General features: G+C 26.5%; 9 protein-coding genes, 2 non-coding genes and 2 pseudogenes across 15 annotated transcripts in view; 6 read left to right on the plus strand and 7 right to left on the minus strand.

Moving 5' to 3' along the window:
• Positions 1-5,090: 5,090 nt before the first annotated feature.
• On the minus strand, positions 5,091-12,364 carry LOC113558020. The gene is made up of 8 exons (XM_026963550.1): positions 12,236-12,364; positions 10,825-11,004; positions 8,812-9,011; positions 8,113-8,257; positions 6,342-6,475; positions 6,144-6,269; positions 5,324-5,389; positions 5,091-5,258 (listed from the first exon to the last, which is right to left on the minus strand). The coding sequence occupies exons 1-8, from the start codon at positions 12,339-12,341 to the stop codon at positions 5,091-5,093; spliced, it is 1,125 nt and encodes a 374-aa protein (XP_026819351.1). The 5' UTR covers positions 12,342-12,364.
• A 5,257-nt stretch (positions 12,365-17,621) lies between these two features.
• Positions 17,622-21,408, minus strand: LOC113558021. The gene is made up of 6 exons (XM_026963551.1): positions 21,223-21,408; positions 20,527-20,671; positions 18,873-19,006; positions 18,675-18,800; positions 17,855-17,920; positions 17,622-17,789 (listed from the first exon to the last, which is right to left on the minus strand). Exons 1-6 carry the CDS (start codon positions 21,406-21,408, stop codon positions 17,622-17,624), a joined length of 825 nt encoding a protein of 274 aa, XP_026819352.1.
• A 4,751-nt stretch (positions 21,409-26,159) lies between these two features.
• LOC113555773 (arginine--tRNA ligase, cytoplasmic) lies at positions 26,160-32,538 on the plus strand. Its single transcript, XM_026960305.1, has 10 exons — positions 26,160-26,380; positions 28,004-28,232; positions 28,436-28,688; positions 28,748-29,061; positions 29,850-29,954; positions 30,112-30,290; positions 30,362-30,530; positions 30,599-30,906; positions 30,976-31,120; positions 32,199-32,538. Exons 1-10 carry the CDS (start codon positions 26,237-26,239, stop codon positions 32,306-32,308), a joined length of 1,956 nt encoding a protein of 651 aa, XP_026816106.1. The 5' UTR covers positions 26,160-26,236; the 3' UTR covers positions 32,309-32,538.
• A 2,562-nt stretch (positions 32,539-35,100) lies between these two features.
• On the minus strand, positions 35,101-36,081 carry LOC113559180. The gene has a single exon (XM_026964811.1). The coding sequence runs from the start codon at positions 36,079-36,081 to the stop codon at positions 35,101-35,103; it is 981 nt and encodes a 326-aa protein (XP_026820612.1).
• A 6,402-nt stretch (positions 36,082-42,483) lies between these two features.
• Positions 42,484-50,959, plus strand: LOC113556637. 3 transcript variants are annotated; one of them, XM_026961714.1, is made up of 8 exons: positions 42,484-42,981; positions 43,082-43,317; positions 45,441-45,700; positions 45,764-45,881; positions 47,322-47,456; positions 47,628-47,873; positions 48,030-48,193; positions 50,312-50,959. In XM_026961714.1, the coding sequence occupies exons 1-8, from the start codon at positions 42,837-42,839 to the stop codon at positions 50,451-50,453; spliced, it is 1,446 nt and encodes a 481-aa protein (XP_026817515.1). In that variant the 5' UTR covers positions 42,484-42,836; the 3' UTR covers positions 50,454-50,959. The 3 variants fall into 3 exon arrangements, with proteins under 3 accessions (XP_026817515.1, XP_026817516.1, XP_026817518.1); XM_026961715.1 differs by having other exon boundaries at positions 50,321-50,958; XM_026961717.1 differs by having other exon boundaries at positions 50,324-50,958.
• A 12,745-nt stretch (positions 50,960-63,704) lies between these two features.
• Positions 63,705-71,508, plus strand: LOC113556646 (probable serine/threonine-protein kinase DDB_G0278509). 3 transcript variants are annotated; one of them, XM_026961729.1, is made up of 3 exons: positions 63,705-64,237; positions 64,315-64,577; positions 70,355-71,506. In XM_026961729.1, the coding sequence occupies exon 3, from the start codon at positions 70,461-70,463 to the stop codon at positions 71,190-71,192; it is 732 nt and encodes a 243-aa protein (XP_026817530.1). In that variant the 5' UTR covers positions 63,705-64,237; positions 64,315-64,577; positions 70,355-70,460; the 3' UTR covers positions 71,193-71,506. The 3 variants fall into 3 exon arrangements, with proteins under 3 accessions (XP_026817530.1, XP_026817531.1, XP_026817532.1); XM_026961730.1 differs by having other exon boundaries at positions 63,705-64,577; XM_026961731.1 differs by lacking the exons at positions 63,705-64,237; positions 64,315-64,577 and adding an exon at positions 68,246-68,769 and having other exon boundaries at positions 70,355-71,508.
• A 3,587-nt stretch (positions 71,509-75,095) lies between these two features.
• LOC113558022 lies at positions 75,096-78,056 on the plus strand. Its single transcript, XM_026963552.1, is given in 6 exon segments — positions 75,096-75,139; positions 76,009-76,051; positions 76,144-76,231; positions 76,234-76,277; positions 76,449-76,709; positions 77,925-78,056. Coding segments are annotated over 6 exon segments (612 nt in total).
• Positions 78,057-96,595: 18,539 nt separating this feature from the next.
• Positions 96,596-97,455, minus strand: LOC113556617 (annotated as a pseudogene).
• A 5,314-nt stretch (positions 97,456-102,769) lies between these two features.
• Positions 102,770-102,893, minus strand: LOC113559512. The gene has a single exon (XR_003406011.1). It is a non-coding gene; the product is annotated as a U5 spliceosomal RNA (small nuclear RNA).
• Positions 102,894-107,495: 4,602 nt separating this feature from the next.
• On the plus strand, positions 107,496-107,690 carry LOC113559499. The gene has a single exon (XR_003405999.1). It is a non-coding gene; the product is annotated as a U2 spliceosomal RNA (small nuclear RNA).
• A 13,838-nt stretch (positions 107,691-121,528) lies between these two features.
• LOC113558023 lies at positions 121,529-122,819 on the minus strand (annotated as a pseudogene).
• Positions 122,820-124,724: 1,905 nt separating this feature from the next.
• On the minus strand, positions 124,725-134,292 carry LOC113558024. Its single transcript, XM_026963553.1, has 9 exons — positions 133,950-134,292; positions 131,467-131,613; positions 130,774-130,962; positions 129,540-129,738; positions 128,329-128,569; positions 127,765-128,005; positions 126,909-127,148; positions 126,076-126,201; positions 124,725-125,023 (listed from the first exon to the last, which is right to left on the minus strand). Exons 1-9 carry the CDS (start codon positions 134,290-134,292, stop codon positions 124,848-124,850), a joined length of 1,902 nt encoding a protein of 633 aa, XP_026819354.1. The 3' UTR covers positions 124,725-124,847.
• A 4,417-nt stretch (positions 134,293-138,709) lies between these two features.
• The window catches only part of LOC113558025 (dynein regulatory complex subunit 7-like), an 11,159-nt gene continuing 5,689 nt past the window's right edge, over positions 138,710-144,179 (plus strand). Inside the window, exons 1-9 of the mRNA XM_026963554.1 lie at positions 138,710-138,978; positions 140,217-140,376; positions 141,381-141,506; positions 141,786-141,977; positions 142,051-142,200; positions 142,285-142,518; positions 142,587-142,725; positions 142,790-143,053; positions 143,125-143,254. Coding sequence (XP_026819355.1) covers positions 138,710-138,978; positions 140,217-140,376; positions 141,381-141,506; positions 141,786-141,977; positions 142,051-142,200; positions 142,285-142,518; positions 142,587-142,725; positions 142,790-143,053; positions 143,125-143,254 — 1,664 coding nt within the window. The remainder of the gene's footprint in view (positions 138,979-140,216; positions 140,377-141,380; positions 141,507-141,785; positions 141,978-142,050; positions 142,201-142,284; positions 142,519-142,586; positions 142,726-142,789; positions 143,054-143,124; positions 143,255-144,179) is intronic.

Genomic DNA, 144,179 nt, shown 5'->3' on the forward strand with positions numbered 1-144,179 from the left:
TATTAATTGAGTTTTTATATAATTTAGCAAGTAAACAATGTGTTTTTCAATTTATATTCGACAGTTTGTAATTAATAATTCTTTATAGGATATTCATGTTTAAGCAAGCAGCCAAAGCCTTTTTATTTATAGCTTTAACATCCCATGTTAGACAAGATTTATTTTATTTTAAAATACTTAATATAGTATTATAGTATTTACAAATTAAATTATGTTTCTGGGGTTAAAAGTTTAGTATGATGATGAAACTGATTATAATATTGAAACAAAAAAAAATTCTATGAGTTTTAATTTTATTTTTTAAATAAGTTACATAACGTTAAATTAACAATTTGAAAATTTTTTGTTATTTATTTTTAAGGAAGTGGTTCAAAAATTAAACCTTAACTTAGGTTTTATTTGTTGGATAGACTAAATCTTAATGTTTTATATCTAAGTGAGTAAATATTATCCATAAACATTAAAAAATAACAGTCAAAATAAAAAATCACTATCACATTTTAACGAAACTGAAGAAAGTTTTTTACTATCATTAAAATTAAAAAAAATAGTGCACGTCATAATACTTACTTCCAAACCCTCTTAATAGAACATTAAGTATAAGAACTGTTATATAAACAATTCATCTGTATAAACAAAATATAGGTATATGTCTTATCATATAAACAAATTAAAGACTCTTTTTTTTTATATATACATAGCTAAATCATATACTTTATGATTATGTAATAGACAGTAGTATAAGATAATAAATACAAGAAAAATTAGTACCTTTTTGTAATAGTATTTGTAATTAGTAATGCTGATCAGTGGCGTAGTTATAATTTTTTTCTATAGGTGATATATAATTGATTGTATAAACATAAGTAGGGGGTTTTGCCTCCCCACCCTTAACATATTTTATTTTTTTAAACATAATTCTATACACAATTAAATTTTACATAGAAATTGAATAATCATAAGTTCTATGATTTATAAAATAAGATCCAATTTCTTAAGTCTGTTGACTAACTTGTTTATTATTTCCTCTGGGTCAGTACGTATGTATTTGTAAACAGCTAACATAACTAATCCATTCAATCGATCCTGTTTTATGACAAACAATAGTTATTAATTATTATTATTAAAATGCAATAACAATTAACGATTATCGTTTTATAACAATGCATAAAAAGCTATAGTGTTTTTTTATTCGTACTTCAGAAATGGTATTTCTTAAATACGTTTTTATTCTTTTTAGAGATGAAAACATTCGCTTAAGCGTGGTGATTGAGACAGCAAATATACATATAATTTTGATAATTTTAAATATATTAGGAAATAAATATTAAATTGGCGTCATATTCGGTAAAAGTTAGAAAAGCTAATTTTGAAACATTATTAGATGATTTGCTTATTTTACGCCCCATAAACTTTAACTCAACCAGTAAAATGTCAAAGTTTTCTACATCTGGAGAATATTGCGTATGAACGTATGATACTATGATAGGCGATAAAAAATATAATTTGAGAGCCAAGGTAAGGACGTGGTGAATTATATCCGTGATTATTACATAAAATGAGTAATTGTATAATCAAATAATCTTATATCGAGTACAAGTCAACGCATTAAACATTATAAAAAAAAGGCTCTTGAGAGGTCTATCCTCATCATTCCCCCATAACTACGTAACTGATACTGATAACTATCAAGGCCGAATTTTTTCAGCCCGGAAAAGTTATTTAGACCAGCCCTTTATATTATAATATCTAATATTATACATCAAAACAAATATTAATCGTGTTTTTTTTAAGATAATAGGTGGTTTAACTCTACCCCATCCCCCCAACACCGTATAATTTTTTAAAAATTACAATTTTGTTTACTGACTTGTATTTATTCAAATAATAATTGCACATAAATAATATAGCAAAACAATTAAATATGAGAGGTCTTTATTGAGTAATGCACTTTTTTTAAACTTATCAATGATTACGATAAAGACGTGATAAGCTAGTAAATAATAAATATTGATAAATGTATAAAAAAAATTATGATAGTTTATAGCAAAATTAAAAACTGCTTGCGGCCTTAGCAGCCCTCGAGGATACCAGCCCACTAGGAAGTTTCTCAGTATCCCGATCAGCCAATCCATCTCCGACAATAGAACATAATAGGTACACTAACAATTAACATACAAAATCAAAAAAAGTTATTTATATTAATTATATATTTTATTTTAGTAGGTATGTAAAAATGTATATAAAATAAATAAAAAAAATTATTTATTTTTTAAAATATCTAAAAAAATTATGAATGTCAAACATAGTTATTTATATTAATTATCTATATAAATCTATATAAATAAAAATGAATGTCGTTTCTTTCCAAGTTAGGCTAATATATTTTGATGATGATTTATTATAATATTATTTATTTTCATTATATATTTTTTTACGTCCAATTGTCCCCACGTCCAAACGACGACGTCCATTTGTCGCTATTCGCTGTTTTTAATGTACAGTTTATACTTTTATAGGTACAAATCGTGACAAATATAATATATTTATATACATATTTTTTATATTTATTTATTATTATCATCGTGTTATTTTTGTTGTCATTTTGCTTGATTATTAAAAAACTGGTGGTTTTCATTATTCTTCATTTAAATATCCAATTTCGTCAAATTTGTATTTTAAATATTACCTAACACTAATAAAAATAGCTTATTAGGTAAGTATATCTTAATCTTAAATATGTATGCATGTCAACGTTGTTTCAAATAGATTTCTGAGTACATAGATCTTATGTTTCTGATTTTTTTTTTGGTAGAGATACGTTATTCCAATTGTTCTGTCAACCATCCATTTTTTTTATTTTTAATGTTGTCAATTACATCAGATGTTATCATTTTGTTGATTTTTGTAACGAACTGGGATATTGATGCTTCATTGGTCTTAGAATCTGCTTTTTCATTCCCAAAAATTCCCACATGTAATGGAGCCCACATGAATGAAATTATTTTGTCCGTTGTAGATAAAATGTTCTGTATTAAGTGTAGGTACAAGTTAATTCTCCGAGTAAGGATTTAAAATTGATGTTATTGCAATGAAAGAGTCGCTCGCTGATAATGATGATAGAATCCGAAATTGAAAAAGGGTAATTTTAATTGCTTCACATATAGTATATGATTCAGCTGTATAAATATTTGTGTTGAGTGGTGTAGAGTATATGTAATTTTCGTGTTTAGTGATTACTGTGCATTCTATACCATTTATATTTTTAGAAGCATTAGTGTAGATTTGAGAATGTCTTGGATCCTGCTGGAATATTATTTCATGGAAAAGGTTTTGTATGGTTTTATTGGAAGTGTTATGTTTACAGTATTCTGAAAGTTGTGTGTTAATATTTACTGATCAGAGCTCAAGAGGAAGAGAGGATGGTACTTTGATTAATGTTTGATTATGAAGGCGCAAATTTTCACTAAATATTTTAAATTTTTCGAGTACGATACGTTGATTGCATAATGTTTGATTGGCAGGGAGAGTGTTGTGAAAGATTTGGTTAGTGGTGTAAATTAATAATAATTTAATTAAATACATAAATTGTTTTTAAATTATTATTATTATTATTTTTTATTTATTTCTTACATTGTAAAAATATAATTAAATTAATTAATATTATACAATAAATACACAATACATAGGAAACAACAATGCAATAATTTGACACCATATTTTAATTTGGATTTAATTTATTAGCTGTGCATAATAAAGGAGATTAGTTTATTATTGGTTATCGCTTTTATTAGAAAAAAAGTATAAAAACATGATATTATTTTTAATTTTCTACGTAGTAATATAGTATTGAATGAAATGTAAATAAATTTGTAATATCGCATTATGCGCCACGTACAAATCACGTGATCCGATAATTCACAAATTAGTATATTTAATTTTTGATATATTGTGAATAAATATTTATAAAATAAATATTATATTATAAATAAAATGTATACAAAATAAATATTAGTCACACATGTTAATTATTTTTTTAATATTATTTATTTAAAAAACATGTTTGATGGAATTTCAAGTTTGGAAAAATTGAATGTTTTGAAAAAATGTATCGTGATCACCATATCCACTTTAATTACTTTTAAAAATGATTCCGATAAATAAACAACCATTTCTAAAGTAATCATCTCAACAGTTTCTAAATGAATTAACCCCTCAGCGCCTTTTTCTCAACCAAAAAAAAAAAACAACAGACTATAAAACAAAATTAAAAGTTCCAACGGGGAACAACAAAATATTATAGCCTCATAATTTATTAATGGAGCTGGATCAAAATAATTTTTTTTTTTTTTAATTATTATAAATAATTTAAAATGACCAGTTCAACAATAATTACCAGCAATAAACTACATTTTTAAATTTTAAATTTTATAAAAACTTCGTTTTCCAGTTAATTTGAAAAATAATGTCAAAAAATACTGTACATATACATACCATCCCTATAAGCAACTAAAATTAAAATTATAGAATATTTGCTTAGTAATGTACAATTATTTTACATCTTTTTTTATACTACATGATTAATGTAGTTTAATCGATTCCGCCCGATATTTGTCTATATTGATACCGCCGAATATTTGTTTATGTTGATTCCACAAACTGCTTATTAGAAGATTTTTTTTGTTAACTGTATAGGTACACCCAGTTTACTATAATTGTAAATGTATTTTTTTATTTATTTATTTTTTGTTTCATAATAAAAGCATTTAAAAAAACAATTCAAACATTGTCGACCACAAAGAACAATATAACTCAATTATACATGATATTAAAAAAAAAAATAAATAAAATGTAAAATTTATTAAAATAATATATTCAATTTCATAATTTTATACAAATAGCAATAAAAATATATAGAAATTTTAAAAAAAAATTCTCATTTTTAATATTTTAAAGAAAATTTAAATTATTATTTTTGTGACAATAGTCATACATTTTTTATGACCATGCAAGTTTCTAGAAACAAGGTAACAATTTAAAAACATTATTGAACTGTGACTATAGTCCAAATCTTGTTAATGCTATAATCACTAGTTTCTGTTTAATAAATCACAAGGTTTTGTAGTGACACCATTAAATCCATCTAAAATAGCATTGAACCCAGGGAATGGTTTTTCACAATTACAGCAGTTATCGGGGTCATTAAAATCTATAGAAGAACCTATAAACCCTGCTCCATATTTATTGGCATAATTGCCCTAAACAATCAAATAATAATTAAATACATTTTAATATAAAATATATAAAAAGAAGAAAATACTACCTTTTCATTAAATGATTTTAAAGTATCTACACACCATGTACACGTTTCTTGTGGTTGCAAACAAATCTATAAAAACGAATGTTATATAAAATGTATTCATTTTTTTATGTAAAATGATAAATATTTTCGGATAATTCAACTAGTTCTTTGTATTATCAATTAATGCCCATTTTATAAGAAGATAATTTTTAAATATAACAATACAACAATCATCCTTATATTATATCATACCCGTATATGTGTTTTCCGTCGTACAAATGGAAAAAACAGTGGAATTGTATTCAGTACTTTTGATTTTAAATTTAATTAACCTAGTACTCAACTTAAAGGTTACAAAATTATCCGTGTTTTTTTAATGCTTTTTACAATATTTAAATTTTTAAGCAAGTTACAAGTATTTTTAAATTCTAATAAGTTACAGCTACTCATCCATAACTTCCAAATGTAAAGATATACTTTGATTTTTGATAAAACAGAAAAATTTTTTAAAATTTGTCATGTCTAATTAATAAAAGCAAAAAAAAAACCAGTTTTAATAACTTTTAGTTTGTTATTTTTCTCTGTACTTTAAATGAGCTGATAACTCACGATCTTATGTTATAGTCAATAAAAGAACATAAACCATAGTACTCAATAGCTATGAATTGTATGTCGGTAAGTTTGCACAAGATATATACCTAATAGTACGTTCGCAATAGCAATATTTATTATTATTTTCGTGTGGCAATGTGGCATAGTGTATGACCATATAAATATTAAATACATTGAAATAGCTAAACTAATAATAAATCATTAAACAATTCATATTAAATTTGTATACCTTCTCCATGGTCAAATCACAATACGTAAATGAATCATTGGGATCAGATGTTGGGTTAATTTTAAATTTAAAATGTATTTTTTCTTTCGGAATAGATGCCTGCTTTAATACATCTTTTAATTTATCCTAGAAAAATATTATTGATTATAAATTTATAAGATACAATTCTGCACTCTCTAGATAATAATGTTTCAATACCAACGTATAATTTGTATATGATGCAGTAATTGGAGCTATTCCATTTCTGAAGTCATTGCCAGTGCATTCGTTCAAGAATACAACAGAAACAACGTAAAAATCCGTAACCGAATCTACTGTAGTAATATCCAACCCTTTAAAAAATATTTAAAACAAAATTTTTTTTTAATTTATAAGGTAATCATTATTTTACCAATATTTGTATACAATACATTATAGTATATTGACAGTACTTTTTTTCGTTGTACACATGGACTCATTTTTAATAATAAATAAATTTAGTATATTTTTTCTTAAAATGTTGAATCTTAAATGATCATACATTTTGTAAAATCACTAAGAAACCCTAGAATTTATTATGTATTAACTATTAAGGTATGATAGTATTACCATGGCTAATCAGTAATCAGAAATCTCATATTATTAAACTATGAACTAATAGTATTGAAATAACATCATTTTTTATTACTAAATTCTAAATTAAACAACCTCATAATATGTGTCCAGTATTATAAATCACCTCGTTTAACAAAAGAGAGACCTTAAGTATTAAAAATTTAAAAAAAAACTATTTCAATTTGTTATGATTGATAATATGACGAGAAAATACAAAGTTATACAAGGAAATCATTTTCTGTTATAGGAATATTATTTATTTTAATTCAAACAATAGTTAATTGAAAAGATAACTCATGAAAATAAATTAACTCATCGTTTTGGATAGAAAAATACAAATCTGATATAATTTGTGCCATTTGTTAGTTTTACATATAGTAAACAATGTATACAAAGAATATTGTGAAACCAATTTCAATAATTATTAAAAAAAAAAAAATGTTCTAATCATAAAACACCAATTTAAGTTAGGTAATACTGTTGGTGTAATGAAATATTTTGTATATCGATATTCTTTTAATGGAAAATTCTGTTGATTACTGTAATATATGCAAACATTTAAAAGAAATTAAGGATTTAAGTAAAAAAAAAAAATAAAATAAAAATATATATTTAAGTTGTTGATGTTGTTACTTGATTAGTATTAGCACTGTCCTTAGATTTGTTGTTTGAGTTATTTTCATAAGACATTTGCATAATATAGGGTATATATTATATAATATATAATGTAGGGTTTTGGTATAATTTGATTACTATAAATTGGTATTACCAAAATAAACTATTTTATTATTCACATTTGGTATTTAATTTAATTTAAGTGTATGATTGGGTTTGCTATTTGTTTTAAGATTCAAAATTTTACTTTAAACATCCCTATATTAGTTTTCTGCTGAAATTTTTATTTCTTTTTATGCTTATTATTTCCGATTTATGTATTAAAATATATGACATTTTATTTTTCCCTAGTAATAGTTATGCTGATTTCAAATAATTAAAATAAAACTATTAATTAATGTACTGACCTAAGAAGGTCGTTGTTAACAAGTCAGTGCACCAAAATCAATGATAAGACCCTAAATTTTTCAGAAAAATATTGACTGTGGCCATTAACTTTAACCGTTCATTCAAACAAATAAGTTATTTTTGTTGTTGAAACAATGAGGTATTTAAAAAAACTAAAACCATTTAAAAAAAATATTCAATGAAAAATAATTGAGAAATACATTTTTTCAGTTTTTTTTTTAATACTATTTATAGATTAGTAAGAAAAAACAGTTTCTTTGAATATAACGACAATAGATACATTTAAGACTTAAGTTTATACTTACTTAACTTTTTTATTATTATAAATGAATAAATATATATAAATACTTACAAGGTATCCTTGGGTTGGTAAAATGATCTATTAGAAATCGTCCTGATAAATCAAGACCAACAAATAAATTAGGAAAACTTTTTTTCATCACCTCAAGATATGTTTTTAAATTTTCAGAATATCCCATAAATTCATCAGAATCATCCTAAACAAAGGAAATAGATTATAATAATTTTGTAAGTGATACTTGTGATTATTAAATAAAAAATATAGAATAAAAAAAATAAAAAATAAGGCATACACAAGAAAATTTCAATTTGTTAAGTTCTACGATCTACGATTAAACATTAAAATCACAAATATGTATTATTGAATAATCGTCCTAAGTTGTCTCTATGATATCAATGAATAATGATGATAAAAAATATAATTATGTCGATTCGATAAACTATCAAAAATTTTACGTTGAAATAAAATATTTTGATAATAATGTCCAACAACTGATTTAAATAGTACTTATTTAATAATACCTTTATACATGGAATTCTATCAAAGTTTAATATATTTATAAATAATTATATTAAGCTTATAAACGAATTTATTCATTGTATGAAGATTCTGTGAGCATTTTAAGTTAAACTTGACTATATGACTAGATATAAGTACGTTTATATATTATATATCTGGCTTGAATATCATACCGGAAATATATGAACATTTTTTTATTTGTTTAAAAACCAATACTAAATTGGTACTTACGTCATACTCTAAACTTGTAAGAACAAGACCATCAATCCCCGGATGTTCATCCAAAAAAGCTTTTAAGCCTTTCATTTCATCTAATGAGTTAGTTCCTCCGTTACAAGATTCACAAGCAAGCATTGCAGTCCATTCTTGTATAGTCGTATGACCGTAAAGCAAAAATACACGCTTAGAACCTTTCATCTTCAATATTTTGTCTAAGTATACTATATCAATTATAAAACACATGAATATTGAATATATTTAATATTAAGATGTTTAATATTAGGTAATACATTTTTTAAATTCCATTTTCCAGAGTACTATACCAAGTCACCATGTGACTATTTATTAAGTTGTTGAAGGCCGGATTAACTATTAAACAGTACTAGCAAATAATTACTGAATTAATCTAAAGTTAGGCGCTACAAATGTTGAACTAAATTCATTTTTTTTAATATTTCCACTGATCATACCAAATTGTTTTATCAATTTATGATGATCTATGAACGGTTTCTTACACTATAAAGTCTTAAGCTATTTAAGCTACATATCCTTTCCCCTTTAGTGTCATTATTTGATAAGGTTGCAGAAAATATATTCTGACTTAACATTATATTGAATATGATCTAATTTTATAATAAATAAAAAATTCAACGGTATTTGTACTTTTCGGTATGAGCTACAAGTATTTGGTAGTATATCATGTTCTACTGTTTTAGTGTCCTGCATTTAATCAGCAATCATAATATTATTAAGTTTATACCAACATGAAATTTGTAACTGGCTGCAAACTAATCCGTGAATGGCTTACTGAGTATACGCTAATAATAAAGGATCATGAAATCTGAGCTTCATTGCAACGCCCCAGATTTCATATCTCCATCCAGTGGCAGATCCAGGGAGGGGCGTTCGCTCCCCCCCCCCCGCTCTCTCTCAAAAAATAGTTTGAAGTCCCTGATTTTAGTTTTTGACGTAATTATACTTCAAGGGTTACAAAATTATAGTGATATATTTTTTTATTACTATTACTATAAAAAATATTTTTTTTGTTCTGTACAAGACTGTGGAAAGTAACATGTGTATGTACCTATAAATAAATATTTTATCAAAATTAATGTGTGCCCTTTAAAAATCGCCCCCCCCCCCCCTGTTATCTTGGTCTGGATTTGTACCTGTCACCATCTAAATACGCGGACAATTGTAACTGTCAGAAATCAATTATTTAACAATTTACTGGTCTAATAACGTGTTGAATCAACCGTTTAAATTTGCGTTTCTGGTGTGTTGGAATGTCATAACTAGCTATTTCGTATGCTCCTGCTGGTTCTGTAATAGTTAGACTACGTTTTGGAATAAAATTAGGTATTAGTACTGTAGTTTTCAACTATTAATAATGTTTTGTTCCAGGAAACACGTTTTTACAACGATCATACAGTGTGGTATTCGTTATTATTATGGCTATAACAGTATAAATAATAATATATGTTTTTGAGCAAGAAGTACTTAAGTAGTTAAGTACAACCATACAATAATTTTCAGGGCTTCACAAATTTTAATGCAAGCGCTGCTAGAGTACACTACAGAATATGCACGACAGACTATTTGAAAATAACTTTATACAGTAACGCGAAGAACGATTATTTCGGAGACGATTGTCTCTGTGATAGGGTGAGTGGTAAGGAATGGGTCCCCTAATAATAAATGCTATATGATATTTATTAGGTAGTCAATACTGATCTATAACATAATGAGTTGTATTATAAATTGTTATGCATTAATTATATCAATTTATGTTATAGCCACCCCACACAATTTTTTTGCTTCTATAATGGTGGGTGGCTCTTTAGTATATTTTTCTTTGGCTCGAGAAAATTGTCATTTCGCAACGCCATTGATTTCAGTTTTCTTTCAATCAATCCCAACAATTAATTCGAAAAATTTCTCATACATATATATTATAATATTAAGCGTCGTAATTGTTTTGCTTTATTAAATATATTTATATATTCTATTTTTAAGTTATACTACCTAATTGATTAAAATTCGGATTACACATGCAGGGTACACCAACGTGGTATCTTAAATCCACTGTAACTCCATCGAAAAATATAGATAGGCAATTCACTGGTATTTTTGAAATTGGAACATCCGATAAACCACAATCCTCAGCGCGAGCACCATAAAAACCGCATGCTGATATTCCAATGCCTAAAAAAAGTAAAAATCAAACAATAAACTCATATCTCATTTCATTTTTCATTTGTGTATAACACGTCAATCCATTATCCAATGTATAGTTAAGTATAAGTTAATAAGCCAACAAATAAAAATGTTATTACAACATTTACAACCGAGCTTACACAATTTAACTTATTTTATTATATAAGTTAGTATATTTTTGAGAAAAAAATAACTTAAAAGTGCGTTTCTTATTTAAGAAATACCAAAATATACTAGTCGAGAATAGTATTAATCATATACTTGATTTCAAATTTTGATACCTACAAAATATAAATACTGGTTTAGTTAGGAGGTAGTTAAAGTTTTTATATATTACAAAATATAATGCAAGACATATTATAATAATATAGACTTCATCCTTATAAAAATGAACAAGTTTAAAATATTACGCTCTATAGATTTCAGTTTGAATATCGCGCTCAATTCACAGAAATTTTGGAGATGATCGAATTGCACTCTTTACCTAAGCCAAAATGTTCGTATTATTGTATTTGATCAGACCAATGACTTGATTACACAACGTGATCGATTTATAAATAATCAAATAAACTTAAGTACTTACATATTTAATTCAATTATTTTGAAATATTGTAATACCTTTATAATATTTAAATTGTAAGTATTCATAAGTTTTGAAAAAAAATAACGTGTTTTTATAGTATAATTTTTATTAATATTAAAAAATAAAAATATTTTTATTAATATTATTAAATACAATTAAAGCTATACGTAATTATTATAATAAGGATAATAATCTTCATATATTAAAAATACAAATTATCCTGTTGATCGTTGACTGGAATTTGCTAGTATGATTTTTTTTTATAACTCAAAATATATTAATTGTAAAAACTTGATACATTCTACTATCATATAATTTATAATTCCCTATACACATTAACATTTTTAAAGTATTTTTATACATTTCAAACTATGTAGCTATAAGTAAATATTTTAAAAATGTATTACAAGATCCCACAAAAGTAGTTCTTATAACAATAATTGATAATTATAATTATGTTTGACTATGTACGAGTATAAAATATTAAGGAAAACTAATAAAACTAATAAAATCCTATACACTAAATACCGAGTATTAATGTATTTGTAAAATAAACTAGGTAATTATAAAAACACGTTTATATATTATAACATTTTTTTTTTCATTTTCTATTTAAAATCTAAACATAAAGCTCACCGTTTAGATCTTGAGACTGTGTGTGTACTGTTAACGTAAGAATGTTACTAACTAAAAGTAAAGAATTATAAAAGTACATTTTTATAAATGTAGTGCGTATTATCATGCAAATCTAATAATTTATTCACAAATCCCGTCAGAGGCATTAATTTGTATTTAGCTAAATGATATATAAAGTTTTAATAATAAATTATTTTAAATTACCTATTCTAAAAACAATGTGTATTTAATTAAATAAGTTAAATTGTGTGGATACATTGTTTTAAATGTTTACATGACAGCCATTTGCAGAACGAATATTAATTGAGTTTTTATATAATTTAGCAAGTAAACAATGTGTTTTTCAATTTATATTCGACAGTTTGTAATTAATAATTCTTTATAGGATATTCATGTTTAAGCAAGCAGCCAAAGCCTTTTTATTTATAGCTTTAACATCCCATGTTAGACAAGATTTATTTTATTTTAAAATACTTAATATAGTATTATAGTATTTACAAATTAAATTATGTTTCTGGGGTTAAAAGTTTAGTATGATGATGAAACTGATTATAATATTGAAACAAAAAAAAATTCTATGAGTTTTAATTTTATTTTTTAAATAAGTTACATAACGTTAAATTAACAATTTGAAAATTTTTTGTTATTTATTTTTAAGGAAGTGGTTCAAAAATTAAACCTTAACTTAGGTTTTATTTGTTGGATAGACTAAATCTTAATGTTTTATATCTAAGTGAGTAAATATTATCCATAAACATTAAAAAATAACAGTCAAAATAAAAAATCACTATCACATTTTAACGAAACTGAAGAAAGTTTTTTACTATCATTAAAATTAAAAAAAATAGTGCACGTCATAATACTTACTTCCAAACCCTCTTAATAGAACATTAAGTATAAGAACTGTTATATAAACAATTCATCTGTATAAACAAAATATAGGTATATGTCTTATCATATAAACAAATTAAAGACTCTTTTTTTTATATATACATAGCTAAATCATATACTTTATGATTATGTAATAGACAGTAGTATAAGATAATAAATACAAGAAAAATTAGTACCTTTTTGTAATAGTATTTGTAATTAGTAATGCTGATCAGTGGCGTAGTTATAATTTTTTTCTATAGGTGATATATAATTGATTGTATAAACATAAGTAGGGGGTTTTGCCTCCCCACCCTTAACATATTTTATTTTTTTAAACATAATTCTATACACAATTAAATTTTACATAGAAATTGAATAATCATAAGTTCTATGATTTATAAAATAAGATCCAATTTCTTAAGTCTGTTGACTAACTTGTTTATTATTTCCTCTGGGTCAGTACGTATGTATTTGTAAACAGCTAACATAACTAATCCATTCAATCGATCCTGTTTTATGACAAACAATAGTTATTAATTATTATTATTAAAATGCAATAACAATTAACGATTATCGTTTTATAACAATGCATAAAAAGCTATAGTGTTTTTTTATTCGTACTTCAGAAATGGTATTTCTTAAATACGTTTTTATTCTTTTTAGAGATGAAAACATTCGCTTAAGCGTGGTGATTGAGACAGCAAATATACATATAATTTTGATAATTTTAAATATATTAGGAAATAAATATTAAATTGGCGTCATATTCGGTAAAAGTTAGAAAAGCTAATTTTGAAACATTATTAGATGATTTGCTTATTTTACGCCCCATAAACTTTAACTCAACCAGTAAAATGTCAAAGTTTTCTACATCTGGAGAATATTGCGTATGAACGTATGATACTATGATAGGCGATAAAAAATATAATTTGAGAGCCAAGGTAAGGACGTGGTGAATTATATCCGTGATTATTACATAAAATGAGTAATTGTATAATCAAATAATCTTATATCGAGTACAAGTCAACGCATTAAACATTATAAAAAAAAGGCTCTTGAGAGGTCTATCCTCATCATTCCCCCATAACTACGTAACTGATACTGATAACTATCAAGGCCGAATTTTTTCAGCCCGGAAAAGTTATTTAGACCAGCCCTTTATATTATAATATCTAATATTATACATCAAAACAAATATTAATCGTGTTTTTTTTAAGATAATAGGTGGTTTAACTCTACCCCATCCCCCCAACACCGTATAATTTTTTAAAAATTACAATTTTGTTTACTGACTTGTATTTATTCAAATAATAATTGCACATAAATAATATAGCAAAACAATTAAATATGAGAGGTCTTTATTGAGTAATGCACTTTTTTTAAACTTATCAATGATTACGATAAAGACGTGATAAGCTAGTAAATAATAAATATTGATAAATGTATAAAAAAAATTATGATAGTTTATAGCAAAATTAAAAACTGCTTGCGGCCTTAGCAGCCCTCGAGGATACCAGCCCACTAGGAAGTTTCTCAGTATCCCGATCAGCCAATCCATCTCCGACAATAGAACATAATAGGTACACTAACAATTAACATACAAAATCAAAAAAAGTTATTTATATTAATTATATATTTTATTTTAGTAGGTATGTAAAAATGTATATAAAATAAATAAAAAAAATTATTTATTTTTTAAAATATCTAAAAAAATTATGAATGTCAAACATAGTTATTTATATTAATTATCTATATAAATCTATATAAATAAAAATGAATGTCGTTTCTTTCCAAGTTAGGCTAATATATTTTGATGATGATTTATTATAATATTATTTATTTTCATTATATATTTTTTTACGTCCAATTGTCCCCACGTCCAAACGACGACGTCCATTTGTCGCTATTCGCTGTTTTTAATGTACAGTTTATACTTTTATAGGTACAAATCGTGACAAATATAATATATTTATATACATATTTTTTATATTTATTTATTATTATCATCGTGTTATTTTTGTTGTCATTTTGCTTGATTATTAAAAAACTGGTGGTTTTCATTATTCTTCATTTAAATATCCAATTTCGTCAAATTTGTATTTTAAATATTACCTAACACTAATAAAAATAGCTTATTAGGTAAGTATATCTTAATCTTAAATATGTATGCATGTCAACGTTGTTTCAAATAGATTTCTGAGTACATAGATCTTATGTTTCTGATTTTTTTTTTGGTAGAGATACGTTATTCCAATTGTTCTGTCAACCATCCATTTTTTTTATTTTTAATGTTGTCAATTACATCAGATGTTATCATTTTGTTGATTTTTGTAACGAACTGGGATATTGATGCTTCATTGGTCTTAGAATCTGCTTTTTCATTCCCAAAAATTCCCACATGTAATGGAGCCCACATGAATGAAATTATTTTGTCCGTTGTAGATAAAATGTTCTGTATTAAGTGTAGGTACAAGTTAATTCTCCGAGTAAGGATTTAAAATTGATGTTATTGCAATGAAAGAGTCGCTCGCTGATAATGATGATAGAATCCGAAATTGAAAAAGGGTAATTTTAATTGCTTCACATATAGTATATGATTCAGCTGTATAAATATTTGTGTTGAGTGGTGTAGAGTATATGTAATTTTCGTGTTTAGTGATTACTGTGCATTCTATACCATTTATATTTTTAGAAGCATTAGTGTAGATTTGAGAATGTCTTGGATCCTGCTGGAATATTATTTCATGGAAAAGGTTTTGTATGGTTTTATTGGAAGTGTTATGTTTACAGTATTCTGAAAGTTGTGTGTTAATATTTACTGATCAGAGCTCAAGAGGAAGAGAGGATGGTACTTTGATTAATGTTTGATTATGAAGGCGCAAATTTTCACTAAATATTTTAAATTTTTCGAGTACGATACGTTGATTGCATAATGTTTGATTGGCAGGGAGAGTGTTGTGAAAGATTTGGTTAGTGGTGTAAATTAATAATAATTTAATTAAATACATAAATTGTTTTTAAATTATTATTATTATTATTTTTTATTTATTTCTTACATTGTAAAAATATAATTAAATTAATTAATATTATACAATAAATACACAATACATAGGAAACAACAATGCAATAATTTGACACCATATTTTAATTTGGATTTAATTTATTAGCTGTGCATAATAAAGGAGATTAGTTTATTATTGGTTATCGCTTTTATTAGAAAAAAAGTATAAAAACATGATATTATTTTTAATTTTCTACGTAGTAATATAGTATTGAATGAAATGTAAATAAATTTGTAATATCGCATTATGCGCCACGTACAAATCACGTGATCCGATAATTCACAAATTAGTATATTTAATTTTTGATATATTGTGAATAAATATTTATAAAATAAATATTATATTATAAATAAAATGTATACAAAATAAATATTAGTCACACATGTTAATTATTTTTTTAATATTATTTATTTAAAAAACATGTTTGATGGAATTTCAAGTTTGGAAAAATTGAATGTTTTGAAAAAATGTATCGTGATCACCATATCCACTTTAATTACTTTTAAAAATGATTCCGATAAATAAACAACCATTTCTAAAGTAATCATCTCAACAGTTTCTAAATGAATTAACCCCTCAGCGCCTTTTTCTCAACCAAAAAAAAAAACAACAGACTATAAAACAAAATTAAAAGTTCCAACGGGGAACAACAAAATATTATAGCCTCATAATTTATTAATGGAGCTGGATCAAAATAATTTTTTTTTTTTTTAATTATTATAAATAATTTAAAATGACCAGTTCAACAATAATTACCAGCAATAAACTACATTTTTAAATTTTAAATTTTATAAAAACTTCGTTTTCCAGTTAATTTGAAAAATAATGTCAAAAAATACTGTACATATACATACCATCCCTATAAGCAACTAAAATTAAAATTATAGAATATTTGCTTAGTAATGTACAATTATTTTACATCTTTTTTTATACTACATGATTAATGTAGTTTAATCGATTCCGCCCGATATTTGTCTATATTGATACCGCCGAATATTTGTTTATGTTGATTCCACAAACTGCTTATTAGAAGATTTTTTTTGTTAACTGTATAGGTACACCCAGTTTACTATAATTGTAAATGTATTTTTTTATTTATTTATTTTTTGTTTCATAATAAAAGCATTTAAAAAAACAATTCAAACATTGTCGACCACAAAGAACAATATAACTCAATTATACATGATATTAAAAAAAAAAAATAAATAAAATGTAAAATTTATTAAAATAATATATTCAATTTCATAATTTTATACAAATAGCAATAAAAATATATAGAAATTTTAAAAAAAAATTCTCATTTTTAATATTTTAAAGAAAATTTAAATTATTATTTTTGTGACAATAGTCATACATTTTTTATGACCATGCAAGTTTCTAGAAACAAGGTAACAATTTAAAAACATTATTGAACTGTGACTATAGTCCAAATCTTGTTAATGCTATAATCACTAGTTTCTGTTTAATAAATCACAAGGTTTTGTAGTGACACCATTAAATCCATCTAAAATAGCATTGAACCCAGGGAATGGTTTTTCACAATTACAGCAGTTATCGGGGTCATTAAAATCTATAGAAGAACCTATAAACCCTGCTCCATATTTATTGGCATAATTGCCCTAAACAATCAAATAATAATTAAATACATTTTAATATAAAATATATAAAAAGAAGAAAATACTACCTTTTCATTAAATGATTTTAAAGTATCTACACACCATGTACACGTTTCTTGTGGTTGCAAACAAATCTATAAAAACGAATGTTATATAAAATGTATTCATTTTTTTATGTAAAATGATAAATATTTTCGGATAATTCAACTAGTTCTTTGTATTATCAATTAATGCCCATTTTATAAGAAGATAATTTTTAAATATAACAATACAACAATCATCCTTATATTATATCATACCCGTATATGTGTTTTCCGTCGTACAAATGGAAAAAACAGTGGAATTGTATTCAGTACTTTTGATTTTAAATTTAATTAACCTAGTACTCAACTTAAAGGTTACAAAATTATCCGTGTTTTTTTAATGCTTTTTACAATATTTAAATTTTTAAGCAAGTTACAAGTATTTTTAAATTCTAATAAGTTACAGCTACTCATCCATAACTTCCAAATGTAAAGATATACTTTGATTTTTGATAAAACAGAAAAATTTTTTAAAATTTGTCATGTCTAATTAATAAAAGCAAAAAAAAAACCAGTTTTAATAACTTTTAGTTTGTTATTTTTCTCTGTACTTTAAATGAGCTGATAACTCACGATCTTATGTTATAGTCAATAAAAGAACATAAACCATAGTACTCAATAGCTATGAATTGTATGTCGGTAAGTTTGCACAAGATATATACCTAATAGTACGTTCGCAATAGCAATATTTATTATTATTTTCGTGTGGCAATGTGGCATAGTGTATGACCATATAAATATTAAATACATTGAAATAGCTAAACTAATAATAAATCATTAAACAATTCATATTAAATTTGTATACCTTCTCCATGGTCAAATCACAATACGTAAATGAATCATTGGGATCAGATGTTGGGTTAATTTTAAATTTAAAATGTATTTTTTCTTTCGGAATAGATGCCTGCTTTAATACATCTTTTAATTTATCCTAGAAAAATATTATTGATTATAAATTTATAAGATACAATTCTGCACTCTCTAGATAATAATGTTTCAATACCAACGTATAATTTGTATATGATGCAGTAATTGGAGCTATTCCATTTCTGAAGTCATTGCCAGTGCATTCGTTCAAGAATACAACAGAAACAACGTAAAAATCCGTAACCGAATCTACTGTAGTAATATCCAACCCTTTAAAAAATATTTAAAACAAAATTTTTTTTTAATTTATAAGGTAATCATTATTTTACCAATATTTGTATACAATACATTATAGTATATTGACAGTACTTTTTTTCGTTGTACACATGGACTCATTTTTAATAATAAATAAATTTAGTATATTTTTTCTTAAAATGTTGAAGCTTAACGCTTAAATGATCATACATTTTGTAAAGTCACTAAGAAACCCTAGAAATTATTATGTATTAAGGTATGATAGTATTACCATAACTAATCAGTTATCAGAAATCTCATATTATTAATCTCCTCGTCCTGTAAAAGAGTGACTTACAGTATTAAAAAAATCTGGTCAGTCAGGATGGATAACATAAGCAGAAAATACAAAGATGTAGAAGGAAATCATTTTCTGTTATAGGAATATTATTTATTTTAATTCAAACAATTATTGTTACTTTAAAAGATAACTCTTAAAATAAATTAAATCATCGTTTTGGATAGAAAAATACAAATATGATATACACAAAGAGTGTTGTGAGACTAATTTCAATAATTGTTAAAAAAAATTTCTTATCATATAACATCAATTTAAGTTAGGTTATGCGTATGTTATTGTTGTACTTAAACCTATAGCGTTACAATGAAATATTTGGTAGATCAATATTTTTTTACGGAAAATTCTGTTGATTGCTATAATATATGCAGACATTTAAAAGAAATTAAAGATTTAAGAAAAAAAAATAATAATAAAAATATATATTTAAGTTGTTGATGTTGTTACTTGATTAGTATTAGCACTGTCCTTAGATTTGTTGTTTGAGTAATTTTCATAAGACATTTGCATAATATAGGGTATAATATATAATATATAATGTAGGGTTTTGGTATAATTTGATTACTACAAATTGGTATTACCAAAATAAACTATTATATTATTCACATTTGGTATTTAATTTAATTTAAGTGTATGATTGGGTTTGCTATTTGTTTTAAAATTCAAAATTTTACTCTGCTGGAAATTAAACATCCCTATATTAGTTTTCTGGTGAAATTTTTATTTCTTTTTATGCTTATTATTTCCGATTTATGTATTAAAATATATGACATTTTATTTTTCCCTAGTAATAGTTATGCTGATTTCAAATAATTAAAATAAAACTATTAATTAATGTACTGACCTAAGAAGGTCGTTGTTAACAAGTCAGTGCACCAAAATCAATGATAAGACCCTAAATTTTTCAGAAAAATATTGACTGTGGCCATTAACTTTAACCGTTCATTCAAACAAATAAGTTATTTTTGTTGTTGAAACAATGAGGTATTTAAAAAAACTAAAACCATTTAAAAAAAATATTCAATGAAAAATAATTGAGAAATACATTTTTTCAGTTTTTTTTTTTAATACTATTTATAGATTAGTAAGAAAAAACAGTTTCTATGAATATAACGACAATAGATACATTTAAGACTTAAGTTTATACTTACTTAACTTTTTTATTATTATAAATGAATAAATATATATAAATACTTACAAGGTATCCTTGGGTTGGTAAAATGATCTATTAGAAATCGTCCTGATAAATCAAGACCAACAAAAAAATTAGGAAAACTTTTTTTCATCACCTCAAGATATGTTTTTAAATTTTCAGAATATCCCATAAATTCATCAGTATTACTCTAAACAAACAAAATAGGTTAAAAAACATTTTTGTTAAATATTTTTATGTAGTTTCTGATTATTAAATTAAAAAAAAAGAATATAAAAAATAAAACATTCACAAGAAAATTGCAATTTGTTAAATTCTACGGTATACGATTAAAATCACAAAAATATATCATTTAATAATCGTCCTAGATTGTCTCTATGATATCAATGAATAATGATGATAAAAAATATAATTATGTCGATTCGATAAACTATCAAGAATTTTACGTTGAAATAAAGTATTTTGAAAATAATGTCCAACAACTGATTTAAATAGTACTTATTTAATAATACCTTTATACATGGAATTCTATCAAAGTTTAATATATTTATAAATAATTATATTAAGCTTATAAACGAATTTATTCATTGTATGAGGATCTGTGAGCATTTTAAGTTAAACTTGATTAAATAACTAGATATAAATACGTTTAGATATTATACATCTGGCTTGTATATCTTACAAGAAAAATATGAACATTTTTTTTATTTATTTAAAAATCAACACTAAATTAGTACTTACGTCATACTCTAAACCTGTAAGAATAAGGCCATCGATCCCGGGATGTTCATCCAAAAAAGCTTTTAATCCTTTCATTTCATCTAATGAGTTAGTTCCTCCGTTACAAGATTCACAAGCAAGCATTGCACTCCATTCTTCCATATTCGCATGACCGTAGTATATAAATACACGCTTAGAACCTTTCATCTTTAATATGTTGTCTAAATTTACTATATAAATTATAAAACACATGAATATTTAATATATTTTTAACAATATAATAATTTTCTGAAATATGATATTTTTAAATGCCTGTGTTACTCTATGAACTTGATGTATTATGCTATACTTGGCTTTAAAATCAAATCGGTAAGATGGGAGTATATTATTTCATATTTTATGTAATAAAATACGTTTGAGAATGAATCTTTTGCAAGTTTTTAAAAAAAAATGGTTAGAGGCCTATAGGTTCATAAGATGATGAGATTTCTAGAGGTTTATCCAGCTTGACAAATATTATTATTTATGATAATTGACAGAGAATGGAAAAGTATATGAAAGTCTTTTAATATACATCAAAGTATAAAATAATAAAATTCTTGACTTTCCCAATATACTTACTGAATGCTCATTTTCGCAATTGAAGTTAAATGTGCATCGTGTCTTTTTGATTACTTAGAATACATTAATTTTAAATCATAATGAGTTTATAACTCATTATAATATTATTATAATTGTTTCACAACATTTGTTGGATAGGTACCTATATTTTTTTATCAATCTTACCCTCATCTAAATTAAAGCGAAATTATTGTAACATAATTGAATTTCATATTCCATTTGCATCGACAGACTACAATAATACTAGATACATATTAAGTAGTAAGTACCAATGCCAACGTGACCAGTGGGGAGCAGATCTTTTGCCCGGGACCACATATTTTTAAGAGGATCTCGTTGCTAGTCACCTGTACTCTTTTTTTTTTATACATTTCTTAGTCTTGTACGACCTATACTTGTTAATATTTAATAAAAAATAATAATCTATTAGAAATAAGAATCATTGGGAATATTTGTATCACAAATATTTTATGTTTTTTGCGTGAAAATTTATAATATATGTTTTTTCCACAAGATATATATACGTAGTTAGGTACAGCCGTAGTATTGTTCTGTGGTACAACCATATAATAATTTGTAGCATAGTTTTATCAGGGTCTTGCAAATTTTAACGCCAGCGCTGCCAAAGTACACTATATAATATGCAACGACAGATTATTTAAAAATGACTATACAGTAACGTAATAATGAATGCAATATAAAACTTATTAGCAGTGTTAGGTAGTAAAGTAACGTGGTTTAGGTACTCGTTACTATAAAGTAGTTACAATTTTCAATAACGTTATGGTTACTATTATTTTTGGGTAATGGCAAGGAGTAACGACGTTAATTATTTAGAAGTATCTTAGCAGAAAAACACGTTACATTAAAAATTTAATTGTATATTTTTTTTATTATTACTGATTTCATTTTTCTGTGATATACTACATTGACCTATTTTCTTACAATCAATCCCAACAATTAATTCGAATAATTTATTATATATATTATTATATTAAGCTTCGTAATTGATTTGTTTTATTAACTATATAATATGTATTTTATTTTTAAGTTACACTACCTAATGGTCTATTACTCGGAATACACGAGCAGGGGATAGAAACATGGTATCTTAAATCCACTGAAACCTCATCGATTAATATCGACAGGCAAGCCGCTTGTGTTTTTGTAACTGGTAAATTCGATAAACCGCAAACTTCAGCGCGACCACCAAAAAAACCACATGCCGATATTCCAATTCCTAAAAATAGTAAAAATCAAACACTAAACTCATATCTTTTTTTTTGTTGTATATAACACGTCAATCTATTACCCAAAATAAAATTAAACATAAGTTAATAAGCCAGCAGACAAAAATGTTATTACAACCGATTTTACACAATTTAAAGTAAAATGAATATACATATTAATATATTTTTAGTTAAGTTTATATAATTTTGAAAAAAAAAATCACTTAAAAGTGAGTTTCTTGTTTGAAAAATACCAAAATATATTAGTCGAGAATAGTATTATGTAATTGATTTCAAATTTTAATACCTACAAAATACAATTACTGGTTTGGTTAGGAGATTGTTAAAGTTTTTATATACCTATTAAAAAATGTAATACAAAACAAATTATAATACTATGGACTTAATTCTTATAAAAATGAACAAATTTAAAATATTACGCTCTATGGATTTCAGTTTGAATATAGCGCTCAATTCACAGAAATTTTGGAGATGATCGAATTGCACTCTTTACCTAAGCCAAAATGTTCGTAGTATTGTATTTGATCAGACCAATGACTTGAATACACAACGTGATCGATTTAGAATTAAATTAAATACCTAGATATTTAACACAATTATTTTGAAATACTGTACCTATGTGGCTATGTACTAGGTAGTATTTAAATTGTAAATGTTTATTAGTTTTGAAAAAATAACTTATTTTTATAGTATAATTTTTATTAATGTTGAAAAAATGTCAAAATATATTAATTGTAAAACTTGATACATTCTACTATCACTTAATTTATAATTTCCTATACACAATAACATTTTTAAAGTATTTTTATACATTTCAAACTATATAGTTATACGTAAAAATTTTAGAAATGTATTACAAGATCCCACAAAAGTGGTTCTTATAGCAATAATTGATAATTATGTGATTATATACGAGTATAAAATATTAAGGGAAACTACTAAATTAATAAAATCCTACACTAATACCGAGTATTAATGTATTTGTAGAATAAACTAGGTAATTATAAAAACACGTTTGTATATTTTAACAATTTTTTTTTAATTTTTAATTTAATATTTAAACATAAAGCTCACCGTTTGAATCTTGAGACTGTGATGTGTGTACTGTTAAAGTAAGAATGTTACTAATTAAAAGTAAAGAATTATAAAAGTACATTTTTATAAATGTAGTGCGTATTATCATGCAAATCTAATAATTTATTCACAAATCCCGTCAGAGGTATTAATTTGTATTTACTATTTAGCCAAATGATATGAAAAGTTTTAATAATATAAACTAATTTAAATTACTTAGTCTAATAACAATACGTTTTTAATTAAATATTTTAAATTTTATTTGTTTTAAATGTTTACATGAAAATTATTTGCAGAACGAATATTAATTTAATTTTTATAGAATTTAGCTAGTAAATATAGGTTAGATATTAGGTATACCTATTTGCTTATCCGTAACACCGTTGCGTGTACTGACTACAGATATGTTTTTTCAGTGCATGTATGTTTTACTGGCAGTTTGTAATTAACAACTATATTTATGTTTAAACAAGTAGTTAAAGCCTAATATTTCTACTAGAATGGAATAAACGTACGAGAATAGTTATTCACAATTTACACAATTTACACACAAGCATTATCATCATCCTATTTATATAGTTTTATTTTTGTAAATTTGTAATTAATGTGTGTCATCTATGATTAGTATGCCTTTATAGTTCATCTGTTTATATACCTATTACCTAATATTATATTGGGATTCTTTGTATAGGTATATACTATATACACTAAGCTAAATACACGACATGTTGATACCTCGACAACCACACCGGTGCGGTTAAGCGAATATTTTAACATTTTAAACATGACTGCCGTAAATTTTAATCATTAACATAGTACTATGTGACAAATGTATTTAGGTTAGGTTAGGCTTATTGCTATTAATTTTTTTATTAAATACTGACTTACTTATGCGGTAGAACTGTGCTATGTCCTATAATGTGAATATAGGTTTATAGTATACTGTATACTTACAGTATATAGAACCTCGATTATCCGAACTAATTGGGACCACACTTAGTTTGGATACGCAAAAGTTCGGTCATTGGAAATTAAAAAAAAAAAAATTTTTACAAGATAAATATTTTATATTATGTACATACATGTTTATTATTATTATTAGTTAATAATAATATTTTATTAGAATCAGGTATATACATTACATTATTAAAAATACATCACATACATAGGAACATAAATAATGTTTATTATATTTTTTAAAAATTTACCCGGCGATGAACATTCAGCAACATATTTTTTAAAATTAATCTGAATACTTTGAAAATTACATTGTGTATAGAGAAATATAATAATATAAAATTATAATTTACACATTAAAGTCCCCACAAAGTACAAATAATATTTTTGAACGACAAAAATAAATAATAAAACAAAATAATTAAAACCGTCATTCTTAGTTTAAATAACCAATTTAGTCAAAATTTGAATTTTCAAGTCAATAAAAAAAATTTTGCTTATATGTTTTTAAGATTTTTGTAAAGTTTAAAGACAAATACTATAAGTACCTATATTCAAGTCTAATAGCTATACAAATGAAATGTATTATACATTTAACAAACATAGGTGATATAACTTCCGAGAAACATAGTTACCTACTCCTAAAAGCATTTTATTAATGTTTTAATTTTATTATTTACGATATTTGGTGGATAACATTATATCCATGGCTATTTAGTCATGATTATACCTATAATTTTGTAGAGGTTGGATAAAAAATTGTTTTATGGCAAAACATTAAAACACAACTAGCCAAATTTTTGAATCTCAATAATTGATTCATAAATAAATTACCCATAAACTTAATAGTAATATAGTAAATTTGATGAAAATTACTTTAGCAAATATGAAATAGCAACAATCGACTGTCTTTGCAAGTATTTTTTTAATTAATAAATTGATTGCGAGGAGGCCGTTATCACAAGTAATATTGATAACACTAATAATGATAAATGTTCGTTTATGTCATCACATTCGTTATCAACTGCTTCCAAATTCTTTATCATCGGCGTTCGCGTTATTATTGAATTTGGCACGTGATTTTACATTCATTTATTTTATTGTTCGCAACGGTGTTCAGCGTTAATTTAATTATGGATGCAATACTCGACACGATTCCTCAGTTAATCAAGGATATTGAACAACTGGAGGATTTGAAAGAGGAGAAGGAAAATGAACGACAAGCGTTGGAATCTCAAAACCAAAAACTCAGATATAGGTTGAAGTTTTTAAAAGAGGTTTGTGTCATTGGCTCAATGAACGTTATTAAAGTAAACAAATGTTTTTAATCGACATCAGTACATAAAAATACTGTTCTCTACTGTTCCAATAATTTTTAATAACAATCCATCACTGTTCACGACACGTCCGTTATAAAATATATGTAATAATTTACTACTGTTGAACTATACATGTATATTTATATTGCATTTTGGACCAAAGATCATATGTGTTTTTTTTTTAATAGCAATTATATATTATTTTTTTATAAGAGTTAATTACACAAAATCCATAATATCCTGAAAATGTATTTTCTATTACCTTGGTAATTATTAAAGTCACTTATTCAAATTCTTTATTTTAATCGTTAACATACAATATTATACCTGGACATTTTCAAAACATAGTTTTATGAATAATAATAAACATTCATTTAGCCTATTTTATTTGAAAACAAGCATAGTTAAATCTTTTAATGAAGTCAGTTGTAGGTTTATTAATCTATAGATAATTTAACATTTGAACTATTTTTTATGTATAATAATTTATATTATTTTACTAAGTCTAAAAAAACAAACTAGAAAAAATGTATATTTACATCACAGTTATTTACATAACCAAATTACATATATTTTCATTTTTCAGTTTCTTTAAATTGTTAATATAATTATTTTTGCATTTTGTATAATTATTAATCATTACTTATAAAGTTATAAGATAATATACAGTGAAAGATACAATTGACACTTAATACACTTATTTGAAACGATTTATTTTTACTGAATTTAAGAGAATGCCACATCCGTTTGTGTTGTCTCTGTCTTACAAATGTACACATAGCAAAATATTGTGTTTTGTAGTTTCAATTTTAAGTAATTGTCTTTAATATTCTAGTAAATTATGTTATTATGAAACTTAAAGATAAATCATCTGTATTTTCTTAAGATATTTAATTTTAATACAAATTATGAGTACTTAAAAATATTACGATTTAAATATTTTTATAACTTGCTCAAAAATTATAATATCATAAAAAAACTTCATTAAAAATAAAATAATGTTCCAAATTTTAAGATTTATTATAGGCCAATTAATTTTAATATAAAGGTTACTAAATTAACTTGAAACTGCTGGAATACTATTTTACTATGTTGTGTATTAGTAAGATGGAGACAACACATACAAATGTGGCATTAGCTTAACATAAACTTATTAGTATTTACATATTTTCAAAAATTTACATTTGTTTAAGTTCCTATAGATGCAAAATAAAAAATGAAGTGTATACCATTTGTTTATATGAACGAGACCATACTTAAATTTCTATAAATCTTCAAAAGGATAATTTAAATCTTTTTGTTTTATATTAGATTTACCTACTTGCTATGTTCTTTTTTTAAATTTTTATAGAAGAGTATTAAGTTATAAATGTTTAAGTATATTTTTATATTTGTTACACATACGTTAAATTATATATAGTTAATTAATTGCCAAGTACTATAAAAAAATATCTGTGTATAAATAGTGCGCACTTACTTACTTTTATTTTATTATATTAAAATCTTATCAATATTTTAAAACTTATTACCTTATATAATTACATAATTACCTTAAATGCCTTGTAATGTTCTTTTTTATAGGCTGTGGCTAAAGAATCAAATGAGGAATCAAACACGGATTCAGTAAATATTGAAGATCACTCTTTGATTAATTTACATTCTATATTAATCAGTTTGTTTTCAAATGCTATTAAAAAAGCATATCCAACCTTAGAAGACATTGGTCAACCTGCCGTATCTGCGGGTAGTAAATTTGCTGATTACCAGTGCAATGCGTCAATGCAAATATGTAAACTACTGAAAGCAAAGGGTAATATTTAAACCACTATTTAAAATAGTCTCAGTAATAATTATTCTATTTACTTGTTTTCTTATTTAATTATTTTAAAAGATATTTGTAATTATAATTATATAATTTGTAATTTTATTACATAGTATCTGGTTCTTTTATTTAATCTTTAAATATTAAAATACAATATATCTTATTAATAAAATAAATAATATGTATTTCAGGTGAAAATATGTCACCTAATGCAGTTGCTAAAAAAGTAGTGGAATGTTTGGGAAAATGTGATATTATTGAAAAAGTAGACGTTTCTGGACCAGGATTTATTAATGTATGGTTGAGTCGTAATAAACTAAGAGATATTTTACAACATGTACTGGAAAATAAATTGAAGCCAAAACCTTTAACTAATCGACAAAGGGTTATAATAGACTTTTCATCTCCCAATGTTGCTAAAGAAATGCATGTTGGTCATTTAAGGTTGGTGAAATTAACTACTAAAATTTTATAACACCATTCACTTTTGTTTGTTAATTTAGGTCAACAATTATTGGTGATGGCCTATGCCGTGTATTCGAATTTATTGGTCATGATGTATTGAGATTAAATCATATTGGGGATTGGGGTACACAATTTGGTATGTTAATTGCTCTACTTCAAGACAAGTTCCCTGATTACAAGACTGTATCTCCTCCTATAAATGATTTGCAAGAGTTTTATAAACAGTCCAAAGTCCTTTTTGATAGTGATTTAGAGTTCAAAAAACGGGCATATGACTGTGTTGTAAAATTACAAAGTATGTCACCTGATCATGTTCAAGCTTGGAAATTAATTTGTGATGTATCAAGAGAAGGTAGTGTTTATATTATTATACTGATTTATTTAGAGATATAGGTACCTGTATTATATATCAATGTCATATAAATAAATCATAAATATTTTATGCAAAAATATACAAACCCACTCGTCACATTAATAATCATCAATATTTTTACTGAATACTTTTGTATAGGTTTATAATTATTACCAATTTATTTGTATTTATTCATGTTTAAAGTTAAATACTATCATAAAGTTTTTTCAAAAGTATATTAAAAAATATTAATTTACTAAACATTTTAATAATTTATTTATATGAAATAGAACATATTGTAGTATTAACGTATAACTAAGAAAAAATAATTAATTATTTTGATTAAAAAGACTGACATTTACATTTTTTAGTTTTTACATTAAATTTATGAAGCGCTATATGTCATCATATACTTTAAACTACTTATATCAATGCAATCTTTTACCATTAATCGTTATTTATTTAAACATAAGAATTAATATTTTTAATTTCAGTGAATTAATTAGTATTTAATATTTAATAGATATATTTAAATTTAACACCATTACTTGGTTATTACGTTTACTCTTAAACCTATTACTATATTTATTTTCAAATTCAATAATAATTTATAAAAATGATATCTTTATGTTTTTTAAGAATTCATTGAATATACTTACACTGAATTAAACATGAGCCATTAAATTTTTTATCAGTATCAGTAGATTGCATGCAAAACTAGTAACAGTTCTTATTTTATAATTAATATATATACTTATAATATTTATAATCTACAAACATTTTTTTAGAATTTCAAAAAATATATAAAAGATTAAATATCAACATTGTTGAAAGAGGAGAATCATTTTACCAAAGTCGGATGGAAAATTTAGTTAAAGATTTGGAAAACAAAGGTATTTTTAAATCTATTTATAATATTCTTTATATTTTTATACTTGTAAAACTTAGATAATTAGTTTTGTGGATAACCCAAATGCTATGCAACTAAAAATTAAATTAAATTATATCACAAAATTACTATATTCAATTTGTTAATTTTTATATAATTAGGATTTTTGGAGAATGACGATGGTAGAAAAATTATGTGGAGTCCAGAGTCCTCTATACCATTAACCATAGTAAAGTCTGATGGTGGTTTTACATATGATACATCAGATATGGCAGCATTAAAACAGAGAATTGAAGAAGAAAAGGCTGATCGTATTATTTATGTCACTGATTCTGGACAGGTATAAACCATTTCAATAAATGTACTTTTTTTGTTATGACCTAATGTTTGTTTGTTTTTTTTTTTTACTAGAGTGTACATTTTGAAACATTAAAAAAATGTGCAATTCACTCTGGTATTCTAGATCCATCTAAAGTACGTATGGACTTTGTTGGTTTTGGTGTAGTGTTGGGTGAAGATAAGAAAAAGTTTAAAACCCGTTCTGGTGATACTGTTCGCTTAGTTGGTCTTTTAGATGAAGGTAACATTTTTATTAGCTAGATTATTAATTAGTTTTAATTTTTCGACAAAATTAATTTACCATTATAGGTATAAAAAGAGCAAGAGATAAACTAGTAGAAAAAGGCCGTGACAAAGTATTAACCGATGAAGAGTTAAAACTAGCAGAAACAGCTGTTGCTTATGGTTGTATTAAGTATGCGGATTTATGTCACAATAGAAGTCATGAATATGTATTTTCTTTTGATAAAATGTTGGAAGACAAAGGAAATACAGCTGTTTATTTATTGTATGCCCTCACAAGAATAAGGTCTATTATTAATAATTTGGGTACTCATACTCAGGACTTGAATGATCCTATTTCACTAGACCATGATAAAGAATGGAAATTAGCCAAGGTAATGTATTTTGTTAGATTCTTTTTCTTTTATTAATAAATATGTGTAATTATACATTTATTTTTGTAGACCTTGTTACGGTTCTCCGAGGTACTGTCAAAAATCACTGATGATTTTTGTCTCCATCATTTATGCGAATATCTTTATGACGTGGCTACAACATTTAATGAGTTTTATGACAATTGTTATTGTATTGAAAAAAATTCTCAAACTGGTAATTTTTTAATTTTTACTATATATACAAGTTTTTACCCATGATAAATCAAAAGGTTGAATTCTGTACAATATATTTAATATAAATAAAGTGACAAGACTTGTGAATTCAAGTCTCAATTCGTGAATATTTTTTGATACATTCTTTCATAGAAAGATATTAATTGGTCATCCAATTAATATATTTTGATAATTTATTTAATCAATGTATTATCAAAGTATATTAAGCTGCTTAATAACTTATTTTCATTAATAATTTAATTATCCTAACACAACCACTATCCAATACTGTTGTTCATGATTTTAAATAATTTTATTAATTTAATCAAAAAAAACAATAATAATAATCAATAACATTTTTTATATTAAAAATTAAACTCTTGTTAATTAATAATTGTAATTTATTGCTGTTTTACATAAATAAGTTGATATAGAGTGAAATAAATTATATAATTCTCAACATTAAAAAACGTAAAGTTGTATCTCTTACACACAGTAAACATCAAATTATCATACTTCATGAATTAATTAACATTTGATTTTTAACAAAACAATTAAAATGATGGTGTTTGTTTTGATACTTATTAATATTTTTTTTAATTAAATTGTAAAGTTCAAAATATTTTTTATGAACAAATTGAATCATCTAAAAATGTATTTTATAAACAAAATTTCCTAATTGTGCCTTAGATATATATTTTTTCATAACATATTTCAGTATTGGAAATAGATTTTACATTATTATTTTTTTTACATTTTTAATTGTTGTTAATTTTTAGTATAATATTTGAGTCAGTTATATTTTTAGTCCAAAGTGTATTACCTTATAGCTTAAATTTGCCAATTTTCTGTTGTGTTATTTATATGCATTTTAAAAGATTATTAGTTATTAAATATTATAAACATAAATAATTTATATGGCTGTAATAATAATTATTACATTAAAATTTATATTAGTTCTGTGTAAATTATGAGTGTTATTGGTTAAGTTTAGACTCTTTTTCCCCACTGTGTATTTAAAATATATAAATATGGAAAATATATTTAAAAACTTAATTATTAACACAATTTTTTTCCAGGCGAAATTGTCAAAGTGTATACTGGAAGAATATTACTGTGTAAAATCACAGCAGAGTACATGGATACAGGATTAACTCTATTGGGCATCAATACAGTATCTCGAATGTAGTGTAAATTTCTAAACGTAAACTAAATACTATTTTTTTTTTAACATAATTTTGATTTATACCTAGTTTCATCTTTCAAAACAATTAAAGTAAATTCCATATGAATACTTCTGATATTTGTCTAAATATTAAATAAGATTGTATTTATTTCTAGGCTCTTACATAGTACATCATAATATAGTATAAATTTAAATTCTGTGAAATAATTTTAAACCATTTTTAAAAAAAATTATAAGAAACTCATGTTAAACTAATTGGTATTAAATTATTATTAAAGAAAAAAATAAATACTATTATATTTAAAAAAAAAATAGTTCTGATTTAATTATAAACATCTATTGCCTTGATCAGTTATTGAATTAGTTATATTTATACTTTTAATATTTAATTCATGGAAACATCTATAATTACATGTAATTTATTTACTATGTTTAACTAGTTTAACTAATTATTCATTTTTATAATATATATTTTTTACTAAATTAATAAAATAAATTTTAAGGTTTATACTTAAAATAAAACTTTCATAATTTTAAATAAAAAACTATTTAACTAAGCATAGACATGTAATTTAAACATTTTAAGATAATATAATTTTTATTGTATAAAACTCAATTGTTTCTACCTATTGCAATTGTTATAATAATATTACATCCTTTCATTATTATTTATTAGCAAAATGTTTATATTTCCAGTATTGAATTGTATGGATCATTTATATTACTTTGTATAACAAAATATGTTTTACTGGGTACTAGGTAGTTTATTGTTTATAAAACTTATTTGTATTTCATATTTTTGGATTGGATAAGCAAAGTAAGGCAACAGTATACAGTATTACCTAGTTATATTAATTTGATACTGATACCAATCCATGGTGCTGAAAGAAATTGGATCACAGAATACCCCTGCAACTTTTTAATTATAGTATAATCCCATTTGATGCATATGTACTCAGATAAAATTCCATTGTACGCAGAATGCCATTACAACATGCTATCCCATAATATTATGCAAAATTCAAAGATTATTTAATATTAATATTTAATTGATATAATAAACAAACCTTGCAATTCAATCAATATTTTAAAAAAACCATCTCAATCACACTTTTCACAATATCCTTGAGATTGTAAATTATATATAATATTACACCAAATTATTATTATTACAGTTTGGTTGTAAAATTAATTTAAAATAGTAATAATAATAATAATATTTATTTTCATGAATAAAATAAATACAACATAAATTGTTTTCACATATAATTAAAACAGTTGAAAAATAAAATATATCTACAACAATTATGAGTATTAAAATTATATTTTATATAGTTAAAATATTAAATGAAGATTATAATATTGAATACAAATCATTAAGGATTAAAGGGAATATAATTTTTAAACAACCTGTTTTTAAGAAAGCATAGACATTAGTAGACATTATATAGACATTTATTTCTTAATAATATAATTGTATTTTATTATATCAAATCAAATTTATATTGACCTAATCATTTCAAAAAGACAAAACAAGATATATTCTAAAATATTGTACATAGCTAAATCAATCTGAATCAGTAAGTATGTTGAAATAAACATTAGCCTTAAAAATAGCCTAATAATAATCTCCTTAATTTAGGTAACAGCATTAACAAACATTTATTTTAAAATTATTAATTTTTAATATATGATTTACAATTATATCTCAAGCACATTAAAAATTAATTTAATATTTAATTAATTTTGAAAGAAATACAGCATACCATCTATATTAATGAACAATATTTCAAAATAACAGATTAAAAGGTATAATGCAATATAATTTATGTATATGTACTATGTAGTCCATTTTACACAATACAGTGTATTTATTATTATTTATATATCTTTAATGTAGATAATTGGATATAAATATTTAACGCTTAGTGCACACATCGCAAAATTATAAATAAAACACTTCATAGATCAAGACAATTAAATTTTTTTTTAAAACAAACACTATTTTGTTTTCTCAGGTGTAAACACAGCTTAATAAAATATTTTCATAAACCAAATGCTTACTATTAGGTTAAACTATTTCACCTGTCACTTTTTTGTTCCCTCAACTAGACTATTTCAATTAATTTTCTTATGAGAATATTGGTTTAATGTATAATATAATACATAAAAATTTGAGAAAAACATTCTGTTTAAGAATATTAAATTTTAAAAATATTGCATTAAAAAGACTTAAAAATTACAAAAAAAATACATAAATTTAGCCTTTAATTGAGTATAGTGTTAGGAAATATAAAAACGCGAATAAAGTATTTATTAATATTATTTTTCTTTCCAAAACGCATATTAAATATGTGAATGAGATTATAATGCTAATGGATTATTTTTATGTAACACAAAAAATGTATGTGTGTACAAAAAATAAATGGATGGCATTAGATACCAAAAATAATTTACTTTGACCATAAACTCAATTGCTTGAATAAATAGTAGCTTAACAAAATAATGTAATATTTATTGATTCTTATATTCATATGTTAATTTTTGTCCTAAAAAGAAATTCAAAAATATTTGTAATTAATTGACTACCATAGCTTTCAAACAATTGATGCCTATTATTTTTATATTTTGTACTTTACCTGAAGAAATATTTTTGTAATTAAAAATGATTAATAGATTGTTTACATGCATACAAAATTACCCATAGTGATTCTGGTCGATTAAAATAATATCTAAATGCATTTGCAAAAACTGTTTAGACAAGATTGCTTTTTTCTTTTTGAATTGAATTTGTGTTATTGATAGCTTACTAAATTTTTTATTTGATGATCATCTGAGTTGGCCAATTCATATTCGTTTTCATATATTTGAATAAGTTCAATAAGCTCCGCATTAGTCAACATCTTTGAATGTATATTACCTGAAAGTAAGTTAATTACATACTGGTAAGCAGCTTCCTTTGATGATTTTACTTCTGGTAAATAATGTAGATCCTTAATGTTGTCTGCCAACAACGATATAGAACTTAAAGAATCGGAAGACAATAATAGTATATCTCGTACCTGCGATGGTAGTTTTTGTAACCATACACGTTGTAAGTTATGTTCTAATAATTTATCACCCGTTAATTGTTTCATTTCATTTAAAAGAAAAGATGGATATTTATCTTCCAATTTTAAATCGCTTACGAGTTCTAAAAGTCTTTCTTGTTCAGATATTTTTTTGAGCAAATGGCTTCTAAAATACATGTACTTGTTGACCATACTCATGTTTTGAAATACGTCTAGAATACAACATAAAATATCATGATTGTTCAGTTCTTTTAAGAGTTCGTAGTACACTGTTAAGTCTTCAACTAAATCAGCAGCTAATATTTTTGATTCGAATTGATTAAACCACCCTTTCGGATTTTTCGCATAAAAAAGTGGTTGATTCGGCCGAATAATATGATCCTTTATGAATAATGCTTCTTCAATTGGTGTTTTAATCGACTTGGTCGACGTTATTCTTGGTGTAATTTTTAGCTCAGCTGGAGTAATTCTTGGCCTAGCCTGTGTAATTTTCGACTCGGTAGGGGTAGCTGCTAGCTTGACCGATATGATTATTGATTCAGTCGATATAATTTCAGAATTGATAGATGTATTTGTTGATTTGTCCGATGTTATCGCTGGCTCAGCCATTGTAATTGTTGGTGCTTTTTGTGGTGTAATAGATAGATCAGTCGGTGAAATTATTGACTCTATTAATGTAATTGTTTTTTCATTATCGTTGTCCATCACTAAAGTAAATTATAAAATATTCAGTCAGGAAGAAAATTACTTCAAAATTGTGAAAATATAATCAAATTGAATTTGAGTTTAACTAAAGTTGCGTGTTAACAAATCTAAGAACATAACATTGAAAGTTAAAACGCGCAAATACACGGTGACCGAGAGACTGCGCTTGTGCAAACAGCTTATTCAACCCCACAATTATTCCCCTCTGCCATCGTGGCCGTACAATCAATATTTACGAGTATTGAGCTAGAAACGCTCACGCGTTACCTACGCAGTATAAAATATAGCCTAATAGGCTATAAGTAACAAATAGCAACTAACAAATGTAGAGTAACGTCAACAGTGGTCATTCGAGGACTAAGATTATCAGTTATAATTTATTATTTCAACTTCCACAGTTCCACTAATACGTAAAATATAATTTTCACTCTAGAAATCAGGAAAAATAAATCAATATACAATCCACAATAAAGGGTTTTTTTTTTTAAATAAACAATTTCATCATACGTGTTTATATCTACTTTAGTTAGTTTAACTAACTAACTCACTAACTTACTAACTAAAAACCTAACTTAGTTATACCTTCACGATAATCACACCATTATTATACAGGAGTTGCTGTAGATATTTATTATGAAAATGTTAAGATTTTTTGAATAGTAGTTTATCTGACCCCTTTCATAGTTATAGGTTTTTAACTTAATTCCCAATATTCCCATAGTTGCTGTAAAACATAAATTTATAACACTTTTGAATAATTTTTTATTTAATTTGTTTGAACTTAAAAAATAATAAAACATAATCTGTGAAATTAAATTAAATCGTCTATAATTTGTAATATATCCTCTAAGTATAGAAATATTTTCAAAACATGAGTAATACTCAATACCTTCGTATTACTATTTTTTCTATCTTACAATCAAGTATGGATAACATTAAATTTAAAATGAATATTACCTATTCTTATAAATTATAATTACTATGAGTTTATGAGGTAGTGTCAAGAAGATGATGAAAAGTTTTACTTATATTAAATATTCTAGTCCGTCCTTTCTAAGTTAACTTATTTCAATGTAAGCCCCAATCTTCTATTGCCTACTTTTTTTTTTGTTAGTTATAAATTATTAAATATATTGTAGTTATACAAAAACTATTAAGTCGCTGCTTTCCAGAGCTGTGGTTTTAAACCTAAGTATCCCAACCCGACCGTTGGGTTAGCAAAAAATGTGAACAAAATTTTCTCATATAATTAATATTTTTTATTATATTGGAGTCCGAAATTTTTACTTATATTATATACGATTTTGATCTATGTATTATTCTACTTACAAACATTAATATTATATAATAGGTATACTGCATAAATAGTATTTAGAAAATTAATTTATGTATTATAATTAATTATTTGAAGGGGTAAACTTACAAAGCAAAAATAATATGTGTTTGTAATTCGCAAAAGTTTGAAAATCATTAACGTTTAAATTTGATTTCTGAATCATAAAAAGTTTTTATTAGATAATGAATTAAAAAAATATGTAGCGATATTTATAACGGGCAATAGACCCCTCCTATTTCATTTCTTTTATAGAGACTTTTTTAATAAGACCAAAGTATAATAATCGTATATTATTTTTAAGTAATTTTCAAAATCATAATGAATTCGCAACTGTAATATTAGTATTATTACTATACCTACTAATCGAACATTCATGAAATAGACTATTAGTGAATAGTGTTATAAGTTGACATAAAATCTCCCACCAGAATCATTTTTAGTAAACAAATACACAATACAAAAGTAATAGGTTATAGGTATTATATTATATTATTGAATTCAAATTTAAAACAATCATAACAGTAATTGATTCAACACCTAATATACAACAGAGCGAGTACCTAATGACTAACTTTTTTTATTAATTATTTGAGTTGTCTTCAGTTAAAATATTAAACACTTATTAATTTTTGCCTATTTTTTTTAATAAATTCTTCTAAGTCTAAAATTGACTGGGTTACAGCAATTCAACAAAAACACCTCAAAATTTGTGCTGATTTTCAGTTTTTTGACTATTAAGTTTATTGTGCTAGAATTTATTTAGGATTATTCTATAGTGACATATTATTCACCATTATTTATTAATACGATATTAAAAATAAGTCCAATAATTCTATGTACGTATCTATTACCATACAGTCCTTACCTATTTCCATTATAACTTGTACAGTCCTAACACTTATTATAATTTTTATGATTAAAACCATGATCGCTGGAACTTAAACTTGGTTAGCATGATTCATTATAAATATTTTCATAAATATTCTAGAATAATAAATCATTTAGGTAAATTATATGTGTAAATTTACAGTATAATACGATTACAATTTACAATGATAAAAACATATTATGTTAATAACTTTCCAACATCATAAATTCATATATCATAAAGTATTATTTAATAGAATAGTTAGGTAAGTACATACTATTTTATCTTATGTATAAATGAATATACGTTAGTAATGTTTGTATAGAGCTTATGACATTTGAAACTACTGAATTGATTGGCACCAAATTTTAAATACATAAATACATAATCCTTGAGATTTAAGAAGTATTCAATATTCATTACTTTCTAGTTTCTTAGCTTCTTTTTTTAATCTCAATAGGTCACCATTGTTCCTCCATAAGGTACTCACACTCATGAAAAACGAATTATTTTTGTTTGTATAAGCGAGGTTGCCATAATTGCCATTAGCAACAGAAATAAAAGATTCCTAAACACAATCTTTCGATGTCTATATATCATCTATTACCTATATCCATACTATTTTATAGAATCATTTGTGTATATATGTATATATATACAGTCAGATAGAATTTAGAAACTTCTGGATGGATTTTGACTAATTTTTTATTTGCTATAACTAAGTATTTCCAAGAAACTATACATTCTAAACCTACTAATGAATTACAAAGATAGTGCGGGAAATAATTTATATTAAATGTAAACCAACAAATAATATATAATGACTGATGATATTATTATGAGTAGGGTTTACAATAACAAAGCCAAAGTTTATATTTACATTGTAGATGTATCTGGAGTACTTGAGGCTGGAAGTACTAATAATGCACTATATTATAACGAGTGTTAATAAGTCCATTAGTTTTTACAAATATTCAATGTAAAAAAAAACAAGTTGCTATTGTAATTTTTTCATTTGACATAGCTGTGAGTCTGTGACTTATTGTAGAGCCGGTAAACGGATGGCGCATTATTATACTTTTAAACTTATACTCGATGACGTATTGTCAGATCAAAGTTCAGTATGCTCCGTGATGCTATTAGCAACATTCTCTAACATTTTGCTGTCAAAACGTGTTTCACTGTGACGGTCAACAAAGATCAGAGCCAAACCATTCAAAAAGTAAGTAGCGTAATCTAGGTTAGATCTTAGGTGGATCCATAGGAGTGCGCACAGGGCGTGCCGATCGTGCCCAGGTACGCCCTGTGATTTTTCATGGGCTGAAGCGCCCTATGCCTCTATCTACCTAAATAATTAAATTTATTCAATTATAGATAATTTTTTTAAAGCAAATTTAAAAAATAATTGAATAATAAATTCATTATGATTAATTTAAAATTTAAGCAGGATAAATTTTTCTTGATTGATGGTATGGTATATGCGTGTTAAATATGAATATAACATCAAAATACTACAAAAATGTTGTTAACATTTTACAAGGTTTCAGAGGAAGATTTATTTACTTGACTGAAACTTTTAAAAATTATCAAAATGTTATGCAACTAAATAGTGCTACTAGTAAATTTTTTTTATGAATGGATTCATTGGTTGAAAAAAACTAGAAATTTCACAGTATATACTTGTGTTTTTAAAACTTTAAAAATGTTTACAATCATACCTGTTACTAGCTGTACCTATATGTGAACGCGTTTTTTTTTCAAAATTAACCAGAGTTAAAAACAAATTATGTATGAACGTTTGGTCATTATTATTAGTTATTACTGCGTTTGACAGAACAAGAAATGGTATCGAAGGTAGATTTAAATGCAGTAATATATGCATTGACGCAACTAGGGTGGGACTTAAGGGGGCTTATCTCACTCAAAATATACTTTAGCCCCCTAATTTTTTTTTGATTATTTAAGATTTCATAATAATTTGAGCATACGATAGTGAGAATGTGAGATACATCTTATGCAATATGACGTTGAGAATTATTGTTACAGATTATTCAAAAGTAAATTGTATAAATATAAAATATTAAAGTTTATTTTGCAATATACTATATATATATTATAATTTAATAAAAATATTTTTATCTAATAAATAGTATGCGGGCATACGGCATTGCGGCGATCACGGTCTAATATTTTAATTTTATTTTGGTGATTAAAAATGGACAAAAAACTTATTTATTATTTTAAATATACCAAAAAAAGTATTCGTATTTGTACAATTGTTACTATTGAAATGAAAATAATCCAGATGATCCTCGTAGTTTTTGGGAAGCATGAAAGTAGGTAAATTAAATTATGTATTTATTTGTGGGCCTGCAGCCCACCTAATATTTTAAGCCTAGTTGTGCCAATGAATATATTAATTCAATAATATGGGTAATAGACGAATGTCTCTCTAAGTAAATAAAATACATTTATGATTTCTATTTATGTAATTCATAATTATACTTTATTTTAATTTACTAGTATATACCTGTTTAGTATAAAGTATTTAAAATTATATTAAACTATGTAAGTATAAAGGGGATTATAAAAATATGGTTGATCAGATATCAGAAGGTCGACGATAAATATGGGCATTATACCCGCTTTTAAAGTCTGCGCACGCCTATGGGTGGACCAAGGCCGCAAATTTTGTAAGCCGGCAACAAAATAGCATATTTTTTTTATTGTGTAATACAAAATCATAGGTACTTGACGTTGAAACATTATTTTAAAAATATAAGCACAAGTAATTTGAATGCATTATGAATATTTATCATATTATGAAACAATATCAATGTTACGTATTTAAAATAAGCCGCAGTCGTAGTTATATGTATGATAAAGGGCCGTATTAGCGCATAGGCACTATAGGCACTGTGCAAAGGGCCTACGAACATTTTTGGAGCCTACAAAAATAAAATGTGTAGCTACTATTTTTTTTTTTGTTGTTGTTACAATTATTTTGTTTTATACTTAAGAGGACGCCATACCCGCATGTGTTGTCTCTGTCTTTCTAACGTACATCATAATAAATTTTCGTTTAGAAGAATACATTTTGTGATGTTAGCTTTAATATTAGAGTAAATTTACCTAATATCAAATTTAAAGGTAAGAATATTATCTAGACAATGACATATGCTTTTATTGATATTATCATTTTAAAGTGAGTTATGAACATTTTAGAGTTGTAAAATTTTACATAGCTATAACTCACTTTAAAATAATATCAATAAAAGCATACGTTATTGTCTAGATAATAGTCTTACCTTTAAATTTGATAATAGGTAAATTTATTCTAATATTAAAGCTAACATCACAAAATGTATTCTGCTGAACGAAAATTTGTTATGATGTACGTCAGTAAGACAGAGACAACATATGCGGATATGGCGTCCTCTTAAATACGAGGGGTGAAGAGATATTCAAATTGATGTAAAATAAGTTTTTTTTATGGTTTTTAACAATTTAATATTCTATATATTTGAAGACTTGGAGTAAAATGAATTGTTTTTAAGATTTGTTAAAGTTATTATCATATGGAATTTGAGATTTATTTTTTTTTGTTTTTTAAGGATTAACATTACCGAAATTCAACACTTTCCTCTCCTAAACAGAACGTTTATATCCATTAAAATACTGGACACCGCAGGGCCGTATAAGCGCATATGAATCAATAGCGCTGTGCCTAGGGCCAAGGCTGCGACTGAAAAAAAATTTCGGATTCCGACCGGGGGGGGGGGACCCCTGGACCCTCTCACAGTTACGGCTTTGCCTAGGGCCTACGATTGTAATCCGGGCCTGCCCGCCCCTCGAAAAAAATCCTGGCTTCACCACTGCTATATAATATACCTATTACAGTTATAGCTATAACTAGACGGCTAGTATCTCACTGCTATTTTATTATTGTATAGATATACTAGATACATCAAAATTTACGAAAAATATTCCGCTGCTTTGGAACACGAAGTTAAAAATATATGTTGGAAAAATAATTGATTTACCTATTCAGTGTTTCGACGAACGTCGTAATGCAAATTAGGATTGGGAATACAATGGACATCAGGGTGGCGACAATGTGCCGAAAATACTGGTCGACACCAAATACTTGATAACAGTAATGATTTTCGTTTTTCATTATCACACATTCACACACGACGTCGTTTTGGCGTCCGTAGTTCGTAAGAACTACGAAAGATTATCATTATTCTCAACTTCTTATAAGAGCGTTTAAATGACGCGCGAACTGCGCTGATTGCTGATTACTTCTCGACTGACGACCTCGCTCAGACCTGTCCGACTGCAGTTCACATCGCGTTTCGTCGAGACGTTGATCCGGCTGTTCGAACATGCGTCTCTCGGGTGTCGACCTATCGTGCACAGGAGTGGTCTAGTAGTCGCGTTTGTCGTCCTTCGTAACGATCGGCATAGTACGTCTGCGAAATTGGCCTGTCGGAGTGCTTTTGAGTGTACTCCGCAAGTGTTGGTACATGGTATTAATTCGACCCAACGATGGCATTGAATCCGACTTCTGCCAACGATCACACGGTCAACAAAGTGGCCGTGTGTTCGGCGATTTTTGCCGGTTTTGCGTATGTCGGGTATTCGGTTGCCAAGAACGCGTTCGGACGACGTTTGGGCAGGAAGAACGACGACGGTGAGTTGATACCCAATCACACGTTGTCCGGGACTAACCTTTTAACGGTTGAAACTGTCTTAATACTCCTTTCCATTTATCTTAAATGTTTCCCTTTTAGGGTGCCATCATGAAGATCAACGTCTGTATTTTCGCCGTCTGTCGCAGACAACACAGACTGATGTCCTACTTGGAAACTTGGACAATTCAGACACTAGTCGTGTGTTCCTTCGACCTATGACCGTCCAGCAAAGAATTAAAGAGCTTAATTTACGGGCAAGAATGTTTGCCGACACGATGATGGCTATACAAACACCTTCAAACAAACATTCTTTACATGGACCTAGAAGCTTACAGGTTTATATTTATTTATCTATGAGTAGTATTTGTTTTAAATTACATAACTAATTTAAATAATATGAATACCTATGTTTAGAAATAATAGATATGTGATAAAATTAAAGATACTTTCATATTATCACCTCGTCATCGTGATTAGCACAATATTAACAATATCCACATGCCACATTTTAGTACTTAAATTTACAATTACTTATCATTATACTATTAAGTTTTCCTGTATATTGAATTAACTCGCCAGTTAAAATTGGAAATCCACTCTGATTTTGAGATACTAATCAAAATTAAAAATACGTTTATTTTATTTTGTAATTAATTTTTAATTATTAAATAATTTGTCTTGAGTATATACCTACCTATTACTTAAGAAAAATCTATAGAGTTGCTTACTTACTATACATAACTCCATTTATAATTTTAACATAACTTAACTTTTTAACATTTATACTAACATATTTAAAATTTCATACATATTAAAATATTGTACAAAAACTAAATATATGATGAGAAAAAAATTAAGGTAATCTGTGATTTTAGGAAAATGACAGATTTTGATAGTCTTGGAAAACAGAATATTGTGGCATTTCTCAGTTAAAAGTTAACTTGTATATCAGGAAAGTATGAAATTAAAATATGTTATTTTAATTTCTTCTGTTTTATAAGATTCTTGGATAAATTAAATGATATGAACAATTTTATTTTTAGTAAATTAATGATATTCAATAAAAAAGTACACATTAGTGTCTTAAAATATTTGTTATTTTTATTGATAATTTAATATACCATTTTTATTTTTATTTAAATTTTTTAAGTTATTTTCTAACGTACCTACATATTTTCAATACTTTATTATTATGTATAAATAGGTAAAATACTATTAAAAAGTACTTTGAATAAATTCATAAAACTTATAAAGAAAAAGGATTTTGAATATATATTTATTTTATATACATAATATTTTTGCATCAAATTAAATTCATTGAAATGCCTAATACTTTTTTACTCTGGGTAAACATTAGCTAGAGCATTAATTATTACAATAAACATAAGATTAAGTTATTGATTTAAAAGTGGATAATATTGTAATAATTTACATGAAAATATAAGGAAAAAAGATTATTGTAACAATTTGATAATGACCACGGCATATTAAAAAAGTTGTTTAAAGAAACTACTACAAAAAAATTTAAATATGCCTTTAATGAGAGATGCATTTTAAGTTTTTGGTGACTAATCATTTTTTCCAACACTTCTGAAATATTAGTCTATCACAGCATTAACTAATTAATATAGGTATACAATTTATAAAATAAATACAATAACATTTTACTTAAACAATATCCTTAATGAAAAACAATAATGAGTATTCAAATATGTGAAATATTAATGATGTATAACTTTAGTCAAGATAAAATCAAAATTGAAAAAAATATCAATGTTTCACTAAAAATAGATAAATATGAATCATATATTTCTGCCTATATGACTATTGTTACATACTGGTCTATGCTCTACTAATGTTGTTATATTGCTAAAACTTTTTTTATGTTTATTTTGTAAACATTTATATGAAACAAAAATGTAAATCAAATCAAAATAAATTTATAAACTATAAATTTTGCTTTCCTTCAAATATTACTGCCCAGTACTATAGCCCTTGTTAGCCTATTAGTAGAGTAAATACGTCTTTGCCTTACATTAAACAATACTAATATTGCTATTTAGTTGTTAGATTTTAAAACCAAGTACACTAATCGATACATAGAAGTGTTTAAAAAAAATACGTTGACTTACCTAGTATGTATTAGAATAAACCAGGGTCAAATAATTTTGTATACTAATGAAAGAACTCAATATAAATTATAAACATCTTAACACATGGTCATGAACATGTTAAGTATTTTTTTGTAGGTATAAACTATTTACTTTTGAAAAAAAGAACAAGGATTCAAAATTTTAGTATTTGCAATAAATTATTTCAAATACTACCCACCCATATCTAATAAAATGCATCTATTATATAATTCTATATTTCAATGCAATTTTGAGTATTTTACTAAAAACAAGTGTATCAATGTATCTAGTATAAAAGCTAAATATAATTTTTTTTTTACGTTTAGGCATCACCATGGAATTCACCTAGGATAATGAGTCCTGTAGATGCTAGACATATATTAGGAAGTCGGTCCACAGAAAACCTAAGATTGTGTGATAACTATGCTTTGGAATCAAATTTTGGCACACCGTTAAGAAGAAAAAGTTCTAACAGATCATTAAGAAGAAAATCTCCGCAACCGGGTGAACACAGACTTTCTGTAAGCCAGTCTAATCAAGATATGGAAGAATTTGAAAAGATTAATCAACCATCTTTGTTAAATAGGTAATTTTTTTTCATTAGTGTATTATACTTAATATCTAATTTTAAAAATTCTATTTTTTTAAGACCTATGGAACCAAATGAAGCTAAAAATTTATTATTATTGATGGGATCCAGAGATATTCTAGTGCTTGAAAAAGTACTCGTGACTGTTAGTAATTTAGCGACATTTACTCCAAACCAAGTATGAATATAATATTTTATATAACTCCTTAATATAATATAATTAATTATATTTCTCTACTTGATGTTTTCCTTGATAATTTTTTGTCTAGTTGAATAAATATTTATAAATATATTTCTTATTTATAAATTTTGATGGTCATTTTGAATTAATTTTTGAAATACCTAGAATTAATGTATAGATATACTTTAAATTTAAAATAATTTAAAAAACAGATCTTATATTAGTCTATTAATGAAAAATGCTAGAATTTAAATTCAAAACATAATATTATATTTACAGATCACTGAGTCTTGAAATGTTCAATAATGTTATTTAAAACAATAAAATCAAATGACAAATGTATGTATGTAATTAAAGTAGGCAATGAAAATAAATCACACATTATTTTATAATTGAACTATTATTTGAGGCCAAAGACAAAATAATTTAATTTATTACACAACTAAGAAAACTCATGAAAAATATCATTATTTGTTCAGATTACAGCAACTTTCTCAATAGCACACTATTAGTTCATCATATCTATATTATACAACAGGCATGTTAAACTCAAATTAACATTAACATTTAATAATTCTCTGATAATCTATGATTGTTGTGACATGACATTAATATTTTACTATTATTTTTTTTGTCCATTTATTGTACATTATTGGTTAGACAGGAAATAAAACAAAAAAAACCAATAATTTTATTTTACTTGACTATTTATTATTATTAAATAAATAATATTTATTATAATTGAAGCTTAATATTGTATAAACATACTTAAATTATTAGATTTAATATTACATAAATACATAAACATTTTCAACATTTTTATTCACTTAAATTTAATTTCTTAAAATAGTTTTTTATTAATAATAATTAATCTCGAAGTAACTGGAAGGGCGTTAATACAGTTTGTTTTGTTTTACTCGCTGAAGCCATTATCTCGGTCTAACCATACTTACTATAAACGTATATTCTAATGTAAAAACATAGGCTATTGCCGGGACTTAGCGTTTTATTCGTTCTAACCAATACCCGTTAAAGTGATTTTTACTGTATGTATTGTATATTATGAATTAGGAACAAGTCGTATTATAATTCTTAAATCCTTTATTGTATCAACTCATGAATATAAAAATATTATCTAAAAATATAATAAATTCTAAAAAAAAATTGAAATATATAATAGTTTTGTTAATATCAAAAGGACATCTTTGATATAAAACGCAAATACATATTATATATAATATATATTTTTTTATTATTGCATATTATATTATAACAACTTACTTGTGTAGTACACTCAGAAAGTATTGACAATCCCTTTATAATATTATAAAATTAGATCTTTTTCATTATATAATAGAATTGTAACAAAATTCAAAATTGATTAGAAAAAAAATTTGATCATCCCTTTAATTATATATTTATTATTTTAATTTTAAGGAAGTAATGAGGGAAGCTGGATACTTGAGCCAACTTCAACAACTGATTTATCATCCTGAAGAATCTGTTCAAATAACTGCTCTTGTAGCATTAGGAAATTTGGCTTTAAACAAAAATAATTCAAAAGAAATGAAGGTATGATTAAAAAATAGAAATTTAAAACTATATTAACTGTTTTTAATATAAAAAAACCTAACATAAGTGTATTAATTATTATTATTATGTATTATTGATATCTATTTTTTATATTTATTATTATGTTATTGAGTTTGAGTATACCAAATAATTAGTTAATTTGATTTATAGGAAACAATACCAATGTTATTAGCCTTAATGAAAATGATGGATTCGGATGAGATTATTTACAATTGTTTATCTACTATGACCAACATTGCAGTATTCCATATGTGGCACAGTGAATTGCAGCCTGCTATACATACTTTATATGGCCTATTAGAGAGTCAGAATAACAAAGTTGTTCTTCAATGCTTAAAACTATTAATCAACTTATCTTGTAATGATGATATGATTCCTCATCTTTTAGGAGGACAGGTATGTTATTTATAGTTAATAATTTACTTGTATTGTTTATTCTGTGTAATTAAAATGTCTTGTAAAATTAATTTTTTATATTAAATGATCTTATAATTTTATAAATAAATATTATGTACATGGTATTAATACAATGTATTGTTTCTATTATTTTAGGCTCCCAAAAAACTATTGTCCATGTTACAATTGAATGAAAATGAAGATGTTCTACTTAGAGTTGTAACATTGTTTAGCAATCTTACTGATGCTGTAAAAGCAATGGAATTGGATCCTGTATTAGATTTGCCTGTAGAAGATAAGGCTGCAGCTCCTGATACTATGTAAGTGTAAAAATTTATTTAAAATCTTAATCATGCTCACACAATGTCTTTATTTTTTAAATACATTTTTATTATCATTTGCTATTTCTTCATTAATCATGTTTTTAGATTCTAAGGAGATTAAGAATGTACAAATATGTGGTTTTTTGTGTTTGGATACACAATAAGTAATTAATTAAATGCTTTTATTTAGAACTTTGAAGATGGTTTTGGATAGCAAATTGAATCTAGTTTGTACTTTCGAGAAATCAAAATTAAAAATTCTCAGTAGTATAGTTTCCCAGTTCTATAACCAAGAAAAACATACAAAAAATTAAGGAAAAAAAGAAAATTTCACTCAAATAAATATTATTAATAAAATAATTGTTTGTAACTGTGGTTATAAACATTTAGACAGTTTTTATTCAGAATCATTTTTTATCTTATACATTGTTTTAATTGAATTCAAATTTAGCAAAATCTATTTTAATGATCTACTTAATAATGAGTTCCATTTTATCATAGGCGTAAATTGGGGGATGGCTTAGCCCCCCTATATTTTTTTAAAGATTTTCAAGAAATTTAAGGTTATTTATGAGAAAAAATTATAAAATGTTTAACGTAATTCCTAATCAGGATATTCGATAGGAATGTGTTATGTGAATATTTAAGCTTCATGTATGAAATTTGAATTGTAAATTTGTAATAAAATTAAAATAATTGGGCCTGTTTTATGTTTATAATTTTAGCCTCCTCCCTCTTCTAACAAAGCAAATTTACGCCTATGCATTTGACACATAATGTAAAGTAGAGCAGTACCTACTTACCTATTTTTTTAACATTACATTTTTATTAGTTTTTGTTATTTATAAAATAAATATATAATTATGTATAAAATATTCATTAACATAAAATTGTGCATTTTTTATACAAAATACAATCTTGTATACAATATACATTTGTAGTATAATGAAACATTAAGAAACTATACCTACAAATCATACTACATAATCTCAGTACAAACTTAAAAATATAATCTTTTGTGATAAAAATTTAAGAGAATACTTCACCCATATTTTGTTGTCTCCACTGTACATGTGTGTAACATGGTAAATCTACTTTTAGCAGTTTACTTAAATATCAGATTAAATAAATATGTTATATAACTTAATAATGAAAATTATCTTAAAGCTTATCTGTATTTGTGTGTAGGTATTTTTAAAGATAATTCGATTCTCTATCAATTTTTACTTATACAAATTAAAGCAGTTTAAAAATGTTCATAACTTGTTTAAAGACATAATAATTTTAAAAAAAACCTACATACTAGACCTAAGATTACTTATTTGACTATTTTTTGTTTAAGTATCAAATTTCATCAAAAATTAAATTTCAAATGTTTCTAAAAAAAATTGTAGCATAATTTTTAGATTTTTATGTTTTATTAAGAATTACTTATTATTCTTATAGCTTTTCAACCAAGCATAAATATTTAATAAACATTTATAAAAAAAAATATAAAATGTCAAGTATAACTTCTTTTAAATAATTCAAATATTATAAAAAATTCATTATATAACAAAAATAAAAATTTTAAGCAATAATAGAATGTTTCAATTTGCCATAATTGATGGTTTTTTAATTAAAACAAATAAAAATGAATTGAGGAGAGATGTAATTTTGTATGTGAATATTCAATTACGTCAAACTAATTAAAATGTGTTTGTCTTTAGGATATATATTTTTTAAATTCCATAAAACCTTTTATTTATTTAGTATTAAATTTTCAAGCCTAAGATGTTAATTATAAAAATGTTACTATTTATTTTACATTATTTAGGATTTTTATAAGTTTTGTAAAAAAAAAACATTTTAACTTAAAAATGTATAAAAAATATATTTATAACTCATCTTTGTTAAACTAACAATACATCACTTTGTTAAAAATCTAAAATCATTAAAAAAATATATTAAATACATTGAAATGGTTATTATTAAAAAAAAAGAAATATTCATCGTTGTAAATCATTCTTAGACATTCATAGTCTAACTGTATATACTCGTTTACTTTTTCTTAATATAACAAAATTAATTTTTACATAAATAATAAAATGTAAATGTAAATGATTTATATATCAGTTTGTTTAGCAGGTATGCCAACATTTACGGTGTTAATGTGGTAGAGAAAATACGCACAAAAAGTTTGGTACTGATGAAACAGCATAAAAATGAAGAGATCAGAGTGCGTGCACAAAAAATCTACAACGCTCTATCTGACTAAATTTATGTTGTAAACAAGAATATTAACAACATCACATTCCAATAGTATTTGAGTTTTTATTTACTGTTTAAAAAAAATGTATCAACGAATACCTTGTTAAAAAGTAAGTTTCATTACTAGGTTTATAAATTATACATTATTGATACAAACTGACATTCTATTTAAAATATTTTAATCAGTAATATAAGCTATTATAGAATTATTTTTATCACCTTTTATTATTATCACTGTTGTTAATAGCAATAATTGTGTGGTTTGCTACTTTATTGGGAATTGATGAGTTCCTAGAAATAAAATAATTGTACTTTTTATGTAGTGCCATACATATTTTAACTATAATTTACTTTATCAAAAATCACTTATGAACATTTTTATTAATGTTTTGTTACCATTTGACTAACTAGTGAATAAAAACACATGCATAATTTAATCTAACAAATCTCAAGTATTATAAATATTTAATATACCCTGTGTTTTGCTTTAATAATGTAATTTCCCATCAGAATTTCTATGTATTAAATTCTTATTTAAGAATACATTTATTGTAGTATACCAATATACCATAAATATTTCTGTTAGCATGACTGATTCTTAATTTATAGATTTAAAATTATTAAATAACTTTAAGTTTGCTTATAAAAACGATTAAAAAATTTGATTTTACCAAATTTGTTAGTGTTTAATACTTTAATATATATGCTATTTTCGATTAAATATATAATGATAGTTTTACTTTAGAAAATGCATTTTTATGATAACTTCTAGTACAAAAACCACTAGACATATTATTTTTGTCATAAAACATTTTTACTTGATATCTGTTTTAAATATGTTGTTACTATTTTTATATTCAATAACATTATATCCACGTTATATGTTGAAAATTGTATACAACAAATAATATTAATAAGCTTCAAATGCACTGTTTGTCTATTATGATCAACCTGATTATTATTCTTATTGATGTTAGAAATAAATTATTATTTATTTTTCAAAAATGTTATATAAATAATTATGTTTCATGTTCATAAATATACGTTAAAAATTACTAAAAAATGTGTTTTATTAATGTTTATTCTAGAGTTTAGAATCTAGACTATATCTAAGTATGAATCAATATTTTTTTTCCCAAATGCTGGTCCATTTCAAGGTTATGCTTTTAACATTTTATGGTTAACTAAAAAATATTGTACATTTGTACACTATGCAAAAATATAGTGCAAATAAATGTATTACATGAAAAATATTTTTCATTTACACTGGATTATAAACTTAAAATAAAATTATTTTCAACTAGTTGTAATTGTATGTATTGAAAAAAAATCAGAATATTATTCAAAAGTATGTGTAACGTCCAAAACAAATTTACTTCTAGATTTTGAGTTTAACTTACTGTTTTTTTGTGTTTAATGTCACATTATAGAGCAAAAAATTTGTTTCAGCCTTGAGGGTAAGGTGAATTTGTTGTAGTACATTTTATTTATTAAGTACGTTTGCAATTCAAACAAATAACTCCACTACTGTACAGTAGGAGTCAAAAATATGTTACGGTAAAATACCTAAATCCTAAACTACTATAATATATGTAATAAATTTTAATTTCAGGCACGGCGACAAGAAGGACTCTAGCCCCCCCCCCACAGAAAACAGTTCAGCCCCCTCACTGAAAAATGGGTACGATATAATAAAGCCATAAAACGTTATCAATTGAGGAATAAATTAAATTTATTATAAATTATAATAATTGAATTAACAAAGTTTGAACAAATAACATCTTTGGTATTTTTATTATGGATTAACCTACAACTTATTAGTATTGTCTAATACGGAAAACATTTTCATAAATTTCAATAAAATATGTTTTGAAATTTGTAAAATAAAAAAAAATCTTTTATTTATTTATTAATAATAAACAAACAAAGGTATCCAAAATCATTGCATTAAAGTTGAGTCAAATAAATTCATCTGTTCATTACTAAGCACTTTTACTTTAATTTATATTTATGCAATGTAAATAAAAAAAAAACATAATTATTTATTCACAAAGGTATGTAATATTAAAGTAATAAAGAAATTATTGAAGTAAAACTTCTTTACAGAGAGTACAAAAAAAAGGACGACGGTCGGTCGTCACGGACCGCCGTCACGGTTATTATTATTATCATTATTTTATTAGTTACAAATAAATAATAAAAAATTACTTATTATAATAAATTATAAAATTTAACAAAATACAGTTCTATCGAAAATAAAATTGTAAAGTGTGTTATTTTTATTTTATTCCAATACACGCCTAATATTAGTTGCATAACTGAAAGAAGTTTCACTTCATCCGAGCCTAATTGTTACACGCACAGTTTTCATTTTTGTAAATCATTATTAATATAGTAAGTTGTTGAAGGTCTATGATGTGATTAAACATTTTCTTACATAAGATACATAAAAAATGTTTGACATTATTCTTAAAACATTTTTAACTATTCAAAAGTTTATATATATTATCTGTTTAGAGCATAAAATATAAAATCTTGTGTACTATATAGCTAATAGTCATATCATGTTATATGATACGAAAATATTTATATCTTATTTAAATAACCTCATTGATTGTTAAAAAAACCTTAGCCCATGTAAAAAAAATATTTGTTTCACTCTGCCACCCCTGGAAAAAAATTCTAGTGCTGTGCTTGTTTAATTCAATGATAAATCTCTGTGTACTAACAATAATTCGGAGCGATGACAGCGTAAATATGTAGCTATTAATAATTTAAGTATTAATTTATTTTACTATTAGTAAAATGGTATAAACTAAGTAATAGTATAAAATTAATTTGAATAATTTAATAATATGAAAATATCATTATGCGTATACATTTTGATAATATTTAAAATCCCTACCAAAAATATTTTTGAATTATACACAACATGATTTTTCAAATTGTTATTCTTCACTTAAAAATTAAAATGCATAAATATCAAATTTCTCTTTTATTTTAACTTCAAATATCTATGAAAAAATCAAATTTATATATTTTAATTAGATTTTTTGGTTTCAGAATAAACTATTTATAAGGACTTGTATTACATTTTTAAGCTTAAACTATAAATATTGAAACCTATGAATTTATAACTACAAAATAGTTAGTACATTTCTGGGATTTTGACTATTTTTGTCAAAATTGTAACTCCAAATTCTTATAAAAAAAAAATTGTGCCGTGTTTCTTTAATATTTTTTTTTATATTTTTTTTTTATTTTTGGACTATTTAGAGATATTCAATAAAAAAAAATTTGATTTATAAATGTGTTTCTTAACCGAAAACCTCAAAAATGTAACTTTCTCATGAGTTTTACTCGTAGCAACTAAAAATTATCAAAGTTAATTTTCACAACTGATAAGTGATTATTATATGTATTTCTACATTCATTATGCATATCGAAAATTCAAACCACGATATAGTTGAAACAACTGCCGTTTCGTGATTAGGAAATTTTACAAGTAATATATAAATAAATAAATAAATTATATCGAAAACTTAATGAATTAACATAATATAATACATATTATGGACATTGAACGTTAAAAAATATGATAATTATGGACTAAATACATATTATAGTGTATTCTCTATACCGCGATTGCCGCGATTTGAATATACAATAATTTTTACTTAGGTATCATTTAATGGTTCAATGTTGAGCTATTATAGATTTTCTATAACACTATTTAGTAGCCCATGGGACATTGTTCGTTCACCCACTTCATCCAATTATGAATAATCATTAAATTAAAAATGAATTCATTTCTCATGCAACCTGGTAAAACTAAGTACCTATTTCTTTTACCTTTTTATATATATATATATATGATTATAACATCTGTACGAGCAGAATTATTTCATTATTTTCAATGATGTGGATTCCTTTTGACTCGTTAAAACTTAACAGTCGTTTGAGAACAAAGAGTATTAATAAATTGTAAAGGCAGAAAGGGTTGTATCATAATATTGTATTTGATTTTATTGATTTCGAATAACCGATTCTACGCAGACAAAATAACGCTAGTAAAAAATATCTAAATAAAAATACATTTTTACTTTTTGGTCATATGTCTACGTGGCAATATGCCACTGTTCAATTTTTTATTCAGACTAGTTTATTTGAATACTTTGATGATTATTTTAGTATTTGTAAAGGTATGGATATTCGTCAAATAAACGAATTGTGAAGCTCTTTTGTATCAAATACTAACTAGTAGGTAGGTTATATTCGGGTGGTCTGTGCTATTCTACATTTTACCAGTTTCAGTTAGTTTAGTAAATCTACATACCGTGAGTTCAAGAATACTGCGAATAGCAAGAACAATTCATTATGAATTATCGTAATATCGTTAGAGGTGGCACAAGCGTATAACAAAAATAATATATTGTATTGTTCGTGCGGTAAGATAATATCAGTTTTGAGCAAAAATATAGAAAAGGCTCTCTTCCCACATAAATATACTATTTTATCATACAAAGATTGAAAGGTATTTTAATTTTTAACTATAATAATAGCATTTGTTAAGAATTCAAGACACATGGTTTAAGATTCAATTAAATTTGAAAATTATATGACATATTATGATCTGTGTTATGTAAGTAAACTTATTCAAATTCAAATACATGCTTTTTTTTGTATTGTATACTTTTGGTGTTTTTTTGAAAAATTTAGTTGGGAAAATATTGCCCACTCCAATAATAGTTTTATTCAGCGTGGAGCGACTATGACAAAAAAGAATCAGTAAGACGGACGATAAATAATTATTTAATAAATAAATATAAATTACCATTTACCGATGTCTGATGTCTGATATACTAGTATACTATGTTAATGACAAATCTATGAAATAATAATCAAAAGTATATAAGTTTTTAATATTATTTTAAATAATAGGTAATTGAATAAAAAGTATTTTTTACAACACTGCATATGATAAACCAAAAAAAGGAGAAACTTGATTCAAAATGTTTAGGAACATAATAAATGAACTATACCTAAACTTAAATTAGGTACTTTAAATTTTAGTAAATTTAATTATTTTCAACGTAAACAATAAAGATAAAAGTGTTTTTTTAAAGTAGTAAATAAATAAATATATTTTCAAAACAACCATTCTATTTGATATTTAATTATTCATGTTATTTTGTGTACCTGACACTTGTCTATCTCCTTACAAATTTTGCATAATTTTGGTCAATCAAAATTATCACAGCCTTAGTTATGAAAATTGTTGGATTTGATTTAGATGTTTTTTTGGATTTGAAACGTTTTATTGAGTTTTGAAAATGTAGTACAATTATTATGCTTAAGAGTTAAGAGGACGACATACCCGCTGTTGATTTCCATGTGGGTACCACTGCTAATATAATAATAAATACATTATTCTATTACAAAACAAATAGTTTTTGTTCATTACAGTGATTTATAAATTTATAATCATAATTATTTGTATAATACCATTAAAATACATTAAAAGTAATATTGTAAATTTCACTTGTTTTAAAAAAATTTTCTACCCGAAGCAGAGTGTATTGACTATCATTGGTTCTATGACAAGGGAAGTACCAAGTACAATAGCTTGTAACCAAGTTTTACACCAAGTAAAATAAAAATTTCATGTAAAACCAGTTTTTAATTAAATCGATTTTATTTTGTTATTGTATTATTAAAAAAGAAAGGTAGGCAAGTGGATAACGCTCTGCTGTACATTAGGTGTCGAGTGCGTCACGCTTATGGATGTGTTAAATTTGAATGCGATAATAGGTATCATTGCATATGAAAAACGATTCTGAACGGAGATGATTTGTCAGTCTAAGATATTACCATTATTTAAGCTGTATACGATTAATTTATTTTTCAAATAGGATTTAGTAGAATGGGTTGCATATTTCCACACGCGAGATTAAAAAAATCGAACATTTCAAACGCCTATAACTAGCGTACAAATTAGTGAAATATATTTTGAAAAAAAAATGCCAATCTCAACTACTAGTGAAAGTTTCAAGTTTCTACGACTTATACTTTTTCAATAACAACAAATATCTTAAATCGTTTTAGGATATATCGTTATTTTACGCGATTTTATAAAAATTTAAAATGCATACGCTCATAAAATTTTTTTCTGCATTGAAGATAGTTTTTTTTACAGTTATTTTTAGATATAAAAATTATGAAAATCTTTGTATTGGGGTTTTTAACCTTAGGTTAAATCACAAAAATGTTATGAATTTTCAACTTCAAAATTCCTTGCAAATTTTCACGATTTTGACATATTTTGTAAACATTTTAACTTTAAACACTTGAAAATAAAAATTGTGACTAATGATTTTACCACTATAAGTACAACTTATAATAAATCTTGTAATAAATTTTAAAGATTCTTTGGAATGCCAAATTTTTTTTATCTTTAAAAAATCGAAAATTTCAATTGTAAATAGATAAAAACAATTGGTGAACATTTCAAGCATTTAAAATGATTCGTTTTTGTGTTAGGTATATATACAGCTAAATAAAAAAATCGATTTTGTCAAAAACTGCTTATGCTTAAAAATTCCCGTTTTCCGTTACTTTTTTATGTTTTTTTTTGACGATTTCGAAAACGATTTTTCCTGACGATTTTGAAAACTACTGAAAATGAAATTTACAAACTGAGTAGGTAGGTATACGTTTTTCAAATTCATATAACTTGTTTTAAAATAAAAACCACTTTATGCAGAAAACACAAAATATGTGGTTGTCTTAATTCTGAATATCTTAAGTAAAGTTATAGTAAACTGTAATTAGTATGAAGTAGATGGAGAATGATGTATAGATAGTTTTATATAGTTTATTATTAGCACAATAAGATCATTATATCATTATTTTTTAACGGACCGTGATAAATAAAAATTAGCCTAGGTATACAATAACTGCAATTATTTCAATAGTTAGAACAGCTGTATTTACTATTTTAAAATTATGAGGCAGACCTCTTTTGATACCACTTAGCCACTTAGGTAACGAGGAAGTCAGACTATCGAAACCGATAAATTGAGATATACTATACGTCTATACATATAGTATGCTGGATATTTAGAAATAAGTGAGCATTGTGACATATGTCATATGACTCATATGTGCTCAAAACAAATAAAATAAAATGTAAAAATCAATAAATAATTATAATAGAAATTACATTTTAAAAGAAAATAAGGTATAATGTTAATATAATAATTGGAACTAATAGAACGAACAATGAGATAAAAAATATATTAAATAGATTAAAATTAAAATAATTTATATAGCTTTAAATAAAAACTACTATAATAAATTAAACAGTTGAAATCAAAAAGCTGACGATTTTCAAAATGGATATAGTAACTTTTAATAAAAGATGAAGATTATATTAATTCTTAAAGAAAATCATGTATAACATCATACATAGCCACATATAGGTACATATGTATGGTTATTATGTTATAAACTAACAAAAAAAAAAAATGTATGTACATAATACGACTCACACTATGCTGCAGCTAGATGTCAAACTCAATTAGGTGTGCTCATTATTTTATATACTAGTTAATCGGTTTATGATGTTTACATTATGACAGGAAACGTAAGTATAAAAATTTAATAAGACATTTTTAACTATTTTATATAGGTACTTTAATGATATTCACGTTAATAACGGGGAAATTGATTAGGGTCATTGGGGAAAGGTCATCTTAAAATGATAAAAGATAGCATACTATAAAGGGAACTTTAGTCAGGATCGATTATAAGTCCATCAGCAATAAATATTATATACTGATATTACTGTATTATTGTATCTACAATATATATCATACGGAAATACGCAATCATAACAAACTCATGTTATGATTACGTATGGACATTTTTCATTATTACGATTGCACACGTTCTACTTTCCTAAATTTAGTGCAACGTTACTGTTGTTTACGATCGTGAAAACTTATAAAATAGGTAACTTATTTCAGGTAATTATTGCTTGTATTTGATAAAATTTCATAACATTACTGTAAGTCTGTAACTATTATTGTCAAACGCCAGCGCCAAACTTTTCGGGAACTAATAAATTATCGATACAAAGATTTTATATGATTTGTACTTCTATTGTATTATAACCTATAGGTACCCAGAGATGGGCAAGATACTCAAAAATCAGTATCGCGATACTAGATACTAGATACTTGAATTTGGAGTATCAAGATATTAGATACTCGATACTTACATTTTAAGTATTTAGATTCTCGATACATTTGAAAAAATAATTAGCTATAGCCTATGACGCATAGGATTTATTTTTATTTTTTTATACACAATTAGGTAGGTTGTATATATATATTGATAAAAACCGTAAATATTGATTATTATAATAGTCAACAATATATAGTATAAATGTTTAATTATATAATATGCATAAATATATTGTGTAAATGTATAATAATATTCACTGGTCAAGGTTTAATTTAATTTATATTGTACGTAACGTTTTAAAAACTAATTACTCATTTAATATAATATATTAATATAAATTCTTATTTCCTTTTAAAAATACTAATTTTTCAAAAGTAATAACTGATAATTTATTCCTAGTAGGATTATGAATAAATCCTGCAAGGGAAACTATACGTTCAATTGGTGCTTAAAACATTGTCAAACAGTCGCGGTTGGTAGATAGGCGAGTAAAAATATTGCTAAAAAATTAATTTTTCAAAGTATCGCATTAATGTATCAAGTATTTATCGATAAAATTATTTAATGAAATACTCGATACATTCACTAAAAGTGTATCGGGATACAAGATACTCAATACTTCATATAATTGTATCGAGATGCAAAATACAAGAAACAATTGTATCTAAGATACTGCCCAACCCTGATTATACCTAATATATAGCCATATAGGTACCTATGAATGGCTGTTTATTATGTACATTAATTGACTATTGGTTTTAATTATTAGAATTTTTTTAAATTATATCATTGTCATTATTTATAATATAAAACTGATTGACAGGAATTACAATTAAATAGAAACACAAACTTTTTATTTAACTTCTTAACAGTTAATTTACATATTTAATTGAAAATATTACTATTGCTAATTGCTATTATTTATTAATACTGAAAACTAAGTAGTATACGTTGGCAACGCTGCATTCATGCACTCATTTTGTAAAACATAAACGTGTAAAAACGCGTAAACATGTTTCAGGTAAAGCGTAGAGATATCCTATATAATCGTACATTTGCATGTACATGTACATCACCGTTAATAATTAACTACGGATTTGGTTACATTATTTAATAAGAACATAATTATCTATGTATTTAGTCTAAATATAAACATTGAATTGTACCCAAAAACCGGGGAGTTCTGGCGTGGATCTAAGGGGAGGGGGAAAGGGGCAATCTCCCCCATAGATATATTCTGGATCTGCGCCTAGGGGAGGTATGTATAGTAACCCTACGTGCATCGTTATGTATATGACTAGTTAAAGCCTAAATATACATCAACTATAAATATGGATAAACAATAAGTCCATCACAAACTTAGATATGGTCAAGCATCATAAGTTGCTGTAGAATATAATGTAAGTCGTTGCTCCAAGCGTTAATGTCGCCACTTGCATAAACCTATCTCAGTAGGTTCCTACTTAGTAACAAGTCTCGGGTAGAATAATTTAATTATCTGTGTTCAGGTCTATGGTGATATATATATTGACACTATATATATAATGTAACTTATAACTTTATTATATTTCTTTATAAATTTAAGGTTTTTACCAGGGCAATGGTCCTAAACACACTGTGGTTTTAGAGGTAGCGGGTAGGTACTGGTGCAGAGCCGTAATAAATAAACACGTGTTAGGATGATTAATTTTTAGCCAAAGTCTAAAAGTCATAATTATATTGTTGTAATTATTAGCTACCTATTTCGCAATATACGATCTACAGTCGTTTTGTGTACTACCTAAAAATAAATATTAGTACATTATGCGGTCTACTAATGTTTTGTGTTCTACTACAGATAAAATGCTCGCACTGGTATTTTATGCATTTTTTCTTTGTACTTCTCAATGTTTGTAATTGATAACTATTGATTTAAGGTTATTTACCTAATCTACGTCACCAGTGGCGCCGAACTCCTTGGCATATGAAGTGATCACTTCACTTCTTAAATGGGTTTATCATATACATTTTATGGGTGGGTGGGTGGGTGGTTGGGACAACAATTTTACTTTTGGCTTCTCAAAAAAGGTATAAGTTCGATGCCACGTCACCAATCATAAACGAGCCGTGATAACTAGGAATTTAGTAGTTTACTGTTGGTATACAAATAGTTTAGATGTTTTACTGTTTAGTATCATTTGTAGTGTACCTATAGAACTGAATATTGAATAATTATAGGTACCTATAGTAGATTATAACTCATAGGCAAATTTTTAAAATGCTTGTAAAAAAAATTGCATAGCACTTTTTGAATGTAAAACCCACAGTTAAATACTTACAAGATTATACAACACGCCAACACAATGTTACAAATGTGGTAGTGAAGTAAAACGTAAAACTGTATTACTGTAAAATTGTAAAAGTACAGAATACGAGCTCGCAGGCTAAATGTTTGATTACACTGGCACTTAAATGGTATTAAATAATACACAAATTTTCTCAAAACTAGAAAAAATATTAATAAAACAGTAATTGGAATGGAAATCACCGACCTTAGGAAAAATAATTCCCTAGACTTCAATATTACTTATAATCATATGAAAATTATTGAATAAATATTTTTTAAACGCTAATTACCTCATTATATATATTTAATTAAAAACATATAGGTTTTAATAAAATAAGTTATTGCATTTATAAACGCAATGTCGCAAGTCATATTCTAAAAATTAAAATCTAGCATATACAAATATTTTAAATGATCGAAACGTCAAATAATAATAAAAAATAATAATAATAATAATAAGTTAAATAATTATAATGGTTAATAAATATATTTACATTTGTGTTATTTTTTGTTAATTATTACATTGATTTTTAATATAGTCGCTTACCGAATTTAAAAAATAAAAAATATTTATTTCACTGCTTACAAATCTGATACTAAACTCTTTCAATCTTTTTTCTTCCATCGTAATTTGTCCAAGTTTAATAGTTATCTTATTGTTTTCTTTAATCTCATCATTTTCATCTAATGCTAATTTTGCATAATCACCTAACCATGGCAACCTCATATCTCATTTTTCTTATTAAATGCCACCGTGGGATGTTTGATACCAACTAAACATTTTTTTCTGATGTACATCCCATGTATAAGGTGGAAAAAAGGGAGAATCCTTCGAAGACGAATTTTCGAATCGTCAATACCTATTCGTTTAAAAGAACCATTAACATAGGTTGTTTCAAAATATATCAAGAAATCTTCTGCTCCAGATAGGATATTTTGTTTTAAGTATTCCATGCCATTTTTAACTGCATCCAAGGGAATACAAGCCAAACTATCAAGAATTATGAAGTGTCAATCATTTTACAGAATTTCTTAAATACTTCGTTGTTTTTATAATGTTCTGACAAACCTAATTGTTGCAATTTGCGAAACGTTAACCGACAGAGGTGGTAAAACATTCTCGAATCGTAAGATGACTGCCTAAAATTAGTTTCACTGCATTCATAATAATTAGTTCAAAATCCATGTTTAAAAAAACGGGATCTGGATATTTCCCTCGGTTTTCACATTCGCTTATTACAGTACAAAACAAATACTCATAAGTATATTGTGTTTTGCGTTCGAGAACATAGTGAATAGCTGTAACAAAAATTGAATTTTTTTGAATTTGAAATAAAATCTTTTGGTGTAAGCCAGAAATTTTCGTCTATGAACCAAGTATTAGTACTTACTAATAAGGATAATCCCATGTCTGTAGCAAATATTAGTACTCGTTCATTCGCTTCTGGGCCATTATCATAATGTAGTAATGTGTAATTATGTAATAATTTTAATTAAAGAAGAATTTTAAATGAATTTTCCTATTTTCCATAGACCCTAGTCTATAGCAGTAGTAGGCAGTAGTTCTACCGCACAATTTTAATTAGTAATATCGTATAACGATATTTTACGTATTATCGTAGCGATTACAAACGTACAGTGACAATAATTTATAATATATTTTGATATCGAAATAATATCGATAACAAAACAGAACGCTCTTAGACCGTCGCGGTAGTATACTCTCCACGTGTATGCGTGATTAATTTGAAACATAAAATGCTTGGGTATGGGGAACGGAGCCCCCATTATGCATTGTCTTATAATTTTCAACTAATATGTTGAATTGAAACTCACGCTACGCCACTGTTATAATGAAATATTTGGTGTATATATAATGTCATAATTTATGTAGGTAATATATTTTTTTTATTGTATTTTTCCTATGTATTTGGTAATGTATAAAATATAATTTGAGATCGGATTTTTACTTAGAATATATATTCAGAAGGAATTTTTCTAATTACAAAACGGCTGATGTAGTATTAATAACTTATATAATAATTCTTCACCCCCACGACTTAACCATATATTTTTTTTTATTTTTTTTTGGACAGTTTTATCTGGTTTCAGATAAAATAATTCAATTACTTAATATAATTCATACATATTTTGTATCTAATTAAAAAGATTAGGTATATTTGTTGGCACGCAGTTGCATTTGCAAATTATTTAAAATTTGATTCACTATAAAGTTGTAATGGAAAGAATAATTATGAAATTCAAACGCAGCGAGAAGTTTTTTATGTTGGTACTTGTTGTGTTGAAGTTGTCGATCATTATTTCACAAAACATATCACCTTGTAGCGGCGAATGCCAGCCCTATCGCCCTGCCTATACGTCCCGGGCAGATGCCAAAAAAAAAAAAAAAATGAACACGCGCACGCGCTTACTACGCATTCGCGGTCATTAGCTAAAATTAAAAAACCATAATGAATACGTTTAATTCGTTAAACACTGTCGTTAGCGGACGGATCTTGCAAGTCGTCGCTGGCGTTCAGACGCGCATTAACAAAACGACTATATAACGACTATTGACCGCCGTCAATGACATCGTCATTTGTCGGTGGGGGGTATCCGCTTAAATGGTTTTACTGTTTTCTGACAACGATTAGGTAAGACGACAAGGCATACAACGAAATGTCGTCGTTGTCGTCGGGCGTCGATCAGCTGTTCCCGGTTCACGAGTGCCTAGCTAGTGGGCAGTGGCTTCATAATGTGGGTTAATTCAGCGTAGGACATTGCCATTTGCCCGTTTCCCGTTCGCGGTAATACAACAACAACAACAATAATAATAATAATAATATCGTTATCGTAAGCGAGCCGCGAGTCGCGTGACCCGTTACCACAAATATCTATATAGGTACATTGTGCAGCGTGAGACGCGGTCATTCGAACCCGTTATCTTATTCGCAGTTTCGATTCGCATTTCGCAGTTTCGCACACGACCTAACCAGCAGCGGCTCGTCCAGTTCGACGGATTTTCGTTCGCGTCGAACCGTAACAATTATTTACGACGCGAGTCGCCCTTATCTCAAACCCGCCCTTATCACTCACTCGATACAACAACAACAACAACAACAACAACAGTACAAAATTAAACGACTATAATATCGAATATCGATGTCCCAGTCCCTTCTCGTCATCCTGGGTTATTGGCGATAATAACGATAACAACGGTAATAACGATAACAACGATAACAACGATAATAACGATAATAATTATAATAATAACAAACACAATCTCATCCGACAGTCGATATCCGAGTCTCCACTGCTACGTGTGCGGAGCGATGTTCATTCGGGAAAGATTCAATACAAATTGCGTTTGAAAATGAACGACTGCCGTGCCGTCGTCTCCGAGTCAACGTTTCGCTGCAACCGTCGTCTCGTCGTCGGACGAACCGTTCGTGGAAGGAATCGTGCGGTGCCCACATTTCACGATACTTAAATGCATCGTTGTTCGCCACTACCCCGTCCAGCTTGACGTGACGAAGCGCACAACCCTTATAACCAACCGTAAGTAGATCAAAATATGCACAGCTCTTATTACCATCCGTAAATAAAACAATACCACTAACCTTATGTACGTAGCCGATTCCCAATTAAATGTTGTGAACGCTTAATGTCAATTGTTTGTTTGATAATTTAACTTCTTAATATGTACACAAAACTTCAATGTACGTTTAATTGCTTAAAAATGTGATGTCGAAAAAAAATACATGTTACATAGTTCATATGACACACAAACACATTTGTTTTTTAATCGTAAATTTAAGTCAATGTTTATTTTAGTTTAAAGATTATACAATTATTACCATTTTATAGTACTTATGTAATTTTGTGTCTATAATTATATAATTCTCATAATAATTGTCACACAGTATATTGGTTTAAATAGGATAAAATGTTATTTGAATTACTATTATGTATATTATACATTTTGTTTTATACGATGCTACTCTATTACTTAGGTAAATTGATATTTGAGCATTTCCCAAGATCAGAGAATCTCCGTGTCTTTGAAAACAATACTCAGTTAATCATTCTACATTTTCAAATTACCTTTTTGCTTTGACAACTAAATATAATTGTAGAAGCATGTTGTATGCATAGTAATGAATAAGTTACTAAATAATATTTTTACTCAAACCACATACAAACAAAACATTTTATCAAGAGGATACCATACTCGCATGTATTGTTTCCATCCAACATATGTATATAGTACAACATAATATACAATTTACATTTAACAAAACCAATTTTGTGTTGTTAACATTAATATTAGAGTAACTTATCATCAAACTTAAAGGTAATATTAGGCATTTATTATTATAGACATTCTGTATGTTTTTGTTAATATTTTAAGTTTAAAGTGATTTAATATATTCAAATTATAGCAGTGTAAAATATTAAAATTTTAAAATGCTCATAAATCTTTTCAAATAGACTTCAAAATTAAAATTAAAACCTGGAATATCATATTTTTCCCTTTAAATTTGATAATAATTCACTTTTAATAATTGAATGATAAATATTATTGCTAATGACCCCAAATTTAGTATGATTAAGTACATAGGTTTGAATTGAACTGGTGAGCTAGTGAGAAAATTTTGGTAAGCCACACTAAACCTTGAACTGTAGATAGAATATACTTAATAAATTTAAGTATAATAGAGTAGAAAAACAATCAATGGTGAAAAATGAAAATACATAATATTATCAATCATATAATAAGCTTAAAATTAAATTTGTAATAAATGCTTATATTGTTGTTTAACCTTTAAGACTAAGTAATGACCAATCTGTATTTAAAAAAAGATCACAATATTTATTTTATCAAGAATGAATTGAAGCATTTTTGATTTTTCTGCTCCTTTGAATATTGTTAAGAAAATTATTGCAACCCTGTGTTACCCCTAATATCTAGAGGTCTGCACGGGCCCAGTTATTTTTTTTAAATAAGCGCGGCCTAGATAGGTCAATTTTTTATAGTTTTTTTTTTTTAATATATCTAATAACTATAAATTATAATTTTTTTAACAACATAATTATAATAAAAACATTTAATATAATTGATATATAAAAATTCTTCAATATCAAATATCACTTTATTATTTATACATTCATTCCTCGGTTCATTCATATCATAACTAAATTTGAAGGACAATTCTCCAATAACAAATAGGTATCACTTTATTATTTAATATTTAATATTTATAAATTCAATCCTTTGAATAAAAAATTGCTGCAGCAAGTTTAACAAACAAAATAAATACAGTAGAACCTCGATTATCCGTGACTCAATTATCCATGTTTGCGATTATCCGTGTTCACTCTTCCAAAAATTTTCCATGACGTTATTGGCTTAAGAAAAATTAGAAACGAAGTAAGGACAATTGTTTCAAATAAAAAAAAAAACAAAAACAAAAACTGATAACTTCATATTTTAAGCCCTGATAACTTGTTGTATACAATATTATGGATGTATGTATAACATTATTGTATGTATATTATTGTACCTGTATTTCTAATTATAATTGAATCAATAATTTTAAAATTTCATTATTATAAAATTGTTCCTATGAACTTATTTCTAATTATAATTAAATAAAAAATTTCATTATTATAAAAAGTCTCGATTAACCGTGATTTTCATTTATCCGTGTGACCCCTTTCCCACCATTAACCCGGATAATTGAGGTTCTACTGTAATCAGTTTTTATTGACATATATATATATATATGTATTATGTGATGTGTATATATTATTATTTTTTTCATAGAAGCCCTGTCCGGCCTGGCTTCAATTACGTTTAAGTCTGGCCCAGTCTGGCTCGTTAATTTTTGTCCAAAAAAATGTCCGGCCTAGAATTTTATAGATCCAGGCCAAACAGGTCTTTACTAATTACATGACAAAAAATTTATAATGCACATACATTGATACTTAAATTTACTTATTTCTCCATAGAAAGGTATTAAATATTACTTGTCATTATGAAATTCAAAATTAATTGTAAATGTTAGGTAAGAAATATAATTAAAAGTAAAAAAAAATTTTATGTAGGTATTTTTATCTTATGAAATAAATAAAAAAACTTTATTTATAGTTAACATATTGGTTGTTGAGATTTTTTGCTTTAATTCGGTAAAATATATAATTATCATAGATCTTACAGCTGCTTAATATCATGCTTATAGAAATTAAAATTGAACAATTATTACAATATTCAGACTTTTTTATTTTCATACATTTTTATAATAATTTAATGTATTTAAATGTTATACATTACTATAAATTAAAAGATTTTGAAATACCTTCTAAAACAATGTTTTTTCTATTGGAATTGAAATGTACAGTTTGAAAAAAACTATTTTCTTATATTTTAATGATTTTTTTTGAGGTAAAAGATATTCACAAAAAAGTGTTTTGTTTTATTATCTTAATTAAATATATATCTAATAATTTCTAATGTTTTATTGAAATGTCCTCATAATATGGACTGAAGCCATTGGTATATTATATATTTGCATAGGAACAAAAGTAGACTTACAGTTGATGGTTACAAAATTGTCACCATCACTGAAAATACAGCCTAATGACTACTAGAGAATAGTTTTTTTTTTTTTTTAATGTAGTTAAGGAGACTATGTCATATTAAAATTAATTTCTTATTAGATAATGTTTAAAATTTTAAATCAATGAATAAAAAAAAATACTAATCAATACTTACGAGGTTGAAAAGTCAGTATCATATGTACTTTAGAAAAAATTATAAAATTTTCCTCCTAGTGTAGGACAAATTTTCTCCTGTGAAAAACAACATTTTATTATTTTTTTATTTGTTTTAAAAAATAAATCAACTATTAATAACTACTGATATAAATAAATAACATTGTCAACATTTAAGAAGTTTGTTTTAGTAAATTTTTAAAATTTATCAGATATTCTATTAAATGTTTATATTTTACTTTTATATATTTTTTTACTTTTTTATTTGACATTTGTTTTGTGGTTATATTTTCTTTGTTTAATGGCTCAGAGTTCTACAAATAACTGAATGACATTGATATTTTATATATTTTTCCAATAGTGATAACTAAATAAGTTTTAAGTTCCGATTGATCAGATTAACAAATACAAATCTATCAAAAACATACACGTGTATGACTATCACATCTCCTTCAGGGATATAATATAATAAATTACTTAGTTAACGATTAACGAATTTTTCGGTTGGAAAACGTTTGGTTTGCTTACTGCAATTTGCATCTGAACATTTAGCAGTTTTTGAAGGGTACAAGTTTAATAATTTGCTTACGATTAATAGGCACATCTTTCGATTCGATAGCGAATATTTTCGACAAATATCGTTGATTTGTTTGACTGTACGAGATCTCGGGAATCCCCTTGTTCTTTGTGGGCGGACGTCCCAACAATAATTTGTTCACACCACTGTCCCGTAAACATATCGCTAAGTTTGCAACACTGCGCAGCAATTGAACAGCAGTCGTGGTCACACCACGATTGCGTTGACGGTGTTCAATGCTTTGAGTAATGTGACTACCGAGTACTAACTAATACGAGTACGGACATTGTGTGTGACTGACGCACCCTTCTTTGTTTGTTTGGTCCTGTGCTCCCGTTATCCGGTACATAGTTCAATTTTGGTGCTGTTATTCGTTTGTCCGTCAACAACGTTACACAAGTAAGTACGAGTACACATTTTACACATTCTTATATTCGACGTAAGTCATTTGGCAATTAGTTTTGTAATCCGATAGTAAAGGGTAGTTAAGACCCTGCTAAACGTGTGTTTGATGAAAACACGTGTTTTTCATTCCGACCACAGTAACCTCGATCGTTCCTATTTCGCAAGTCTTGAACATCTCAAATCGAAATTCTCAATCAACTTTGAATACAACTGTGACTGGCAAATAACATATTAATAATTTTATACCATTATAATAATAGTTGAAATACCATTGCAATAAAATTATATATATAGATAATATTATATTATACCAAAACCTAACCTAAACGCAATTTGGTTTTCTGAAATTAACTCGGACTTAGTTCACGCTAATTAAGTATGAGTACGTTAGGAATTCTATTTATATTATTAAAAATATATGAGGAAAAAACGGAAAACCCGTTTTTAAGTAATAGTTAAAAAATAAAATCCAAAGATTAATTCCATTTTGTATCGTATTAAAGTTAAAAATGTTTTTGATTTAAACATAGATGATGGTTGTATTAAATGACAAGTATAATAGTTAAATAATAAAATTTGTGTTTTCATTGAGCATCACTATTCATTTTTGGAAAATATATATTTATGCTAGTATTGACTTTAAAACTTAGTTTTGTATTTTTTTGTTTGAGGATGGTAAAAAAGTAACTCAAGTGTTTTGTGTGGCATCTTTATAAAAAAATCGCATTTAAATATTACCTTATAAGAATATAATTATATTATTTTGAATGTATTTACCTACTATAATCATGTATATTTTTATTTATTAATTATTGTTTATTGAAAGTGTATTGAAATACTCATAAAAATATTTCTTTAATTTTTATATAATAAACTGATAAGCATAAAATGTATTTTTTATAAGTAGGTTCTTTTAATTAGAATGGGTGAGTTAAAATTTTTTAATAAAATTAATCAATAAATTACAACATTTATTGCAATTAATTTATATAGAATATACATTTTTAATTATAAATTATAATACTTTATGAAGTTAAGATAAAATAAATTAACTATAAAAACAATCTTTTCATTTTATTATTTAAGTAATATGGTTTTCATTTAATCTCTCGTGATTCATTGATAAAGACAGTCGCGAGAAATAATTATAAAAATAATTTATAAATACCTAATATATCAACTATTTATTTATGGAAACACAATAACTTTATCTCTTTATACTATTTTTGTGAATAATCTTGGTAATTTGTTTGCAATTAAATTTTCAATTTAGTACTTTGGTTATACAGTTGAGTTGTGATAACTCGACGTTGAAGGGAGATAAAAAATGTTTTCGCGATATGGATTATTTGAGATATTTACTCGAATTTATATTAATTTATTTATAACTTATGTTTCTAGGAGAATAAAAAAAATTGAGTTGTCAAGTTATTCGAGTATCGCGACTTGACTGTTTAGGAAAAAGTTTCAAATGACTTAATCTTTTATTTTATACTAATTACTTATTAGGAACACATGTGTTTTAATTACATATCAAATTAATTGTATTTACTAATTGTTTGTTTTTTTTCTTTTTTAGGTTTTTGTGCTAGCGTACAGAAAATTGGTATCTAATTTATATACTTAGTCAACAAAACCTAAAGTTCGGTAATCCTTTTTCAAAATCTGTAACATTGATTATACCAATGAAAAAATCTATGATTTTATCAACTTATAACCCTAGAATACTAAGAAATGGTAAAATTGTTATTCCAAAAAAAAAGTATACAACTCAAAAAAAATCTATTTCAAAGAAAAAGATAAATAATAAATTATCTTTTCTTAAAACAAGTTCAAATAATATTAGTAATTTAAATCTTAAAAATAAAAATGAATTGATGGTAGCTTCAAATTATAACCATATACTTGACAACCGTCATTTATATGTGTTGCTTACAAGATTACCACCAGCAGTAATCAATGGAGATTTGTTTGATGATCAAAACAATAACAATAATAATAAAAATTATACAAAATTAGAAGATTATATTCAATTAAATGAACTTCAAATATATAATAAGCTTGAACCAAAGATAGATAAGAGTGAAATGTTAACTGCGACAAAAGAAACTAAACATACAAGTATAAAATCAAACTCTTTTAATAATAAAAGAATTATGAAAGCTAAAACATGTGATCATTCAGTAATTAACCAAACTCCTGATGTACGAATTACACGTGGAAAGACAATCAAACTTCAAACAGAAGAAAGAAAACAATTAGATCAAATAATTTTTAATAAATTTCCTAACAACACATTTAAAATGTTTGCTATTCAACTATCTGATATTAATGAAGAGGTTAAATTTCTACGAACACTTGGATTGATATGTCGTTTTAAATGTCCTTTTAATTGTAAAATTAAAAAAAAAACATAATCAAGATTATTAATGTATTATCTCAATGCTTCATAATTTTCATATTTATTTTAATTAATTATAATAATGTATAATTAAAGACAATTTTAAAATGTTAGTTTTGTTATTAGATATTAATTCAATTTAATGTAGATAAGTTTCTGGTAAATAACCTTTAAAATTTAAGAACTAGTTAATTTTAATTTTATTATTGTTTAACCTTATATAATTGTACATAATTTATTTATTATCAATATTATGAACTATTATTGTTTATAAACATTAAAGCATTAGTCAATATTTACAAACTACTTTATTTATTTCATTGCACTTATATAATATATTGTAAAAATGGACGAACAATTAAAAGTTGTATAATATACACTTAATTCTTATTATAATTTATTAAAAACTTAATCATGAAGAAATGTATTTCATCTTGTAGGAATTAAAACGTGTTAATTTTTGTTTTCTATTTAATATATATATATATATATATATATTTATTATTATTTACTAACTATTATTTTGTTTAAAATATTTACGACTACTATTATAAGGTAGTTATTACTTTTATAATGTAATGTAATTTTATTTTTATTAATATTGTATAAGACTAAATGTTAATTTATAACATCCATTAATTATTCATTATGTTTGTTATTTAGAAACATCGAATAAAAATGATTTTTATTAATTTAATATGTGTAAATATGTGAAAAGAAAGATTAATTAATATTAATAGCTAATGTTTATTCAATACGCCTATAAAATCTTATAGAGCTTAAACAAAATATAATTATAATTATTATTTACTTTGAGTTTTCATCACACATGTATATTACAGTTTGAGATAATGTGATCAGTGATTCACTTAAAAACTCATTTAAAATTAATTTTGTCTTACACGTGAATATTAATTTTTCTATTATTCAATTTGGGAAGTTTACCATATTCAAAGATTGTTCCACCTTGAAGACTAACGGTTAGTTTTGAGTATCTAGCCGTAACAAATATTCCACTTGGGAATTGAGTTTAAATTATATAAATATTAATGTGTGTGTGTATATATATATTATATGTGTCTGTGTGTTTAAACACCCATATAATATGATACAGACCTATAAATTCCAAACATCTTTATTTTTTTAGCTGTCTATTTAAATTTAAAAAAATAAACTGTGTAATAAAATATTAAAATAAATCTATAGCGTCAAATAAAATTATTTGTCAATCAATCTGACTAGGCTATTCTATTATTGCCACTCTGATAGAAGAGTGTGTAAGTATTCAAATAATTACTATTTAGGTGTTTGATTTACAAACAAAATACTGTTTACCGTAAATACAATAATTTAATAATCATACAATTTCAATACGAAAAAACGTGAATATAACATTATGATTTAGGAATCAGGATGTGTATGTGTATTTAATGGCGCCAGAGCTAGACGACCGAATACAGAGAGGTCTTTGTAGGTCTCTTCCTTTTCACCAAAGACTATCAAGACCATCCATCTAATTAACATGTATTAAATTTCTCGGTCCAAGATCCAAGAATATATGGATAAATCATAGATACCTATTGATGTGGTGACTGCAGGGTGGGTGTATGTATGATTTAATTATGTATGAAACATATTTTTATTAGTGTGACCGAGAAAAAAATAATATCAAAGGTCTATGTACGGTCTCTGCGACATTTTTACAACTCCAAATCAATAAGACTGCTTAAAAATGACTGTTAAAATTACAAAATTACAAAACTTATTATATATATTGCTGCCATCTTAATCTTTCCCACCCTTCATCGCGGTACTGAGTAAGTCACTGTAGTTAAGTCATTACCAAAGTACTATTATGGCGAAATAAGAATGATAAGATTCGTTTGATTCATTTCGAATTTACACATTTTATGAGTTTTTGACTACAAAATATGTAAATGTTCATGATTTTTGTCAATTTTATTTTTAAAAAAGACAAAAAATAAAAACAATCCATTATAACAAAAATATATGACAATGTATTTTAAATGTTTTTAAACTGCTGTAAAAAATGATGACAGCTCAAAAACACATAATTTTAAAATCAATAGGTACGTTATTGATTTTACAGTCGGTAATTATGTTTTTTTTTGTTTCTGACGTCATGGTTGAGATTAGAAAATTTGCCTTTATCTTCAACGTTGAGGGTTAGATTAGTATCTCGTAAATTTTAATTAATTTTTATTCATTCAAAATGACCAAATAAATACGGTGGAACCATTATTTAACTAATGGGAAGGTTTTTTGAAAAAAAAAATACATAAATTAGAAATTTCTTTGAAAAGAAATACAGTGTACTCTCGATTATCCACGGAATAGGGGGGTGGCGGTGCATACACGAATAAGCGAATTCCGAGTAATCGGCTTTCACAACCCAATTAAACCGATAATGATGTATAACGCAAAGACTGAAGATGTATATTTTTTTTTATATACTTATAAAAATGTAGATGATTCCGCGGAAGACAACGGATAATCGAGAGTACACTGTAATAGGTATTATGTGCATGAAATGAAGATAATAAACTGGTGACAACCAGTGGCGTACGCAGGATTTTGTTAAGGGGGGTGTCATATCTCCCTGACACCCCCCTCCCCTGCGTACACCACTGGCGACAACTGATTTTACTAGTATAGTTTGTATCTTACATACGACAGGTTAGGTAACAATAATTCAAGGTACTTACTACTTACTAATATAATTAGGATAATATAATTTAACGAATCGTATGTTTATCCTTCAGTGGCGCGCCCAGAAGGGAGCTTTTGGGTTAAGCATAACCCAAACCAGTTATATATATATAGGGTGATTCTTTTATCATTAACCACTCATTATTTCAAAAAGTATTCATGTTTTTAAAAACATTTTTTTAAATAGTTTCAAGTTGTTAAAAAAACAACGTTTTTATTAAAAAATTATATTTTTAAATATTTTTTATCCTTATAATTTTTTAAGTTTTTTCCTTTTTCGAATGACAACATAGAATTTTAATTTCATATTCCAAAGCAGAATATTTTTCTGAGTATTTGGATGCGTAAAAATCTAATTTGGGGCGAGTAGTTTATGAGTTATAAGTATTTAAAATTTTGATGCGCGGAGTGGAGTGGTACGGGGTGTACCACTCCACTCCGCGCAAAATGTTTGTCCACTACTCCGCTTGTCTAAACTTTAAATACGTATAACTCATAAACTACTGTCCTAAATTCAATTTTTATGTATCAAAATACTCAGAAAAATATTCTGCTTTAGAATATGAAATTAAAACTCTAAATGTTATCATTCAAAAAAGTAAAAAAAATTAAAAAAATATAATTTTTTAATAAAATTGTTGTTCTTTTTAATACAACTTGATACTATTTAAAAAAACATGAATACTTTTTGAAATACCTTTTGGTACGTTCAGAAAAATGGTTTGCTCTTAAACAAACAAAAAAGTCATGTTCTGTTCCGTAGTCATAATGAAAAAGAACTGTCTACTAATCAAGGTAACATGAAAAAATATGTAAACATTTAATAAACGTACATATTATAATTATTATTTTACAAAATTATAATATTGGTAAAATATAAAAGTTTTTGTAATTTTCCAGGTAATAATCCATACCTAAGTCTAAGTTAACTTAACTAATTGCCCAATGATATTAGTTCATATTTTTATAATTTAATGAAATATATCTTTTTAGAAATTTTAAAGAAGAACAAATGACATTGTGCGTTCGATATACTTATCGTTTTCAAGTTTTTGAACATTTTTTGGGCTTCAGCAATGTTTCTGAAAAACAAAATGCACAATTTTTGGCATCAGAAATTATTTGTTTTCTCAAAAAAATAACTTAAAAAATATTCCTAATTGCTCAATCATACGACGGAGCAAGTGTAATGTCTGGAGTACACGGTGATGTTCAAAAAAAAATTCAAGAAAAGTATCCATTTGCAATCTACACTCATTGTATCGCACACAGGACAAATTTAGTTATAATAGATATGTGCAAATAAACTAATGTAAAAATGAAATATAAATACATTTCAATTATGTTTACAATTTTACAGTATTTATAAATAATTTTTAATCTGTTTCTAGGAAGCTAAAAGTCTAGTTAATACTTTAGACTCTTAAGAGGCAGTATAATAAGTACATTTTGCTATGCCTACTACCAACTACAAATTTATAGAAATTAAAAAGAAACTTAAAATTAAGAACAAAAGTATAACTAGAATATATATATATGACACACGTTGGTCTTGTCGTTATCATACTTGTTAAATAATTATGAAAAATAAATCCTGTTCTAATTGAAGTTCTTAAGGAAGAAATTGAAGATAATAATAACAGAGAGGTAGCGCAAGCTAAAGGTTAAATTTAGTTATTTTAAATTGAAAATAATAAATAATTTCAATCATACTTAATAAAATATAAAATTTATTATTTTTATAAATTCTATCATTACTTTAGGAAGATTGGTTGTTCATATATTTATTTTGTATGCAATTTTACTTGTTGTAAACATTATTTTAAGTACCTAATCGTTTACAAGAAAAAACCGCCACACTAGGACAAACAGCTGCAGCTAAAATAATTCATTCTATCATCCAAAGTCTAAAAGATTATTGAAATGATGGCAAATTTTTGATTATTTTGAATCAAATAAACGAATTTGTCAAAAGCATCAAGTTTCAATTAAGAAACCTACAGTTGATAATTACTAATTTGTATTTTATCAAACTATATTACTTCCCAATAGTAAAAATGTCAATGTTATAATTAGTAATTTATATTTATTCAAATTTTTAGGTCTTGGATCGAAATGAAAAGAGTTGACATTTTGAAAGTACTCGTTTGTCAAATTTTTATGTAACTTTTACTACTAATGTCGAACAAGAAGTTTCTACTCAAGTAACAAATGAAGAATTTTGGTGAATCAAATATTTTGCTGTGCTTGATTCTGTAATTGAAAATGTTATTCGTCGTTTTTCTAATCAAAGTTTAGAGCTTGCTCATTCTGTCGACAATTTTTTCTCCTTGATTTTAAATAAAGCAAATTATTTATTAACCATTATAAAGTAAGAATACATCATATTTTAATAAAATCTCTAAACAATGAATATTATGATTATGTGCTTTAATTTATGTTCTTTTACCACTGTATCATAGGATCTGAGAACATAATTGATACTGAAACATCGATGATGGAAATGACTGTTGCGAAAAATGCTTTTCAAACCATGTATTAAGATCAGGTATTAGGAGATCCAGAGAAAATGGCAAGTATCATAAATGAGGCTACTTTTCCAAAATTATACAAGCTCCTTGGTGTTGCAAATACTCTGCCAATAAGTAGTGCAACTTGTGAAAGATTATTTTCCGCGATGAGGCGAGTTAAAACATGGCTAAGTATGTTACAAGAACGATATACAAATTTATCCATTATACATATTGAACGAGACATACCAAATAATATTGATAGAGAACAATTTTTAGACAATTTTATAAATGCAAATGATAGAAAAATACCATTAATTTATTAAAATGTTACCTACCTACTATAAAGTTGATTTGTTTTCTTTTTTATTACTTTCATATTACAGGTTAACAACAAATTTAATTATAATATTAATATACTATTAAGAAACTAGTAAAATACTAGTGGTTGGTGTATAAAATGTTAAGTAGAGTATACCATTTTTATTATTGGCTTAAATTGCACACGATAGTGTCATATACATAAAAAAAAAAACAAATTGTTGTAAATCCAATATGTTCTTCTCTTGGTTCAGAGTCTAAAATGCGTTGTATGTATAGGGGCTGCGAGATACCCCCTTCTATTGGATATTTTAAGTTCATAGTTTTGTGAGGAGGCTGTAGGCTGTAGCCTCTCCCAAAATGTTAACCCTAGTAGCGCCTATGAGTATAAATTAAATTAAATTTCCACTATACTTGTTATTTTATTTATAAAATAAATTGGGTTGAAAAATCTTATCTGTAGATAGTAGATTACAATTTATTGACATATGCTATAGTTTGATAGTTACACATACGTCTATCATACGTATCCAGTTTCGTATTAGTTTCAAATCGTACGCTTGTACGCGTGTGTTAGGCCATGCAACTTCTAAAACACTTGAGTATTTTTTTATAGCTATACGTCATTCGAATCCTAGTAAATAACTTTTTTATTACGCTAGTGTTTTGTTTACTTGAACGAAAAATATAAAACACCTATGAAGATATTTTGAACGAGTGTAACAATCGTAAACTATACCTAGATTTACTATACTTCGATGTTGACTTTAAAATCGCAGTTCACAATGTTGCCAAAACAATTTTTGGTATGCCCATTTTAATTCAAGGGCGCTTTTATCATTTATCCTAAAGCACTTATAGAAAAATACAAAACTCGGACTTGAGTAAACGATATACGATATAAATATATATATATAAATATTGTATAAAGAGGACGGAAATACAATTTATATTGTGTGATGATGGATTGGCTTTTTTCCCTGTTGATAAAGTCTGTGAGGGGATGAATATTTAAAACAAAATTGTCCATCTGGAGCAGAAGACCTATTTTGATGAAAATTATATCGAAGGTACATACAGAATAGTTAGAAAAACAAACAGTATCATTTTAAGAGAAGAATATCACTATTTGTTTGCACCAAAATTGGCAAAATTATTGAACGATAATTTAACAACTCTATCAACAGATCCACACAGAACTAACAATGTTTGTGAAGACTGGAACAATAGGTTTTCCGATTTACCAACTCATCGGCATTGAACATCTCAGTATTTGGAAATTACTAATAAAAAAGTGTCAAGAAGTTGGAACGGACTAGGCAAGAATTGAATTGGCTGATATAGGAGAAATTAAATGGAAAAAAACGAAAGCTGGTAAAAAATTTAAAGTTTGATTGAACATTTTATGTCAATGTTTTGATAAAGATAATCCTGCAAATATTCCAATTTTTTTTAAAACAAATTGATCAAAATATAAGAAAGAAATATTTATAGTTGAATAAATACACTTTTATATTGTTTAAATAATATTATCATGAAATATATTTTTTTTAATCTTTAATTTTTTATAACTGATAACTAAATTGTATATATGTTTATATATGCAACGGGAGACTTTCCGAGTGACTTTCTTACATAAGACTTTTTTCCTAATATCAAATTCACGATATATAATCATTTATATTTTATCAATAAAAATTAATTTCTGAACCATATAGGTTGTACACAGGATTTCTTATTCAGTGTTAATAGTGTTATTATTCTGTTATTTTAATTTGCGTAATTTAAAAATGGGTTTATTATCGTTATTTAAAATGGTAAAATAATTCAATCCATTATTACATTCTTGAAGCTTTATAAAGAATTTAATCTTTATATCTTTACAAAGTATGATTTACAACAGATATTTTTAATTTTTCTTTTAATAAAGGTTTTTATATATATTACACCAGATATATGTAAAATACAATAATTATTGAAATCGATACGTGCGGGTGCTACTATATTATGTAAATTCAAAAATTGTACACTAAAAATGAATTTAGGTTTACAAAGAGTTGTTAATTCAGATTGAAATTTTACGAAATAATATATCATGAATAATATAAACGAGTAGAATAATTTCAAAACTTGACAGTTAATTACAATATGATAGATAAACCGTATTACCTACTGTAAACGACAATGCATTAGATAAATAAATACAAAACATTTAAGTAGGTATTTTTAGGTTTTTTCTGAATGTTATTATAATATTTCTCATCTTCTAAATAAACAACAATTATAAGTTAAATTTATTTTTAATATCATTTTGTACTAATTATTTAATAAATTAGGCTCATTTTCAAAAAAATAATATAAAATTATTTTTAAATTTTGTATCATCATATCATATGCTTTCATATCACGTTTACGTTATCCCATTGACCCATAGTCTATGGAAAAACCTTAACCTAATATGAAAAAAAATATATTTAGGCGCATTTAAGTATTTATAATGGCCAAAAAAGTTTATGTACTAAAAATAAAATTGGAAGTGAAAATAATTTCACTACCGTATTAAACTGGAACATTTAATAAAATATTTATAAAAAGTTATTTGCGCTCTGTAGTTAAATAGTACAAATTGGCTTGTATTTATTTTAGCAGATAAAATATAATACAGCTTTAAATAAAGTTAAATGTGAGATCCTCATTAAAGAATCTCTTGATTTGACTTATTACTTATTAGTTGATTATTATTATAGTTCGTTAATTGTTTCTTAGATAAATAATAAGCTACAAATTATGTTGAGCCATCTAAACATTGTCATCGTGTTATTATTTTTGTCTCCCTTAGGACGCAAGGCATTGGCCAAAGATATATCCAGGATTAATATTCAGAAAAGATTATTAATAAGAATATTTTGTATAATATAATACATATTTTTTTTTTTTAAAGGATTGAAATATTTTATTTTAATATATTTTGTATTACAATAGTTTATTGTTAATCATCACACATACTAATAATAATAACTATTTATAAATTATAATATATGAATTTTTTTAAATTTGATTATTCATCATTCATCAATACTCATTATAGGATATTAACTACTAAACATAACCTTTCGAGTTTTGATCAATATCAACGCTAAATTATGAAGATACGTAGTAAAGATGTTCGTAATATATTTTTATTTTTTTTATCATTGAAACACTTTCTTCCGCTGATGTTGAACTTGCTAATATAAACAATACAGGCGTTCAATATAACTAATTTAATTTAGGTAGGTACAGAATAGGTCCTAAAACACTACCTTGCGATACTCCAGCTGATATATCTTTCCATTCGGTTATCGCTTCTTCGTGTATGACTCGAAATTGATAGTTAGTTGACTCAGTTGAGTATGATTCTAGAAGTGCACACCATGTATGTGGCAATTGATCACGCAATTTGATGAAGAATCCTCTGTGTCAGATCTTGTCAAAAGCCTCGTCTACGTGGCTACGTCAAGGAATACTCCACAGTAATCTTTTTCTTCAAGAACTTTACTAATCACATTACTAACTCAATGTACTTGATCAATCTTCGAATGTTTGTTACGAAATCCAAACTGATGTTCTGATATAAGATTTCTGTCCTCTATAATCGGTTTTAGGCGTTTAAGCAGAAGTCTCTCTACGTGTTTAGATAAACTTGGAAAAAGTAATATCGGTCGGTATGATGTGACATCTTCTAGTGGTTTTTCTGATTTGAGCAACATGATCACTTGTGCCCGTTGGCTGTTTGTTCTGGAATGAATTCCGTACACAAATTAGCGCGTTGTGTATGTGCGAAAAATGAATGATAGTTTTCTTTGGAAGCTCTTTTAGCATTTTTGGACTAATTTTATCATAGCCTGGTGCTTTTTGGGGGGTTTAAGTTGTTCTCTATTTCTTTACCAATTTTGAATGAAGAGAAATATTTAATTTTTTCGCGTGTTGTATTAAGCGGTTGGCTTTGCAAAATGTCGAGCGTATATTTCTCCTTTTTCTTGTTCTCTACATGCCCAGGTGCCGTCTTCCTTACGGACCTTACAAATAGGTGGTATCTGAACACGAGGCTTCTTCATGTGTCTTATGGCTTTCCATAACGAATAGCCAGTATTATCCGTCGCAATGAAACTACTCATGTATGATTTTAACGTTTCAATTTTCATTTCTTTGATTTTTTTCATGAAGAATTTTGCTTCCACGGTTCCATTTCATTTTATCCATCGGGTTCCATGTACTATACCATGTTCGTCTCGCTCTACATTTTTGTTAAACTTGTTTTCGTATATCTAGTAGGTAAATTAACTGGTAATTACCATTGACAGTACTGGAGTTACTATATCCGTCATCAGTTAATTTTTTCACTGAAATTTCAATATCTATTATGGTTCTTAGTCGTGTTGAAAGAATAATGTTTTTTCCGATGGTATTTCCGAATAGGTCCCAATGTGTTTTTTGTTTGTTATTGAAATTGTATTTTGTTTCACTATTACATTGGAGCTTTTAGCTTAGTAAGAAAAGCACAGGGATGTGAATATGTGATCTGACGTTAGTTCTATTAGTCCTTCAACTTCCTTATAATTTTATGAAATACTTTTCATTACGTAGAAGTCAATAAGATCAGTTAATTTATTTGGGTCAGTCGACCAGCATGTCAGTTTTCTAGTTGAGATTAATTGTGCATTAATTGTATTTGTAGATTTAAACAATAATCGTCCTTTGATGTTAATCAATCTAGATCTCCAAAAAATGTGTTTGATATTATAATCTCCTCCAGTAATGAATCTATTGCCGAGTGTTTGGAGAATTCAATAAACTTTTTTCATCTAATTTATGTCTTGGTGGGCAATACATAGCATAGATAGTTAGATCATTGTTGCCGTCATTAATATGGACACTAGTTGCTTGTAAATTTATAAGTTATAAACGTACCTAAACAGTTTTACATGTTAAATAAGCACATTTTTTTCTGAATTTTAATATTTATTTATTTCATTAATACACAATTCTTGTTCTTTGAAAAAATAAATTGATTTAATATAATAATATTTTTTATAAAATTTACCAAAAATAAAATCATATTACATATAATGACATAATTAAATACATTATTACCTTAGTCTTTGTCTCTTTGACCACACTAATACCCACTGACAATCGAGCACTCGCTCAAAGCCCTATCTGTTAATCTCTTCCGAAGAATCTAACTAAAACAAAAAGATAGTTGACGGTATTGTACTTAATGTTTCATCGATATTGATTCTGATTACAATCTAAACAGTCTTCTTTACCAGAGTTAAATACTAATCAACCAGCCTTGCTAAGTACCAGTTGCAGAGATAGCGGACAAACATGGTGTATCAAATATTTTATGTGCAGTTATCATAACGTGATCTAGCTAATATTTAAGTATTTCCTAGGTTAAGTTATTTGAAAATATAATATAATATTATCTAATTATTCATAATTAGTATAGTAAATTAATAATTGTATTTTATTTTATTTTCAAAATAATTTTAATGATAATAATTTTACAAAAAATAATGTTTAAACATAATTACACAAGAGGCAAGTTATACTAACACATTCATATTAATAATACGTACTATTGCTATTGATCATAAAATATTAATAAATAAAAACAAAATCACTCATTTTTCGTACAGGGCATACAATAGCTAGTGGCATAGTGCACTATAGACTACTGAGTACTAACTACACTAGTCTAGTAGTCTACACTGTATTACACAATTCAAGTAATTCAGCATAAATAATCAACGATGAACAAAGTAAAAATATAAATCTGTAAACGTAGACTTGCAGTATATAAAATAATAATATGATGTATAAATATAATATATTAATATAAATAAGTTAATAATATAATATGATTTTATTATCTATATTGCTGTTATAATAATTATTATTACATTCCTTCACGAGTATATTACAATACCGGCATGGTCGCCGTGAGGGGGGGTGCAAGGGGGTGCACTTGCACCCCCATGGCTTTACAAAAAATTAAAAATATTGAATGGTTTTGAAACTATTTTATTTTGCATAATTATCTACATTATATTATATTATATTACGTGTTTAACTATTATTATTATTATTACGTAAATAAGCATTATTTAGAAATAAGCGTATACTTACTTGCACGATTCACCTCCCGATAAAATTCCTGGCGGCGCCTATGAATACCGGTTACAGTCTTTACGGCATAGAATATACCTCCTAAATTATTTATAATTGTATAGGTACAACATACTATAATAATAATATTATGAATGTTTTGTTTGATCATTATTATTTATTATATTTATCAAAAAAACTCATAAATGCTGCTAAACGTGTAGGCCTAGAGATTAACTTTGAGAAAACTGAATATATGGTAGTGCAAAGACATGAGCAAATGTGCTATCGTAACGAGATCCTAGAAGTCGAATACTACAAATTCAAAAGAGTGCAGCAGTTCAAATACCTTGGCACACAGCAGAATGAAATAAGCACGGAAATAAAAGCTAGAATACAAGCTGCCAATAAATGTTATTTTGGCTTGAAAAAGTTATTAAGATCCAGAGTAATCTCAAAATATCTGAAGTCCCAAATATACCAGACACATATCAAGCCAGTGGTGACATATACGATCGACAATGCCAACTAATAATTTTTGGAAATAAACGATTTTAAACTGTTGTTAATTCACAAAAAAATCAATACACAATGAATGGAAAATACAGATAAAAATATACCTATTATTATCTATCTCAATGCAAATAATACAAAAATACTAAGCAATTAAGCATTTTTTTAGTAAGTTTTCAATAAAATTCGATACAAAATCCGTAAAAAAAAAAATAGGACTTGGCATCGGATTCTGCTTGGTGCCTTTCAAAATTTAGGGCTCTAAGCAATTACTGCCTATACGTTAATCTGGCCCTGAAAATGTGTAACATACTAACATTTAGTATCTCTGCAACACAGGATTCATTATAAAATAAAAACTAATAGATAATGATAATCGACATTTGTTATAACATATTATATAATATTATAATTTAACCATGTATTTCATCAGTAATTATAAATTTTGGTTCCATAGCATACCTACTGATCATATCATTTTAAAACTGTATAAAGCTCTGATTTAAATTCTTACTTTCAATACATTCTGTGTTAATCACATTACACATATGAAATTAAATTAATAAAAAAATACACTATAATGTTATAATAATATAATTCCCATACATATATTTCAGTTACAATTGATTCTGCAAATGTAAAACTATAAATAGAATATATAAAATTTAATAAAGGAATTTTTAGAGCACCAAGTTAATGTGTTTAAATACACAAAATGAATTAGTTACATATTCTTGAAACTTAGGTTTCATTATTACTTAGGTCTTAGATTATTCTAATGCCATAAAAATTATAATAATCAACACTGTAAAGAAAATACAATTAAATAATATATTACATCAAGAATATTACTCTTTTATAAATAATTGTAAGTTAAATTATGCTAACAATCTTTTTTTTGTTATATTTTTATCTACTACTAATAAATATACTACTAAGCTATAAGTAGTAAGTACAAACCAAATTAAATTAAATTATTTAATATTATAAAAAGGAACACCTATATCTTATCTTTACATTTTACTTTTAGACTCACATATTTTAATCAATTAGAAAATTAAAAAAAAAAATGTTAACTATTGTTTAAACTTTAGAAATATAAGATTATACAATAATATTTGTGTATGAATCTATAAATCACATATGACATAGGTATCATCACAAGTAAATTTCTGAATAAAAAAGTCGAGAGAAACTAAAATAATTCATATTTTCCTAGATTCTATTATTGAACACTTGCTATTACAAAATCTATGAACGTTTAAAAAATATATATATTTGTATTATTTCTAATCAAAATAAAACAACTATTTTTTATCGTTATAATTTTGTAAGTTTTTACTTTTTTAAATGACGACATATATTTTTAATTTCATATTCCTCAAGTATAATATTTTTCGGAGTATTTTGATACAGCTATAAATCGAAGTTTGGAACAGTAGTTTACGAGTTATAACTTATAAGTTATATGTATTTACAATATTAGTGAGCACCACTGGGCATTGAGTGGTGTTAAGAGGTACCTGATAACCCACAAAATGTTGGTCTACTACTTATTGCAGAGAATGGTACTAGAGAATGCAGTACAAGGAAAGTTACCAATTGGAAGACCGAAACTAAGATGAGAATATAAAGCGAAAGAAAATGTAGATGAAATGAGACTAGGAATAGATTAGAGGGAACTATATCATCATTGAATAGAGAAAACTGGAGGACAATTATTTGGACAGCATTGAAGGCCGAAACCACGAAAAAAAGAAGAAATAACTTATCTAGACTTATTAGACTTGATATTATTTACGATGTTATACCCACGTGGCTATGTTTTAGTGGTGTACGGTGCCGAAGTGTGAGCGATGAGCGTTTAATGGCAAAAATTCCGACAATGGCCAAAATCAGCCGATCCCGAAATTCTCTATGATCATCTCTACGGATCTAATAACAAAGATTATTAATAGGACACTAAGATAATAATGACTGTTTATCACCGTAACGGCAAGGAAATAACAAAAAAAAAAAAAAAAACATTTAAGAGGACGTCGTACCTGTATGTGTTGCCTCTGTCTTGCACACGTTACTACGTACGACATAACAAATATTCGTTCAGCAGTTTTAATAGTGTGCTGTTAGTTTTTATATTAAAGTATTTTTTTCGATCATCAAACTTTTAAGTGAGAACGCTGGGAATAACGGGAACATTATCTAAAGGTTTAATGATAGGTCAATTCACTATTTCACTTTAATATCGAAACGAATTGCACAGTAGCGCACTAATGAAACCGGTAAACGAAAATCGTCCATGTCTTACAAGTACGTAACATGGCTAATTTACGCTCAGCAGATCACGTTTAAAAATTAAAGTGAATCGACCTATTATGAAACTTGATGGTAAGAACTTTATCTGTGTTTGTATGTTGGTTTTTTACGATAGTTCAATTTTTTAGCAAGTTATGCGTATATAATATAGCGTAAATTAAAAATGTTCATAACTCACTCATAAACTGAATAGTCGTAAATAACCGAGATTCAGACATAGATAATGTTCTTACCATCAAGTTTCATTGTAGGTCGATTCATTTTAATTCTAAAATTAACGGAGCTACACGTGATCTGTTGAGCGTAAATTTGCTATGTTGTGCACTTGTAAGACGGAGACAACACACGCGGGTGTTGCGTCCTCTTAACTACTATAGTATTAATAATGGTAAGTATTACTAATTAGTAATTACTACTTATTTTAGTTTAAATGCAGTAATATAAGAATGTTCACATAGCCGTGCAGTGTGCACACGCCACCGACGCTCATCTGGTCTGGTGTAGGTAATGGGTACCTATAGTGAGAATAGTGAATATTGTGATCAACTCGAAAAGACGTTTGCTTATCCCGGGCAGGTATCGACAATGCAGGCGGCCAAATGAGTGCGAAACCATTGTCCGGACGGACCGGACGAAAGAATGCCGACGGCTGCGACGTCAGATAACATATAATATTATTTATGGTTCGTGTTCGATGTACTCCGGACGGGATAAGATCCCAGATAAGTCTTCTCGCTCAGCAGGGGTTGATGCATTCAAAACGCGCGCGCATGTGCATGTGTGCGCCAGTCTAAATCGAAATCGAATAACGTTTCAAGTGAAAATGGTCGTTAAAGAAGGCAAAATACATTACATACAACAATTCCTGGGATGCGTATAAAATTAAATCTTTATTACATACCTACTCGAAGGTATAATACAGTATACACTGCACGGATTGTACGGACAAAGTATTAATAACAATTATTTTTTAGACGAGAAGCCATAAAAGCATAGGTACCGAATTATAACCGCCATAGCAGTACATTCCATAAACACCTAATAACCTGCCCATGGAAAAGAAATAAGCATTTATATTTTTAATCGTGTCGGTATATTTTATAGGTATACCTATATTTTACAAGCTATTTCATCGTTAATCGTTGTCCGTCGACATATTATTTGGCGTCTTGTTTAGATGGCAGTTTACCTACCAATTGCGCTCAGAACGTTTTACAATACCTAAGAAAAATGTATTAGTATTATTTATAATAATTATTGTATAATAAATGAAAACACTAACCTGTAGTTTTTTTGCTAGTATGAATACATAATATAATATAAATAAATAAATATTTTTTTTTCGCATATTATAAATTATATTTTGATTGTCATTTATACAACATTAAATACCAGTTACATTACATTATAATTAGTTTCATAAAATTCCCGATACTGTTATAAAATGTAATATATCCAATCACAGTTATCAATTGATCAATAAATAAGATTTAATTTTCACGCATTTTAGTAGGTATACCATATATTGCAATGTGTTAGTGTTATACGAGCGCAAATGGTATACTTATCCTAAAATGTAAGAAGCGCAATTGGTGTACTGATCCTAAACAAAAATGTTGTGTTAGGCGCAATTGGTCCATGCCGTTTAGATTATCGTAAAAATTATTAAAATATTAATAAGCTCAATACGAAATACGAATGTTAACGTTAACCACGTTAGTTAAAATACAAGATACATAAAGATATTGATGGGTATTGGGTAGTAAGTATTGAATATTATGTAATTGTTGCAGTTGGTTTTTAGTGGACTGTATAAAGGTTTGATGTGTTATTTTATTAAAATATTAAGATTTAATTTTTTTTTTTTTGTATATCTTATAACAATTTATTTTGTATACGAAGACGGACATGGTGATACGCATAATATGCACATGAACACACGTACACGGTTAGACACACACTATAAAATGTCTAAAATAATTGAACATCGATCGAACAGATATCGGCGAGAATAAATTAATACAGATAAAAGTAATAATAATAATAACAATTAACAACGTCAATGATATAATACACGCGTCAACATGCGCCCGCCTTGACAAATTAGAATATTCGTCGGTATAATAGGAACAAATACATATAAATTATTTTTCAACAAAAGTTCACAATAGATAGATAAATAAAGTAAAAAAAATAAATAAATAATATAAATATATAAGTAAGGACATTATTAAATATAAATAAATTAGAATTTGACATTAATTTTATATGGAATGCTATATAACTCTTTTTACTTATTAATTATTAATAAAAAAATAACTCTTACTTTATTAAGCTATGTGAATTGCGATCCGGGTCGAAGGACCAATGTTGCAGTCGGTTTTTAGTGGACTGTATAGGTTTAATGTGTTTTTATATTAATACATTAAGATTTAATTATTTTTTGTATATCTAAGCAACTTATATTATACATGCGGAAACGGACACGGTGACACCCATATTTCATTGCATGGACACACACTAAAATAATTGAACATCGATTGATCAGATACCAGCGAGAATAAGATAATAATATAATATAACAATATAGATAAAAGTAATAATAATTATAACGACATAAATGATATAATTACTCGCGTCAACAATAATATTAAATATTCAGAATATTCTACATGAAATGTCGAACAAGTCATAATAAAAGCGATTACTACCAAGTATCTATATAGTATATCATTTATAATATGATGAATAATTATAAGTTTTATGAAATTATGTGTAAGTAGGTATTTAAGTAAATAATTAACATATTCAACGAAAAATGAAAATGAATTATATTGTATGCTTAATTTTAGAGTACATATATTATATTATTTATATTCATTAAATATTTCTTAAAAAACAACATACTAATTTATGATAATAGGTATGTATAAACGAAACATATTATAATGCCATAATTAATTATAATAATAACTATTAGTTATAATTTAAATCTTAAAAAGTAAAAAAATATAAGTACTAATTATACATAACAATGTAATGAACTTCACTAATTTAAATAACATAAAACTATATTGCAATTATCTTTGATTTATACAAATTTAATAGGAATTTAATCATAAGGAACTTAAAATCGATTTTTATGGTGTATATTTGAAAATATTTTCATATAATTGTTTCATATCCTTGGGAATATGAAAAAATATGGGAATATTTATAGTATGAAATTCTTAAGGAGTTTTATTTTTTTATGATTATTTTGTTTTTTGTACTTTATACTTTTATTATATTTGTTTATATATATGTTTATACTATTTGAAATAATTAAGAATGTGATTACGTAATGTTATAAAATTAAATAAATACGTTTGAGATACAAAATACAATTTAAGGTTGTAATCCCTCTTAAATACATCAGAGTTTCAAAGATGTATTTTCGTCATATTGACTGAGAATTTTAAACCGTCATTTATTGTAAATATTGTAATATATATTATGTACAGGTATTATAAATAGAAACCACAAAATGCAACAAAATTAGCATCTTGTCAGTTGTCATCTTAATAACTGAACTGTCATAACTTTATCTGAAAACTTGAAATAATGGAGCTGGATAAATTGGATCCGCGAAAATTTTTCTACAATTTAAAAGGATATAAAAATCTAGTAGGTAAGTTGAGTCCCGGCTATAAACTCATATATCTACCTATATAGGTTTTCGGGCCAGGAGCATATTAATGTATTATAACGTTACGTCACTAATTATTTTTACGTTTCGGTAATCTACCACTCTAAATGAAAATCTAGCAAAAAATAACAATTTTTTTAACTGTGAAAAATTATTATAAACGGTGATTTTTTTATCATAAAACACTCATTATTTAAAAAAATATTCATGTTTTTGAAAACATTTTTTTACATAATTTCAAGATTTTAAAAAAACAACGTTTTTATTAAAAAATTATATTTTTATCCTTATATTTTTTTAAGATTTTTACTTTTTTGAATGACAACATAGAGTTTTATTTTCACATTTCAAAGCAGAATAATTTTTTAAATATTTTGATATATAAAAATCGAATTTAGGGCGAATAGTTTATGAGTTATAAGTATTTAAAATGTATGTGCGTGGAATGGAGTGGTACGGTTATCCCGCAAAATATTGGTCCACTACTCCGCTTGTCTAAACATTAAATACGTATAACTCATTAACTACTCGCCCTAAATTCGATTTTTATGTATCAAAATATTCAGAAAATTATTCTACTTTAGATTATGAAAATTGAAATTAAAACTCTATGTTGTCATTCAAAAAAGTAAATAACTTAAAAAATATTTAAAAATATAATTTTTAAATAAAAACGTTGTTTTTTTTTAACAACTTGAAATTATGTAAAAAAATGTTTTCAAAAACATAAATACTTTTTGAAATAATGAGTGTCTTATAATAAAAGAATTACTGTATATTGTATTTCCAAATTAATATAATTATATATATTTTGTTATATTCGACAGGCGATAAAACAAATCACTATAGGATAATGTTCCAACTTATAATTTTAATTTTCGTATAAAATACTATGTAAAATATTATACAAACAAATTTATAATATAAAAATTATTATGTGTTATATTTCTTGTTTTTTAGTGGGTTTTTGGGAGGGCTAAGCCCCCTCAAGCCCCCCTCTCCGATTTCCGCCAATGAGTTAGATACCTAAGTGTTATGTGTATTGTGTATATAATGTAAATTATTAAAATATAAAAAAGTAAATTTATTAAAAACGTTATAAAATATGGTATATTACTATTAGTCAAAATAATCAGTTTAAATCAATTAAAAATGTGTACAATATAAATATATGTCAAAAATGAGAAATAATATTAAAACCGACATATGTAATATATGGAATTTAAAAATTCAAAATCATTTCTTTATTTTGGTGCTGCTTACATAAAGTCAATACTTAAATGCTTATTATTTTCACCAGAATTAGATTTTTGCTTCTTATGTAACTTATTGCCACATTCGTCCAATTGTATTGCTCGCAAAACTGTTCAAAAACTCGGAGATAGAGAATGTATAAGATACTTAGATTTACCAAATATTATTTGGTAAATAATATTTAAACTTAATTACAATTTTAATAAAATTGTATATAATATATGCATATGTATATATACTTTATGTCAATGTTTCCCAACTGGTGTTCCACGGAACCTAAAGGTTCTGTCGGCCGGTGCCAAGGGATCCGTGAGAACTTTGGGAAAGTATAAATTAATTGATAATATTTTTGATTTGAATTATGATTCTAACATAGAATAGCTCCAACAATTATATGTGGGTTCCACAAAACGTTCAAGCTCCTACAAAGGTTCCACGAGTAAAAGAAGTTGGGAAACACTGCCTTATGTATATAATAATAGTACAAACTACTAAGTGTCCGTGTTTTGCAATGTACCTTTTTACCCGACCGTACAAAGTTGCCGCGTTTCGCACTTTTGATGCTCGACAAGGGTGCGTTACGATTGCGTATGATACGATTGCGTATAGACCTTTTTCATTATTACGATTGCGTATATTCTACCTACTCAAAATTAGTGCAACGTTCCCGTTGTTCAGAATCTTGAAAATTTATAGTATAATTTATTTTAGGAAATGATTGCTTGCATTTGATACGATTTCATAAATATTACTGTGGCCAATACTTTTCAATTATCTATAAAATACTATAATAAAATAAGATTAAATGCCAAGTATCATATCGGATTTCCTGATGTGTCGCACTTAAGCATCGTTATATTAGTATATCACCAACTTGTCATTCGATAAGTCACTAGTATTAGTGTTAGTGTCTTAGTGAGTAAAAGTGCGGTAACCATCATGAAGAATTTTTTAAAAATTATCCTATCAGAACGTGGGAAAGGGTTAGCTGTGGTCTCTTCTCAAAAATATCGTTTTATAAGAAAATGAAAAGACGAATTGTTAAAGTGGATATGTTACATTAAAAGTTGTTATGCTAGTATTTTAACTGATGCAAATAAAATTCAAGTTAATGCTGTAATCGGTGAGCACAACCACGAAGCACTAACAAATCAAACTATTGACCGCCAAACAGATATTTCTTCTGTCCAAAAAGCCACGTACATGGCAAGACGGAAAAACTTTCCTATATATCCAAAATCTTTTGACGAAGCCATAGACAACATTTTTATTATATTTAAATTAAGAGTATACTACCAATTTAAAATAATGTAAATTAATAAATACATTTTTTATTTTTTTTTATATTATAATTAAATTAATTATGTAGTACCTACATGTTGACAACGTTGCACTCATTTTCGTACGCAGTCGTAATGTTTTTAAGGTCTAGGTAAAGAAATCGTACGCAATTGTACAGACGTACGCAATCGTTCTACTAAAAGGGACAATCGTACGCAATCGTATATCATCGCTCGACAGTACAAAGTAATCTAGAACCAAAAAAAAAGATACGTACCTATGTATCACGGAAAAAAAATTTGATTATGGTAAACAGTTGGATAGTATCTAGTTGGTGTAATAAATATTTTAGTTACCTATATCAAACAATGTGTTTAGTTAAAAATACTAAAATTAATTAGTTTAACGATTATATAGTCAAACCAATTTGCTTCATAGTCATTGCAACTATATAAACTAGTAATTCAAATATAACCATATGAAATGGTTGATGTACAAATATTAAATAGTTATAGCAACCATTGCGCTGTCCCGCCTATAATTCAAAAGTTGGTGTTTTATATTAAGTTGTATGAATTGTGAAAAAATGTCAAACGAATAAAATTTGTTTTAAATTAGTTTAAATACAATCAAAAACATCGGAAAACTCTTGTCACGTTACACGCGCGATAACTAATTCAAATAAGGATAGCCTATATATACTACGATGTGTATCTCATAATATTAAGGTTGAATGGCATATAATTAACTTGCACTAATATAGTAAGTACCTACTTATATAATTCCAATTAAACGATATTCGCAAAAAAGAGTTAATCGCTTACACGTGCGGATTATGTGATATCGAATAATCTAGGTGGTGATGGTTCGTACTTGGTGTTGATGGCAATTTATCTACATAAGATTCGACACCGGCCGCGGCAACGGAAGCGTCGGTGGAGAGTTCAATATTATAATAGGATTGTTAAGCTCATCAAGATATCATAGGATATCAGTTAAGGGGCGGAACTCCTTTTGCCCAAAAATGATCATCCTCTTTTTGCTCACGTCTCTTTTCGACCAAAAATGAAAAAATAGTTTCCTCTTTTCGCCTACAAATAATTGTATTATTTTCGCCCATGGTTTCACGTTTTACATTATGGAAACCACTGTCTCAAAATTTCTCGACTGACTATATTAATAACAATCAAAATTAATAATTTAAAAAAAAACATGATAATCAAATAAAAAAATAGAAAAATATATATGTAATTATTAATAATAATTAACGTAGCTAATACGTACGACATATCTACATAATTTATGTATAGATTTATAATTGATATATATTATACTTAGATATTTATATCTTTTTTTACACAATAATAAAATAAATAATATAATAACCAATAGTGATCATTAGTTCGTTAATATAAAATATTTTAGGTAATTGTCATTTATTTTTATAACGTCGTTAAAAAAAAGTTATTCACGGATTTAATTTGTATTTACATTTTTTGTATAATTGAATTAAAAAAAATGATTAATTTTGATTATTATTAATAATTATCTATACATTTTTTTATTTTTTTATTAGATTATTATATGATTTTTTTTTAAATCATCAGTTTTGACTGTTATTAATATAGTCAGTCGAGAAATTTTGAGACAGTGGTTTCCTAAATATAAAACGTGAAACCGTGGGCGAAAAGAATACAATTATTTGTAGGCGAAAAGAGGAAACTATTTTTTCATTTTTGGTCGAAAAGAGGACGTGGGCAAAAAGAGGAAGGTCATTTTTGGGCGAAAAGAGTACCACTCCAGTTAAGAGCTAATATCTATCGAATATTTGCGATGACGTGCTATATTCTATTGATTATACTATTTATACATCGGAATTTCGAGCATCATTGGCAACAACATCGACAGTTCAGCCATTGCCGCCGTTATCGATGATAATACTCGTATTATTGCCTATTGGACAATAAGTAATAACGTCAATAACGATAGTGGTATCTTAAGTATGCCTGTACGAAGGAGAACGTATAATGATTAATGGCCGTAATTAGGCACTGCTAATTATCGAATCGAGAAATTACGCTGGTTATAGCGTACTACTTTTTTAATTATCTTTGATGGTTTTTTTAACTCAGGGTCGGCTCCGGAGACTTGGTTAGGGGGGGGGGCTTAGTTTTAATTTTTCTTATGATTATAGGTTTTTCATAATATACATAATATATATAGCACGACATACCGTCATATATACATACTTGTACGTGTCTATGATATAGTCGATGGTATAATATGTTTTTAGCTCTTATAATTTTTTTTTCAACAATATACAATTGTTTTAGAAATATAGACCTGGGAGGGTAACGGCGCCTAGGGCTCCCTCCGTGGAGCCGCCCTTGTTTTAACTATATACATCTATATGGAGTATTGGAGTCTAAAGTTTTTCTTTTGCAAGAATTACTAATTTGTTATTGTTTTAAGGTTTAATCACGTGCATTTTCATAACTATAAACTATGGTCAAAATAAGATTTATTTATATTTATTAATTAAACATTTTACATTTTGATCCATTGTAACTACTTTTGTAGTAGTATATATACTTTTACGTTACAATTATATTTATAAGTTATAACATTTACATTAAACTCGTAACATATCCCATGTATATTTTCATTTTAGATTTTAAACGGAGTGATAAATGTATTGATTTTATAATGATGTGCTATTTTTTTTTTTTTTTTATGTCTGTCATTACGTTTTGGAGTAGTAATGGTGCTTTGATTTTTAATTTCAGCCCCGATTTGAAAATGAAAGTGAATCTAGTTGGTACTATGAGGGGTCAAAAGTCAATAGTTTTCAAAATCGTAAGGAAAAACCCTAAAAAAGTAACGGAAAATGGGAATTTATACGCATAACCAGTTTTCGACAATATCGATTTTTTTGTTGTAACTCAAAAACGAATCATTTTAAATACTCGAAATTTTCACCAAATATTTATATTAGCAATATCTATTTACGATTAAATTTTCAAAATATCTTGACCTTTTTTAAGCTATTTATAGTCATAAAGACAATTGAAATTTTCGATTTTTTTAAGTTTTTTTTTTTTTTTAAATGACTATGAAAAAATTGGCTGTTCAAAAAATCTTTAAAATTTAATACCAGGTTAATTATAAGTTGTACTTATTTAAGAAAAAAAAAATGAAAAATCATTAGTCCCAATTTTTTATAAGCATTTAGAGTTCAAATGTTTACAAAATATGTAAAAACGCGAAAATTTGCAAGGAATTTTGAAATTGAAAATTCATAAAATGTTTGTAATTTATACCTATGGTTCAAAAACCAAATACAAGGTTCTCCGTAACTTTTTCCTCAAATAATTGTAAAAAAAAATTCTAGTGTCAATATAGACAAAATTATATGAGCGTATAACATTTAATTGTTTACGAAATCGCGTAAAATAACGATATGTTACAATATAAATATAGGTAATGATACTAATAATTTAATACATCCTAGACTGACAAATCATCTCCGTTTAGAATCGTTTTTCATATACAATCATACCTGTCATTGCATTCAAATTTAACATATTCATATAGTGATCTACTCTGCATCCTTATACTATACAGCAAAGCGATACCCACTTGTCCACCTTTTTTTTTAGATGTATATGTTGTTTAAAAAATATAAAATCATTTAAAACTGTTAAGTAGGTCTTTGATTTTTACCTTTTTTACTAAACATAAATTATACCTACCTATATGATTTTTGCTCATCGTGATGACTTTGTAATGGATTTGTTCAGACACCCAAACGTTTCGACGTGCAATGCTATAACATGACTGTTATTATTCAATGTGGCAATGTACATTATTATTTATTTGTGTTCGAAAAATCGAATTTATATATCATTATGCTTTATCTATATGCTATCGTTATAATCTATTAAGTATAGACATCAGCAAGACAGCAACATACGTATTTGCATAAATATTATTAATTTAATTTAAATGATTTTTATATTTATCAAATTAATTAAAAATTTTTTTTTTTTCTTTTTTTTTTATTTATTTTATTGTTAATTAGATTTTTAGCTGAAATAAATCGTTCTCCTTTTGATTTTTCTGAAGGTGAATCAGAATTAGTTTCTGGGTTTAATATTGAATTTAGAAGTTTATCTTTTATTTTTATTTTTATGTCTGAATATATAAGAATTATATTTATAGGAATATTATTATGTGAAATATTTTTTGGTTTAATAATAAATAAATTTTATTTAAATATTTTTATTTTAATTTTTATATTTATAGTTATTTGATTACGTGGATTTTTACCACGATTTCGTTATGATAAATTAATATATTTAATTTGAAAATTAATTTTACCTTTGTCTTTATTTTTATTTATATTTAATTTTTCTATTAAATTATTTAACTTATATCATTAATTTAAGTGTTAAGTTAATAGAATTATATTCTATTTTTTATTTTCAAAATAAATATTTTAAATAAATTAATTAACTAAATTAATAATTTATCTCATAATTTTATGATATAAAAATTAAGAAAAAAATAAGAAAAATAAATTGTAGTAAAAGTTTGGCTTTTTGAAACTGCATGTTTTCTAATTGAAGTTAAAATCAAAAATTTAGTAATAAAAATTTTATACAGGACAAAATTTATTTCTTAAAAAATTTTTATTATTTAATATAGGTAAAATTAATAAAATTAAAATTGAGAGTATTAAAGCAATTACACCTCCTAATTTATTAGGAATTGCTCGTAGAATTGAATAAGAAAATAAAAAATACCATTCTGGTTGAATATGATTTGGGGTAATTATTGAGTTTGCTATAATAAAATTATTATGATCATTTAATAAATAGGGAAAAATTATAGATAAAATTAAGATTATTTAAATAAATATAATCAATCTAACTAAAAATCTTTGGTTAAATAATATGGAAAATAAGTAATTTTATCAAAATTTCTATTGGTTCCTAATGGATTAGATTATTTATTATTATACTTATTAGAAGCTATTAAATGAAAAAAAATTGGTGAATAAAAGTACCTAACTAAAATAATAATAAAATTAATTGAAAAAAATTGTATAATTATAGCATTATTAATTGAAAATTCTCTCCAGATTCAAATAGCAATTTAATTTCCAAGTATGAAATTGCTGATAATAAATTTGTAATTACTGTTGCTCCTCAAAATGATATTTGTCCCCATGGTAATACATATCCTACAAATGCTGTTATTATTGTTAAAAGTAATAAAATTACTCCAATAATTCATGTTATTTTAAAATTAAAAGAATTTATATAGATTCCTCGTCTAATATGAATATAAATTATAATAAAAAATATAGAAGCTCCATTTGCATGGAAAGATCGGATTAATCATCCAAAATTAATATTTCGATTTATATTAATGATTCTTTGAAAAGCTAAATTAATATCTGTTTTATAATGAAAAGCTAAAAATAATCCTGTTAAAATTTGATTAATTAAACAAATTTATGATTAATTTAGGATTTTTGAGGCCCCAAACAATATAATAAATGGGACTATTATTATAATTTTAAATTAATTTAAAGCATTAATTAAAGAAATCAAATTTAGTATGTGGGCCCCCTAGTCGGCATGAGTCCTGAACAAATACTCATAATGTCCTTGCATAAAAATGGCCCTGAATCAAACTAATTTATTTGTATATACTGTTTAACCGCATCTACTGGCACTTATTTAGTTTATACTTAAATTAATAATTAAATTTAAATTTCTTTATTACTTAATATTTAATACTGAGAATAATTAAAATCCTGAAAGAAATTATTGACGATCAAAAAATGTGATTTTATAAAAAAAATACTTAATAAATTATATTTTTATATAAATTTATAATTATACAGTTATATATTATTAAACAAATTTAATTAAAACATAATTATTTAGATTTCAATTATCTTATTTTATTGATTTTTTTAAATTAATATCTATAGATTATTAATATCATATAAGTATTTATATATAAGCTACCTATATAGATTATATATGTATAGTTATATTATATAAAAATATACTATATACATAAGAAATCCATGTCTATATAGTATATATGTATTCTATTCTAAATTCCATTTTTCAGATAAATAGGAACGTCATGCTTCATTATTTTTTTTTTTTTAACATTATATTTTTTCCAATAATACATAAACCAGTTAACAATTTTTATTATATAATATTTATAAAAATAAAATGCCTGAAAAAGGGTTACTTTGATAGAGTAAATCATGTATTATATATACTTTTATTATACTTTAAGAATTAAACTAATCCATAAATTTCAAAAATTTATATGCATAAACACTTAAGTATAAATAAATTAGAAAAATAAGCTAAATTAAGCTTTTGGATTCAAAGTTCAGATATAGAATGATATTCTTTTTTTCTGAAAAAAAAATAAAATAAAAAATAATAATTACAATAAATATAAAGAGTATTACACAAATACAGTCATTACATCTGTAAAATTATGAAGCACAAAAGAAATAAAGAAAAGTAAATGACTCGATTTGATAAAAAACAAAACAAATTTATACATAACTATAATACTGTTATTAACTTTTGAATTAATGCCATCATTTTAGTGTTTCATATGTTACAATGTAAATAAGTTTATGATATTATTAGTTAATATTTAAAAATTAATTTGCAAATTATGAAAATGACATTGCATTAAGTAAAATTCATAATATACATTTTTGGTCCCCACGAATATTTTTTTTTAATTATAACAAAATAATAAACATTATTATTATTCGTCGTTTGGGTGATACCTGGCCGATCATAATATACTTACTTAAAATGTCTTCAATAATCAGAAGACTCAATTAATCAAACATAACAGTATAGCTGCATAGCATGTTTTAAGGAGTAATATTTAGGCAATTCATATTACACGTACATTTGAACTGTCTTCGCGAGAGTAGTAAACACACGTATTTATAGTGTGTGCTGGTGTGGATACAAGAGGGGGGGCTATGGAGGTTAAAATCCTCCCCTTAGCCTTAGGTATTTACTTATAATATTTCAAAGATTAGACGTAAGAATGATGAATAGATGGATAAATCGACATAGGTACTTCACGCTTCACATTTTTATAAAACTATTTAAAAAAGTAATATTACAAATCATCCCTGGTAGGCAAACTACTCATAATATATTGAATCAATTAATTTTAAATTTTTAAAATCATACTATTCATAAAATGCACCTATATTTGGGCTATGTGTGAGTAATAAATTAACTAATAATAATAATAAATGAAATAGCGTGCATGGTACAACAATATTATATGAATATGAATTACGATAGGTATACGATTTGGTAGGTAATCGGTAAATAAGACCAAGGAAAGAAGAAAAATTTTCAAAAAGTTTTAAGTATATTAACTGATTATGAAAATTAAAAAATAATTCCTCTCCCCTCCCCCTCCCCCAAAAAATATTGTTTATATCAAATAATTATATTATTAATTATTTATCAATTAATGACAATATCATATTATAATTTTACAAGCGTAATAAATATATAATATGAAAACATTTAGAATGTTACTGGTAACATTTGTTAAATTGGTCATAAAAAAACTAAAATAATAATTTTACAAATTATAATTTAGTTACCTACATTGTTGTAATATTGTTATGAAAATGTATTTTATTCTATATTATACTATAATTTATATATTGTATTTAATACATAGAAATATACTAGGTACCTATATAAAGATGAAGAATATGAGAGATAAATTTTTTATATTTTTTTACGTGATTTTAATATTTTATGCTATAAAAAACAGCATTTTCCAAAAGAAACGTGTTTTTTATATTTCAGTATTTTAAAAATTATATTAAATATTATACATTATTCTTAAGGAGATTAGATACCAACCGTTTTTAAGGAATTAAATGTATACAAATCATAGTAAACAAATAAATAATGAGTAATGACAGTTTTAACCCATGGTGCGGTAAGGCTGCTTATGCAAGCGGGATGGCGGTAGAAGTACTATTTCAGAACACTGCTGCTGTAATCGCTTTAGCAGCACATGACGACGGAAAATTCGTATTTTTTTTGCCAAAAACATGCTTTCGTACTTCCAATAGTACTCAGGCCTCGTTGATCATAAAAACATGGTTTTGGTATCAAAATAATCACGAGAAGTTTTACTAAATATTCGATATCTAAATTTTCCGATTTTATATAATTTTTTAAAAAAAATGAAAAATTTTACAAACTTTAAATACAAATAAAATCGGAACGAAAAAATATTTTAAAATTCTGTTCCAAAAATATTTAGTAAAACTTCCCGCGATTATTTTGATACCAAAATCATGTTTCTACGATCAATGAGGCCTGAGAACTATTGGAAGTACGAAAGCATGTTTTACGGTTGATTTTTTTCTGCTGTGACGGCCTCTTAATGTAGTTATTTATATACGTTATATATTATTACGATATTGTAAACAAGACATAGGCGTGCGCATGGATGTTGCAGGTACACATGTTATAGCAACACCTGCGGGCTGCAAATAATTTCAGTTTTCACTCACAATTTATATATTTTTTTTACTAAATATAATTATTACTGTTAATAGTTATAATTTACAAGATAAGATTACATATTAAATGCAATTTCTTATAATATTATTTTGAAATATTTGATTAGGTTATTATTTTTAATATCATTAAATGTATTATTATTATTTTTATCATAATTTTTAGAAAAATTTGTTCTCATGACCATATTTATTTTTAACCAAAGCATAATATGTATTAACATATTGATAAAATGAATTAAATTTTTGTGTCAGTCAAATACATTTTCAAGACTGAAGAAAAAATGCTGTTTACACGTGAATGCTCTTTTCTTAAAGCGTAATGCTTAAACACACGTAAATAAATAATTTTCAGCAACACCTACCGCTAAGTCTTGCGCACACCTATGATTGGAGATTAAAAAAAAAATAAATCATAAATCATAGGAAGTAGTAGCATTGATTATAAATACTTATAATACTATATTTATAATCAATGGTAGAAGTATAGGTACTTGTATAAATGGGTTGTATTACATTTAAAAAAAATATTACTTATTATAATTATTATTATTGGCTATAATTTTTGCCCGTTTATTATTTTCCTATATCTATCCAGTAATCCTCATCGGTTAATTGTTTCCGATAAATGAGAATCGCAGCCGCTGCCAGATACAACTCTCACGCGCACGCATACATGTCGATACATCGTGAAAAATTAAATATATTATTGTTTGCGTAACTACAAAAACTATTAAAAACTGTAGAAAATCAAGTATATTTTTTGAAATTCATAAATCACAAGCTTTTAGACTTTGCTCTTTAATAATCACTTTTTCGATTTACAATCAGATGTGCCTAAAATAAAAAAAAATGTAATAGGATTTTTTTTAAAAATACGTATCTTATTTTAAGGTTCTTTAAATTGAAAAATGAAAATCGTTTTCTTAGTTTTTTCGTCAAGTAATTCATAAATGATATAATTGTATTAAAAATTAAAATTAAGTATGTGTAATCATTAATTTACCACCGCTTATTAGTCTAAATTTTAAACTATAAAACGTATGAAATATCGTGTGCCGCGATATTGTACATAACGTTACTATTAATTCATTGCTAATGTAAAACAGTTTGAAAAAATGTAAGAGCAAATTATACTAAATTAATTGTATTCAAAAATCAAATATCAATGTATGGTTATTGCATATATTGGTAATAAAAAGTTGACAGCCATTGTCATATTTCAATTTATTATAGCGAAAGCGAATAGAAAGAAAAGTAGAAGTTTTTAATTATTTTATCATTACATAACATTTATTTATTTATATAATTATTAGTTGTTACTGTGTATTTTGTAACAATTATTGAATTACTCGTGCGTGTAAGTTGGTGATAATGCCAATAATGTCATGGTCTGAAATACTTCAACTTGCCCTGAAAAAGTGGTGAATTGATTGAGTATATTGTTTTTATTGTTTATGTTAACTTAATTATTATAAATTGTAGATAACTACCATTACTATGTAAGTACCACCTACTTATGTAGTTATGCATATTTCTCATGTATCTTTTATCAAAAATAAATAATAATATGTATATGCAATATGCTTAATATATGATAAATCGCCGAATACGAGGAATCTGAATTCTAAATAACTAAATAAAAACTCGAGAAAACGTATTGTATCGATTTGCTTTTTACGTAAGTATTGCCGTATTGGGCAGGGCAGATACACGATGAACGTGCAACGATGCGCAGCCGCGATAGTGTCACCTCGCCGAAGGGCATTCGTTGTCTTCAAACTCGTACAGCACACGCTTTTATGCCTCGTACGAACAATTATAACGTGAATATGGTGAAAGGTACACTGTTGACTGAACAGCAACCATAGCGTAGACCAGCGTTTCGGGTCGCAGAATTTAATAAAATTCTCATATTACATTTTATTATTTATCATTTCGTTTGATAATTAGAACCTTTTAGTAAAAATAAATTCATTATTATATTGTTGTTACAAATTAACGCTTCAATTTTATTATAAAATTCTATGTGGACATTCGAATGTGTTTTGTTTTGGATTTTTTTTATATCATACAATAATAAATGTAAAATACAGTAATCATAGGAGTTCGTGGACATAAACTCGTCGAATGTGGGTGAGGAGATTGTAAAGCATTGAACGTGAAAACGTTTTAAATGTTTCGATCGGGTGTGCATTAGAAGCCCGACCCGAAGGTCAGGCAGTTAAAAAAATTACATTTCTAGACTCCTTTGAGTGCTCCCCTCCACGGAAATCTTTAGTAAAAGGCGAAAGATTTTTTCGATTTGAAAGGGAACCGGAGTTGTCGCACGGTCGGTATTCGGTTCACTATATACAATCGGTCGGGTCACGAAGCCGTGCACTACGCTGGCGTTTACACCGCACCGGCGTCACGGGTACGGACGCGAGTCGGTCGGGTCGGCGTGCGTCCGTATCCAGTGCGAGCTTTTGGGTTCGTCGCGACAGCCGACCGCGAAACCCGGCGGATTCGACTCGTCCAAAACGCTCGGCGACGGCGTCGATAAGCGATCGCGCGCGCGGACGACATCTACCGGCCGTCAGATGGAACGCCCGGGCTCCATCGACGGGCGGGCGAGAGCACGACACCACGACGTGGATGAACCGGCGTACTACAGTGGTCGAAATCTGACGGGCGCGTCATTCGACGGAAGTGTTGCTGAAACGGCACACATCGCTAAAATAATAATAATAATTAAACAATATTGATAATATTGTGTGTACCTAGTGTGTAGCCGTACAGAGACCGCGCCGACCGTCGACCGATACCAACTGCCGAGGCGGTCTACGTCCAAATCGCAGAATACTGCGTGTCAGCGTAGTGAGACTGTGCAGTACAATATTATTTTACACGGTACTTATCAAACACCCAGTGGCGGTTTGTCCCGAAAACGGGCCTGCGTGCAAAACTAAAAAAAAAAAAAGGCGCTTACACGTTTTTATTCTGAATAATATAGATATACGATATACATGAATTCATATTGTATAGCAATGATATACTGATGATATCAGACTGAGAAAATGAGAACCATTTGAAATCGAAAACAATTGTCTTACACTTACGTGCATAACTGTATTTATTTAATTTTTTTTTTTTCTGTGGAACGTCGAGCAATAACGGCCCTTCCCCGCATGCCGAGAGCCCGTGGCATTTGCACACATCGCACAAATGTTATCATGACGCGCCGCTGTAAAATAATACCGATTAACGATTAATGTTCGTGCCTGGCTTGTGTTCACTTGCACTGCGTTTCATAAAGACGGAAATCACTTTTAAAATAGTATTCAGTAACAAAACGACAAATCGGTAAACACTAATTACATAAACACTCGGACGAAACAATTACCAATATTGCGTTACTAAAATACGTGTCCACTGTAATACGGATTTGGTCGTACGCATTATGCCGCAATAGACCTACACACCGCTCCGGACGGTTAAAGTCCGCGTTAACCGCCGCCGTGGAAAAACACTCGAAAAATATATCCTAATCAAAGACGGTATCTACACGGTTGTTTCATCCGCGACGTGACCGAAACGATAAATACCGAACACATCGAGTATCGTACGAGGCGGGATCTATGGACTCCTATAATCTACCAGCATGGCCAAATGGCGATAATGTTACTATTGCGCACGATGGCCTTACGACCGGGCAAGACGAATAATATTGTCGATTAAATAGATTATTTATTTTGTCGTCGCGCGTAAAGAGGTGATAACCAACACGGCCGGCAATAGTACTGTGTAAACACCGATCATGTAAAATAATAAATCATCATTCCGACTAATTTTCGAACCGATCAGCGTTCACCGGCGTATGCGTACACGTCTTATTTCTCTCTTTAGTCGGTCTACTACCACCACCGTCCGACGTTACAACCCGCCGCCACTGCGTAATCCGCCTGGAATTGTGTTTGTAATAAACGGACTGCGAATCGAGGTGCGTATTTCGTCGGAAACAACAATTACGCGGACGGTGTAACTCCGGAACTCCATAACAAACATAATAATAACATGCTCGATGCTTTGCCGTGCCGCCGGACACAGTTTTTTTGTTTACCGCCACTCGGCGCCACCGATGCATTGTGAGCGGGTCGCATACGTGCACTGCTTGCCGGGAATATTATTATAACATACAACTGGTGATCCCGGTGGTAAACACATTAAACAACGGCCGTAGTCGGAGCTTGTTATATCATTATGTTTACTCTTTTATTTTAACACTTAAGTACGTGTTCAGTTTTTCAAATATCAAAAATCGTCTCGATCGAAACCTAGAAGACTAGAATACGAATTCAAATCTGTTTTTTTAAATTAAAATCCATCGAACACAAGCTTCACAGTTCACGCTTTTGTCTGGTCACCTTAATGTAGGCGACGTAGCAAATTTTCGTTGCAAATTCAGCAATTCCAATTATGTGTTGTTAGATTCAATATTATAATGAATGAACTGTTATTAAAGTCTAACGCAACACTATGTGTTAAAGAACACCACAACTATGTGCTATCTCATTGGTTTTTTCAAATATTTTTATTATAAGCTGTGTGGTGCTCGGGCGATCAAATGGTAGTTTGCCTCAGGTCTGAAAATTGTTTAGCATGCTATTGATACGCAGAACGTTTTATCACATTTATACGAAAAAAAAACTAAAATGATAATATATGTTAATGTAATTGTGTAATCAATATTATAAAAATTAAATATAAATTAATTATACATTCAAATGTTATACAAATATGTATTTATTTTGTCCAATTTATTACAAAAAGATTTATTTATTTTTCCAATTTACATAGCTATAATAAGTTTTATAATGTGATGATTGATGGTTATAATCATATATTAATTATGTTAAAAATATACATAAATTATTATAATAAAAAAAGGATGGGTAAGCGGGTATCGCTCTGCTGTATAGTAGAGATGGAGAGTAGGTCATGGATGTGTTAAATTTGAATGCAATGACAGGTATTATGATTGTATACGAAAAACAATTATGAACGGAGATGATTTGTCAGTCTAGGATATATTATATTATAATTACCTATTTTTAAATTGTAATATTATATCGCTATTTTACGCGATTTCGTAAACAATTAAATTTCATACGCTCATAATTTTTTTTCTATATTGACGCTAGAATTTTTTTTCACAGTTACCTGAAGAAAAAGTTATGGAAAACCTTGTATTTGGTTTTTGAACCATAGGTATAAATTACAAACACTTTATGAATTTTCAATTTCAAAATTCCTTGCAAATTTTCACGATTTTGACAAATTTTGTAAACATTTGAACTTTAAATGCTTATAAAAAAAATTGTGACCAACGATTTTTGATTTTTTTTTACTACAATAAGTACAACTTATAATAAACCTTGTATTAAATTTTAAAGATTTTTCGGATAGCCAAATTTTTTTTATCGGCATTTTAAGAAAAAAAACTTAGAAAAGTCGAAAATTTAAATTGTCTATAAGTAGCTTAAAAAAATTCAAAATATTTTGAAAATTTAATCCTAAATAGATAATGCTAATATTAACATTTGGTGAAAATTTCAAGTATTTAAAATGATTCGTTTTTGAGTTACAGCAAAATAAAAAAATCGATTTTGTCAAAAACTGGTTATACGTAAAAATTTCCGTTTTTCCGTTAATTTTTTAGGGTTTTTCCTGATCATTTTGAAAACTACTAACATTTTTTTTCTTTTGACCTCTCCCCCCCCATAGGACCAAAAGTTGAATTTTCCTTTTCAAAAAGGTGCTAAAGTCAAAAATCAAAACACTATTATTACTCTGAAACGTGATGACAGTCACAAAAAAAAAATATACATCATTGTAAAATCAATACATTCATCACTCCGTTCCAGGCCCTGATTTATGCAAGTGCAGATGGAGCACTTATATGATATATATTTTTATTGAAAAAAAATTATATAAATTAATATAATAAGTAAACAATGTGATAAAATATGAGTTATGAATTTATGATCACTGCAGTACATAAAAATTAGTTTAATTTTTTATTACATAAATTTTAGTTTCAGAAATTCTCTGTAGATATATTATTGCTTTCAATAATTAAAAATAACTCAACATTCAACAATATAATCAAACAAGACTGACTAGTTAATCTGTCAAGATTTATAGTTTAAATAGAGGAATATGAAAATTGTATGAAAAAACACTATTGATCATTATTGTGCTGACTGTGATTTTTAGTATAATATGTTTTTTTGTCTTGATGACTTGATCCTTGCAAAGTTCTGGATTTAATATATTGTAAAATATAGAAATTATTAAGTAAAATAAGGCTGCAAATAAGATTAGTTACAATGGTTATATGTAAACTTCAAAATATGTCGGAATACATTATTATACATAAAGAATAAAGATGTAAAAAATATTTATTTAATTGTCCGGCTATATTTTAATTTTATTTTTAAAATAGTTATTGTTAAATTAAAAATTGTTTTTATATATTTTAATGATAATAGTATGTAATCGAGAGAAAAGAATTATGTGTCTTCTGGGATACATACTATACAAAACAACGGTATTTAGATTTGATAATATGCGTCGTCGACAAAAAACGCGGTTCCGTATTTGGTATATGCGTCGTTTTTTATTAACGATAGATAGCGTGTTTGAGCTGTACTATTTGTGTCATCGAACTGTGGTCAATTAATTTATGAAATAATAAATTTAAAATCAATAATCGATGACAAGTGAGGTGTGGTTAAGTACATTATTGACATTTACAGCAATTTTTCAAAATCCAGTTTTCGAAAAATCGATATTTTTGCTTTATTAGAAAACGTCAAAATTAAAAACTGCAATCGTCTTAAAATCGTTTTCGCCTTTAAGATAGGTCTGTGAATTCGAAAGAGTATCGCTTCTCGGCCTATCGGCTAAGATCAAAGTGTAGTATCTGTTCTTATCAGCTTAACATCTGATACACCTTTCATCGAAAGGTTCAAATGTTAAACTAATTTTTTCAAATTTTGGTGGAGATTTTGGGGCTTGCTCCTGCTCCACCGCGGGTTGACCCGGTATTGCAGTACCACCGGGAACGGCCCATATAATTAAATGGTATAATTATGAGAAATATTATTATGGAATCAAATTTCATAATTATTTTGAGTTTTTCGAAAATCCTAAATCCAAAAACCAAAATTTTGAAAACTTTCAGTTTCGGATTTTGGATTTAGCGTTTAAAATTACGTATATCGCTATATTAGTACTATGGGTGTAGGAAAATCTTACTGTTTTGACAATTGTTAGAAAAATTACGTACGTATGTTTAGTTACAATGTAACTATGTATCGTATTTAGAAATCTTGTTTGTACTATTTTTATGAATTGTGTACTGAATCAACTTTATTTGTAATTCATGAATTTGTGAATAATATTTAATTTTTTTAATATTGACTATTATTATAGCGAGTGTTTGATTTGTCATAAAGATGAACGATAAATAATTGCAAAATTGTGTTACGATAGCATTTTTGTATTTTTTAAATCGATGTGCATTGCGGCCTGCCGTGTGTACACCACACGATTACGACCTCCACTACGACTACAACAGCTACGTGTACAGGGTTTGGTATTAATAGGCTGCTCATTGTGTGGGCGTCGCGGTAGCATTAGACGGAAAAGTAATGGGACTAGAGCACTATAAACGTGAATACGTGAATATTGTGCGTGTGCAAAAGCTAATGACTATTCATTAAACAATTTTTAATGTACTAGGAAATTAATGATATTACCATGATCAGAATTTAAAAACGTAATAGAATAGCTGTATTTTGCATTTCTGTTATAAAATAAAACTAAGAATGTTTAAATGTTTATTTTATATATATTTTTTTTTATAATAGAAATAAAGCTATTCTATTACGTTATTACATTTTCTTGATCTTCAAATTTTTTTTTAAATTTAGTTTGTAGAAATACTAGGTAGTAGCAAATATTATACACGGAATACATCCTATATAATATGTATTATAGTATTTGGTAGTAGAAACCTACAGGAAAACAATTTAACTTTAGAATATTATTACATCTTGACGATATTGCAATTTGAGGCAGTAAATTAGATTCTAAACTTTATTTTCCTATGGAGAATTTATTTTTTAAATATTGGAAATAGAACTTATTACGTGTTGACTGTTTATTGATGGATTCATGCCGATCGTGCAGGATCGTGTGAATGTGTAGGTAGCAAGGTATACTTATAAGTAGGGCTCGGATTTATATGTATTTATGCTACCAAAATATGTACATAAATATGAGCTAAAAAACTCAAAATATGTATTTTATTAATATGATAAGTAAAATTATTAAAAAAATGTATTAAAAATTGTAAAATATGAATAAAAAAGTTAAAAAATAAAAATACTAATTATCTTGATTACAAATTATGATAACATGCATTTTTAAATTTTCAAATTTAAAAGAACATAACAAATAGTGGCATTTAACCATATTTACAATTGGCTTTGAGGGAGGCTTAAATCTGGGTACATATTTTTAAATATTTCGATTAATTCGTCTATTTTTGTAAATTTTGATCGGGTGATTTCTGCTATTCAGTGAAATGCGCGTGCTAAATACGTTAAATAGATAATTTAATGAACAAATTGTTGAAATATATAGAAAAACTTATATAAATTATTATTTTGAGAAATATGTATAAACATATGGCAAAATTATTGCAAAATATGTAAAAATATGTAAAATAAAATATAGTTAATTTCATTGAAAATCCCTCAAAACGAATTTATCATTCATCTAAATTAATTTATCAAGTCATAACAAAAATATGTATTTATATATAAATCCGAGCACTACTTATAAGATTATCTTATATTATTCTGTAGTATTTATTTTTATAGTATAATATTTTTTTATTATTCGTATAAAACGAAAATACAAGGTATAAACTACTATAAAGAAATAATGTGTTTCTCATAGAAATACATTGTATTGCGTTATCAATATTTGCTTTGAAAGTTAGGCAAATTAAACTTTCACAAATTGTATTAATACGATATAAAAATGTAGACTTGGGCCCGTTGCATTTTCATTTGTCCTGAGTTTATTTTAAGAAACCTTGAAATACTGATCTTGGGGAAATGTAAGGTATTAATATAATAAATTAATTATTTTATAATATTTAACTTGAAGAAGAATAAATCTATAAATGTAATAATGTACTTTATGAGTTATAGTATAAATATAATGTGTATACTATTTAAATTAAATTATATATGTTTATTGACAAAATATCTATGCCAAAGTTTGTGTTGTGGAAAAGTATAGTATTTTTAAAATTTATCATTTGTTGGTCCATGTCTCATGAAGTCAAGATTACTGTAAATAGAAAATTAAAATACTTGATTTGGTATAGAATTCAGCTCAATACTTATAATTTATAATATCTTTTTCAAGCTAAAAATCCTGTAATAATATAATATTAATGTAAAACAAAGTTTTATAAAGAATTTTTACTTATTTTACAAATTTCAATTGTGAACTTAATAATTATATAAACACTTGTAAAAAGTCAAATAATGTATTGAATACTGAATCTGTGGTTTTTTACTTTTTTGTACGTTTTTTTCAACAAAATTTGTTAATTGTGATTTATAATTATAGATATTGTAAGTTATAAGAGCTAAATAGTAAATGGGCAAAAATGGAAAATGTGTATGCAAATATGCACGAAACAGTTGTAATATATATAAAAAAATAAATTTATAAGTAGGTAATAAAAAATAAATACATTTTTTAAGATTAACCATAATAGTACCTATAATAAATTGTACTGATTGCCAATTATCTGTGCATAAAATATAGACATCCATAAAAAAATTAATGTAATTTCAAGACCTTCATCGTAAATTGTTTAAACCATATTGATGCATGCTAAAAAATGTCTTGTTAAGATTAATGAACAGTCCTCGCCAACCGTAATATAATTTATTATAAATATATATTAATATACATTGCCATTGAGATGTATTGATAATAATTTTAATCAGTATTGAATTACATAAATTATATATAAAATGCAAACTTTTTATTTAATATTGTAATAATTCTTTTATACAACTTAATATACACATATATATTTTTTTAATTTATAAAAGAATATTGTTTTATGTAATAAATTGATTATCATGCTATTATAATATTATATTATGTAATTATTAAAGTTTTAAATATGAAATTAACTATAAACTTATTAAAGAAGTTAGTAATTTTAAAAAATGTACACTAATTAACATTATTTTTTTATATCGCAGATTTTATATTACTTACATTTTATTTACTAGGCAAAAGTATTTTTGATAATTTGGTGGTTACTGGATAGATATGTACTTACTAACAACTAATGTGTCAACATCATATTTGCTAAATAAAGTTCTTCATTATAATATAATTTGAAATAATAAAATTGCTAATTTAATGTGTAAACCAAAAATACTACAACAATTTAATTTTTACAAAATTAAAAGCAATGTGATTATATTTATTCATTAATACATTATTAAATTTATCAAATGTTTGAAATTAATAGTGTGTTTCACATATAATTTACATAGATACTGGTAACGATCAACAATGCGTTACAAAAATATACATATGGTGCAGATGAATGTGGAAGTAGTCAGCACCTTGGTTAAGTGGTTGAGAGAGAGATTCTTGGAAAAGTTCTCTCCGCCTACAGGCAGGTCGCCTTTTTGGTCATTTTGCCTGGTGCCCCAATTGATACTCTTTGGAAACAGAGATATGTCAGAATTTCATGTTCCGTATAAACAACGTTTATACAAATATCGCTCTTACGACATGAACCCAGTTGAATGACTAACGTTATCATTGATGGTAATGGACGACTAAAACTATAATCTTGATGATAGCTGTAAACTTGTTACCCATAACCAATTTCATAAACAATGTATAGTATTTGTCCCACCTTACAACGTTAGTTGGTAGAAATAGTTTGACTCCAACAAACCGAGTTCCTTCGCCGGACATTGTAAAGGAGACCAAGTGCTGTATATTGGAAGTGGATTTGGCTAAGGATAACAAGTATGCAGATGCCACCTAGACAAAAGTATCGACCAACAAATTCAATCAATTGTAGCGATATTGTAGGCACACAATTTGGAATACAGATCACAAAATGAATATTTATTTAAATACTGTTTATACGTTAGACAAAGTGCTAGCACCTCTCTTTGTCCCCAGTGAAAATGCTGACTGCAGCCAAAGCAGAATGGGCTGCTATCAATTATGTTAGGATCTGACACTAACACAATCATACTGGTCAACCATGTGCATAGTTCGATCTATGAAAATGCTATGAAAACAATTTGTGTTCTTCTGCCAGTTGGACGTTGACGGTAATGAAGCATCTCTTTTTTTCTTTGTAAATCATTACATGGGGGCCAAACTATTTTCACATTGCTTAGCCCCGAAGATAATGAAGCATCTGTAATTTAGCATTACAACAAAGATAGTTACAAACTTATAAAACATCTGTATCCATTTTGCCAGGTTGTAGATGATATTTTTTTTGCTTATTATTACTTCTATGATTTTATTGTACGATATTGTAGTTGCTACTGAAAGTTCAATCTGTAAATCAGACAAAATAGACAAGTGTTGTTATTGACAAGTTGATAAATAAATGATAATATTTTGATGTATCTATTTTATAAATAATTATGTAATTGTTAATTCATAATATATTATATTATTATTAAATATTAATTATTAGTTATTACATATTAACTATTTTACCAAGTGACAAGTATTGCATGGATTTAATTTGTCTACATTGAGTCATAGGTAAGTAGTAAATATAACAACTTAATACTTAATATTATAATTTAAAATTATATTGATATACATATATTATTTTATAATTGTTCATATACGATACAAATTAATATGCAACAAATAACAATGTTTGGTATTTACAGGTACTTCTAATATAATTATGAATCATAATTTATCCTATCTACTTTATAGTTATATATCACCATAATTATTTAATTAATATTGTAGACTGTAGTACTGTAGTACAAGTACAGTAACTTTACTTAAACACTATATAGCAGGGGTGGCCAGTAAGAAAAGACTCGCGAGCTACCAAATTTATTAATAAATATGGAAAAGCCAAAATGTGAAGAACAAAAAATGGTTATACATAAATATATATTAAAACATTTTTTTGTAAAAATAGTCTATGACACGAGCCACGGTTTGGCCACCCCTACTATATAGAGCCAACTTATAGTCATTAAATACATTGTGTTGATTGTAGGTTTTTTTACCTTTATAAATTGTATAGTATTCTTGTTTATTTGGTAGTCAATAGTAATGATAGTTAAATGTCCTAGATTCAAGAATAAAAAATATAAACAAATATTAACAATAAAGTTCTAATTAAATGTAAAATATGATTAAGCTCATATTTAATCTAAATATTTATTTAATTATAATATATATGGTTACCTATTTCAAAATAGTTATTATATTATTAATATATATGATTGGCAATACATTGATATTTTTGTCTACAATTTTAAATTTCAATCTGTTCTTGTAGAAAAGTGATTTTAATTGATACATTTTTATTTAGCAGGAGTACCGAGAGAGACCTTAGCACCTACTTTTATTAGTAATCGGGAAAAACAAAAAAAATAAAATAGAAAACACTGGAATTTTTAAGCAAAACTAGATTTTAACCAAACCAATTTTTAAATTTTTTTGTAATTCAAAAATGATTAGGTAACCGGTGATTATAAGTATTAAAAATATTATGAAGTCAAACATTTTTCATTATCATTTTAAGTTCAAATTTGGAAGAAATTAGACATTAAACAAAAAAAACTGATTTGTTCTGAAAAAGAGCTTTATCTTTGATTTTTAAGGTACCTATTTTATGTCTTAAACAATATGTTTGTTTTTAAATTAAAATAAAATAGAAACAATTTATAAATAAGAATATTAAATATCACATTTTTTTTGGTTATACAATTTTGAAGTACGGAAAACGAAAAACAAATCAGTTATACAATTAAATATAGAAAATGTATTATAATGTTATTTAGATTGTAAAAGTTGTTGAATGTTTTATAAAACAAAAAACTCGTGTGTGTGTTATCAGTACGCGCGCGGGAAGTTAAACTTCTTTTGAACGGTACTCACTGAGTGAGTGAAAAAGAAAGTAAGGCATGGATAGAATGGGGTAATGAGGATAATAAAGAAAGAAAAGAAATTATAATACGTAATATTATGTATATGACGTACTGATACGCTTCGCACCGCCGCCCCGACGACCGTATGAAATCATCTCGGACGATCATTCCGTTTTTATCTAAATATTTATCTCATTAATATTATTGTTGAGTATTCTTTGTTTAATAACCCAACCAAAAATACTGTCGCTTAATGACACAACCCATGTTTATAAAATACAGCTACGACAATCCGCGGCTGCGCACAACGACATGTCCGTGTTTGCGTTCGTACGGCCGCCCGTTCGTACGGTCGCCCGTTCGCTTTTTTTTTTCCTCACTACCCTGCGTAAAGAAGTTTAACTTCAAAAAAAAATTAGAATTATTATTACTATTATAATTAATAATTATATGCATAGATCGTGCAGTGACATAATTATATTCCTACAAACGTATTATATAATATTATAATGTAAGTTATCTATTACTTAACATTAAAATCTATCGATATTAAGTCAGCGCATATGGTTAATTACGGACGAGAAAAACTTAGTAATACCTAATATCGAAAATAATTAATATAAGTTGACAACCAGATGTTTGTAATAATTATAAATTTGTATCTATATTTTGTTTGATAAAATTACATTATAATGTAAAACTTACATTGTGAGTCGTCTACGGCGCCTAAGAGTGAGCGTTGACCCGATAATGGCGAACGTCAGCCAATTCCGAAATCCTCTGATCATCTTTTTGGATCTAATAACGTTAAGATAATATTTACTGTTTATTATCGCCGTAACGGCGTGGAAATGACAAAACAAAACATTTAACTACCATAAGTATTGCTATAAAAAAAAAAAATAGTTACTACTTACCTTTAGTTTAAACGCAGTAATACAGAATATTCAAGTGGCCGCGCATACACGACCAACGCTCGTCTAGTCTGGTAAACGGGTGGGAAACCTTTGTCCGGACGAAGAAATGCGTAAGAATGCGGTTAGATTGGGTCGCCCGTGTACGACACCGGTCGCCAGACGCCAGACGCCAGCCACCTGCCAACATAATATATAAAAATAATATGCGCATGCGTGTGGTTCGACTGGTTCGTGTTCAGTGTGCTCTGGTTGGTATTAAAATCCCACAGAAATCTTGCTCAACAGGGGTTGTTGCTTAAAACGAGTGTATTTGTGACCCGATATCCCGATCGACAGTGAAATCAAACAATATATTAAGACGGCGCGACTGTGGTCCGCACGTATAGCAGAGGGGGTCCGCGAACGTAAATTAAGTTTAGTTCAGAAAATAAAGCAATCATTTTATTTATTATTGTTTTAATTTTTATTTAGGGGTCCGGCAGAGAAAAGTTTGGGACAGACTGTATTAAGAGAAATTGATTGTTGCATAAAAAAAAAAAACAAAATGTTTATTATATTACCTGTATCGTATACTTCAGTGGTTCCCAACATTTTCTTTCTTTCATACTCTGAAGATTAATATTTTGCTAGATTGTACCCTTCATTATAGCCTAAAGCTTTTTTCACACAACTACTTTTATAAAATGTTTAAATAAAAATAACAATTATACTATAATATCAATATATCATGTAATAATGTAATTTGTATACATGTGTGTCCTGTGAGGATTTACCTGTAGGATTAGGTCCTTCTCTCCCATAAAACCATCTATACAGCTATATCTGCACTATAATTTGACCGGCCATCCACTACACTAGGTCTGAAAACAATTTTTTGAATGTACTCGTATTGTATTTAAAAGAAATTGTATTTATTTTATTCACGTATAACACTGCGTTAAAGTCTTTATGAACTACAGATTGTGCCAAATTGATCGTCTTGTCGACAAGGTGCATCTTACGCATATGTTCCTAATACCGAATTTTGCGTTTTAAGTCACCCTCTCCGATAACACCGTCTATATAGCTATACCTGCAGTATAATTTAATCGGCCGCCCACTACACTCGGTTCGAAAACGATTTTTGGAATGTATTGTATTCAAAAGAAATCGTATTCGTCCTATTCATATAGAAAACTGTGTAATGTATTTAACAACTATAGATGCCACAGGGATGATCCTTTTGCCACAAAATGCATCTTACGCATATGTTCCTAATACCGAATTTTGCGTTTTAAGTCACCCTCTCCGATAACACCGTCTATATAGCTATACCTGCAGTATAATTTGATCGGCCGCCCACTACACTCGGTTCGAAAACGATTTTTGGAATATATTGTATTCTAAAGAAATAGTTTTCGTCTTATTCATGTACAACATTACGTTAATGTCTCTGTGAACTACTGATGGAGCCCAGATGACGATCTTGTGGAAAAGATGCATGTTACCAGTGTTCGGAACGTTCAATTAAAAAATGAACGCGTTCACGTTCACGTTCTTTCAAAAAATAAACGTGTTCATGGGTCGTTTATTTAATTTTTAAAATTGTTTATGAATTGTTAACCTGCAGTAATATAAAATCCCATATACATATACGACTCAACCCAAAAATAAAAATACAATTTATGAATTATATTTTGAATATCTGACATGTTATTTGAGTTGCAATCAAATAAATATCATAGGAATTATAACGGGAAAACACTTATTTTATACATATATTTATTAAATAATAAATAAATTAAATGTCTTGAAAATCGATAAAATTCATTAAAAATATAAACGTCGTTCGCGTTCACGTTCTATTTGAAAAAAACGAATGATGTTCACATATCGTTCACTAAATATGAACGTGAACGCGTAAACGTGCGTTAATGAACGACTGCATCTTACACATATGTTCCTATAGTACCGAATTTTGCGTTTTAAGTCACCCTCTTCAATAAAACCATCTATACAGTTATATTTGTAGTATATAATGTGACCAGCCACCCAATAAATAGGTTCGAAAACGATTTGTGGAATGTATTGTATTCAAAAGAAATCGTATTCGGCCTTTTCATGCACAACACTACGTTAAAGTCTCTGTGAACTACTGACGGAGCCCAGACGATCGTCTTGTCGACAAAGGCGCATCTTACACATGTAGCCCTGGTACCATATTTTGCGTTTTAAGTCACCCTCTTCAATTATACCATCTATACAGCTATATTATCTGCAGTATAATTTTGCCGGCCATCCACTGTACTTGGTTTAAAAACGGTTTTTGGAATCGTGTTCGTCCTAGTCATACAGAACACTGTGTAATGTGATAGACAACTATGGATGCCACAGGGATGATCCTTTTGCCACAAAATGCATCTTACGCATATGTTCCGAGTACCGAATTTCGAGTGTTAAGTCACCCTCTTCAATCATATTATCTATATAGGAATAGCTATATCCGCAGTTTAATTCGGCCGGCCATCCACTGCACTTGGTTTAAGGACTTAAGGAGTAATATTTAGACAGTTATTATTACATGCATTTTTAAACGGTGTCATTGTGTGCGTAGTTAATGAACATTAGTGTGTGTAATCTATTATCTGTGTCATTGCTGCATTGTCGTACCACCGGCGCCTACCTATCAGCTGTAATACGCGGGCATTCTCAGAACTACGATGATAATAATCAAAATAAATGTTAAAATATATTAGCTACATATTTTATCTTCGTGTATTTAATTTACTCGACACGTACCGGTACACCGCACACATATAAATGGCTACAATGATGTTTCAGTACGATACTAATTATATATTTAAATATTAAAACACATCAGAAAAAAAGTATTCAAATGCACAATACTAGATAATACGTCAATCACTTCATCACTTTCATAATCATTATTATATTACATTATTTTTTTATACAAATAATTTAAAAAGTTATCTCACAAACCATCCCTGATTGGCAATCCACGCTCATATCTCGAATCAATTAGTTCTAAAATCATATTATTCATATAGAATGATGATAATTGGGGCTCCATAGAACTGGCCCAAAAGTTATCATCTCTCAATATTTTTTCGAATAAAATACCTATTATATAAGAAAATAATTATTAATTTTATGAATAAAAGATGTTTGTAGAAACTAGAAATGTTATTTACCTTTTGGAGTCCAAGTACAAAAATAACAATAATCTCTTCGTGAAATATGTAATGCACCTTGAATTTGATAATAATAATTGTCATTTGTTTTTAAATGTAATTCGTTATTTTTCAATACACAGCATTTAATTATTTTGTTTTCTATTGCTTCTTTTAGAGATACATTTTTCGCACTAGAAGGACATTTAATTTCCACTAATCCATCATCTCCGATAAGTCCATCATCCGGAGAGGCAGCTAAGTAGAACTATCAACAAATAATCCTGATGGCTCAATATTGACGTTCAAAATATTTGCTAATTGTTCTTTTGCCACTTCTTCGTGTTCAGCTCCATATTTTGTTGATAGATTTCCTTGAAACGTTTCGTATAATGATGTTTCTATAGTTTACGATCGTGATGTTGTTTTTCTTAACGTACAGATTTTTCTAAAAACGGATGCTGTTAATCTAATAAAAAATAGTTTATAAAACAACTTAAAATTATAGATAACTGATTGATTTGAATATAATACACAACTTAACGCAAACAGTGTATTAATTTTTCCAAAGAAACCTTTGTGTATGTATCTATATGTCTATAATATCTATAATTTATAATAAATGGCAAACCTTTTTTTACGTTCTCTATGCCAATCTTCACACTCATATTGCCTCTTTGTATTTTCCTCTAAAGCAATAATTTCTTCTTTTGTAAGCTTCAGAGTATTTAAATAGAGTATTTTTTTATCATTTAATTCTGATAATGAAAAATCTGGATGTGATACGAGGTCAGGTTCAACTGCGCCATAATTCTCATCGGGACCCGCTAGTATTTTTGGTTTTAACCATTGAGCTGTTGGGGCAAATAATTTTGCGTCTCCGTTTTGAATCGGATAGTTTTATACTTTTTTTTATATACCTGTTTAGGAAATAAATAATACTTATGTTAAAATATTTATACTCGTATAACCATGATTTTATTTATTCACCTTTTTGTGAATAAACCAGGACTTTTTTTAACAACTTGCGTGTGAAATAACGATAAACGATTTGCTCCTACGTTATAAGCAGTAACTGCAGCATTACATCGTAATTCGTATGAACCCCGAAGACACAAATGAACTCTTTTACCTCCAACAAATTTGGCCAATAAAGAGTTATAACTTTCTGCTGCATTGTTATTTAAATTAAACATAAGGCTTTCTGTATGATATGTTAAAGCACTTCTTATTGAACCTATATCATCCCATAGGCACACTTCTTTCATATCTGGAACGTAATTTTCTTCGCCTAGAAAATAATAAAGTAATAACTAATGCCTAAAATTATTTATAAATGTACTTATAAGTATATATATATTATAAAAAGTATCCATACACAGCGGATGCTGCTTATAAGACTTATCACGGATATAATAACATATAATATACATACATAATTTATAATTTTTATTAATATGTAATAATTTTTATAAAAATATAATTTTAATTTTTTAATCTCTTTTTTTTTATTTATTCACTAATAAGTAATATGTAATATGTATTAAAGTAAATTAAAATAAAAACAAAATATGTAGTAAAATAAAATTGATAAATATTTTATTAAAATTTTTGTTTTTTTCCTCTCTGCCTATAGGATCCATTAAGTTATAAGACTTACTTTGGACTGGTATAGTCGTATAGATATAATATATTTTAATTTTTATAAAATAATTTAATGTATTCATAAGGTATATTTTTATTTAAGAGAATATATTATTTTTAAATTATGAATGTTCAACATTATATTATAATTATTACTATACCTAAATTTTTTCTCGTACAAAAATAATCACTGCAATTTTCATGATCCCCGAATACACGATTAAAGGCTATTGACAATCTTTCTTTAGCATTTTAACGAATCCTCATATGAAATATTATTTTGTTGTTTTCTGTATTTTATCGCCTTTATAACAGCAGCACGAAGTCGTTCAACTCGACTAACTAATAAATTGCACATATAACCCGGCACACTCTCGTCTTTACTGCTTTTTTTTTTTTTTGAAAGCTCGTGAAGCTTATTAATATAGTTCCTCAAAATATGGTTGGAACATTCTATTTTTTTAATTATTACATCAGGACCATAGGGTTGCGCCAAACGTAACGTTTTATGACATTGCTATCGCTATCTCCTATATTATTATACATAATATGTACAATGTTAATCAAACACAAAAATATACAATATACTAATATTACACTTAGTACTTACCAATCATTCGTTTGTATATTAAACTATGCATATCTAAACTATTTTTAAACCTTCAACTATAATGTCTGCTTCCATTGCAGTTGAAGGCGAATTCCAGTTTTTAAAGCAAATATGGTCTTTACTTTCGATGCCTAATGTTGATGATCTATGACAAATACAACAGTATTTGTTTCTTATGCCTATAAATAAAATTTTTTTGGTTCTTTGACCAACAATGCAAGCCTGAAATTATATTTTTTAATTTAAAAATAATGACAATTTTATAAATCTTATTTATAATTACTACTCCCAATGACGCGTTGTAATTTCTTTTATAAGACCTTATACTCCAAATACCATATGTAATTACAGCTATTTTAGGGCAGCCTTGTAAATCTACCTCTCCCTTTTCGATAGCCAACTTTGCCTCTTCTTCACCGGCAGCTTCCATCTCAATCCAAGCCAAATCATACATATGGTGGTAAACATCATTATGTACATTTTGATATGTACGATTACACATGTTTGGCATATTTAGGGTAGCGCAAATTTCATCCATTTGTGAAAAACCTTGACCAACATTAACCATTGCCGTCACCATTGCCATATTAATATTTAAGTCTTTTGTTTTTGGATCTTCGTAATAAATATTTTCATTTATTCCACAATTATTACATTTTAAAACAAATTTACTTATAAAATCTTTTCTTGTTTTATTTATTAAATTTAAATCGCGAAATGAACCCTTATGTCGAATATTTTGAATGGACGTAATGAAGAACTGTATATCTATAAGTCTTCTTCCATTAAGTTCACAGGTCCTAATTATACAAATATTATCGTTTAATAAGTGTAAAAAATGTGTACATTTTTTTACATAATTTATGTAAGCACGAAAAAATAACGGGCAAGTGGGTATGTGTGTGCTGTACAGTAGGTCTAGGATAATTTATATTTTTATTACAATTATTAATATATTTTACTGTTAGTACAATGGTAAATTCGTCTACATTTAAATTTAAAATATCTATAAAAAAAAAATAATGTTAATATAATAATAAAAAATTTTTGTTCCGATATACTAAATCTAAGCTACAAAAATTGCACATTTTATAGTTTTGTTATTTTGTTAGGTACTATAAAATAGTAAGCAAATATGATTTTGACGACTTTTTTCAAAATTTGAATTCAATTGCTTATAAAAAAAAATTGATCCTGTATATTTTTTATAATTTATATACAAGATTCATTACAAATTGTTCTATCCATATAAAAAATTGTCGGAAGATCACATTAGTTTTTAAATATTGTGTTATTTAAAACATTTTTAACACAGGTTTTGTACAAAAATCGAATATACTTAATATTTTAATATTTAAATACCAATTACTTACTTTTCACTTATACAACCAGATGGACCTGGTGTACTATAGACTTGGTGAACTTCAATATTTGTATCGACATAATTTTTTTTTGGCGTTGTTATATCTGGACTAGTTGCTACGTTCTAAAAGAATAACTTATATTTTTAATAAATTTTTATAATATGAATATATGATCATCAATGAAATAAAAAAATCGAAAACAGGTATAATAATAAATCGCATATTACTTGTTGGTAGTTGTCTGAAACAGTTACACATTTTTTTGAGCTCAAGTTGGCTAAATTATGTATTGGTTTTTTCTTCGGAACAAATAATTTTCGGCGAGATTTTTGACCATAATGGCAATCTTTATTCATTTTTGAAAAACTATTACACAGAACGATTGAAGAAATGAAGACTGAAGATTGATGAATGAACACCAATATACAAAATTAATAATTGAATAAGCGACGATTTTCGTAATAATACTATTATTTCCAAGAACATTACTATATCCGTTCCTTATCGATCATTAGGCTAATGACCATGATATTAGATCGTCTACGATTCTAAAAACAGTCTCACTCAAGCACGCGCATGCACAGGTCACCAAATTAAGATTTTGACATTTTTCCTTTTTTAAAATCGGTATAAAATAGCTAAAAGAGAAAGATTTTTTTAGTTACTTCCTATGACTCGATTTACATTTTAAAAACAGATCTGTATTCGGTAACTTTTTTACTAGGTTATGTAGGAAAAATAATTGATGTTTTAGAACTGAATGCATGTGTATAAAATAAAAATACTTTGATCATTTTTAGAAAAGTTAACATATTTTTTATGCCTTATTGAAAACAAAAATCAAAAATCTGTTTCCTACATAACCTAGAAAAAAAGGATAATAAAATCATACGTATTTTTAAAACAATAATCGCACATCAGGAAGTACCTAAACTGATCATCCGCTTATTGGTCTAAAGCTACGAAAAATACGATTTTTGCAATTAATTGTGTTTAAAAGAAATCGTATTCGTCTTATTCATGTATAACACTACGTTAATTAATATGAGAACAACTAAAGATGCCACAGGGATGACCTTTCTGCCACAAAATGCATCTTACGCATATATTCCTAATACCGAATTTTGCGTTTTAAGTCACCCTTTTAAATAAAACCATTTATCTGCATTCTGCATCAAAATCTGATTGATGGTCACACATTGCCGTTAAAAAATGTTCAATTAATGTAATTTTTAATTTTTTCAAAAATTTAATTTCAACTCAACTCAATACTTACAACAAGGTATAATCATACATAGTATAATTACAATAATTGATTATCCTTCTCATTAAGCTTAGAGCTTGTGGCGAGTTTGGGGGTTATCGATGATTATTAATTTATAAAATCCAAATAGTAGTTACAACATACATAAGCAAAAAATATATAGTATATATATATATATATCCTAAAATGCTAGTAAAAAACAACAGTCTAGATTAAAAAGTTGGTAAACGGACAGTTTGTACTATTTATTGTTTGAGTTTTGACACTTTGTACGGTGATAATTAATTGGTAAAATTCAATGGCGGCATTTTGTACGGTATGTAAATGGTAGTGGTGGTGTTTTTATTTTGCGTGTTTTTGCATATTTTGGATAAAATGCATATTATTGCATATATTGAATAAAAGAATATTATTGCGAAAAATTCACGTTTTATAGTATATTTCGTAATTAATATTTCGTATTTAATTCTAGCCCTGTTGATTAAAATATAAAACTTGATTTTTTTTTATCAAACATAAATTTTCTAATTCTTTAAACATAAAATTAAATATATTTCCACTATTGAATGTGAATTATAAATTTTATTTCTAAATTATTTTATTTTATTTCTCAATTATATTATATTAAGACAAACAGCTAATCACTGATGTATTTCAATAAATAAATATTTTTTTGTTGTAACTATATTTTTGTGTTTATCTTATAAAAATTCAAATGCATATTTTTGCATATTTTGGTCAATAAAATGCATATTTTTTTACTAAAGGTTCTAAAAATAAAAAAATTTAAAAAATGCATATTTTACAATTGTTTATTGCATACAAATCCTAGACCTGATTAATATTATTATTATGTATGTATGTTAACATTGTTAACTACCTGTGTTTTGTAATAATAAATAATTATGTCTAACATTTCATGTCTCAACATTTTTTTTGATCTGAAATAGTACAAACTGTCCGCAGTTTTCATTTTTTCCGGGTGACTGTACAAAATGTCCTACGATCTAATAAGTTATATTAAATAGAACATTTGAACAATTTTAAATATGACAACAAATTAATTTTTGGTGTTGTGTATTAATGTTTTTCTGTTATAGGATATTTTTAATTTTTTTTTTTAAGTCTTATTGCGAATTAATCTAATTTCTACAGGTAATTCATTGAATGCAGATAAACCTTTATATTGGTAATAGTTTTTATATATTGGCAGTAGTATTAATTTAAGAGCTTTGAGACAACTCTCTATTCTTTCTTCAGAAATAATAGTTAATACTAATAAATAGATATTTTCTTGATTATGCATATCAGAATGAAGTTGGATTAGAGAAGTATACAAATATAGTTGCTTCAAATTAAAAACTTGAATAATATCAAATAATTGCAAGGTAATTATATGTACTCCACACTCGTGCGAGAGAGGTCCGTTATTTTACATATACAGTTAAGCATACCAATTATCATTTACGCACACATTTTCATAAACTCGTTCTTGAAAAAAATTCCCATTTTAAATAGCGCGCGGTATGAAATGCCCTTAAAATGTAATCTTTAATACAATTTTTAATTTAAATTTAATCATACTTGAGTCTCCAACATGAATCCATAAATAATATTCGTACCAATAAATTGTATCAAATATTATTCTAATATTAAAATAGTAAAATTGATTATTTTGAACCTAAAATGTGATGTGGTATAAATATGTTGGTTAAACAGAGTCACGGAAATAACTCACGCGGGTATACACGTCCTATTTAACCGGAAACAGTACAGTTACAAAATAATTAACTATAAAAAACTACAAAGAACCAGCGTGACCACCCCCTTAGGTTGGGTTGACGTTATGAAAATAATGATAATAATGAAAATATAATCTATACTTTTATTATTTACAAATGTATTTATTTATGACAATATTCGGGACGGTAAGACAATATAATCATAATGCAATAAGTCGGTATTTAAACGTTAGGTTAGATTCAATGTATATAATATATACATTTTTTTAACTGGTTCAGTGTATAACGCACGAGTGAGTACTACGCCGACTACAAGCTTCATCGACGTACAGCTGATACTTTGTAGTATGGCGATCGCACATTGATGGCGTTGGCCGATTGCTGCAACACGGTCACGCAAACGCTTCCGATCATCATGAGTATTCCTGCGTAAACGTATACTCCCTGGCAGCTCGTGGCAGGCCGACCGTCGTTCTCCGGCCGCATGATATTTACTGGATAACAGCAAATATTTATCATAATATATATTTCAATATAAGACCTATGTAAATTATTACCTTTAGACGACCATTATAAATTATAATTGGTATTATAATTTTTTTAATAATACAATTTAACCCTTTCAGACCCAAATTAATATGGTTCATTACGGTTTTCATAATTGCATATTATTGTATCACATTTACACGTGCGGCGTAATAATTATTTTGTCTTATGGTAATGGGAGAGGGGTTATGGGGATATGAATTTATCCATAACTGACTGACTTGAGATGATAAAATTGTGATAATATCATAATAACTAGGATTGGGATTTAAACGCACTATTCGTTTTTTTATTCTAGTGGTAACCAACTTTACGAGTTTACGACGGTCGTGCAAATCTCCTTCAAGTCTTGTAAAATATGTATAATGAGTATTTTAAACATTTGATTATAGGTTAAAAATTGGTGTTTTTTCATTTTTAAATTAATATCTATACGCGTAAATTGAAATTTTAAAAATTTCGTTTTAAGATTAATGTTGGTAATTGACAATTGTATATATTATTATATTAATTATACTATTTTCTTGGAAGCATTTGCAAAAAAATATTAATTAAATTAGTGTTTTATTTGACACGCCGACAAAATATACATTATTCGTAGTTTACTATAGGTATAAACTTCTTTTAATTTGATTTACTTCACCTAACAGTAATCGATTTTACAACTCTATTATAAAATTGAACAAATTTAATAAATTTTTAAACATTATTATTCAAGAATAATTAATAAAATTAAGTTTCATTATAATAGTATATACATACTCACTCGGTTAGTCGGTTCAAGAATAATTACACTACGGTAACATGTATTCAAAAACTTTTTAATTTAGAAAACAGACACATATTATGGTACGTCGCGTGTGATTTATATATAGGTACCTAGTTATAATCTACCTGCATGGTTAATAAACGAAAGCATTCATATTGTTTTATATCTCAATACCTACTAATAGTATACATATTAAATACTTATATGATTATATAAAAAAAATATGTGTACCCGCTATCAGAATCCCGGCAAACGACGATACACCTCGGACCAATGAAATTTGTCCGCATACATTGTTAAATTTCTTAACTGGAAAAGCAGTGTACAGCACTACGTTTTGAATCGACTTGTAATATCCTGGAATATAGCGGAATGTAAATACCGTGTAGTAAATATCAATAAATAGCAATACGTTGTTTTACTGTAAATTTAAAATATTTCGAATTATCTATACAACGTAATATTATGCTACATAACATGTAAATCGTACACATATATGCACAGGATGACGTAGTTTCATACTTTATGTTAAACACATAATATATACATGTAAAAAATAATAAAAATATAGTTTTTTTTATAATTACGTAATTACGCGAATGATGCTTGCAGAGGAGGCTGAATCATGTTAAAGCATTATCGTATGTACACGGGTGATATAAGCAGGCAAGTAATAATGTAGGTAATGTATACACTGCACTGTGTAGGGCTTATACGATATAATAATAATGTATTAAGATGCCCGGCGAGAATCGACAAAAGTAACAATAAGTGGAAAGTGGCCATATAATTATTATTATATCTATTTAAAAGCTTCTATACTAAAATCTTTATTGTTTGATTACAGACGCCGGATGATATTATAGGATATTGACGAATGGTCTGGACAGTTTTTATAACCACAGTCGATAATCATCAATCAATGACAAGAGAGTAAAATCAACAATTATTTAAAAAAACCGAATGATAAGTATTTTTTACTGCTTAATATTTTAATGTGCATTCGTTATTTATGTTATCATAGGTATTAGGTATTTATTATTCGTGACATTATATAAGTTTACCGAAAGTAATTCCAAAAAATCCAAAGTACGGCAATAGATTGGAAATATCATTGGTGGTCGTGGCGCATAGGAGCAACGATAGTCCATTAGCTATCAACACTAGGCCAACATGATACAGAGGTACTGGATCTGGTGACCTTCCATGCATCACATGACCGAGTCCCCGACCATACAACAAACCAAAGCAGCCCGCCATAAGGGTAATCACTGCTTCTGCAGACGTCTTCTGACCCGAAAGACCTATAATAATGATACGTGGTATAACGCTATGACTATTACATAACAGAGAAATAATTGTCATTATTATTTTGGTACAACGCATAAATAAGGTCGTAATCGATTAGTTATCTTATGTTTATTTAAATTATATTATTTAGTATATACCTACAAAATGTATTTTTGATATTTCTACTAAATTTCTAATATATATCTAATATATTTATTATTTAATCACATTTTATTTTACTGATGGTTTAATATTAATATTTTAAGTTCATCGCCCATTTTAAGTTTGATTATTGTTTATACAAAAAGTTATATTATCTAGATATGATTATAATTATATTTTTAAACTAGTTTGCTCATCTTTATCTGGTCATTATATACAATGTCCGGACAATATATACTTTTCACTATTATTAAAATTGGACATTGTGTACAATACCCGATTTTCTACTTTGCCTGTAATATAATTAAGTAAACGTGGATTAATAATTTTAAGCAGAATAAAATAAAATTTAAGTAGGTATTTATGGATTTAATTGAAAAAAAATCATCACGAATGTTCTTTTGAATGTAAGATAATTATAATATAGCCGACTGTTGTTGATTTATCTGGACATAATACAATACCTACCTTTAATGAACATGAATGGTACCAAACAGGCAGCGTGAATCAACGCCTCACTGACTACCATTAAGAGAAATTGTTCGTTGAACCAGATTGACATGTTAAACATACATTTCAATACTCGATTTATGGCTATTGGGAATTTAAAACTGAACCATTTACTCCTTTCTTCAACCACGTCAGCCACGGTATAAATACGAGTCATCGTCATCAGGTATTCATTGTATTCGATATTTCTATTTTTACTCTATAGAAAATATATGAAATTAAATATAAATAAATAAATATGAATACGTATAGACGTTTTACACGTGTGTAGGATAGAATACGTAAAATGTATAATATACGTGTTTTTAATGATGATTTTAAAACAATTTTTTTTAGGGTCTCGCAAATATTATAGTTTTAAAGATAGGTATGTCTTTGCAAAATTATTTGGTATCTCAAAAACGTATAGATTTTTTAAACTTCCTAAATATCACATCGATTGTAGTAAAAGCCATTTATCTATATGCGACATGAGGGGATATTGACACGCAATATATTATATATTTTAGTACCGAATACAACCTTAATATTGGCCATCAACAATAAGGAGATGTTTCCGTCGTAGAGTACATCATCTCTATACATCGGCCGACTGCCTATTACACGGTTTCGGAACATGTTAGTGATATTTCGGACGCATAACCTCCGGTTTCGATATTCTTCATAGATCCAATTCGAATAGTTTAAATTTCGGACGGAATAATTCAGTGGTTTCGCATTCACGACTATCGGCATGCTCGCTAGAAACAAGCTCGTAAACAATCTGCAATAACAATAGCGATTAATGATATATTGGATCTATAGTAAAACGGTAAATTGCCAAACGCCTGTCATCATATTATTATACACACAGCAATATTTTATGAGTCATATTCACTTTTATATCGTACCTAACTTAGATTATATACATATACATATAATATTGTATATGAAATATGATCTAAGCCCTAAGGTACCTAATATCGATGGTTGTAGCTGTTATCATGATGGGACTAAGATGGATAAAATATATATATATTATAATAGAATGAATATGCATCACAAATTGAAGTAAATCTCTTTAATCACTTATATCCAACTCAGGATCCACGTAGTTTTCCACGTAAACAACGTCAAATACTTAAATGAATTTTAAAATGTAACACGCGTGTTATAGTAAATTTATATATTTAAGTGAGATTATGATATGCAGCATAAACTGTAGTGTGTCTATATTATACTACAACTAGAATAGCTCAATGCCGTAATTATATAGTTGTTTGAATTTTCTTTAATCGAAATGTTATTACTAATCCATTTTTAATTATATGAAGTATGGTTTTAGTAATGTATAAAAAAAAATAAAGAAAATAATTAGTGGTAAAAACGGATGGTTGTTATTAAAAAAATTAATTTTATTGTACAGCGTGAAACTTAATTATAACACAAACGCAAGATTTAAGTATATTGATAGTTGATTGTAAAAAAAATTAAAATTAAACTGTGTTGGGACTTAACAAAATTACAGTTATTTTATAATAAACTGTACAATTTTTTTAACTTCTAATTGGCCTTTTCTCTCCAAATAAATAATAATTATTTATAATGATGGATATTTTATATAATGAGCTCTAGGTCATAAAATAACTATTGATTGCTGAAATTTGTATGACTGTATAATATGTACCATAAGTGATATTGGATAAAATATATTTTGTATGTGTTTGTAAAAAAAAGGTTAAGAAATGCCTTACTTTCGATCTCCGATCGTGTCCTGTACAGTTAAAGTAGTGTACACATTATGGAAGTTCTCTATGTTCCAAGCCATTGTCTCGGCTCTTGATCGTGGAGGAGAGGTAGTATCGATAATAGATTCGTCATCGTCTATGTCCAACTTTAACGTCACCGGTGTTGACACAAACAACCAGAATACCAGTGTAAAACACATTATACCTATATTAATAAAGTATATTATATATATTCTAAATTTATTTCACTATAATAATGAATTTGTAACGGTATAAGTGTATAACTTGTTAAGTATATAATATTTCATTTAATACTATGCCAGTGGTGTAAGCAGGTTGCAACACTACCCAAAATTTCAGGAAAATGTAAAACTGATTGTGGTCTTTGAACTATGTATACAAATTGTAATATGTATGAATATTGTTGCAAAACTCTAATTTAAGTTTTATGAAATTTATAAATTTATAAAAACGTATAAAGTAGTTTAAGTAGTCTTGTTAAATGTCGATGTGAAGTAGTATAACACTATAGAAATTCAATATCGATTATCAGAATTTAAACTTATAGATATAGCTTTATTATTTATTTGAAGAAATATTGAAATGAATTTTAGATTGAATCATTTTGGACCAATTTTTTTGATTGTGGAATGACAAGAAAGTTAAATTTATTTCTATAATTTAATGACAGTTACTTAAAACTGTTGATTAAAAATAACGTTGAATATTATTAATATTAATAATATTATTATTATTATTATTATTATATTAAGTACTTTACTATTGTTTTGTTTTTTCTATTCGATAGAGTTTGTTTATGTTTAAATGTTTAAATCACGGTAGATTATATATTATTATTATCATCTACCGTGGTTTAAATTTTAACATTTTATTTACAGGTACAAACAAAAATTAGTCATTTTTCTTTTTTTTTCAATTAAAGCGGTTGATTTTATAATAATACTATATAATAGATATATAATTTTATTAAAAAAATCAATGGTGAGGACTACTAAGGGTTACTGATTGCTTAATTAAATACGTGTTTAAGTATAAATAATAAAATGGATAAAAACTAAAATTAAAAATATACTCGCAACTAGTTCAATATATTAAACTAACGGGGGGAGAGGTCTTGTAAGTCTAGCAACCTACATGACAATTACTTATCAGCTTTTCTCCCTTCCACAAAAAGTTAAAATCCTGACGACACCACTTCATAATTTACTATTGCACAAACCTAAATTCACGTACAATGCTGATTTCAAATCTGCCGTTACTAGTAACTTGAATTCAGTAATAGATGGGATTATCAGCATGCCAGTGAAGCTTCCTAAATGAAGAGATAAATGTGCCGTATGGCGTTTTACAACGAACAGCGTGGACAGCAAAACGAAGAACGATGTTTTAATCATCCCCATTCCAATACCTAAATTTGTTTGATTATACAATAAAAAAAATTTAAATGTTGTCACATATTTTACATCGCATTCGTACAATATAATATTTTACTCGTAGTAGGTATAATATTATCTATTTAGTTGTTACAATAAAATATTTTGTTGTTTAATAAAAAAAGCTTTATTTTAGATAATATATTATTTAAAAAATTAAATTAATTATTGATAAATTATGACCATTATTTTTTTTTCCTATGCCCATTGACCAGTACCCACTCGATCATTTCAATTTTAAACCATAGTAGAATCCATATTCTATAATCTGTCCTGAATTTAAAATATAGTAATGCTGAATTTATGTAACAAATTCAAATGTTTTAATTATTTTACTATGTAGGTACTGTAATTCTAATGGATGTATTAATAATAAATTAATAAACAATTACAAAACTTATAGAATGTTTAATAATATAATATATAAATTATATATTAATATATTATACGTTCACATCTACAGTGTTTTTTGAACTTACCACCAATGATGGCCAAAACGTAATGTTCGTGCGTAAATGTATTTTCAATAAGACATAATAATGTGAGCCATGCGACAGATAATATACTGCCAATAAGTAAACAATATCTAAAACCATATAGGTTGATGTATGCACATGAAAACGGTTCTATAAACAAAATATAATTATTTATGTATATATGTAAATATATACGTATAACAATACTGTAAACACTATATTAAAGGTATTGTAAACTGAAGTTTGAAAGTAAAATGTACCTAAATTAATGGTGATAAATAAAATATGCATAATATTTATACAATTTCGTTATATTAAAAAAAAAAATTATTTTAGTATACTTAAAATTCATACATAAATTTTATATTGTATTTGTATCATATTGTTAGCTAAAAACAAATAATAATTGAATATCAGACAACAATAAAAAACATCGAAATATGATTTGTAATATATATTATATGCCGAGTGCATGATAGTCGATGACAAATTTTAGGATTTTTTACTATATAGAGTAATTTATCGTCTGAGCTAGTAGGAAGGATAAAATAATGAATTACTGATAAGACATGCGATTATATATTTATATACATTAATTAAACGCGATGTATACTATACGAAAATATACACAGGTCATAAAAAATGTCGAATGAAGATTATATACGCACACGAGGCGGAATAATATAAAATTTGTATTTTGCATTTTCGTATGCAATTAATTGTTTTTTAAACATGTTTCCGTTATGTCTCTTATTAATGAATTATATGACTATAAAGGCAAACAGAAAACTGTAATGGTTATAAAATGTACAATTTTTTTAAACAATGTTTAGATGACCTGTTCCAATTAGATGTAGGCTATAGTAGCATTATACATATTAAATTATTTTTAATTGTATGTATATATATATATATATATATAGAAAGTAAATACACGAAATCCTGTTGACTATGAATATGAAATATAGGTATAAGTTTGCATATTACTGGTAGAACTATAAATGCATACGTCCCCACTTTTGAATTAAATTGATAAAAGTGAGTGATGGTTACTAGGCTATATTTAAACGCAATAATAAATAATCTATTATAATTTAGCTATTGAGTAATAATTTTTAAACTGTACATCGTTATCAGAAACACAACAATAATTGCTAAATGCTGCCTCGATTACAATTTTGCACTCACAAGTTACCTAAAACTATAATAGCCCGCGTATAATAGTATGTAGGTTTTAATAGTAGATAGGTATGCTGCAGTAGATTATGTTGTATAGTAATATGATTATTAATGTTCTCAGGCTACAAATTATCGTCAATTTTTGAGTGAATCACATTAATAAGATGAAAAGGAAAATATTGGTAATAATCAGATAAGGAAACGGAATATTTATGAATTATTATTATACATATACATCATTATGTCTGTAGACACGATGAGTAGTTTAAAAAATACTTCAATTTTCAACTTTGGAGGACAAAGGTAGTTTCTGATAGAAAATTAGATCTAATTTGTAGTTTTGAGACGTTGAATTTTAAAATTTAAATATTTTTCAAAATAACAGAGAAAAATAAACAAAAAAATTAAGGAAAAGGAAAATTATATGCAGTCCTGCAGTTTTTGACAAAATTGATTGTGTTATGTTGTTGTAGAAAATTCAAAAAGGAATAGTTTATATAACTTTATATATCAATTAACAAACTATGAATTATAGATACTTGAAATTTTTACCAAATAATTAAATAAGCATTTTTAAAAAATGATAAGATAATAGACCGCCTCCGTTTACAATCGTTTTACGCATACAATAATATATCATTGAATTTAACACATTTATTATTACAGACTACAGTGACTCAATCGACATATACTGCACAGCAGAGCTTGCCATTTTTTAAAATTGTTCTATACTTTAATTGCGCAACGTAACTTTCAAAAAAATTGTTGTTGAAGGGGTGTCAAGTATTCTTTATCTAAGGTTATACATTTTAATGATTATTACTTATGTATTGGTCAACGACGTTAATAATGATTGATGATGAAGAATAATGTTATTTTTAGTTAACGTCGTTTACTATAATATATTACATTTTTTTACATTTTTTGATCTAACGACGCCGTGAGAACTGTTTTAGCATTATACTTCCTCGGCGCCGCCATATATAAGATATAATAATAACCACGTTAATCACACAGATATATTAAGCTCACACTGTGGCGATTTTGTACACATTATATGTTATGAAATTACAAGTGTACTATATACTATGCGTAAACCATAATTAGTACATGTAAATAATTTTGCTAAATTTATAACTCCCGTGGTCCATTGGTACGACTGCGAAAATTTTTAAACAATGACCCTATACAGTACCTATATATATAGGTATATATACATAATATGCATAAGAGTTTTAAACTACCATTATATACGTATACACAAGGACATATCTAAATATTATAGATTAAAGATATCGTATAAGTACCGGTCAAGTAGCGGAACAAATAGATTACGGCCAAGTGTTCGAAGGTGCGTGTTCCGGGCGGCAAGTTTTCGACCATTCCGACGCGACCGTCGAGCAGAATAAGGGATAAGCAAATGCCGTCGCAGATCAATAGGGCCAGAAATCCTAGTGTGCACGTGAATATGGCCCAGGGACCGCCGTCGGGTGGACACAACACGACAAACAAGTACGCGTCGTCGAATTTTGGCGACGGTTTCGGATTTAATTCCGAAGACTCGAACTCTACGAACGGTTCTTCAAGACTCGAAACATACGAAGTACTTGGTTCAGCGGTATTATTATCCTTGTCCAGTGACAACGACATTGTGATGAAATGTGTTGGCGGTGTAATAAAATATCGTCACGCCTTATATCGAAATACAACTGCTGTATAATAGAAAAAAAAATAGTTAGTAAACAAACGCGGTTAATGAAAATTGTTTTTACTTTAAAGCAGAGAGACCATTATTGAGTTTTTTCTTTACTTTAAAATACGGTAGTCGATAGTTGGGCAATATAACAATAATTGCTTTCATGACGTTGACGCAGATAAAAAAATTTATTTTTAGATAAAAGAGCCCGGTCCCCTATAGTTTGATTTTTGCATTTATCGCAATCGCATGATTGTTTTTGGCTAGTTTTTTCGTGGAAAATCTCTAGGGTTCGAAAAACTTTTGGATCATTTTTATGAAATTATATAATTAAAAAATTATTGTGACCTTGAGTATGGACTATACACGTTGTTACAAAGTATGTAGAAAAACTGTTTGGAAAAATGTTTAAAAATTTTAATTTGCATTTCCTTTTCTATTTTTTTTTACAGACATGACAAACACTGATGGACAGTAAATTTCCTATTTCTATGTATTGTATATTATTTTAGTAGAAATTCATTTTTTTTTCATTTAAACGTGTTTCACAACTTTTTATTGTTGATGCTTATACAGCTAATTCGTTCCCATTTACATGCGTTTATGATACATAGGAAGACTTGAAAATCGTTTGAATAATGAACATGATATTTATATCACAAATTACAATAAATATATTTTCCAATTACAATAACTAGCTACAGGCTTACACATTACTTACAGACCATAAGTTAGATACCTACCTACCTATACAAGGTACTTGTCATTTTATTGATTTTATACGTACAATACCTAGGTACAAACACCTAAATTAATATAGTTATTACTTATTACATATTACGTTATATTATTTTATTGGTACCTACTCGTACTACATTTAATAGGTCCAAATATTGTTAAGAAAACCAAATATTAGTCATAACACTCGAACGTATAACAAATATCTATTTTTGATACTATCTCTGTAGGTACTCGAAGTTCTCTGCGAACAACTACGATAGAGTATAATCGTATAAAAATACGGTATATCACCCAGTCGTAAAAAAAATAGATACGCCGAAAACGTCGTGACCTGAAATATTAAAAAAAAAAAATTAATTGTCATGCTCGAAAGTTGATATTTATAAAGTTTTGATTTTTGCATAAATATAATACTAGTAGAAGTAGATATATGTATTGTGTTTAATTTAAGTATATAATCGATGTTAACTGATAAATACGATAATGTATATCAATTACACAATGACAACGGACACCACAAAAAGTATGCTTATTAATCAAGATATATACAATGTAGTCCATAGTGATAAAGTTATAATTTTGAGCGTCAACAATGAATGTGGTTTTGTATTAGCGTGGACTATCTAGACTAAGATTTCAGGTACATAAGATGTAGAGTAGAATATATTATAGTCGGTGGTATGTATTAATACTATTAGTTATCTGCTATATCTCTGTATCTTATGTGCATTTCAATAGATAAACAATAAAATGGAATACTCGTATAATGTTATAGATTAATTAATAACAATATTTTTGATATTTTCTCAAAACTCCGTGTCTATCTTATTGACTATAATGGGGGGGGGGCATCTACTCCTCCCACCATAAAAAAATGTTGCTTTTTATTACGGCTATATGTTCTTATCATCACTACTATAAGTTATAGTGTATACCTACCGGAGTTATTTTAGCAGAAAACCTACTATTGTTATTTTGAAAAATACTTATCTATCTGTACTTTTTATAAACAAAAATGTTCGAATTACAAAAAGAAAATTTAACGAAAAAATTAATTTATTGGAAATGTTGAAAATAATGTGTGTTTGTCGATAAAAAATATGACTATAAACCAAGGTTAACATGTAATAATATAATATAGTATATATACTAGGCATAATCTATAAACCTCGACTAAAAATAACTGATAAGCACAACATTGTAGGTATATTTTACCAAAAAACGAGTTCAACATAACCTTTCCCTCCAACACATCGTTTCATATCTTTTGAATTGCGTTCATCATTCATCACAGCGACTGAACCATATCACCGAAAGCGACAAAAAAGCGTTTTATGAATTTCAGATAGACTCAAAGTCAAGATATATTTTTGTCAAAGAAATCATTGTGTATAGTAAATACGATAAATACATAAGATAGTGTTGAAAATGGTATAAATCACAAGACAGCGGATGGCGGTTGAGTGTTGTAATGCGCACCGAATTGAAAATTGGACACGATATTATAATATCATATTTTAATTTAAGATTGTATTATTTATTGTTACACGTGAGGCTTAATACCTTTGAACATGCGTCCCGGGAACTCGCGTGGATGTTGGATACGGGAGTATACGACACTTTCGTAGGTACCTATGTAAATGAATATTGAATAATAAGCAATGTGTTCAACGATATGAGACGATAAACAATATTCCATAGTAGCATAGCGCCCGTAGATATAGATAGGTAATAAAATAATATAATATAATTTTTTTTTTTATCTATGGCCATAGATCAGTGGACTCATAACGGTTGTTGGTAACTATCGCTATCGCTATCAAGTGCACGTGCCCGACGTAAGACCAAAAAAAGGATATTATTTAATAAAATCAGATAGTGTCTTTAGTTCTAGGCTACGGCCGTGGGTGGGCACAATCATATATTCATATACGAGTATCTATTTTCACTTTATTACATTATAAATTTATTATTTTTTATTATTTTGTAGTTGTGTTATAGTTGTTTTTGATTTTGTTATATTTTTTTAATATACAACTGCCAATGTATTGACGGAATGTGTAATAATAGCACTAGTACCTAGAAGTTAGCCCAATCTTAACACGCGGAATATATGTTTGATTTACTTTTCGGATTTAATCGTTGATCTTGAATAAACAACTAGATATTTACAAGAAAATTTAATTTATCCATAATTATCAATAATAGAAGGTGGGCGAGTGAGCAACGTACACAAAAAAAATTAGGGCAGGTTTATAAAAAAAAATTACAATAATTAATAGTACATATTTTTTTTATTTTTAAAAGAGGTTAAACCATCAACCTCCATGTATTTACTTGTCAGAAGTGAGCATCACTTAGTCCTACAGTATCTGTCGACTGTATCACTGTAATAAATATGAATGTGTTAAATTTGAATTCAATAATATATCATTGTAAACGAAAACCTATTCTAAGAGCGAAGATGGTCGTCAGCATATATCACTATAGCTATAAATAATTTTAAGTATATTAAATTATATTATATGATATAATTTTAGTATATTTCAGTATACACTATACAAACTATATTAAGTTTAAGTTTAAGCATTGGAGGTGTGCACATAATATACCAATACCAGGACCACAATCATTAAATACAAAAGAAGTAGTAAATATTATATAATATGATAATATATTACATTTTAATGAAGTGCAATTTTAAATAATATTATTATTTTTAGGGATGTATAAAAAATTGTATAAACCAATGTCTCGACCAGTGTTTCTCAACCGGTGTGTCGCCGGGTAAGTCCAAACGTGTTGCGGAAAGTACTAATATTAAATGCACGAACCTTGTTGACACTGTATTTACAACAAAATAATAGGTATTATTGTTATTTTTTTTTTATTGTGTGTCACAAAGTATAAAAAATTTTAATAGTATGTCGCCATAATACAAAGTCTGAGAAACACTGGTCTAGACGTTTTTGATAATGCTTCGAAGTTATTAGGAAAACAAGTGATGAAGGACACGCAAATGCAAAAGGGCCCATGTCAAATATAATCTGCATTATTCTATACGACTATTATACTGCAATTACTAAATACCAGACTATCGGAAATGTGTAGATGATAATATATAAGCCAGTGTATAGTTGCAGCATGAATCATTTGCTCACATCAGGTCAAAGATTCCAAAACATAAGTATGATATTTTTCATAGATATTTTAAGTTATCCATTTGACAAAATTGGATACTTAAACAAGAAATAACTATATTTTCTCTAACTATTTTAGTTAAGTACTATGTTTTAATTTAAAAATATATTAATCGTAAAGACTTGAAACTTTTTGTTATTATGGTATTGCTAGATAGGTACATATTCTTATTTTTTAAATATTTAGACTAATATTAAGTTAGCCGTTAGGTATCTAAATTATTAATTAAGTATAAATAATTATTTTCATTATTATTGTATTGTATTGTTTATTTGGGCATGAGTTAAGATATTCAAGAAAATAAATTATACTAATTGGTAACTAACGTTGTTGATCAAACATTATTGATTATTATTCAATTATTTTTTTTAGTTACGTACATATTTCGTATCTTGTTTCTTGTTAAAAATTATTTTAGTTCCACCTTAAATGAGTTTCAATTCACTAAAGTGGTTATGGGAAGATTTGAATTCACATTCTCTGGTTGAAGAAATCGAAGACGATTATTTGAATACTACTAATGACGATGATTCGTACACCAGTTCCGATTCTAGTTACAATATTGATTGTACGTTGTTAATCAAAGATAATAAAATAGAAGAAGAAGAAGGGGGAGAAGGAGAAGGAGGAGAAGGAGAAGCGGAAGAAGAAGTAGAAATAGAAAAAGAAAAATTGAACGAATATGTCGATGATATTAAGTTAGTTCAACATCTGACAATATACTTATAAGGACTTACAAAGCATTGAGGTAAAATATTTCAACAGATTTGGTGTGTACAGTCTTCGAGTGACCCGTCAAAACTAGGGATCCCATACTTCCCGTTTTTTATTGGATTGTCCAGTATTTAAAACAAGTATCCTGGTCTCCACAAAAAGTTCCTAAGCAACACTTTTGTTTCAAATTTCAATTCATCCATACCGTTTGTTCCCTTACCTTTTTTTTATTTATAAATTGTAATTGAAAATATCTTATTTGCAAAATATAGAGAATTTTAAAATTGTATTTTCAAGTAAATGTTGAGAAAATATCAACTTTCTATTTGTTTAAAAAACTGTAATATATTTTAAATAGTCAGTATTACAGAATATTAAAACTTTTTTTTTTATTAATGATCATAAGGAAAGTTACCTAATGTCTAATATTTGTTTTTGTTTTATTTATATAAAATATAGTTTAATAATAAATATAGTTTTTCGTTTATTTAAATATATTTAACAAGTATAGGAAAAAAATTTTACATTGAGGTCAAAATTAAATTTTACTAAGCCGTCATATGAAAAATATCACATATATATATATATTTTTATATTAACACATCAATTTTACTTTAGAATTTTCAGACACAAAACTATCTAGTAAGTATAAATAAGTTGTTAAATGTGATTTCATAATATATTTTGAGGAATCATACTTTTACCCTTTTACCCCTTGTCCCCATTGTTTTTGCTTATATAAGTTATGAGTATTTTAAATCACATTTTTCGTCCTGTATTAAAAATAAATAATTCTGGGATGCTTAGATTAAATGGTTAGATGTTCAATAAATATGAAATATAAATTTAAAATAAACGAATATCTTTAACTTTCTAATTGAAAAAAAATTATCTCTATTAATCTAATTAAAGTTGTTAGAAGTAACTAATTATTGGTATTTCAATATACCTACATATTATTACATTTAAATTTCATTTTCATGATATTGATAAAATGGGATAGCTATAGTATTTTCTTTTTACTTATAATTTCTTCTTTTAATGTAGTTGGGTAGAAATAGACAAAAAATAGGTTTATCTATATCTATCGGCGTTGAATTAAAATCTGTTGTATTCATAGCGAATAGAAAAAGGTCATTTTTAATTAAATGTATATGCGGCTGTTTGAAATGTCATAGGCACATGAAAACAATTTTATTATTATTTAAACAATGTTTTATAGCGAAAGTTTACCAGAAATCTTTCCAGAATCATATACAAAAACTTCAAATATTGAAAAGCTAATACTTTTTTGCGCTGAAAATTTTATTGAACAGTTTAAAGTAAAATATCCAAATAGACGACCGTTGGTTTTAATACCAACAAACGAATGCGGAGTTCAAGTAAGATAAAGTTTCTGTAAAATACCTGAAATTAAAAAGATAGTTTTAATTAGGATTTAGAAATGTCCATAATTATAAAATATGAATGTCTTTATGACTATGATTATTATTTTAGAATTGATTTTTACAATTATGTGTGTGTTTTATATTTTTATTTTTGCTGTTATCACTTATATCTTTTAGAGCTGTGAAACAGTTTTAATTTTTAACTTTCAGGGTGGTTACTGGTAGCAACTTGGATTTAGTTAGTAGTTATATTTTGTAGGTCATAAGTAAAAAAAATTACAGTAGGTAGTGTTTAACAAAGGAATAACAAAAATTGAATTAAAGAAAAATAATAATTTTTAACAAAATTGATTTGATTCTTGTATTGTTGTTTAAAATTGAATGCCAGTTAAGATTTCAATTTTTTATAAATATCTATCCAAAACATCCATTTCAAAAAAATGAAAACTCCTTAACTCTTTTAATAGAATATATAGACATTTACAATTTTTGCTTTTTTTAGATTTTTTAGATTTATGAACAAAATTATGAAATCTAAAACATGATTCTTTAAAAGTTGTTATCAAGGTAGTTAACAAATATTGAACACATATATAGTCATAATTTTTTACAAGTGTGTAAAGTCTTAATTTTAACGAAATTCATTAGAATTACGAAACTATGTAAATTATTTTCTTGTTAAATATTTATAAAATGTTAGTTTTAACACTTAAGGCTTGATAATGTATTCCTAGAATTTTAAGTTTTTTTCTGGAATTAAAAATAAAATATCGAATTATTATTAAATATGTAAAATATGTATTAACGAGAAAATATGTAAAATTAAATATATCTTAATTTGATTACAAATCAAGCGAAATATATTTATACATTTAACCTATTTAATACCTATACTAAATAAATTTGTTATATTTTATACAACATATGTATTTAAATAGAAATTACAATCATACTTATAACTTGATTACATTTAATAACATAATACAATATGTTTTTAGAAATGTGTTTGTACTACAATCAAACCATCTCGATTAGTCTACTCTGATTTGATTGAATTGACCAGTTACAGCCAATTTGTGGCTAAACACATAAAATATATCAAGTTAAACGATCCTCTATCTTTGGTATAGTATATACTATTGTAAAATTTAAATAATTATTCTTACGTGAAATGTATTAACGTGAAACGTCTTAAATGCTGCACTTAATACCTATAATAAAATAAAAAATTTATCGTTAGAATTCTAAAATTATAATTTTCTGATTTGCGTAAATAATGTTAATACATAATAATATTATTTCATAGTCTTGAATATAATACATTAACTGTTTAAATGGAGAAATAACAAGAGTTAGGGCACAAAAGTACATTCACCAGAATAATTAAGCTCATACATTTTTAGCCCAGCAAGATTATATCTCCTGCAACGACATTAAAAACACAAACTGCTAATAGTTTTGAATTGGCAATATTATTAGTATCATTTTTAATTGGTTGTGGGTACAATGCTTTTGTTGTATACGGATATGCTACAGATATTGTATGTAATAATGATCTAAAAAAAATCAAAATAGATCTTCCAAAAGAACCAATCGTATGTATTCACAATATTTATTCGAAATTAATTTATATCGATATTAATGATGTTAGTGAATTAATGATTAAAGGATGAACAAGTATTAGATTCTGAGAGTGAAGAAAATGTTATAGATGATCCTTATGCTATAGAACCTATGATTGATTTGTGTAATGATTATGTTAACTTTTTAATGGAAGAAGAAAAAAATAAGAATGTAGTAAATGATGAAACAAAAGAGGTACAATTGTATAAACTCTAATGTTATTTATGAAAAATGTGTAAGCTATTTTCGTTGTATTTACTAAATAATCACAAATTTCAGATAGAATTTGATAATTTTTCCGATCCGCTATTTGGTAAACGAGTACATGCATGGGTCGTGGTCATGCCATTGGAAACTGAAGACGATAAATATATACTTGAAGTTCCATATTTCATAGAACCTAGTACAGGTGAACGAAAAGAAATTTTTGATGAAAATTACATTGGAATAGAAGTGGTTTGGAATCATAATAATTATTGGGTTAATTTACAATCCTTGGAAGGAGGTTGTGCGGTGTGTATTACTGATAATTACATTTTATAAATTTTTTTTAACTTAATTTTTTTTTGTATTTTATAAAGCAATATAACTTTACTTTAACAAATACAAAGTATTGGGAAAGTTTTTTGTCAGATAAACTTCGAAGTGCACAAAAAGGAAATTTCAAAAATCTTGAGATGCCCAATTCGTGGGTTACTGTTATAGAAGTTCCTATAAATAGTATGTGTTTTGTTTTAAAAAAAACTAAAATGTTTTCTTACGTTACAACGTAAATTGTATATAGAATATTATATGCTGTATCCGAACGGTTCCAAAACCGTGCTATATATGAATGCAATTAAAGAGTTTTATGCTGATTACGTTATGCCTGATGGATTGATTGAAAGAACAACATTTTATATCGAACCACAATATTTAAATAAAACATTTATTCAGGAAAAATACAAAAATAGAGTAGACAAATTGATCTGTATTGACACAAAATATGCCGTCGAAGGAACTGAAACTATAGAATATTTTAAACCCGGCCGGGATGACTATTTAAAAAGTACAGTCTTAAAAATATTAAAAAAAAAAAATAAGTTGGTTATTCAAAATGTGTTACGTATATTTTTACAGAACATAAGTTTTATGGCGATTGTAACAATATAGAGACCACACGTTTGTTCACATTTTATAATTTGAGACTTGATTCAATCGCTGAAATTAAAATTAATCAAGACAGTTTCATTATAACGTATAACGATAGGTTTGTATGTTCTATAATTATTACTATAAATAGTAAATTGTATAGATTTAATTCTTATTAGAGTATTCCGAGTTTATTTCAAAAATTGATATTGTATTCACCTTGTAATGCCATAAGGATGCAGTATGCTATAAGTTACATATTTTTGATTGGACTGTTTAAGTTCTTATAATGCGAATAATTAATTGTTCAGATATGACATCTACCAACAAAAGCTAGAATATGATTCTTTTATCACTTATTATTTCAAAATTTATTAACGTTTTTGGAAATATTTTATAATATTCTTTTAAATTATTACTTTTTGAATGATTTTTAATATTTTTAAGCAAAAATAATTTTCGGAGTATTTTGGTATATTAAAAGAGAAATTCGGACGAATTGTTCTTGAGTTATAAGAGTTTAAGTATGGGTGACTGGAGTTGTATGGGGATATCCAGCAAAATGTTTGGCTACTACTCCGTTCATCTAAACTTTAAAAATGTATAAGTTATAAAATTATAACTCATAAACTCATACATACTACTCACCCAAATTTCAAGTTTTATGTATCGAAATACTCTGAAAAATATTCTGATCACATTTTGAAATTAAAAATATATGTCGTCATTCAAAAATGTAAACAATTTATAAAGTAAAGTTATATTTTAAAATTATAAAAATATAATTTTTTTTTAACAATTTTTGTTTTATTCAGACTGGATTATGTAAAACAATATTTTAAAAAACGTTAATAGATTTTGATATCATACCACTAATTAGCTTAAAAATTTGTCGCTCTCATATTTCCTACATCGAATTAAATGATTTTATAGCTTTCTATAGCATATAATATATAGCACTTCTGCACCGAAATAATGAAAGTGTTATTTGAGTGAAAAGTGCGCGTAGCTAAATCAAATAATATAGATATAGTTATAATAAT

This window comes from Rhopalosiphum maidis, chromosome 3 (assembly GCF_003676215.2).
Source record: "Rhopalosiphum maidis isolate BTI-1 chromosome 3, ASM367621v3, whole genome shotgun sequence".
NCBI classification, from domain to species: domain Eukaryota; kingdom Metazoa; phylum Arthropoda; class Insecta; order Hemiptera; family Aphididae; genus Rhopalosiphum; species Rhopalosiphum maidis.

Coding starts and splice junctions, on each gene's coding strand:
- LOC113558020 (XM_026963550.1), bottom strand. CDS start 12,341: ATGATAATACGCACTACATTTATAAAAATGTACTTTTATAATTCTTTA. Junction 9,012..10,824: donor TCCGAATTTTAATCAATTAG/GTAGTATAACTT, acceptor TAGTATACTTAG/ACAAAATATTGAAGATGAAA. Junction 8,258..8,811: donor TTACAAGTTTAGAGTATGAC/GTAAGTACCAAT, acceptor TCCTTTGTTTAG/GATGATTCTGATGAATTTAT.
- LOC113558021 (XM_026963551.1), bottom strand. CDS start 21,408: ATGAAAGGTTCTAAGCGTGTATTTATATACTACGGTCATGCGAATATG. Junction 19,007..20,526: donor TACCAACCCAAGGATACCTT/GTAAGTATTTAT, acceptor TATTTTTTAAAG/GGTTGGATATTACTACAGTA. Junction 18,801..18,872: donor CATATACAAATTATACGTTG/GTATTGAAACAT, acceptor ATATTTTTCTAG/GATAAATTAAAAGATGTATT.
- LOC113555773 (XM_026960305.1), top strand. CDS start 26,237: ATGGATGCAATACTCGACACGATTCCTCAGTTAATCAAGGATATTGAA. Junction 26,381..28,003: donor GGTTGAAGTTTTTAAAAGAG/GTTTGTGTCATT, acceptor TCTTTTTTATAG/GCTGTGGCTAAAGAATCAAA. Junction 29,062..29,849: donor TTGTGATGTATCAAGAGAAG/GTAGTGTTTATA, acceptor ACATTTTTTTAG/AATTTCAAAAAATATATAAA.
- LOC113559180 (XM_026964811.1), bottom strand. CDS start 36,081: ATGGACAACGATAATGAAAAAACAATTACATTAATAGAGTCAATAATT.
- LOC113556637 (XM_026961714.1), top strand. CDS start 42,837: ATGGCATTGAATCCGACTTCTGCCAACGATCACACGGTCAACAAAGTG. Junction 42,982..43,081: donor GGGCAGGAAGAACGACGACG/GTGAGTTGATAC, acceptor TTTCCCTTTTAG/GGTGCCATCATGAAGATCAA. Junction 47,457..47,627: donor ATAATTCAAAAGAAATGAAG/GTATGATTAAAA, acceptor TTTGATTTATAG/GAAACAATACCAATGTTATT.
- LOC113556646 (XM_026961730.1), top strand. CDS start 70,461: ATGAAAAAATCTATGATTTTATCAACTTATAACCCTAGAATACTAAGA.
- LOC113558024 (XM_026963553.1), bottom strand. CDS start 134,292: ATGTCGTTGTCACTGGACAAGGATAATAATACCGCTGAACCAAGTACT. Junction 129,739..130,773: donor AGCATTGTACGTGAATTTAG/GTTTGTGCAATA, acceptor TTATTAATATAG/GTATAATGTGTTTTACACTG. Junction 127,149..127,764: donor ACCATTCATGTTCATTAAAG/GTAGGTATTGTA, acceptor TCATTATTATAG/GTCTTTCGGGTCAGAAGACG.